At 51.7% G+C, this 115,966-nt stretch overlaps 6 protein-coding genes across 23 annotated transcripts; 4 read left to right on the forward strand and 2 right to left on the reverse strand.

Moving 5' to 3' along the window:
• The first annotated feature begins 5,065 nt into the window (after positions 1-5,065).
• GPBAR1 (G protein-coupled bile acid receptor 1) lies at positions 5,066-9,541 on the forward strand. Of its 2 annotated transcripts, XM_081096396.1 has the most exons (3): positions 6,610-6,794; positions 7,872-8,189; positions 8,372-9,541. In XM_081096396.1, exon 3 carries the CDS (start codon positions 8,417-8,419, stop codon positions 9,407-9,409), a length of 993 nt encoding a protein of 330 aa, XP_080952522.1. In that variant the 5' UTR covers positions 6,610-6,794; positions 7,872-8,189; positions 8,372-8,416; the 3' UTR covers positions 9,410-9,541. The 2 variants fall into 2 exon arrangements, with proteins under 2 accessions (XP_080952521.1, XP_080952522.1); XM_081096395.1 differs by lacking the exon at positions 7,872-8,189 and having other exon boundaries at positions 5,066-6,794.
• A 247-nt stretch (positions 9,542-9,788) lies between these two features.
• AAMP (angio associated migratory cell protein) lies at positions 9,789-15,947 on the reverse strand. Its single transcript, XM_081096391.1, has 12 exons — positions 15,441-15,947; positions 14,529-14,734; positions 13,946-14,101; positions 13,159-13,278; positions 12,527-12,666; positions 12,130-12,274; positions 11,766-11,849; positions 11,536-11,651; positions 11,280-11,383; positions 11,038-11,128; positions 10,724-10,878; positions 9,789-10,269 (listed from the first exon to the last, which is right to left on the reverse strand). The coding sequence occupies exons 2-12, from the start codon at positions 14,647-14,649 to the stop codon at positions 10,194-10,196; spliced, it is 1,308 nt and encodes a 435-aa protein (XP_080952517.1). The 5' UTR covers positions 14,650-14,734; positions 15,441-15,947; the 3' UTR covers positions 9,789-10,193.
• PNKD (PNKD metallo-beta-lactamase domain containing) lies at positions 15,063-83,720 on the forward strand. Of its 3 annotated transcripts, XM_081096392.1 has the most exons (10): positions 15,063-15,162; positions 15,925-16,093; positions 77,515-77,630; positions 77,756-77,868; positions 78,490-78,548; positions 79,176-79,268; positions 79,606-79,769; positions 80,424-80,510; positions 81,522-81,637; positions 81,812-83,720. In XM_081096392.1, the coding sequence occupies exons 1-10, from the start codon at positions 15,096-15,098 to the stop codon at positions 81,983-81,985; spliced, it is 1,158 nt and encodes a 385-aa protein (XP_080952518.1). In that variant the 5' UTR covers positions 15,063-15,095; the 3' UTR covers positions 81,986-83,720. The 3 variants fall into 3 exon arrangements, with proteins under 3 accessions (XP_080952518.1, XP_080952520.1, XP_080952519.1); XM_081096393.1 differs by lacking the exons at positions 15,063-15,162; positions 15,925-16,093 and adding an exon at positions 64,270-64,446; XM_081096394.1 differs by lacking the exons at positions 77,515-77,630; positions 77,756-77,868; positions 78,490-78,548; ... (3 more) ...; positions 81,522-81,637; positions 81,812-83,720 and adding an exon at positions 17,568-17,981.
• TMBIM1 (transmembrane BAX inhibitor motif containing 1) lies at positions 19,154-37,641 on the reverse strand. Of its 3 annotated transcripts, XR_013996259.1 has the most exons (13): positions 37,574-37,641; positions 26,939-27,174; positions 25,302-25,396; positions 24,507-24,571; positions 24,283-24,336; positions 23,778-23,828; positions 22,997-23,036; positions 22,759-22,796; positions 22,516-22,603; positions 21,902-21,997; positions 20,967-21,020; positions 20,067-20,578; positions 19,154-19,317 (listed from the first exon to the last, which is right to left on the reverse strand). XR_013996259.1 is itself a non-coding variant. In XM_081096397.1 (12 exons), the coding sequence occupies exons 2-12, from the start codon at positions 27,132-27,134 to the stop codon at positions 20,432-20,434; spliced, it is 924 nt and encodes a 307-aa protein (XP_080952523.1). In that variant the 5' UTR covers positions 27,135-27,174; positions 37,574-37,641; the 3' UTR covers positions 19,154-20,431. The 3 variants fall into 3 exon arrangements, 2 of the variants coding, with proteins under 2 accessions (XP_080952523.1, XP_080952524.1); XM_081096397.1 differs by having other exon boundaries at positions 19,154-20,578; XM_081096398.1 differs by lacking the exon at positions 37,574-37,641 and adding an exon at positions 37,112-37,542 and having other exon boundaries at positions 19,154-20,578.
• Positions 83,721-89,319: 5,599 nt separating the features above from the next.
• On the forward strand, positions 89,320-94,885 carry CATIP (ciliogenesis associated TTC17 interacting protein). Of its 11 annotated transcripts, none has more exons than XM_081096386.1 (10): positions 89,320-89,525; positions 89,680-89,772; positions 90,209-90,349; positions 90,643-90,698; positions 91,387-91,473; positions 91,650-91,817; positions 92,881-93,005; positions 93,832-93,908; positions 94,224-94,312; positions 94,535-94,881. In XM_081096386.1, exons 1-10 carry the CDS (start codon positions 89,450-89,452, stop codon positions 94,835-94,837), a joined length of 1,215 nt encoding a protein of 404 aa, XP_080952512.1. In that variant the 5' UTR covers positions 89,320-89,449; the 3' UTR covers positions 94,838-94,881. The 11 variants fall into 11 exon arrangements, with proteins under 11 accessions (XP_080952512.1, XP_080952511.1, XP_080952513.1 ...); XM_081096385.1 differs by having other exon boundaries at positions 90,149-90,349; positions 94,535-94,862; XM_081096387.1 differs by having other exon boundaries at positions 90,149-90,349; positions 91,710-91,817; positions 94,535-94,862.
• A 6,448-nt stretch (positions 94,886-101,333) lies between these two features.
• SLC11A1 (solute carrier family 11 member 1) lies at positions 101,334-113,538 on the forward strand. 3 transcript variants are annotated; one of them, XM_081095932.1, is made up of 15 exons: positions 101,471-101,571; positions 102,099-102,232; positions 103,084-103,206; positions 103,523-103,642; positions 104,354-104,460; positions 104,884-104,954; positions 105,283-105,350; positions 105,493-105,648; positions 106,183-106,341; positions 110,649-110,738; positions 110,847-110,966; positions 111,343-111,492; positions 111,921-111,994; positions 112,392-112,545; positions 112,745-113,538. In XM_081095932.1, the coding sequence occupies exons 1-15, from the start codon at positions 101,565-101,567 to the stop codon at positions 112,853-112,855; spliced, it is 1,644 nt and encodes a 547-aa protein (XP_080952058.1). In that variant the 5' UTR covers positions 101,471-101,564; the 3' UTR covers positions 112,856-113,538. The 3 variants fall into 3 exon arrangements, with proteins under 3 accessions (XP_080952059.1, XP_080952058.1, XP_080952060.1); XM_081095933.1 differs by lacking the exon at positions 111,343-111,492 and having other exon boundaries at positions 101,334-101,571; XM_081095934.1 differs by lacking the exons at positions 101,471-101,571; positions 102,099-102,232; positions 103,084-103,206; positions 103,523-103,642; positions 105,283-105,350 and having other exon boundaries at positions 103,975-104,954.
• The last annotated feature ends 2,428 nt before the right edge of the window (positions 113,539-115,966 follow it).

The raw sequence follows: 115,966 nt of genomic DNA on the forward strand, positions 1-115,966 counted from the left end.
ATTGGTGTAGAAAGACCCTCCCTTTGTGGACAAAGGCCCACTAACTTCAGCCAAGTTCCTGTGGACTGTGGGAGGAAGGAGGCCTCAAGATAATGAGGGTCAGCGTTTGAAGATAACTGGATATCACATAGGCAATTACAGTGCCTATAATTATCCTTGATAATGCCATCTAAGAAATCTTAAGTTCCATTCTTATACACTCAAGGGGATCAGAAGTGGCAGGACTGCTAAGGAAGCAAAGTCCAACATAAGCCAAGGTCCTTCCCAAGAGAGGTGGTATTTTTCTCTGCTTGGATGCAGTGGGAGATGAGGAGGGTGTTGGTGGGGCCCTCTGTGCCTGGGTAAAGTGGGACCTGTGTATGCTAAGAACTAGTGTGGCTCAGTGGTTGAGTGTTGACCTATATATAAATCAGGAGGTCACAGTTAGATTCCGGGTGAGGGCACATTCACAGATTGCGGGCTCAATCCCCAATATGGGGCGTGCAGGAGGCAGCTGATCAATGATTCTCATCACTGATGTTTCTATCTCTCCCTCATCCCCTCTGAAATCAATAAAAATATATTTAAGATCTAGGAGCTTGGCAGAAAAGGCAATAAGACTAATAGGAAGTGGAGGAGTGGGGATGAAAGGACAGGAAGTTGCAATCAGGAAAAGAAAGTGCTAGCTGCTACATCAGAGGTGGTACTTAGCAGTTGCCATTTCAGTCCCCTTTGGTGTCATTCAAAGTTGGAATGATAGGCACTCATCCCAAAAGCTCTGTAGAGGCCTAAGACCCAAGCCTGGGTCTACTGGAGGGAGTGGGTGCTATTTGAGTTCAAGCAATACTTCTCCCTTTGGAAATTGATAAAAGCAGTGCAATTTCCTTTGGCTCCTGGGGAGAGGTGGAGAATCTGGCTGTTTAACCTTAACAGGGCCAGGGGTTCTTCTGCCATATAGCTGACTTAGGGCTTCCTGAAGCCAGGATCCTGGCCATTTCAGTCACACGATTGTGCCCCGAACCTTTCAGAGACTCCCAAGAGCTAGTGAAGGGTTGAACAGCGGCTCAAGGAGGATCAGCAAAAATCATATATCCAAGAGAATGGAATGGGCAAAGGAGGCCCACAACGTTCCCTGCCAGAGTCTGGATTGGGCACCATGATGCAGACTTTACCTGAGGAAAGGAGAACTGGGTGGGGCTGGGTGGTAGAGCCTGCAGAGTCAGCTCAATGGAGCATTTGCAAGCTGCCTGTATTAGGACTCCTTTGGGTAAAGGAGAAATGGCAGATGAGTCAGTCGCAGGGATTGTGGGGGAGCAGAGAGGAACTAGATGATCCAGTAAGGAAGAAATGGCTGAGGGAGCAGGGGATAGAACCCAGGCTTCCCAATTCCCACCGCCTAAGCTGTTCCCCCTTCACACGTCATCCCACACACAGTGTTTAGACAGAGCAGTAAGAAGAAACACAGACATCCTGGATCCCTCAGGGAGGAGGCCAGAGCTGGGAACAGACGGAGGTCTGTTTATTCCTGGCAGTCCAATATCGGAGGGGCCCCACACCCACTTCTGTCCAGACTCCAGGATGAACTCTCCCAGAGCCTCTGACTTCTGTCCAGCAGATAGTGTGGGGCTGAGGACAATCTGTTGGAACCCAGTGTCCCTCGCCCACCGGCTTCCTTGAGGATGGGTTTGAGGCTAGATGCTTTCCTCTACCCACTTTGTCCCAACATAAGTCGGGCCTCTCTAGGACCCCTGACAGCTGTGCCTCCAGTCCTTCAACCCTGGTTTCCCCCAGAGAACTCCAAAGTCCCCTTGTCCATCCACCTGTGCTCTTGAGCGAGGAAGTGTTTCCTAATGTCTCACCTCCAGCTTTCTTGCTGCAGTTTTAGCCTGTTCCCTTCCATTTCAGGGCGTGTAACTGGCTTCTCTCCCTCACCCGAAAGCCACACTGGATATGATGTAGAAATGGGGGCACCTCTGGGCTTTCTAACCCTGAACTTGCCCTTCCTCTCACTATACAGTCATGCATTACTTAAAGACATTTGACCCTGGCTGGTGTGGCTGTTGGTTGAGTGTCATCCAATGCACCGCATGCACTGAAGGGTTGCTGGTGTTCAATCCCTAGTCAAGGTATCTCTCCCTCTCCCTCTCTCTCTGAAATCAGTAAAAACATACTTTTCTTAAAAAGACATGTTGGTCTTTAAAGGACTGCACATGGGACAGTGGTCCCATAAGATTATGCAGATGTAGCCTGACTGGCAGCTTCACTTGCCCAGGTTGCGGGCTCGATCCCCTGTGTGGGGCATGCAGGAGGCAGCCAATCAATGATTCTCTTTCATCATTGATGTTTCTTTTTCTTTTTTTTCTAAGGCTTCTGAAAGGTTTATTGGAATATCTTGGCCTAGACATTTACTCATCACTTTTTTCAATTACTTTTCAACATTCTAAAAACTTTCCGTTTAAAATACATTTAGCCCTAGCTGGTTTGACTCAATGGATAGAACGTCGGCCTGTGGACTGAGGGGTCCCGGGTTCGATTCCAGCCAAGGGCATATGCCTGGGTTGCGTGCTTGATCCCCAGTGGGAGGCATGCAGGAGGCAGCCAATCAATGATTCTCATCATTGATGTTTCTCTCTACCCCACTCCTTTCCTCTCTAAAAAATCAATAAAATATATTTTTTAAAAAATACATTTAACTTTGCCAATACTGGATTCTCCCCCAAAGGACTATCATAACTGTTTTCAAACAGGAAAAAAAATTAATACAATAGGATATAAAACTGAACTGTGTAACCTGTCACTGCATGTTCCAAATCCTTAAGTTAAATGTGGGATGAATTTGAAAAGGGCCAGGACCTGGGTCTGCTCTAAGCAGGTGGATGCAACATCTTACCTTCCCGAGTTTAATTATACCAACAGGAACAAAGTTATGAGAATGAAGAGCTCCAGAGAAGACAGAAAAGGTAGCTTTTATTTCTCCAGCAAAGCCCTCCAGAATGGCCTCTCCATCTTGTCAGGCCCACATTTTCTCCAAGGACAAACCCACAGCGGCTGGCATTGCCTAATTTACTTGACCAAGGAATTCAAACCATAAACCAAAGCTTTCTGCACAACCCCTCAGTACTGCCCCCCAAAACACACACACACAATTGGGGGCCAATGACAGGTAGAGGAGAAGACAGACACTCATCATTGATGTTTCTATCTCTCCCTTCCTCTCTGAAATCAATAAAAATATATATATTTTAAAATATTTTTAATTGATTTCAGAGAGGAAGGGAGAGATAGAAATATCAATGATGAGAGCAAATCACTGATCGGCTGCCTCCTGCACAACAGACCGAAAGGCATAGAATGCCAGAAAAAAAGGGACCCATGTAGAGCACTGCCATCTGGGACATATTTTGGGTGCATTTAGCTTAGTTTTGAAAAGCCTAATATAACATATAAACAAAACAGCACCAGTTTCCTTCATTGTGCACACATTTTTAGAATGCTTCTTAGGACTATGAGATTTGGGGAATGGCTCCTCATAGTCCCGGATTGCAATAAATGTGACTCTTTAATTCGAAGAAAAAAAAAGAATGCTTCTTAGATGCACAAGCCTGAAACTGAGGCGTGTGCCCTTGACTGGAATCGAACCAGGGGCCCTTTAGTCTACAGGCCAAGGCTCTATCCACTGAGCCAAACCGGCTAGGGCTAAAGAATATTTTTTTAAAAAGATTATGCAGCCTAGTTGGTTTGGCTCAGTGGATAGAGTGTCAGCCTGCGAACTAAAAGGTCCCAGGTTCGATTTCAGTAAAGGGCACATGCCCGGGTTGTGGGCTCAATCCCCAGTGGGGGACTTGCAGGAGGCAGCCGATCCATGATTCTCTCTCATCATGGATGTTTCTATCTCTCTCTCCCTCTTCCTTCCTCTCTGAAATCAATAAAAATACATTTTAAAAAAAGATTATGCAGTTGTAAAATTCCTATCATTTAGTGATGTAGCAAAATGCATTACACAAATACCATTATGTTACAAGTGCCTACAGTACCCAGAACAGTGACATGCTGTTCTGGTTTGTAGCCTGGGAGCTGTAAGGGAACAGAATTTGTCACCCGCAAATATGTCTCTTTAGCATAAGGATTATTTTAGGCTGGTTAATTTTAAGAAACCCTCTGACTTGGAAGAAGCTCTGAAAACCAAGTAGAAGTTACTCTTTGTAAAAGATATTTGTGCTTGTAGGGACCTCTCCATTTGTGTGTCTTCCTCAGTGTACCAGGAAGAAGGGGAAGGACCTTATCTCTAGAAAGTCTTATCAGTGTAGAAGACCTTGACTGAAATTTGCATAATAACCTTACCCCTTGTTTACGGCCCTTTCCCCCAGCCCCAACATCAGTGGTTCTCAACCTTGGCTGCACATTAGAATCACCTGGGAATCTTTTTAAAATCCTGATTTCTGGGCCTCATCCTCCGGAAATTGTTTCTTTGTTATGGGGTAGGGCCACAACATTAGTAACAAAGAAACAATTTCTGGAGGATGAGGCCCAGAAATCAGGATTTTTTTATTTATTTATTTTTTCCCCCCAGAAATCAGGATTTTAAAAAGATTCCCAGGGGATTCTAATGTGCAGCCAAGGTTGAGAACCACTCCCCAACATCCTTTGTCTTAAGCTAAAGATGGTATTTAAGGTGATGGTTTCAGGCATTCTGGTGAGTTACTCAGTTTCCCTGGGTAACTCCTAGCTCCCAAGTACGCATGTTATCAAATGTTTTCTCTTGTTAATGTGTCTCTTATTAAAGGAATGTCTCAGCCAAGAGTCCAGAGGGTAGAGGGAAAATTATTTTTCCTTCCCTACAGAGCTATAAGCTATACTAACCCTAGGTGAGTAGTAGGCTATACCATATAGGTTTGTGTAACTAAATTCTATGATATTTCCATAACGACGAGATCAGCTAACAACCCATTTTTCAGAATGTATCCCTGTTGTTAAGTGACACGTGATTGTACTTAGTTTCCCTGTGGAGCAAAAGCGTCACTGCCCTCTTGCTTTTCATAGGTAATCTGCTTTTCTCAGGGAAGTTCTTTCTTAGAGGGGAGGATTGGCTGGAGGGAAGGGACATGCAGAGAAGGGCAGAAATCCTAATAATGTTATTAACTGCTACCTTTCATTGAGTGCTTATGTGCCAAGCACTGATCTAAGTTTTTTTTGTTGTTGTTTTTTTTTAAATATATTTTATTGATTTTTTACAGAGAGGAAGGTAGAGGGATAGAGAGTTAGAAACATCGACCAGCTGCCTCCTGCACATCCCCCACCGGGGATGTGCCCACAACCCAGGTACATGCCCTTGACTGGAATCAAACCTAGGACCCTTCAGTCCGCAGGCCGACGCTCTATCCACTGAGCCAAACCAGTTAGGGCTGATCTAAGTTTTTATCACATATTTCATTTAGTCTCAATGGGTGAGTACAATGTGAGCCCCATTTTGCAGATGAGGAAACTAAGGCAAGAGAACTTTGTTAACTTGCCCAAATTTATACAGCTAAAAAAATAGGATCTCAGCCAGGATTCTGAGATCCAAAGCCAGGCTTTCTGATTCCAACACTGGCTTGTGCCTCTTATTCATCGAAGGAGGGGGAGCGTGAGAGGAAAACATTGATTTGTTGTTCCACTTATAAATATACTCATTGTACAGGCCCATAACATTTTCCACAACAACTCTGAGAATGGCTTCCCCCATTAAGTGTCAGGCACTGGGATCTAATTAGTTACATATGTTATCCCATAACATTTTCCATAACAACCCTAAGAGTAGCTTTCTTTCTTCCCCATTTTACAGGTGGGAAAATTGGAGCCCAGAGGTAGCTTGCCCAATATCACACCCCAGAGCTATTTGAGCTTGTAGCCCACAACTTGACTCACAAAGTAGCAGAGGAAAATGCGGAATGACTCCAGATTCTAGAAGGCAAGGCTGGCTTTATAATCTGAAAGGTCCACCAGGCAATAAGATGGGGGGCAGTGAAGATACTCAACCCCTATCCCCTACTGCCACCATTACACACACACTCCCCTTTGGCAGACAGGTAGGATTATGGAGCTCAATATGCTGTCAGCTGGCTGGCCACTCCAGTATAAAGCTCATAAAATGTAAATGTATTAGCTGGGGCAGAAAGTGGGGAGGGGTAGAAGGAAATCATTCACTAGGGAATGCATTTCTCAGATCAGCTAGGCCAGTGGTTCTCAACCTTCTGGCCCTTTACAGTTCCTCATGTTGTGACCCAACCATAAAATTATTTTCGTTGCTACTTCCTAACTGTAATGTTGCTACTGTTATGAATCGTAATGTATATACTGATATGCAGGATGGTCTTAGGTGATCCCTGTGAAAGGGTCATTCGACCGCCAAAGGGGTCGCAGCCCACAGGTTGAGAACCGCTGAGCTAGGCAGTATCAGGGGAGGGGTCTCCAAACTGAGTGACCTGAGAGAGGATCTGCCCCCTAAGTGAAGCTATGGCCAGTAGCTGGAAAGGGGAAGCTCGGGTCCAGCAGGAGAGGAGGAAGGCCTCCCATTTGCTAAAGCCGGGGTGTGCCAGGTCCCACCCTCAGAGGCGGGGCCAGGCTAAGCCCCGTGGCCACAGTTCCATCCTCCCAGAACCCAGGCAGGAGCAGAGCTGGGGCAGCTACGAGCCTGGGGCCCTGCTATCCCAGAGTGGAGGCACCATGCTCTCCGCGGCCGGGACATCAGACATCTCCAGAGGCCCTGCAAGGTCGGCTGCAGCAGTTCCCTGACACAGGCCAGGCCAGGCTGAGGAGCACCTGTCTCCAACTGCCATGTGAGTCGCTACGCCCCTCCCCACCCCAGACCTCAGCCCCAACCCTGAAGAAGCCATTGCCACCAGACCCAGCAGGGTCACACTACCCACACACCACTGGGAAGTCGCTCCTGGGGCTGGCCCTTCCCTTCTTGCCGCTCTGGTGGGGTAGGGGACTCACTCAGGAGGGCTGGAGCTCCAGCCCAGGATCCAGAGGTTGGGTTGGAAGTAAGGTACCCTGAGGTCTTGTGGGGTTTAATCAAGTTGACATGCAGGGACAAAGGGGAACAGAAACTGGAGGGCTGCTGAAAAGAAAAGATGTCCTGAGTTGGGGGCAAAGGGAAGATTGAGGAAGAGAAAACAGGGGGGGGGGGGGGGGGGGAAGGGTGCAGCAGCTTGGAGGCCCGGCGTGGGGGCCTCAGCTTCTCCTGAGTCAGGGTGGCTGTCGGGGAGGGGGGGGGGGGCAGTAGGAATCCTTTCCTTATTGACTTTAATCCTAGCAACAGCAGCTGCTCCCATGGACAGAAGCAGGCATTCCCACAGGATCCAGGACCCCTCCCTGTTTCCCGATGTAGCAGTGGGGCCGGGGTGCTGGCGGGCTGAAAACAAGGAGCCAAGTGAAGGAAAGGACAGGGACAGAGCAGAGCTGCAGAGAGGCCAGCCCTGTCCAGCAGCTCCTCTCCCCTTTCCTGGGGGTCAGCTTCAGCCTCAGGGTGTGGGAGGTGTCCTTGCTGCTGGCATCTCCACATTCACTGCCAATCCTCCTCCACCCTCCCCCCCCACCCCCCCACCCCCCCCCCACCCCCCACTCACTTCTACCCCCAGCAACTCCTCTCTCTCCTCCAATTCCCTGGAAGGGACCTGTTGCTAGTGGTGCAGATGAGTCAAGTTTATGGGCTGGAAGTCCTATCCAGAGGCTGCTCACTCATCTGTAACCAACTGGCCACCGGGCAGATGGGGATGGTGGTGCAAGGGACAGGGCATCCCACTTGCTGCCACCATTGCCCTGACCTCGCCACTAACTCTGATGCTTAGTGATCCCTCTCTCTGCCTCACTCCTGCCCCCACCCCAATCCTAATGCTCTGGTTTCCCACCAGGCTTCGAGCATCTGAAGACAGAGACCCCTCTCCTGCACCTGAGCACCCACTTCTAGCACCTGGCCCTAGCCCAGAGGAGGCTGTCAGCTTTGGCTGACCACTACACCAGCCACACCCCGTCTTCCCTTTTGGCTAGTTTAGAGGCCTTGCCAGTAGAGGCAGGGGCGGGCAAGATGCTTTGGGGCTGGATGGGTCATTCTTTCAGTTTAAACAGGCATAAGCACAGCTGCCCAAGGGGGCCAAGCGGATAACAGAAATGGGTGAAGTGGCCTGTGGGGAGGTCCCCACTCCAGCTGGTCACTACCATACAGGACATAGGTATTGCCACGACTGATTTCTTAAGAGAAGCCAGAAATTGAAATTTTAATTGGCCATTAATTGAAAAAAAATGTGTATACAGCTTCATCCATTTGGCTGCAACCTCTAGATTAATAAGTATTCCCAAGAGGACAGTGACCCACAGCCCCACCCTAACTCTGGCCACCCCATCTCCTGTCCAGGCATGTCGGCCGTTGCTCCAGATTTTCCCTGTCCCCAGACCCAAGATGACACCCAACAGCACCAGGGAGGTGCCCGGTGCTGTTCCCATGGGAGCCTTTGGGCTCTCCCTGGTCCTGGCAAGCCTCATCGTCGTGGCCAACCTGCTCCTGGCCGTGGGCATTGCCGGGGACCGCCGCCTGCGTAGCCTCCCTGCTGGCTGCTTCTTCCTGAGCCTGCTGCTCGCTGGGCTGCTCACGGGGCTGGCACTGCCCACACTGCCAGGCCTGTGGAGCCAGAGCCGCCGAGGCTACTGGTCCTGTCTCTTCCTCTACTTAGCTCCCAACTTCTCTTTCCTCTCCCTGCTCGCCAACCTGCTGCTGGTGCACGGGGAGCGCTACATGGCAGTGCTGCGGCCTCTCCGGGCCCCTGGGAGCACTCGCCTGGCCCTGCTCCTCACCTGGGCTGGCCCCCTGCTCTTCACCAGCCTGCCCGCGCTGGGGTGGAACCACTGGGCCCCTGGTGCCAACTGCAGCTCCCAGGCTGTCTTCCCAGCCCCCTACCTCTACCTCGAAGTCTATGGGCTGCTGCTGCCTGCCGTGGGTGCTGCGGCCCTTCTCTCTGCCCGTGTGTTGATCACTGCCCATCGCCAGCTACAGGACATCCGCCGGCAGGAACGGGCAGTGTGCCGCGGGGTGCCCTCGGCCCTGGCCCGGGCCCTTACCTGGAGGCAAGCAAGGGCACAGGCTGGAGCCACACTGCTCTTTGGGCTGTGCTGGGGACCCTACGTGGCCACCTTGCTCCTCTCAGTGCTGGCCTATGAGCAGCGCCCACCGCTGGGGCCTGGAACTCTGTTGTCCCTTGTTTCACTGGGCAGTGCCAGTGCAGCGGCCGTGCCTGTGGCCATGGGGCTGAGTGATCAGCGCTACACAGCTCCCTGGAGGGCAGCTGCCCGAAGATGGCGCCGGGTGCTGCGGGGAAGAGCCTCCCGGAGCAGTCCTGGCCCCGGCACTGCCTACTGCACCAGCAGCCAAAGCAGCATGGACCTGGACTTGAACTAGGGGAAGGGCCTCCGCTTACTCCTACTAGAAGCATCCATCCATCTCAGCCACGCCTGTCTCCACTTGTCCGCACACCCCAGGATCAGAGACCCTGCCCTTTTTTATTGGTGGAATAAAGCTCCTCCGGCCGAGTTTATTGGTATCTCATTCCATATCGCAGAAGGGGAGAGGCAGGTAGAACAGCTGTGGAAAGAACCTAAAATAAGGGAATCAAGGGAGATTCCAACTCTGGATAGAGCAGCAATTGTAGGTGAGGCTGCACCACCGGCAGGGAGGGCGGGCTGAGTGCTGGAAGTCCAGCACATGTGGGGGCCTCGCCCTGATATGCCCCTCACCAGTTCTTCCTCAGGTCCGGCCACCACAAAATCCACAGACATAGTCTCTGGGAAGTATATTTTATTTACATTTTTAAAATCTGTAACTAATCTCTCTCTTCCTCCTTTCCACCCCCAGAGACTTGGGAAGGGAAAGAACAGGCATCTCAAACACCTACTCCCCACATACAAATAGGCACCCCATAACTCACACCCACAAATGAAAGTGAAAGAGAAAGAGGTCTGAACCTCCCTCTGAGAGATCCCCCGGGTCTGGGGGAGGAGGAGGGGCCTGAGGGGTGAGGGGTGGGTCTCTTATGAGAAGAAAGGGACAGAGGGGCAAGTCAGTGTGAAGGGGCTGGAAAGTAGTCCGAGGCCCCTCCCATCCTCTTCCTTCATACCCTCCTGCCTCTGCTGGTGAGGGGTCTCCCTTCACCTCAACACCAGACCCAAAGCAGAGGCTGCAGCCACTAGCGGTCAGGTCTCTGGACACAAAATACTTTTGCTTTGTGGTCTCCTGATGTGGTCACCACCAGGGAGGCATCTCTGTGGACAGAAAGAATAGGCTCGAAGGGATGGGAGCCTTGGGGCTGGCCCAAGCCCATGACCCAGGGCCCCCCAACCCCCCACCCCCACCCCCAGTGGCCCTCTGGAGCACATCAATTCTATGCCCTAGGTGCCTAGCACCAGGCTGACACACCCATGTTGAATGAACACATGTGAAGCCAGCAGTCAGCAAGGGAATGAGAGGAACCACAATATGGGGGAAGCAGTCCCAGCCCCTCAGCCCCGGGACTGACATGAGACCTAGCAAGTCACTGTCAACCAGAAGGGCAACTCTCTCAGGCTTCCCAGCACTCCTGCATCCAAAGCCACAACCAGGCCTTGGGTCCCAGCTTCCCTCAGGAAGCCCCCCACACCCCCATTTCCGTGTGGCCCTCCACATGCTACCCCCCGCCTTCCAAATACAGAGACTCCAGCCCTTGCCCATTTCACTTACTTGCTGAGGGCAAAGTCCAGGATCTCAGCCGTGTGGCCCCGGTAGTCAGTCAGCAGGCGGCCAGTCCGAGCATCCCAGAGGCGCACGATGCCATCCAGGCTACAAGTATAAACCACGGCGGTGCCCGCCTCCCACAGCAGCTGCACGATGCCTGACTGCACGGGTACAAGAGGCAAGGTGGAGGTGAGAGGAGGAGAGCTAGGAGGCACCTCAGGGAGGGAGGGTGGGAACATGGACCATAGACAGGACCAAGCAGGAGCCAGGTCCGGGGTGGATCCTGACAGAGGCCTGGGCCTCCCCACGGGTGCCTGTACCTGGTGCTGACATTGGTGCCTGAGGGTCTGCGTAGACAGGTCATAGATGGCCAAGGTCCCATCCAGGTAGCCAACAGCTGCCAGAGGCATCCTGGGTAGAGGGGAGCACCACAAAGCTCACAGAGGGACCTGGGCCCACATGCCCTTCGTCCCTTCCTGGTCTCCCCGCCCAGGCCCCTCCCCAAGCGCAGTCCCTCTCATCTCCAGGCGGCCTCCAGGCCTAAGCCTTAGCTCACACTCACACACTGCAGAAGCCCAAGGATTCCACTGAGTTGGACTCGCTCTCCTCCCCTTCTCCCAGGTTGGGCTGGGAGGCCACAGACTCAGGCCTGAAAACACCCACCACCTATGAGCCAGAGGAAAGCATCAGAGAAGGTCCTAGAAACATGGTCCTCTAATAGAGAAGGAAGGTGGAGAGGCAGGGAGGTTGAGTGAAGGATAAGAAAGGGAGGGGAGAAGAGTGGAAGGCTCCACAGCAAGGCTTCAGGTCCCACTCACCTTGCCGGTGGTGGCACTGACCAACTTGGCCTGGCAATCCACAGAGCCAGTTAGGATCAGGCTGCCATCCTGGTTGGTGGCAACACAGGTCAGAGGGCCCTGGTGACCCTCAGTCCCTAGGATGGAGCAAAGGGATAAGTTAGACTTCACCCTGTCCCCTGAGTCCTGTCCCAGGTCTTAACCACCCGCCCCACAAAGGCCGAGGGTAACACTTCCCCCAATTCTGATACCTTTTAGTACATGGATAGGGTTTCCCTGCTTCAGGTCCCAAATCCTGATGGTGCCATCTTCATAGCCGACCACAGCTCTCTTCCCTAAAGGGCCAAAAGTACAGATGAAGACAGAAGGACAGACCACACACTCAGACATACCCAACAAGAGAATTGTGGGTATGGGTGGGAGCCAAGAGAGGGAGACAAGAAAGGGAGGGGACAAACACACCCAGGACCCAGCAGAGGAGACTCAGTTCAGGATGGAAAAGAGGGAGCTGACTGCTCTGGGGCCTATGAGGTCAGTGCTGCTGAGCCCGCACTCTGAGCCTTGCGCCCAACCTCTCTGCACTCAAGAAAGGACACTCAGGGGAGCTCATCTCACCATCAGGGAGGACTCGGCCACAGGTGGCTGGGCAGTTGGGACCCTGGAAGGTCTTGCAGTCACCACTGGGGACCTTCCACATCCAGGTGTTGCCATCAGCAGTGCCCGCCAGTAGGATAGGTGCCCGAGGGTGCCACTCCATCCACTGGACAGGGAGAAAGAGTCAGCAGGGAGGCCCATCACTCCATCCCACCTAGGAACGTGTCTTCTGAGCCCCACCAAGCTGCCCCTGCTTCTGAGTCAGGGGGGACAGTCTAGGTAACAGGCACAGATATTCTTGCTGTACCTTGAGAGTGCACTGGCTTAGAGATGGCTTGGTCTAGTAAAGGTGGAGGCGAAGCTCCAAGCTCTCACCCACTACCAACCAAGGCCCCTGAGTTGGATCCACCCTAATCACCTCCAGGTCTCCTGCTTCAAAGGACCAGACCTCCTCCTTGGTGTCCACCTGCCACACTTTCAAGAGGCCACTCATGTCCCCTGTGGCCACTAGGGTGGAGTCATGGCTGAAACCAGCACAAGTCACAGAGTCCTTATGGCCTTCAAGAAAGAAAAAAAAAGAAACAGAAAGAGAACATCAGGGCACCTAGTGCTGGGGGCACATGACCCAGGTATCTGGCCTCTGAAAGGACCAGCTGAGAGAAAACAAGAGTTGATCCCAGCTGAATAGGTGACCGAATTCATTGTAGTTGCAGGAATCAACACACCCAGGTCTCCGCACGGAAGACAATGCTGGCCCTCCACTCAACCACATGTAGCCTAGGCCTAGGTCGTACCCTTTTGTCCATTCTGCACCTCTGCCTAGAATACCCACATCCTTCCCTCTTCCCAAATACCCCTACGTCAGCCTGTGTCTCCTCCTCTCAAGCCTTTCCCAGACTCCCTTGCCCAATTAGTGCCTCCCTCCCCTATATCCACAGCAGACTATGCTATTCCTCTTCAGAGTCAATAAATGGCTGTGAGATGCACAACTTCTGCAGGCTAGTCCCGGAGGACTTCCAAAGGGACACGACCTCAGCGGGGCCCCCTCACCTGCACACTCAAAGAGCAGCTCCCCATCGCTGAGCCTCCACACGAAGGCTTTGTCATCTTCACCCCCCGTCACCGCCAATGCGTTGGTCTTGGGGTCCAGGCTCACACAAAACACAGATGCTGTCCCAAGAGATATTTCACAAGTAAGGGGAGGGGGCTCCCACCTAGGGTTCTGTCCTTCGGGACCGGCAGGAAGCCCACCCCCTCCCACCCAAAGAAGCACATCTTTCCTCCTGGAAAAGAAGGATGCATCCAAGTTCCTTCTAAGTTTCAAGCATCAGATGGTTGGAGAAACCTCTCCCCGAGCTCGCCACGCTCCAAATCCTTCTCCGGAGCAGATGCCCCCTTAGGATGCTGCACCCTTCACCACCCCACACGGATGCCATGGACAACAGGAAAGTGTACGTGCAGGGCTTACAGCTCTCCGCATGGGATGCCACCAGGCTGGGTACAAACAGAGGGAGGAGAACATCGTGCTACTGGCTCCTCATTAAGAGCTCACATTGGAGGGTTACATAAAATATGCTCAGTGTAACTGACACCAAAGTAACGTTTTAAAAGAAAACCAAGACCCAGGGAGCTTAATGCAGGTGGTAAACTGGTAAGGAGCCGAGGTAAGATTTGAACACAGGTTTCTCGGCTGACTCCAGGGCCCAGGCTCCCCGCCATGCCACCACACTGCCCCTGCCCGCGAGTTCCTCCAGACCGGGGCCAGCGGTTCCCTCAGGATGCGATGCCCAGATGCCCGCCCGGCCTGAGTGTAGGACGGATCTCCGCAGAGACCTACCTGAGTGCAGTGCAAAGGTGACCTCGCTGTCGTCTGGGCCCTCCATGCTGCCCACCACCCCTTCCTGGGGTTCCAGAACCCAGCCCTCCTCGTTGCCCTCTTCCTCTTCCTCCTCTTCCTCAAAGTCCACATCTTCCATCTCCTGGGCTAGATCATCTGCATTGGTCAGAGGGTCAAAAAATGGGGCTCAGCAGGCGGGAAGAGGGATGGTGACAAGTGTGGGGAGGGCTAGGGTGCATCATGTGGCAAGAGAGTGAGGGCAGACGAATGGGATGAAGCGAGGCCGAGAAGGTGTGTGGGACGAGGGCAGGAGCCGGCTGCGTACCTGGCGTTGGCCAGGGACCGGAGAGGAGGACCGAGGGGATGACGGGAAGGGGGTGTGCGAGGGGAAGGGCCGGAGGAGGCGTCAGGGGAACCCCGACCCGGCCAGGCCCGAGCACTAAGGGTGGGGGTGGGAGGAGGGGGAAGGGCGCAGAAAGTCGGTGGGAATGACCGGTAGGGTGTGGAGGGGAGGGGGGGAAGCTGGGGTCATAGGCCAGGGGTGAGCGCCTCCTGCCCCACGGCCGGGACCGGCCATTCTCACCCGGGTCCGGCGGACCGGGATCCAGTTCTACCACCTCGATAATCTCTTCATCACCATGGAAGCTTAGGGTCTCCAGTGGGGGGGTGTCAGCGGCAGCCCCGCTTTCCGATTCGGATTCCATGCGGCGAAAGCAGCCGATCCACTTCTCTGGGCCCAAACGCCTCCCAGAGTCAGCGCTGCGCGACGACGCGGAACTCGGGCCCCTCCTCCCCGGGAGGAAATAGGCGTAAGCAACTCTCCGGAAAGGGAGAGCGACAGCCGTTTGGCCAATCAGAAAAAGGGCTGATAGCCTAACCACCAATCATAGAGCAGGGTTGGGAAAGGGACGGGGCGTGGCAGAGGGAACCCAAACTCCGCCCGACCTGACTCCGCCCCTGGCAGAAGGGAAACAAGCGAGCGTGCGCGCCTCCGGGTCTCCTGGGAGGAGTAGTTCGGCCAGTCCGTTCCGAGGGCTTTGGGGAGATGTAGTTTCTGGTCTGTAGGCGGGACGGAAGGAGCGGGGGGAGGCCCCTTACGCAAACTACAATTCCCGGCGGGGACCGCGGTGTAGGGGGGTGGGATCTGAACATGGCGGCGGTGGTGGCTGCTACGGCGCTGAAGGGCCGGGGGGCGAGGAATGCCCGCGTCCTCCGGGGTAAGGAGAGGGACCCCGGGGAGGGCAGGGTTGCAGGGGATCCCCCTCCCTTTTTTTTCCTTTTACATCCAGCCCGGCTATAGCAGGAGGTCAGGGCTGTCGATTCCTGCTCGCACCCCTCTGCGGGGTGAAAGAGTTGAGGGGCTATAAGGTGGTCTCTCGAGGTCACCCAGTCCGCCCCTCTGCCGTCGGCTTACACACGCCCCCGTGTCCTCGCTGCGAGAGGGCGTCCCAAGGAAGCCTTCTAGGCTCCCGCGCTCCAGGTGTTGGACACTCACCGCAGTGCAGAGGCGAGTCCTGAGCTGCTGGAGGCTCGGGTTCTAGCCCCGGATAATTAGCCGTGTGACCTTGGGCGAAGTCGTCCGTCTCTCTCTGGGCTTCCGTTTCCTCTTCTATGAATCGGGGCGGGGGGGACGGAGTAGACCACCTCTAAGCTTCCTTTCCGTGCTACCGTTTCTGCGGTTTGAAAACATTCCCGCGGAGTTCCTCCCTACGTCTCCTGTGAGTCCCACTGCGGTCCTTCCCGCCCCGTCTCCCCAGGAGCGGAGCTCGCTCTCCCGGCACCAGGGCGAAGCGCCCACAGTGACGTGGAGGTGGCTTCCCAAAGGTGTCCCCTAAGTGGCGATGTTCCCACTTCCCGTCGGATTCTCTCTGGCACTTGTGACACCACACTGCAGTCACTTCTCTTCCTCGGATCGCAGCCTCTCCTTCCCAGGCGTCCACCTGCTCCTCCGCCTGACCTTCACATTCTCTGCCCAACAGGGATTCTCGCAGGAGCCGCCGCTAACAAAGCGGCCCAGAGCAGGACCCGGGCGCTGCAGAGCCACAGCTCCCCGGAGTGCAAGGAAGAGCCCGAGCCCCTCCCTCCCGAGCTGGAATACATTCCCAGAAAGAAGGCCAAGAACCCCATGAAAGCTGTGGGAGTAGCCTGGTGAGTTTTAACTAACCCTTTGCCCACCCATAGCGAGTGGCACCGGGGGAGGGCGGAACCCAGAAACTTGTCCACATTTCAGGTGGTAAGCTGAATCCGGGGCTGTGGGGACAGAATTGCTGGCTGCAAGGACTGGAATCTCAGAGGAATGGGGCAGGGGAGGGGGGGAAAGTACGTGAAATGGGAGAGAGAGTGGGTTTTCTGTGGAGAACGCTGAGCTAATCTGATATGAATTTAGTTCCCTGGCCTCATCTGTTTTGGGGAACTTGGGGTGAGACCTAGTTGGGGTTTTAGCTCGAAGGTGTTCAACACATCGTTATTCAGATTTGACTCTGACCTAAATACATCATAGATCAATATTAAAGGAAAAGGAGGAGTAAATTACCAATTTTTTCCAAGGGATCTGATCTTAGCAGAATTTTTTTAAAAAATTTAAGATTTTTTGAGCCCTAGCTGGTTTGGCTCCATGCATAGAGTATCGACCCCCGGACTGAAGGGTCCCTGGTTCAGTTCTGGTCAAGGGCACATACCTCGGTTGCAGACTCGATCCCCAGCACCCCAACCCCAGTATGGGAGGCAACCAATTGATACACCTCTCTCACATCGATGCTTCTGTCTGTCTCTCCCCCTCCCTTCCACTCTCCCTAAAATTCAATGGAAAAATATCCTTGGGTGAGGATTAACCAAAAAAATAAGTTAAAGTCAATAAATATAAGGCCCCCAAAAAGGATTGTTTTGAGGGAGAGAGAAATATCAATGTGTGGGGAATTGAACCAGCAACCTTTCGGTGCATGGGATGACACCCAACAAACTGAGCCACACCCATCAGGGTGGGAAATTACTTTTTTTTTTTTCCAGCGCCTTGGGTGTTCCAGGACTTTACAGTATAAGGTTTTAGTCTTTGATAAATATTACATCCCCATTTCACAGATGAGAGAACTGAGGCTCAGAGCTGAGATTCTTACCAGGTCTTTTGACTCCATGCCCTTTCTCCCCACACCAAGTAGCAGTTACTCAGATTAAGAAGGGTACTCTGGGAGAGGATGTTGGGCAGTTCAGGCAGAGAGAAACTTTGCCAAGAATTGAAAAGGGAAAGAGGATGGGCCATCTGGGGAATCATGCATAGACTGTATAGTAGGCTTGCAGGCTTGCAGGGCTCATGTTGAGAGGTGTCAGGCTACAGGAGAAAGGAATGTAGAAGTGGGCAGAGACCCACCTACACTGGGCCTTTTGTGCCATGCCTGGGTGTTTGGACTTGGCAGGGAAGTGATGGAGAGCTGTTACGAGATTTAAGCAGAGTAGCAGCAGGAGCTGATTTGTGTAGGGCCCTCCAGCAGCCAACGAGGAGGCTAAATAGATACAAGAGGTATTGCAGTGTTCATGAGATCAATGAAGCTGGAATGAGATTTCCCCCAGCCTCTCTAACTCAGGCGTGGCCCCTCCCCAAACCCCGTGCACATCTCCCCACCCCTAGGGCCATCGGCTTCCCCTGTGGTATCCTCCTCTTCATCCTCACCAAGCGGGAAGTGGACAAGAATCGTTTGAAGCAGATGAAGGCTCGGCAGAACATGCGGGCATCCAACACGGGCGAGTATGAGAGCCAGAGATTCAGGGCCTCCTCCCGACATGCCCAGTCTCCTGAAGCTGGGTCTGGGGTGCAGACCTGAGGAACACTGCAGCCCTCCCCCTAGACTGTATTGACTGGCCTCGAGACCACGAAATCCTTTGGGTTTGGCTGCAATTCTAGTCCTTGCCTCTAAGGTCCACCAGAGGGCGCATGAAGCCCAGGCTGCTGCCAGCCCTCATCTCCCCCCACCCCACCTCCCTCCTCCGCTCTCCCTCCCCTCCCTGAGAAACCAGCCAAAGGCAAATAAAGTTATTGAGTGTGTGAGTGGAAAGGAACCAGGACTGGATTTTTGAATCCCTTGGGATGGGAGGGGCAGAGGGCGGGACGGTTACTCATGTGAGCGGCCTCATTGAAGCATTCAGTGGTTGGGGAAATCACAGAGACTTAAGCAACAAGTCTAGATGCAGGCCCTGGAGACCAAGTCCTCAGAGCTGCTGGCCAGGAGGGTGGGGTCTTTCTCAGCTTTGAACAAATAAATAAACAATCAAAGAGGGCATTGAGGGTTGCTGGGGTCCAGCCCCAGCAGATCCAGGGGTTCCCAAAGGTGTGGACGGAGTTGGCATTCAGTTGATCAGCATAGTTGGGTTCTCTAGCCAGGATCTCCAGCCAAGTTCTGTTTGTTATTGTCTTATTACATCTGTATTTATACCTGTTGATTTTAATCCTATCAATTTCTATTCCAAAAGTTAGGGCGTTTCTTATCTCCATTCCAGGGAGTAAAGATTATGTAGCTTAAGCGTGATTGTTCGTAGTTAAAGTGATTAACTACCCGCCTGGCACTTTAACTTCAGGGAAAAATCCCTACCTGGGGAAACAATCTTTCTCGGAGAGGTGACCTTGGTTAAAACACATAGCGCCAAGAAAGGGAGCAAATATATTAAGAACAGTATGTCATATGTGCCAGGTCCCTTGAAACATATGCTGTGCAGATGTTTCTTCCCTGCAGCGACTGTGTCAAGCAGCAAGGATGGACCAGCTTCCGGCAGAGGGTGTGAAAGAAATAAAGCAGTACTCCTTGTGGCTGAGTCCAAATGACTCAACCTCCCTGAACCTGGGCTACTTTAAGAGGTTTTGAACTAGTGATTTCTAAGGCAGGGGTCCTAAACCTGAATCTGCAGTCCATCCCTGACCCCAACCCAACTGTGAAATTGTGTGTACACTTACAACTTTGTGGGGAGGAGAGTTCATAGCTCTCATGAGCTTTTGTAAAGGGTCCATGATGCAAGAAAGGTCATGTTCTCCGTGTGGTCCCTGCCAGACCCAGTAATGCAGGTCGAGCTTCCAGCAGCCTTTTGCATCCATTACCAGGAAGTGCTGGGCAAAGTGTATTTGGTTATCTTAGAAAAGGTGGAAGATAGCAAGCCGGAATGCAAAGGTTGGAAGTGGATGCTTTGGGCAGGGCCAGACCGAAAGTGAAGAAAACCAGAGCCAAATGGGGTTTTAACTTCTAAATGTAAGACTTTATTACATTTCTAGTTATGTCTTTTTATGTGATATACTTGGGACCAAGGACTTAGAGAAGTCCTACTTATACCCTTGAGCTGATTTGGTTTCCACCCCACCTGATAGAGTGACCTTAGAGTGACCCTTGTTCCCCCTCCCATTCCAGCTTGAGGCACTTGGTGTCACGAAGAAAGCAGGCGCTGGCTAGAGAGACGGGGTCTGAGTCTACAGTCCCTCAGTAGGAGTTAAGAACAGAGGGGAAGTCTCCTTCCTCTCAGGCCCTCCCCAGGTTAGCAGAAGGAAAGAACAATATCTGTCAGACTGGATGGGGTACTCCAAGGCATCCCAACCCAGTCTCTTCTTCCTGGTTACTTCCTGGCCACACACGATCCTACAAACCACCCCATCTCCTGACCATTGCCCCTCACTTTCTGCCTGAGCAGCCTGAGCATGGAAAGCCAGCGATCCCTCTGACAGAGCTCAGAAGCACCAGGGAGGCCCCCCAGGCAGCTTTGGAGAATGGGGACCCAGTGGCTGCAAACGGGCCTGCTCTCTGCCACCACCACAGCCACGAGGAAGCCCAGGGTAGACGCTGCTCTGTACTGGCCCCTGTGCTTGAGTTTGCTGCCGTCTCTCCCTCTCCCTCCCCACCCCCAGCCCAGATAAACAGTATGTACGTGCATCAAGAGAGGAGCTGAAGCAGGGGCACCCACGGCACAGATCGTTTCTACCTCGCTGAGCCAGGGAGCCACAGGGTTTGCCAAAGGAGTACAGGATAATGGCCTAAGAGTCCAGCAGGCTGGGGACACACCTCTTTGGCTCTGTTAGGGGTTGAGGGAGGAAACAGCTCCAGCTACCTAGCCCAGAAGCCTATGGCAAAGGTGGGAGGGGGAACCTCATCACCTTGAAGAGTTACGTCTACATCCATATTCCCTTTTAGTTTTAGAAGAGGCTCTTTCATCCCTCCCCACTCTGACCCCAGCAGTTTAGAAGAATTTGGTGCCACATAGTGGGTGGAGGGAAAAGGCACATCTTCAGCCTAGTTCCTGCCAAGTCCATCAAGGGCAAGAGTTAGTCCCCAGTTCCTCCGGCCCCACCAGGTGGTATCCACACATCCACAGCCACAGAGGCCACTCACCCAGGACAGAAAGGAAACTGGGCGTATTACTTTAGGGGAAGGAAAGGCGTCTGTGGCCCAGACCCTGGTCACAGGACCCAGCCCTCTAGAGTTGTGAGAGCCCAAAGTGGAGCGGAACTGGGGGTGCTCTTTAATCGCGACTCCCCACCAGCTGCAACACAAAGGTAAAGATGTAGATGATGTCGGTGTAGATCTGCAGGGCTCCAGTGATATAGTCCTCTGGGCTGATGGTGTGCTTCCGGTTCCCCAGGACCAACTGGGTGTCGTAAGCCAGGAACTGTAGGGACAAGCATGAGTGAGATCCCTGGGTACAATGCCAGAACTCGTTTCTGGTCAGCAGATCTGTCCCCGGAGCCTCTGCGCCATGCAGTGTGCTTAGGGGACACATTAATGAGTGGCACAACACATGGCCTCTACTCTGAAGCAGTTCCCAGTCTAGAAAAGGAGAGAGACACGGTCCGCCTGCTGAGTGTTCTGCAGGCAGTGTGGACACGAGAGGGCAGGGGTGCCCAGAAATCAGCGAACCTCTTAACGGGGGAGAGAGGGAAGGGTAGTTGTGGCCACATTCCCTGCCTCCCGAGTAGCCTAAATTCATGCTCCATCCACTCAGTTCCTCCCTCCCCTCCCCTCAGCTCCCCTTCCCAGAGGGGCAGGGCCTTACTCACCAAGGTAAAGCAAATGGCCCCCAGACCAGCATAGACCATATGGAGCCAGTAAATCTGGGGAGAGGGAACAGGGATGGTGTTAGAAATCTTAGCAAAGCACGACCAAGGTGAGCTCTCAGGACCAGCTTCCCTGGGATTCTGGCGTCCAAGCGGATAGATCCAGGAAGCTACCTACACAAAAGGACTACCTCTGCCTTCCAGATCCTGGGAGAAATTGAGAATGGTAACAGGTTTGGCAGAGAAAACAGCCATCCTCCAGTGGCCATATAAAAACCAATCTCCAAAGTAAGTAAGGTACAGAGGTGTCCATATATTTCTGGGAAAGAGAAGGTGGTTGAATTGCAGCTCTGGGAGGGGCGGGCTCAGGCAAGCACTGGTCAAAGAGCCCCACCATCTTTCCCCAGCCATAGTCCCCCTTCAGGGAATGCTTCTTGCAGCCAATCCTGGAAGGGACGGACTAAAGAAGAGGGTTGGGAGGGAAGCCCCAACCACTTCGATGAACATCAAAGTCAGAGTACCCCAGGCAGCCCTGCTCAGCAGCCTTCCAGGTGCCTGTCCACTGAAGGGCAAGCAGCCCTCCTGTTCACATGCTTCCCCTTCCAGCTCTGTGCTCCCCTCTCTGCCATGGGGCTCCTCTCCCACCGCCTCCTAGAACCTGGCCTCAACTGCCAGATCTCATCCACCACTTCCCATGGGAATTCCGTGATGCTGTCCAAGGCCTCAGGTGTGATGGGTCCCAGGACCGCCTGTTGCTGAAGAGGAATAACTATACCCTAACTCAAAGGATGGGCCTCAGCACTGGTGCCTCTGCTGGCCAGTCGAGGGTCCTGGGAGCCAACGCCTGCCCAGGGGCCTGTGGGCCTGCTTCGCTCGTTCTACAGAAAGTCTCCCCTGACCGCTGGGCTCGCTGACCCCAGCTCTCCTGAGACACTCACGTATTTGAAGGACAGCACGATAGCAGTGACAATCCCAGTCACCATCATCACAATTCCCAGGACACAGAAGAGGCCTGTGCACGAGGTGAAGTCCACCTGCCAGGAATGAAGTTTCTGTCAGATGAGTGTCACAACCAGCAGGCCAGCCAGACTGGCCCTGCCTCCCCCCACCTCCCAGGAGTCCCAGTGCTGCCTTTTGGGGGGCATGGGAGTGACAGTCTAAGGCAGGGGTGGGCAAACTTTTTGACTCGAGGGCCACAATGGGTTCTTAAACTGGACCAGAGGGCCGGAACAAAAGCATGGATGGAGTGTTTGTGTGAACTAATATAAATTCAAAGTAAACATCATTACATAAAAGGGTACGGTCTTTTTTTTTTTTAGTTTTACTCATTTCAAACGGGCCGTAGTTTGCCCACGGCTGGACTAAGGACTGACATAGGGAGCAGTTTTGAAGGTGTAGTAGCTCTGAAGGGAAGGGATTAGGGTCTCTAAGGGGATCCCCAGTCTAGGGGGTCTGGGCCCTCCCAGGCCTGCTCAAGCACCAAGCCTTAAGGGCCAGCTCTGTATAAGAAAGGGGGGTGGAGAGGCCAGGGAGGGACCCCCCAAACCCTCACCTTGGTCTGGAAGCAGAAGATGGTGACTGAAATAGTCACCACAGCAGTGATGATCATTGCGATGATGACAGCTTTGGTTTGATACATACTGAGGGGAAGGAGAGGGAGAGGCCAGAGGCATAAGCCATATGTGACTGACTTCAAAACCACCACTTCCCCCATGCACAGGATTGCCAGCCCAGAGATGCCCGCTCCCCCATAACACACACTTCCCAGAGCACGGTGGTTTGTCCCCGAATGTACCTGGAAATGGTGCCGGTCATGAAGCCCAGGGCAAGAGTCTGAGGGGAGGAGAGAGACAAGAATGAAACACTTATGAGAGGCATGGCCATGGCAGTGTCAGGGCTGAGAGTAAATGTGACTGAGGAGACAGGCCTAAGGATAAGGTGGCGGAGAGAACCAGACACCTTCCACAATGGCATCCCCATCCCTAACCCTCCCTCACACCATCTCCACCTCCCCTCCGCGCTTCTAGACTTACAAAGAGGGTCAGCAGGATGATGTTCCATGGGAAACGGCGTCTGAAGGGAAAGCAACCATAATTAAGTGACTCGGGGCCAACCAGTTATCAGAGTCCTTTAGCAGAAGGAAGGTCTTGGCCCAGGTGCCTGGAGAATTAGGCCCTGACTGGGGGGGGGGAGGCTGGCCAGCCTTTGGTACCTGCTCAGGTGTTCTGTGCAGGGACAACACAGGGCATAGGACAGCTGTGGACTGGGGGGTCACAGAGACCTGCATTCATTTGAGCTTTTACACTATCTGTGTGCCTGGGAAGCTTACTCAGCCTCTCTGAACCTTGGATTCTTCCTACTTGTTAAATGGTAAAATGTTACATATCTTGCAGGGCTGCTGAAAGAATAATGGCTACATAGCTAAACAGAGCCCACACAGGCAAGGTACTCTGGTGTTTTTTCAAACTGTAAGAGAAAGTTTATTTAGAAGGTTACAGAGGTAGTAGAAGTGAGCCAGCTGGGCTGCATAGGCTCAGGAAACTAGTTATAGATGCAAAAGGGCCCTTGGAGCTTAGGAGAGAAAGGCAAAGGTAATGTGCCTGGGGAGAGGGGAGGGGGGAGGGGGAGGGAGGAGGGAAAGGCTGGGGCACCAGGCAAGGTGCTGTACACACCTGCATGTAGCTGCTATCATCCTCATTACTGCTTGTAAGTCTTCATTCAGCTGCTATAAGGAGTCCCCTTTCTGCCCCAAATATTTGGCCCCACTCCTGCCCCCTGCCATCCCTTCTCTTTGTCTAAGTCTATGGGACTCACCTGGGTCCCTGGCAGCAGGCAAGGGTCAGGTAGGTGGCCAGGAAGACCGCACTGGGGAGAAAGAGACAGGAAGTAGTCCACAGGCCTGGTCAGCACTAGGTCCCTCTTGGCCCCACCTGACAGCACTCACCAGGCCAGCAGGTTGGAGGCCCACAGAGCTGTTTGGAAGTCTGGGGGAAGCTACCTAGTAGGACAAGATTACCCCAGCCAAGGGCACTGTTATGGGGGGTCTGGCCAGGAAGAGGGTGAAGGAGGTCAGAGTAGACAGGCTAACCGACTGTGAGGACCATTTTACTTTATATGTGTTGCCACCAGTTCCCCACCCCTGCTCGTAGGAGTCTGTGCTGCTGCTGCTCCTCACTGGGTGGCATGCACCCACACTTCCCAACAGAGGTGGCAACGTGAAGGGCCCCTCACAAACAGTATTTGGATCCCTGCTCTGAGAAATCCAGACAGTTGTCACCCCCTCTCCCCTTGTCCCGAGCAGAGAGGAACATAGACTCACTAGGATACGTAATAGACAGCCACATTTCTTCTCACAAACTCGCCAACTGGCTTCCTGTGGAGCAAGAGAAGACCCGAGTCACAGCTGTTTCCTCAAATTGCCCACATCCAGCCCTTCTTCCGTCCCTCTGAGTCAGGGGCCCCCCACCCCAGCTCCTGGCAGGTACCCAAGCAGGCCCAGGACCTCAGAGCTCCAAAGAGGGGCGGAGGGGCTTAGAGACTCACACAAAGGTGAAGATGGCGATGATGGCCACTGTGATGAGCAGCTGGACGGAGATGATGCTGTAAACCTGCAACACAGACATGTCAGCATCCCACACCCCTGGCCTCTCCCCAGGAAGCAGCCAGTCCCCAGACCAAGGAGCCCGAAGACTCTCCTCCTCCCCTGACTATGAACCGTGAGGAGGGCCTCCTTCTTCGTTTTGAAGGATCCACTCTTTGTTTCCACTCGAGAGCCTGCCCTAACTGCAGCCAGGTGGAGAGGCTGTCCCAGTATTATCCACATCTCAGAGCTGATCCTCACCTCCAGCTGCTACCTGACACCCCATCCCTGTCTGACATCCAGCCTCAGTTTACTGCTTACTTCCGCTGCCTCACTGCACAGCCAGTGTGGCCCTGCAGTTGCAGCCGTTCAGGCTGATACTGTCAGGTATCTGTCTACTCTGAGCAGGGTGCTATGCACACAGGAGATGGGGAAGGGAGGGTGAGCTACCATCATTTCTGGCTTCCAGTTGCTTACAGCCAAACAGGAGAAAGAAGTCTGGGGAGGACAGAACACTTTGCAGAGTCTGCTGAGATTTTCCCAGACTGAATCTGCCCCTGACCCCAAAACAAGGTCACGGAAAGAGGAGCGAAAGGTTAGGAACAGGGATGAGAAGAGTACAGGGCTAGAGAGAACCTGGAAGGCAGCAGCTATTTCCATGGGAATGAGTCCCCGGGCTAACAGTGCCTCCCTGCCAACCACCCCATTCCCACAGCCCAAGGGGCCCAGGTACACCTGCCTCCCAGCCCACATCTCACCTTTCGAATGAAGGTGTGTCGGACTTTCATGTCATCCCACTCTCCGGCCCCGAAGCTGTCACTCACTGCTCTCTCCTCGGCGTCATAGCCTGGGCCTGGGAACAGATCATATATGACCAACTAGGAACATGTGCTCTCAATCCCAAAGCCTCTGTGACATCATCTCAGAGTCTCGGATATCTCCAGTCAAAAACCAAGTGTTATAACAAACTCCTTGCCCGAGCCAGGTCCTCTAGATGCCCACAGAGTAACCCATCAGCATGCACTGAGGTCTCCCGGGCAAGGGTGCCCAGCCCACACCTGCGTGCTCTGGTGTATAAACACCTGTGGTTGCAGGCACGCGGACTAGAGTGTCAGCCAGAGGAGCTGTGAGGGTGGGGGCAGAGCAGGGGACTTGATAGAAGGAGGAAAAGGAAGGTAAAAACACTGCACAGCCCTAGCCCACTGGTTAGAATGTCAGCCCACGGACTGAAGGGTCTCAAGTCTGATTCCAGTCAAAGGCATGTACCTTGGTTGGGTTGCAGGCTTGATCCCTGCCACAGTCAGGGCGTGTGTGGGAGGTAACCAGTCGATGTGTCTCTCTCCTATCCATGTTTCTCTCTCTCTCTGTCTCTCCCCCTCCTCTCACTCCCTTTAAAAATCAATGGAAAAAAAAATATCCTCAGATAAGGATTAAAAACAACAGTAGAAAACACAGCACACGTGTGTACAGGGTGAAGAGTGTGTAGAGCAGTGATGGCGAACCTTTTGAGCTCGGCATGTCAGCATTTTGAAAAACCCTAACTTAACTCTGGTGCCGTGTCACATATAGAAATTTTTTGATATTTGCAACCATAGTAAAACAAAGATTTATATTTTTGATATTTATTTTATATATTTAAATGCCATTTAACAAAGAAAAATCAACCAAAAAAATGAGTTCGCGTGTGTCATAGGTTCACCATCACTGGTGTAGACCATGATCTACCTCGGGTCAACAAGTAGGACTCAGAGAAAACAGACATGTCAGGGATATATGTTCACAGGACAAGACAGGACTGGAAACGTGACTGACCACTGACATTTGCATGGAGCAGACGAGTGGCCAGATGAGCCTGGGCTGTGCTCCAGGCCACATGGCATTCCTGGAATGCCTGGGGGCTACTTTCAAAGTCCGCGTGTGGGCTGCTCAGGAAAGTCACTGCCTTTTCATCTTATCTCATCTCAAAGACCAAACAGCATTTACTTGCCAGGGTGATTACCAAACATCCAAATGACCTCTGGATGTTTGCAAAAATCATGTTACCTTAAAGGACAAGGATTTAAAAAAAAAAAAGTACCTCAGGTTCCAAAGGGAGAGAGGAACTGGGTGGGGTGGTGCCCCTAGTTAGGAACGGCCGCCTAGTAATTAATTACTTCACCCAGCCACTTTCTCTGTGGTGTGTAACTTCCGGTGTGTCTTATGGACTCAGACTCCCTGCTGAATAACGGGGCTAACAGGTGGTCCAGGGGAGCTAGGTACGAGTAGGGAGAAAACAAAGATGGGAAATGGAGAGATGAAAAACCCGGTTAACAGGAAGTTGAAAAGGAAGGAAATGAGGTGGCTCGGTGCTGCCAGTGCTCCTCCCACCCACCGCCAGTCCCCCTCAGGCACTCACCGTAGTGCATGGGCATCGGGTGCACGGGGGGCATAGGCTGTGGGTAGCCAGCAGGGTGACCATAGCCAGGCTGTGGGTAGGCAGGGTAGGCAGGGTACCCGCCGGGCAGGACAGAAGGCTGCCCATAGCCCCCCTGGGGTGGAGGGTACAGGGGGTTGCGGTCCTCATACGGAGGGGGTGCGCTGGGATTGGACATGGCCACTCAAGGGCTGAGGGGAGACCCCAGCGGCTGGGACCTGAAATGGAAGACAAGAAAAGCAGTCATGAGTGCCAGGGTCCAGCTCACCCCACCCTAGTCCAGGTGGTCTCTGTGGAAGGAGACTCTCATAGTTTCTCTCAATCATGGGGTGCCATCCTCTGCCCACAGGCCATCCTCCCCATCGCCATAGTGCCCTTGGCCCACCAGCTCAGCCCCTGCCCCTCACCTTCACACCAGCTTTCTGCCCACAGCCCTCCCTGTGCAGCATCCTGCCATGGGGGGTGGGGGGACAGGGGGGATGGGGAACAAGAGTCCAGAGGGATCACTGGGCATCAGTGGGGTAAGCGATGAGGAGCAGGGGCCTGGGAACTCCCCTGTGATCACTTAAGAATGCCTTCTAGCCCTGGACAGTGTGGCTCAGCTGGTTGGAGCACTGTCCTGTATACCAATACGTGTCAGGTTCGACTTCCAGTCCGAGCACATATCCAGGTTGCGGGTTTGATCCCCAGGCAGGGAGCATGTGGGAGACAACAGATAGATGTTTCTCAGATTCATGTTTCTCTCTTTCTCTTTCCCTTTCGTTTTCTCTCCCTCCACCACCGCCCCCCCCCCCCATTTCCTCTCTCTGGAATCAATTTAAAAAATAATAAAGAAAATAAAATTTTTTAAAAAGCTTTCTAGTGACTAGGGAAGAAGCCCGATGGCCCAGCAAAGCCTGGTGAATCACAGGGCCAGCTGGGACCCATTGAAGGGTCAACCCAGCCCCCAAGGCAGCTGGCAGAAGAGTCAGGCCTGAAAGGCAGAGCTGGGGAGGAGCCAAGGCCGATGGTGGGGGAGGAGGCGAGGACAACAAGCTAGGCCTGGTGCTGGAGCCACCAGCCCCAGCGTGGGAGGGCAGAGGGCTATGGACAGTGGCAGGCTGAGTCAGGGGACGCCAGAAGCCTGGGGGAATGGGTGCACAGGGCTGGCCACCAGAGCTGGGAGGCGGCGCAAAAGGGCAGGCCTGAGACAGAACTTTCTGGTTCTTCCAAATAACAGCCTAGGCGTGTCAGATGGGTGTGTAGCAGCCTATGGCTGCCACTGCTCTCTTCATGGCCTTGCCATGGTGCTTACAGGGCCTCAAAGCCCCTAGGCAGGGGGAGACACTTGTTTTGAACCCCAGGGTCTCTAGTGTCCCTGTGATTCTTGCCTGTCTCCCCCAGGGGCAGTGGCTAGCAGGGAAGAGGGAGCCCTAAGGATTCATGCCACAAGGTCCAATCACTACCTTCTGCAGGAGGAAGAACTCCACAGCCAGGGGAAAGCTGAGGACAAGGCCACAAATGCTCAGTTCAGATGAGGGAACCAAGGCTCAGAACAGTGAAGTGATTCCCCATGATCACAGAACTGGCAGGTTAATGGTGCCACCAGAATCTCCGAGGCCTTCAGGGTCCTAGGTTTTTGTCTTCTATATTATGCCTGTCTGTCTCTGTCTCTCTCTCTCTCTCCTTGGTTGATTCCTGCATGTGCCCTGACGGGGATCGACCCTGCAACCCTGCCATATGGGGATGATGCTCCAACCAACTGAGCTAGCTGGCCAGGGCATATGCTGTGTTCTTTATGCCTCTTACGCCAAGTAAATGTCCCCCAAGACTGGTATTCCCCTCTTAAGTGGCAGAGATTGGGGCTTGCGAAGAGCTAAGAAGGAGGTTCCTGAAAGACCTGGATTAGGAACAAGCCCTGATAGAGTCTGGGCCCCTTAATAGGGCCACCACCTCCCCCTAGCATCCTCCAAGGGGCAGACCTTTAGGATCCCACAGAGAGGAAGCGCCCCCAGATTCAGGTCAGCAGACAGCCTCAGAGCCTCTGCTGGAAGGAAGAGCCGGCTTTTTAGGGCACCTGCACAGTTCAGGGATCAGATAAAGGACTGTCTTATCTCTTCTCTCTTATGACAATTGGGATAATCCAGAGAGAAGAAGGTGGCAGGGAGGGTGGGGAGGCAGTATTGAATTACAGGCCAGGTCTCTAAATGGGTTATTTTGAGGAAAGCTGTTCTCCATCTTCCCAGAGTAAATGGACCAGCACAGCAAGAATGTGTCAGGTCAGAAATAAGAAAGATGTCCCGGACAGCAAGGGTGTGACACAGCAACCAGGGCATCAGAAGTGGGGTTGTGTACAGGTCCTGCACCTGAGCGTAGAGTGGCCTGAGGAGAGTGGAATGAAAGGAACAAGGGAGGACTAAAAACTGGGTGTGCTGAGTTTAAGAAACCGAGATAGTCACTGTTTTTTGACAATGTTTTGTTTAGCCCTAGCCAGTTTGGCTCCATGGATGGAGCGCCGGCCTACGGATTGAAGGTTCATGAGTTCTATTCCAGTCAAGGGCTTGTACCTCAGTTGCAGGCAACCAATAGATGTGTCTCTCTCACATCGATGTTTCTCTCTCTCTCTCTCTCTCTAAAAAAATCAATGGAAAAATTTCCTCGTGGAAGGATTAACAGCAACAATAACAAAAATGTTTTGTTTATGTAAGAGTGAGAAAATACTCTTAAGTTGTTATATGTGTCTCTTCTTAATAGACTTTTAAAAGAGGAAGAAAGAAAAACTGGGGTCCCCTTTTGTGAGACAAGAGGCTCCTTCACCCTATAACCCTCTATCCATCCCCTTCAAAAATCCCCTTTTAGCCCTAGCCGGTTTGGCTCAGTGGATAAAGTGCCGGCCTGTGGACTGAAGGGTCCCTGGTTCGATTCCGGTCAAGGGAACATGCCCGGGTTATGGGCTCGATCCCCAGTAGGGGGCATGCATGAGGCAGCTGATAAATGATTCTCTCTCATCACTGATGTTTCTATCTCTCCCTCTCCCTTCCTCTCTGAAGTCAATAAAATATTTTTTAATCTAATTAATTTATTTTATATATTTTTATTGGTTTCAGAGAGGAAGGTCGAGGGAGAGAGATAGAAACATCAGTGATGAGAGAGAATCATTTATCAGCTGCCTCATGCATGCCCCCTACTAGGGATCGAGCCCGCAATCTGGGCATGTGCCCTTGACCGGAATCAAACCTGGGACCTTTCAGTCCACAGGCCGATGCTCTATCCACTGAGCCAAACTGTCTAGGGCAAATATATATATATATATTTTAAATCCCCTTTTAACTACACCAAGAGAACAGTGGCCTGTTTGCAGGAAGAGGGATGGGCTTATCTGTCATTATTGCCTTCATCTCAGCACCCAGGACCATTTGATGTCCACCATCCAGATGGTGGCATATAAGTGAACAGGCTGAACACAGCAGGGGACACTGACAAGAAAGGCCCTGTGGTCAGAAGATCCAGTTCAGCCACCAGTGTCACCAGTACCCAGTTCTATAGCCTCCTCTGGGTGCTCCTCTGTGAAATGAGCTAAGTGGACCAGAAGGTCCCTGACTCATTTCCATCTCTAACAGACTGGAATCCTGAAATTCCCCTGAGAAGCCAGGCTATTCAGTGCCTGCCCTGTACGTGGCCAGCCAGCCACTCCTCCCTCCTTCTCCAAAGCTGAGCCGGACAAACAGGTCCCTCTCCAGAGTAAAGGGTGAACCAGGGAGAGCAAGGCCGGCCTTAGATGGGCCACGAGGATCCAGGGTTCCAGCCCAGTGCAGAGGGCTGCTGACTCATGAGGACTCCCTCCGCACTCCCGCCCTCCCTCTGACTCTTCTGGTTTCAGAGGAATTCACTAGTGGTTCTGCCTGCTGGGGACACAGGAGGTCACAGACCAATTCTCTGGGGCCTCGGCCACCAGCCATGCTCACCAGAGACTGGCACTGACCATTTCACCTCACCATGCCTCAGTTTCTCCAGCTGGAAAATGAGTTTAATATTATATTGACTTTAATATTAACCCTCCAGAGAGTTGTAAAAATCAAATGAGAAAATACACATAGAACACGTAGAACATTGCCTGACCTCTGATAAACAAGAAATGTTGATTATTTTTAGTTATTATTTCATTAAATCCTCTCAAGAGGCCAACAGGATAGATAATGTTATTTTCCCTATTTACAAATGAAGGAATAGAGGCTTAGAAGAATTAAGTCACTTGCCCAAGGTTACTTAGCTAGGGTATGAGGAAGTCAAGATTTGAGCTCCAAGACCAACTCCAGAGCCCATGCTTAGAGCCCCTGCTCAGAGCCCTCATTCAAATACCTTGTCTGTTCAAACTTCTCATCACTTCTCATAGCTTCCCATCCAAGACCCCCTAATGACAATGGAAGGCTTACAGAGAAAGTGGATTCCAGACCATTCAGCCCCTTCCATATCCCCCAGGACCCCAATCCTATGCAACCACCAGGAGGAAAAGAGGATAGTCAGGGACAGAGATTCTTACTTGTAAGAGCTGAAATGAAACTCACTCAGCTAGGGTAAGCCCACCCCTCACTTTGCCAACCAGACAGCCATAGTCAGGGAGGCAGAGTGACCTGCTCTTTGTCACTAAGCTGGAGATGGGGTCGGGTGTAGAGGCCTGGGGACAGGAGAGGGAAAGTGTCCAGGCCATCAGGGAGAGGCTGAACTCAGCCACACTCACCTCTGAGCAATGCCAGACTGCACAGCCTCGGCCCAGGGCTGCCAGCACCGGCAGTTCTGAGCCTGCTCCCTGGCTGCTGCCCCACTCTCATGACACCCTGGCCACCTCCTCATTGAGCTCAGCTGGGGATGAGGTTTGGGGCTGGCACTGGCCCAGGGAAAGGGGAAGTGGCCAGTGTTTACTTTCATAGCTATGACTACAGGTGGGAGCTGGAGAAGAATGTAGAGTTGAAAGGGAAGGAAGGGAGATATCTAGAGAGTGAGGATGATTCATACCCAAAGACTAGGAACCAGAAATCAGGTCATCTGGAGGGGCTCACAGTCTCCAGGGGCTAAAAAGGACTATTAAGGTTCCCCATTGGAAGCCAGAATTTTCCTAAAACACAGTGAGCATTCAACTCCTACTGGATACACTCCAGTGACAGGGAGCAAGACTGTTCTACTTGCAGGCAGCTTGAATCACTAGAACATTCTTCGTCACAATGCCTATTACCAAGACATTCAGACTCTGTCCTGTCCTTGCCATATTACAGATCTAAGTGTGCTCCCCTCTCTTATGACCCCGATCCCTCATCAGAAAGGAGCTGGCACCTCTCCTTTCTCCTGCAAGACCCCCAGACCCAGCCGGCACAACCGCAGAAGTGGGTGGGCTCAGATGCAGGACTTGCTGGCTGTCAAGGTTTTCAGGTGCAGCGTCAGGAAAGCATCTCCTTCCCCTGGAGTGTGGCCACCAGACTCCTAGCCAGTTGAGGCCTAGGCCCAGGCTCCCCTGGGGGCATCCGAAGGTTAAGGCTCTGGAATCTGCAGAGAGGCTGGTGCTACTGGGGTTACAGCAAGAGGGTGTGTGTGTGTTGGAAGGAGGGGTGGAAAGGAGCAGCTGACTGGCCCAGGCAGCGTGCCCTCCTCCCTGCCAGGAATGGATGCCCAGAGCCAGAGTGGAAAGAATAGCTCAGAGTGCACATCTCAGGAAACCCCGCCCAGCAGGCCTAGGAGGGCAGCCCCGGCCCACTGCAACCAGGACTCTTACTACAGTCTCTTTTCCTCCCTCTTCCTTTACCTAACCCAACTCCCCCACCCAAGAAAACACGTCCCCCTCCTACCCCAGCATATAGCCACCAGGGCAGAGGAGGAGTAAAAAGATACACCCAGGGGTGTCTGGGCATGTCACCAGGCCTGACGCACACAGACCAATGGGCCCAGCATCCACTTATCTTCTGTCTGCCTGGCCCCTGGGATTAATAGGATGACGCTGAGTGGATCTAAAAACTGAAACATCAGAACTGGGTTGGACTTTAGAAATCATCTGGTCATTTGACAGACTAGGAAATCCCAGAGCCAAGAAAGTTCCTGTCCCAGCCCACGACAAGCCCTCTGGGTCATGGGTTTGGAACGTCATTCTCAGCCCTGCCCACTGTCTGAGAACTCAGAGAAACAGAAGGCCGCACACACACCCTGAGGCAGAGCCAGAACAGTCCACTCATTTCCCCAGTTCTCTGTGCCTCCTGCTCAGAAATAGATAAGACTGTCAGCCCATGACTTCCTTCCCAGTCCAGGTCTAACCAGGGCACTCTCTCCAGTCAGAGAGTGAGAGGGGCAGCTCCAGTCTCCAAGCTGCCCTGGAGAGCAGGGAGGACACAGGCATCCACAGCCCCCCCATCACCCTTTGCTGAGGGCAGAATTGTGTCATCAGTGTGGTAATCTCAAAGATCCCAGGCAAGTCAGTGGTCAGAGTGGCCTGGGAGTGCAGTTTAGGGAATGAGGAGGCCATTAAACAGGCAGGGAAAGAAGAGAATCACTTACAGTAAGTAGTAAGTGCTGTGTACTTTCCACGCAACACCTGGGCACATGGGACACCCACAAGGCCCCTATGAGATGCATATTCTTTTTATATTGATTTCAGAGAGGGAGAGAGAGAGAGAGAGAGAGAGAGAAGCATCAATGATGAGAGAAAATCATTGTCGGCTGCCTCAGGCACACCCCCTATTGGGGCTCGAGCCAGCAACCCAGCCATGTGCCCTGTCTGGGAATTGAACCATGACCTCCTGGTTCATAGGTCTATGCACTGAGCCACACCAGCTGGGTGAGATGCATATTCTTATTCCCACTCTACAGATGACAAAACTGAAATTAAGAGAAAAACAGATCTAAGGTCCCATAGCAGGTGGACAGCAGAGATGAGTTTGAACCTAAATCTGATGTCTGATTTTACACCTGCCTAGAGCAGATGCCTCTGAGACACCCCACCAGTCACCTGTGTGATGAGGTCAGCACCCAAGGCCGGCTGAGGTAGAAAAGATCTTTGCTGTTGATACCAGTCCCCTCCCCCTTGTAGAAAGTCCATCCAGGCCAGGGCCCTGGGTTAGGAGGCAGGGAGCTGAGTTCTTGTCCTGGCCCAGGTCCTGACTCCACTGTGTGAGTCAGGGTAGGCCACTTCACATCCCTGGGCTCAGTTTTCTCATCAGTGAATGAGCACACTGAACCAAAAGACCGAAGTCCATGCCAAGTCTAACAGTCTCTGATTCTGAATGAACTGCCCGAGCAAACCAGAACAGGAGACTTCAGGGCAGATTGACCTACTTCCTGAAGAATCTAGGCTGAGGTCACTACTCATGTTAACTGTTCTGGATGACCATCTACCGAGGCAAAGGCATGTGGCATGTTCTGGGTATGAAGGTGGCCAAAACTTCTCCCCAAATGCCTCTGAACCCTACAGCCAGCATCTCCTAGGGCCTCACTCACCCCAGAACCTGAAGCGAAACAAGGTAGCACTAGAAAAGAAAGACTGAGGCAGAAAGGCAAGAAACCTGGGTTTAAGTTCTGACTATCACTAACTAGTTGTGGGAATCCAAGCAAATGACCTCCCCTACCCTCCTTTTCACCCAGATCAGCCCAGGTGGGGGAGAGGAGGAGGGACTTGTTATGGGGACCAGAGAGTGGAGAGCTAGAACCATCACCCAGGCCTTCCCTGGACTGCTCTAAAGAACACAGCCCAGGAGATGGGAATGGATGAGCTCTGAAAACAGATCAGTCTGAAAAGCAACCCATATCCCCTTTTGGAAATTCACAAGGCACAGTGGCATACTAGGCTGCTGAGAAGTCCTGCAGTGAGCAAACCTGTTCAACTTTTGTTTAACCCAGTGTTCCTTCAAACTTTCTCAAGCCCGAAACATTTTTATCAAAGCACACCTAATGAATAATATTCTATGCGTGCTGAGCAGGCCACCTTTGTTTTACAGATAGACCCAACCTTGAGAATGACTCATGTCCTAACTCCTCATATCTTTACTTTTTTCTTAATGTTTATTTATTGACTTTTTAAAAGTATTTTTTTATTGATTTCAGAGAGGAAGGGAGAGGGAGAAACATCAGTGATGAGAGAGAATCATTGATTGGCTGCCTCCTGCACAATCCCCCACCGGAGATGGAGCTCATACCCTGGGCATGTGCCCTGACCTGGAATTGAACTGTGACCTCCTGGTTCATAGGTTGACACTCAACCACTGAGTCACACTGGCTGGGCTATTTATTGATTTTTGAGAAAAGAAGGGAGATAGAAAGAGAGAAACATGGATTTGTTGTTCCACTTATTTATGAATTCAGGATCCCTGAATTGGGATCGAACCTGAAACCTTCTCATATCTTTTTTTTAAAATTGAAGTATAAATGACATATAACATTATATAAGTGTCAGGTATACAACATAATAATTCAATATTTATATATACTGCAAAATGGTCACAATAAGTCGTTATCATCCATCACCATACAAACTTACAAAATTTTATTTTTTGTGACAAGAACTTTTAAGATTTACTCAGCAACTTTCAAACATGCACCACAATATTACTGACTAACTCCTCATATCTTAAAACCTCCGCCCTTACATACAGCCTCTCTGAGCAGTCACATTAAGTACCAGGCATGCCCCCTCTCAGAGAGTCAGCTAGCTCAGTGCCAGGATGGGTCCTCTGTGGGGGTCCTTCCTCTCATCCCTCCCCCTCCCTCCAAGCTGCTATTATAATCTCCACAGCAGGATTTACTGCCAAGGCTGGGTGACATCTCCAACTAGCATAGAACCGGGAGGCTGGCATTCCTTGACATCACCTTAATGTAACAAGAAAAAATACAAATCATTTCACACAAGAAGGACTCATTCTTATCTTCCTCCCTGCCCACTGTATTGAGTACCCTCTAGGTACCCAGCACTGTGGCCTGTGGACTTCTGGATATCATTTCTACTTCAAAAAAACAAACAAACACACAAACACACACACACACACACAACCAGGGTTTAGCTTAGAATCCCCAAGTCCTAGGGTTGGAAGATTCTGTTAAGGCCATCCCCTCCCAGGCGTTTCCAACAGAATACTCCAGAAAGCCCACATCATTTTGCTAGCGGAGGCCTTCCCAGAGAGCTGTATGAGCTTGAGCTTTCACTCCCTGGCCCTCCCTCTGAGGACACACAAGTGTGTGTCCCTTCTCTGGGGCCTCTGCTCTTTCTAAGGGCCCAGGGTGAGAAGTTGGGGGGATGGAAGTGCTCTGAGGTGGACAGCTTGCAGCTAAGGCCCCCATTCCCATGGGAGGAGGCTAAGCTGAGGTGGCTATTACTCAGCCTGACATGAGGTTCTCCCCACACTTAAGGTGTAACCCATCATTACCTCTCTGAGGTGCCCATTTTTACAATGAGGCCCTGAGATCATGGCATAAGGAGACAGTATATCAGGGCCCTTGACACTGTGAGGTCCCACCACTTTCTTCTGAGTTACAAACTGGGTCTCTGGGTCCTCATGACTGGAGAGACAGGGAGCGGAGGCAGGTGAGAAGGAAGTATGGCTGCCTCTTAGTCCCAGACAAAGCGGCCCCAAGGAAGCACCTCGCTCCCCCTGCCACCACTGGCCAGGCCAAAGGCGCCAGCTTTGAAACCAAAGCTCACCAATGAGATGAATATTTCAGAGCCCCAGAGAACTGGACACCTGAGGGACCTTCCATGACACGTGTGTGGCTCTGACCCTGGTTCCCAGGCCTACCCCCACTTATCCCATGTCCAGGTCCCTCAGATAGAACCCCACAGCTAGAGGCCCCAGTGGGCTGAGAGGGGTAGAGACGCCCCAGGGACAAGAACTGATGCAGAAATCACAAGATCAGGGCCAAGCCTCCCAGCATTCTTCCTCTACTTGCCCTCCCACTGTCCCCTGGCTCCTTCCCCAATCTCACTTGTTTACCCCTTTTCCATTTTCCTGCTTGCTTTTCACTCTGACCCAAAGAGGACCGGAGAACAATACTGTCCCTGTAGCTTTCTGAACAGCCTGAGGAAGAGGCAGGAAGCAGGCAAGGTGAGACAGAGCCACGGTGACAGAGGTGCCCACTTCCCCACCCACGGACTGGGGCTGCTCGCTATTTCCACCCTGTTGCTTCCCCCACTCACTAGGACTCTTTTACCTGTCTACACCTGGGCTGGCGCAGGGGCAACCTGCGGCCGGGTGGGTCCCGCGCCATCTCGTGCTCCCACCAGCTGAGGGCCATCAGAGCCCTCACTCCGCGCACAGCTGGCCACTCTGGGGATGGCACTGTGGACACGCCCTGCGACAGACACGCGCCAGAAAGAGGGGCACATGACACCCTCAAACCCTGGCCCGCCCGCCGGTGCCCACAACCAGCCGCTCGGCTCCCAAAGATAAACGGGTGGCACCCGCCTGCCCCAGGCGCAAGGGGGAAAGCGAAACTCCAACAGAGAGAGCGACGGATCCGCGTTCTGGCACCGGCTGCCGGGGCGGGAGCGGCCCGGCCCGCCGCGCACTCCGAGAAAGTTTGGGGGCCCCGGCGCAGCACCGCCCCGGCCCTGAGTCAGTCCCCGCCGGCCCGCAGTCCCCAACTCCGGAGGGCCGCGGCCCCCTGACTTGCCTGGCAGATCCTGACGGTGCGTTCCCGGCCTCCAAGCGTCGCAAGTCTGGCACCACCCGCCCCGGCCTGGGCTGGGCTGGGCTCTGCGCCCCGCCCCGTCGCGTCGGCCCCTGGGGCGGGGTCTCTGGGCGCCGCCAGTGGGGCGCTGGGGTCCGCCCCGGTCCCGCCCACGCCCGGCCTGTGGCCGTGACGAATTCGCTAGTCCTGTATTTTCGAATTTAAAGGCAATACGTGATCACTGATAGAAACTTAAAAACACACAAATACAAGATGAAAGCACTTCATCCCACCCCCTTCCGACTCCCAGCGGGAAGTACTTGCTCTTGGTGCTTCTTTGCCTTTACGTATTTTACTTGTTTTTCTAGAGTGACGTCATATTGTATGATAAGTGTTGTTTATTGATTTTCTTTAATATTTTATCACAAGCATCTTCTTGTTACTAAATATTTTTCAAAAGCAACTTTTAACCCTGGCCGGTGTGGCTCAGTTGGTTCGACGGTGTCGCAGGCACCCAGAGGTCTCTGGTTCCATTCCCAGTCAGCGCACAAGCATGGGTTGCAGGGCTCCATCCCCAGTAGGGGGCGTGCAGGAGGCAGCCGATCAAGGTTTCTCTCTCATGGACGTTTCTTTCTCTCCCTTTCCTTTCCTCGCTCTTTAAAATCAATAAAAACAGATATATATATATTTTTTTAAGTACACTTTTAATGCTTCAAAGTATTCTATCACATAGCTATGCTGACTTATTCTACAATTAACTACTGAACAACATTCAAATTGTTGCCCATTTTTTCATTATTAGATAGAAGTTTGTGATCAATATCTTTGACAATTCTAAGCTTTTAAGCCAAATGCACTTTTTAGGTTTAAAACTTCAAACATTCAACTATAGAGGTGAAACTTAGAATCCATGGGGCCAAGACATTTCCTGCTTGAAGTTGATTCAACCAGGAAAGCAGCTGCTAAGAGTCAGAGCCCTGAATTGAGATGTAAATTACTACTGTCAGTGCACACCCTTGGGCTGAGGGATTTGCATCCCTCTCTCAACCCTCACAGCCACAAACGGAAGAGGCACTATCAGTTTGACCTTAGAGATGAGGAATGGGTTCTGGGAAGTTTAGAAACCCTGCCTGAGTTTACACAGTTCCCAAGTTCTGTTTTTTCCATTACACCAAGGCTGACGCTGCTCGTGGCTGCAGCTTTATTTAAGGTGCTTATCTCGTGTTAATAGCTACAGATCAACACGACCACAAAACGTCTTCGCGGGCTGCTGACCCTTTTCCTTTTGAATGCATGAGGGTTGACTTGACAAAACACATCTAGGGATGAATACAGCTAGACAGCCAAGACAACCTGAGCAATTCCTGCTTCCAGCCCCCTCACTAAGCACTTTTCCTGACATTATTATCCCCTGTGGCCAGTCCAGCTCCGTTAGAGACCAAGGCTTGGGAAGGAAGGGCCTGGGCTGGACTTACTGGAAGCTCATATGCATTCTCAGCATAAGTGAAAGCAACCTGTTTACTACTAAACATAGTAAGCAAAGTTGCCACTTAGATTGTATGTTTCAGGCTAATCAAAATAGAAAATGTTTCTTAAATTGCCTTCCCCCTCCACACACACGCTGTATGTTTATTTGTATAGGTAGATATACCTTAACTAGGAGTTACTTTAGGGGATTGACAGGTGGACATCATGGTAAGCAAACCCCCAACCACTCTAACCTGTTACCAAACAAGGAACCTGCCCCCGAGCAGGTTTGCTAGGGCCAGCCAGTCGTGTGTGAATTGACTTGGTGTAGAAAAAATTTCACAAGCCCAGGTGACTATGAGGGTATGTTAATTAAAGCTGGGGACAGACCTAGCTGGTTTGGCTCAGTGGATAGAGCATCGGCCTGTGGACTGAAAGGTCCCAGGTTCTATTCCGGCCAAGGGCATATGCCTGGCTTGTGGGCTCGACCCCCAGTAGGGGGCGTGCAGGAGGCAGTCGATCAATAGTTCTTTCTCATCATTGATGTTTCTATCTCTCTTTCCCTCTCCCTTCCTCTCTGAAATCAATAAAATATATTTTAAAAATATATAAAAAATAAAGCTGGGGACAGTAAAACAGGAAGGGCTTAGGTTAGGTTAGAAGAAGCAACAGGAGAGCCTAGGCTGGATTGCCTTAGCTCTCTGGGAGTCGGAGAAAAGAGGGCCTCGAAGACAGGTTCAGGGGATTAGCCTGGGATGAGCTGCCACTGCCATGCTCCCCTGGTTGCAAGGCTCTTGAGGTCCCTTAGAGTTTAGTAAATGGGTGCCTGTGCGGGAAGAAGAGGGGGAAGGTAATGACGTGGGTGTGCTCCCCAGAGCAAGAGCAAGCTGGGTTCTTTATCTTGAGGCTTTTATCTCTCTTGCAGGTGGGAGTGTTAGGGGAGGCCTCGGGGGAGGGTTTCAGCAGAATATTCATCAGTTTTCCAGGTGTGTTCTTCCAGGGTCATGGTCTCTACTGATTGGTCAGTACCAGGGCAGGGTCGTTAGTCGTTAGTCGCTGTTGCTGGTCCTGGCATTGCCCACCTGGTTTTTCTGCTTTTCTGAGCCTGGAGCTGAAATACAACTAAGGCCTAGATGGTATGTATCTGGCTGTAAATTGCTCAGCCAATTTTTTCAGCTCTTTGTCTGTTTCCCCATTCCATTTGTCCTGGCTTACTAGTCTGTCTCAAACTATTGTCAGTGGAAGTGGAGTTCTTGGGGTGCCATGAGGAAAATAATTTCCTGAGGCCCCCCACGGGATGATGGGGTTTCATGGAAAGCTTTATTAATGATGTAAAATTAAGGAGGTTCCCCTCCAAACTCCCATCTCTGTCCATCTTGCCATGGAGGAAGTCCAATCTTGTCTTCAGCAGGGCCAGAATTAAGGCCACTGCCCAGAATTTCTGTTCCATATTAAAGTCTAGTTCAGCATCTGACTAGCTTGTATTTCCAGCTGCAGTCCATTGCATGAGGGGTCCACATGGCCATGGACCATGCAGCTGCTTCAGGCCACATGGTTCTGGAGAGAGAACATTCAAATACATGGAACAACAGAGAAAAGGGGAGGGAACTCTTTGGGGATTTTTAATTTTCCAAGATTTTGTGTATTTCTGATGGGGTTCACCCTTTAGCCAATCCACTGTTTCCCAGGCCAAACTGTCAGGCAAGCACCTCCCCTTTGTCACTGACTTCACTGTGCATGTGCCCATCTCCCCCTTTGTTTGCTCCCCTCCCCCAGTGATCTGCAGGGAATGGACCGGTGGTTCCCTGGGGAGCATGAAGCTGTAGCTTCCTGGGGAAGCTGCCAGATGACCATGCTTACAGTGTCTGATTCTCTCTTTGCTCTCTTCCTATTATTAATATCAATAACTAGCTAATTATTCTGATAATAAAGCCCTTCAACCTAAGTTCAGTTCGTAGGGACAGAAGGCCTCATTTTAGGAAGTCTCCAGCAAGCATTCATGGAAGAAGCACAGTTCTGCTCAATGTCACCCTCCCCCTCGATCACAGTGTGGAGCCCTAGGTGAACTGCAAGGCCTTGTAGAATCTGGCCAGACCTCCGATATCCCTGCATGCTCTCTACACTTGGCACCCTTTCCAGAAAGCACCCTCCACTTTCTAGAACTTCCAAAGTAGAGACATCTCCAAGGACATTGTTTTCCAGGCAGCAATCACATCTGCCCCGTGGGAAAGTGGAATGTGGGGACTCAAACAGACAAACCACACAAGCCTTGCTGCGGGCTCTTTCTCCTGAACCCATTTTCTGATCATGGAGTCAAGATTATAATCCTAAAAGAGCATCTGAGGCATCAGGCCCAGAGTGAGGGTTTACAATAAGCATTCAATAAGTGATTTCCTTCTCCTGACCCCTTTTAGCTCCTGTGTCAAGATAAGAAGCATCCAAACCTGTAGATAATTTTTATGAGTTGATTTGAGACAAACTGACAATTGCTGGGAAGCAAAATCTCAAGGGATTGAGAAAATGCTCCAGAGAATGCAGTTTTGCAGCTTATTTTATACATTAGAATCAAAGGAGATGTAGAGAGGTTACGTGAAATCTGTTGATGGTACATTAAGGGGGCAGGAGAAAGCAAAGTGGGGAAAACTCTGGGACTGGATAAAAAGTGAAACAGAGACACATACTTCTTTTACAGTAGTGGGGATAGGATAGTTAACAATGCTCACCTACAGCACATAGAGATGGTATGCAGAGAACAAGATAACATGAGGGGTTCTGTGGTCTCATACTCTGCTGCGAGATTGTGCCCTGAGGGATCTGAAAAAGATTACTCTGACCATCCAAAGGTATGTTATCATAGATGCAAAAAGACAACAGTCAGCTCAGTTAAGGTAAATACTGAACTTTGGTCAAAGAAACTATAGACCCAGGACATGACAGTCCTCCATGACTCACTTTTTTCTGTTGTTGTGCATCCATTTATTCAACTAAACATTTGTTTACTTATCTCAGACCAATGACTCAGATTCAGAAGTTTCCTCAGAGCAAGGGCAGTGAGAGATCAGATTTGGGGGCTAAAGATCCCTCCATGATTCACTTTTATTTATTTATTTATTTTAAAAATATATTTTATTGATTTTTTACAGAGAGGAAGGGAGAGGGATAGAGAGTCAGAAACATCAAAGAGAAACATTGATCAGCTGCCTCCTGCACACCCCCCACTGGGGATGTGCCCAACCAAGGTACATGCCCTTGACTGGAATTGAACCCAGGACCCCCCAGTCCGCAGGCCGACGCTCTATCCACTAAGCCAAACCAGCGAGGGCTCACTTTTATTTTTTAAAAATATTTTTTTATTGATTTCAGAGAAGAAGGGAGAGAGAGAGATAGAAACATCAATGATGAGAATCATTGATCAGCCGCCTCCTGTACACCCCCTACTCTAAATCTAGACCACAACCCAGGCATATGCCTTGACCTCATGGTGATGCTTAACCACTGAGCCATGCTGGCAGGCCCTCCATGACTCACTTCCATTTAGGAACTATGGATGAAAGGGGCCACATGCTGACCTGACAAGCTCAAGGGAGGCCTGCATGGCGGTCTTGCAAACTCGGAGACCTAAAGTAACCACAAAGGATGGTCTGAAATTAAATTTTAACTATAAGCAGTTATGGTGGGCAGTTACGTCCTAGGCCAGTATCTTCACTGACAAGATCAACCTTTACCTTAACTGAGCCTATCTGTCTTTTTGCATCTATGATAACATACCCTTGAAATGTCTGGGTAACTTGTGACTTCCCTTTATCTGGAGCCCCTGGGGCACAACCAAATGTGCTGGGTCCCAGGACAGATACCACAAATCCCTTCATCATCATGTTAATTGTTCCTGCTCCCACCTAAGTATGTGTCCATCATTTTACTTTTTATCCAATCCCAGGGGTTTCCCTGCTTTGCTTAGGCCTCTCCTTAATCTATCACCAATGAATTTCATGTAACCCACCTATGTTCCTCCTTTGATTGCAATGTATAAATATGGATGTAACCCCGCCATTCTCTGGAGCATTATCTCAATCCGTTGAGGTTCTGCTTCCCGGCATATGTCTACAGTTTGGCTCAAATAAACTCACAAAAATTCTTTACAGGTTTCGATGGTTTTTTTACATTAACAGAACTTTTATGTTCAAACCAACCTCTGTGGTTACTTCCGGTCTCTGGAGTTTGTAGAGTCCTCCATGCAGGCGTCTTCTGAGTTTGTCAGGTTTAGTATGTGGCCCCTTTGTCATCCACAAGGGAACAGCACTTGAAGCGAAGGGCTTAGGTCCCATTGTCCCAGCAATCTAAGACTGGGCAGGTGGAGTGAGGTGGGAATGGTGAGAAACAGAACTAGGCAAGAGGCAGGGGGCCAGGAATTGAGATTTTTACCCAGAGAGCCATGGGGAGCCATGAAACTGGCAATAGCTATTTGGAGGGAAGTTGGAAGGGTAGGAGAGGCGCGGTAGTGCCCCTGGGGCATAGTCACCAACTTCTGAGAATAAGGACGAGGACAGGCATGTCGATGTAAGAAACAGCCAGCTCTATAGAGAATTTTCATAGGAGTTTATTTGAGCCAAACTGACTAATATGCCAGGAAACAAGGTCTCAGATGCTCCAGAGAGTAAGTTTGTAGCTTCTTTTATGCATTTGAGATTAAGGAAGGGAAGATTGGAGAAACCAAGGTAGGGACTGGGGATTGGATTGCAGGATTGTTAACGCAAGTATGTGTTCCCATTAATACACCCTTTGAGGAGTATTACTTTTGGTATTTCAAAGGTGTGTTAACCTTTGCACAAACCAATGGACAGGCTGGCTTAAAACTCTTCAAGAAGTTCTAGGTCTGTGTCATGACACCAACCATGACCTGCCCAGTTAGGAATTTAATTAGCTCACCCTGTGAGGTTACTTTCCATTTTCCTTTTTTTAAAAATCCACAAACAATTAAATTTGAACTCAAACAAATAATTTTTTGTATAAGTATTCTTCCATTGTCCCATACAGCATTGGGGAAGTATCCATTGCTTATCTGAAGTTTAGATTTAACTGGATATCTTGTATTTTTCTGGCAACCCTGCCCTAGGAGGAAAGTCAAGTCAGTGGCAGCAGAAAAGGGGCTGGAGAAATGAAAGGGATCAAGCTGATGTTTATTTTAGGGAAGGAGTAGCCAAAGTTTAGTGATTGATGAGAGGAAGGGTGGGCCCCTGGAGTGGTTCCCAAGAGCCCGGGCGGAACTCCAGGGAGTGGGTGAGAAACCCTAACTGGATTGGTGGATCCAAAGAACTTTCTCGGCAGCCAGGTCCCCTGCAGCCCAGCCTCCAGGCTCCACTAATCGGCCTACACACTCCTCCTGCAGGTGCCTGATACAAGAGCTTACGGTTACTCCACCCAGAGGTGGAGTTGCTTAGACAAATGCCCTAACTTCCTCAAAGAAGTTGCCTTTTCCAGAGCACTTTGTATTTACTGAATGAGGCATTTAACCCAGCCCGGGGTAAATATGGCTCTTTCTCCCACTGGAGGGCAAAGACAAAGTCTCATTCATCTCTAGGCCTCGGCACAGCCCTGCCCCATCATCTGTTGAATTGAGGGAACTCAAATACTCTAAATTAGGGTCAGCACAAGGCTCTCAGACAGAATGACAGATATATTAGGGGAGGAGGGGAGGACAGTTAGAGCTTTTCCCCCTAAAAATTAGCCTTACTATATGTAAACATTAGTTAGCACTTTCATAAACAAACTAGAGGCCCAGTGCACGAAATTTGTGCACAGGTAGGGTCCTTAGGCCTGGCTGGCGATCAGGGCCTTCTGGCTGCTGCCAGCTGGGGCCACCCTTCGTTCCGCACTGCCCCCTGGTGGTCAGTGCATGTCATAGCAAGCGATTGAACTCCCGGTGGAACTCCCAAGAGAACACTTTGCATATTAGGCTTTTATATATATAGACTAGAGGCCCGGTGCACAAAAATTTGTGCACTCGGGGGGGAGGGGGGGGCCCCTCAGCCTGGCCTGTGCCCTCTCGCAGTCTGGGACCCCTCGGGAGATAATGACCTGCTAGCTTAGGCCTGCTCCCGGGTGGCAGAGGGCAGGCCCAATCCCTAGGTGCAGCCCCTGGTTGGGCTCAGAGCAGGGCCGATTAGGGAGTTGGGGCACCGCCCCCTGTCATGCACAGAGCAGGGCAGATCGGGAGGTTGCGATGCCACCCTCAGTCACGCACAGAGCAGGGCCCATCAGGGGGGTTGGGGCTCCGTACCCTGTCACGCACAGAGCAGGGTCCATCAGGGGGTTGGGGCACCGCCACTGTCACACTCAGGGCAGGGCCAATGGGTAGGTTATGGCTCTACCCCATCACACACAGAGCAGGGCCTGGGGGGTGGGGGCTGGGGGTGGGGGCGCCGCCCTCTATCACCCACAGAGCAGGGCTGATCAGGGGGTTGGGGCACTGCCCCCTGTCACACACAGAGCTGCAGGGCAATCAGGGGATTGGGGAGCTCCCCTATCAGGCACAGAGCAGGGCTGATCAGGGGGTTGGGGCGCCTTCCCCTGTAACGAACAGAGCAGGGCAGATAGGGAGGTTGTGGCCCCGCCCCCTGTCACACACAGAGCCACAGGGCAATCAGGGGGTTTGGGCGCTGCCCCCTGTCACGCTGATCCCGGTGCCAGGAGGCCTCTCGGCTCCGCTGATCCCGGTGCTAGGAGGCATATTACCCTTTTACTATATAGGATAGAGGCCTGGTGCACAGGTGGGGCCGGCTGGTTTGCCCTGAAGGGTGTCCTGGATCAGGGTGGGGGTCCCCACTGGGGTGCCTGGCCAGTCTGGGTGAGGGGATGATGGCTGTTTGCAGCTGGTCACACACCCTTCAGGGTAGGGGTCCCCACTGGGGTGCCTGGGCAGTCTGGGTGAGGGGCTGAGGGCTGTTTTCAGGCTGGCGGGTGACTGAAGCTCCCAACCACTCCTTTTTTTCTTTTTCTTTTTTATTCTGGGCCAGCTTTAGCTTTGAGGCTTGGCTCCAGCTCTTAGGCCTCCGCTGCTGAAAGCAGGTTTCTGGCCTTTGTTTACCTTCTATATTTGAAACAATGTTGCGATCCTGCTGGCTGAAGCCTGGCGGACTAAAGCAGGTTTCTGGGGTTTTGTTTAGCTTCTATATTTGTAACATAGTTGCTTAGAGTTGCAGGTCAGAGGCTGGCAGGCAGCGGCAGGCGGGGAATGTTGGAGTCCTCCGTCACTGAAGCAAGCAAGCCTCATGTTCGCTTTAAGCTGCCTGGCTGCCGGCCGCCATCTTGGCTGGCAGTTAATTTGCATATTGCCCTGATTAGCCAATGGGAAGGGTAGCAGTCGTATGCTAATTACCATGTTTCTCTTTTATTAGATAGGATAGATAGAGAGTGGAAAGAATGGTGGGTTTGGATGTCCCAGGCAGGAGGCTTTGTCACTGAATAACCATGAGGTCCATCTCTTTATCTGTATAGTCAGTGCTTCATAATGATGTTTCGGTCAAGGACAGACCATATATGCAGTGGTCCCATACGATTATAATGAGGCTGAAAATTTCCTATTGCCTAATGATAGCGTAGCTTTCTAACATTGCAGCGCAATGCATTACTCATGTGTTTGTGGTGGTGCTGGCGTAAACAAATGTATTATGCTGCCAATTGTATAAACATGTAGCACATACACTTCTGTACAGTACCTAATACTCGATAGTGATGATAAATGCCTATACTATACTTTTTATCATTATTTGAGAGTGTTCTGTAAAACAGTATGTGGTTGTACACTGGCAGCAGCTTCCTGCATTACTTGCTTACCAAGTATCTTGATTGCCTCATTTTCTCTTGTACTTGATTTAATCTCCTGTTGTTTTGTACAATAACGTGTCATACAGGTTTGTAGCCCAGGAGCAATGGACTATACCATATAGGCTAGGTGTGTAGCCGGCCATACCATCTATACTTGTGTACGTGCACTCTGTGACATTCTCACAATGACAAAATCACCCAACACATTTCTCAAAGCGTATCCCTGGCGTTAATCAGCAATTGACTATATATGTGTCTAAGCATACTGCTCTTTCTTACCTTCTACGACTTTTGAAACCTCAGATGAAATCATCTATATGAAAGCCTTGAAAAATGAAGGGACATTAGTGACTCTACCCAATAGACAGAACTACAAGTGGGTTGGGCAAGAGCTCCTCCTACCCGAGAGAGAAAGTGCTGCTGCCATTTGCGGAAAGCTGGGCCAGGAACCAGCCTGAGGGCCACAGAGCTGCAAGCAGGACTCAGGGTGATGCTTTCCAATCTTCCCTGACCATCAGAACACCCAGAGGGCTTTTGAAAGTATTTGCTAAGGGATTCTTTTTTTAGATCTATGTATTAGAATCTTCCCGGAAGGCTGAAACAAATTCTCCCGGGTGAATCTGATTATCAGCCAATTTTGGTGCTCTAGAGACCTGGGCTCTGTTGAAATTGCTTTAGTGTCTGTGTGCCATTTGGGATTATTACTACCTTCTCTGAGCCCTGGTAGCCTTATCTGCCAAAGGGAACAATATAGGGTGGTAAGGATTAAAAACAATAGTTTTCAAGAGCTTGGGACATAGCAAACACTGTTAATTATTATTATTGTTGGTGAGATAGAGGCCTAGTGATTCAGTGTTTAACACAACCTGAGTTTGGCCAGTGGTGTGATTGCGTTTGGAAGACTAAACAGGGCCTGGATGATGAATTTGCTATAGCTCAGGAGGCCCAGGTTCCAGCTGTGTGCCCTCACACCCTGCCTACTGCACCATGGTCCTTGGCCTCCTAGGTCATCCTGACCTGCTGGGGATTCCCAGCATTTGCAGCCCCCTCCTGGACAAGAAGCTCTTCATCATATTTCACTTGCATTTGTCTAAGCAACTCCACTCTCCAAAAAACCAGCAGCCATTTTATTTCCTTTTATTTTATTCTCAGCCCAAGATAGTAGCTACCCTAGAACCTTTCCTTACCACCAACTGCACCCCCTCCATAATCTCAATTTCAAGCACCCTTCACTCTGACCACCATCTCCCTCTCCAGCACTGACCCTGATTCCAACAACTGCACGTTGATCCACATGAAGATTGACAATCTAGCTTGGTCCACATGGCTCAGTGGTTGAGCATCAACCAATGAACCAGGAGGTCAAGGTCGATTCTCAGTCAGGGCACAAGCCGCGGTTGCAGGCTCGCTGTAGTACTTTCAACAATAAAGATAAATTTTTTTTAAAAAAAAGATTGACAATCTATGCATCTTATCTGCTGTTCCTTGTCCCTTCCAGCTTCACATCCCTTCTTAACCAGCTTAGATCCATTATTGCAATCACTCCTCACTCCTTTGCCTCTCTCTGCCTGTGGTACTCAGCAGGCAAAACCCCAGTTCTGCACCAACACAGCTGAAAGGGAGGAGAAAAACATGCAGGTGCTGACTGATCTCACCTCCAGCTCACGAAGACTTAGGTTTTTCTGGTTCATTCACATTAACATTCCCATCCTAGGTAATTACTCTGCCCTTTGTCCAATCTCTTCAAAACTCCAACACCTTCTTGGCAGTCTCACTCTCAACCTTGACCTTGCTTTCCTACGTCACTGAGCAAAGAAAAGCAATCAGAGAACTGCCACCTGTATCTCCATTTGGTTATCAAATAGGTGACTGTTTCTCAATCTGTAATGTGCAAACAAACCACATGGCGATCTTGTTAAAGGCAGATTCTGCTTTCGTAGGGTGGGGTGGAGCTCAGAGTCTGCGTTGCTTAGGAGCTCCAGGTAATGCTGCTACTGCTGCTGTGTGTACCATACTCTGAGTGGTAAGGTCAAGGCATCTCACCACTTCTAATCCACCTCACTATCCCCACCCTCGTCTGAATGAGGATTCCAGCAGCTTCCTCCATCTCCCTCGGAGAGCCCTCCTGTGCAGGTTCAGAAGGATCTCCAGTCTGTGAATGCTGTTGTTGAGACAGGTTAGTAAGCCAGGACAAACAAGAATAGGGAAACTGAGACAGATAGTTAAACAGCCAAGCAGTTTACAGCCATCTAGTAAATTGCAAAATCCTCATCTTCTGTAATCAAGGATACGTAAGAGTACATTTACACTTCTCCCCAACCAGAGCGTATATAGCTTAAATCCCCCTACTCAGGAAGACAGATAACAGAAATCCAATTAGTGCCATTTGCCAACCATACCCAAGCACAGGTGAAGTAAGGGAATAGGCCTCATGAATATTCTATGGATCCTCCCCTAAGGCCTCCCCTAAAACTCCCAGCCTTTAAAACTCCTCACACCCCACGCCCCACAAGGCCCCCGCATGTGTTCTTCCGATGGAGCGTGCTGGCCTCTCTCCCTCCCTCCTCTTCTTCCCCCGCAGGCATGCGTACTCTAAACTCGAAGGGAGCCCACAAGGCTGGCAACCAGGGAGCAATGGGCAGCGGCAGTTCATCCTGGGCTAACCCCGACACTATCCCCAAAGCCCCCTTTTCTCTGACTTCTTAGCCGAAGCAGCCCAGCCTCGGCTCATTTCTCTACCCAGTCCCTCTCCTGTTGACTCTTCTATCCTAGGCTCTTCCTGTCCCTGCCCCCCACCCCCTGCCCTTTTTTTTTTTTTTTTTTTTTTATAATTCTCACCCGAGGATATTTTTTTCCATTGATTTTTAGAGAGAGTGGAAGGGAGAGACAGAGAAAGGGAGGAAGAGAGAGAAAGACATGGATGTGAGAGACACAACAATTGGTTGCCTGCCCCGGACCTGAGCCGGGGATCAAACCTGCAAGTCAGGTAACTGCCCCTTGACTAGGAATTGAACCCTTGATCCTTCAGTGTGCAGGGCAACACTCTAACACTGAGAAACACTGGCCAGGGCTCACTGTCCCCTTTAATAAATGTCCTCCTGGATTCATGCTGTAAAATCTTTCCTGCACAAAGTCAAGAACCCACACACTACTGGCTGGCCCTAGGCAGGCCTGCTCAGGACCAGGTCTCCTTTCTGGTAACAATGTGACACATTTTCCACCCCCCTCTTTTTCTCTAATTAGAAATTCAAAAGAGGGGTGAGAGTGGAATGGAGGGGGTCAATGGGGGAAAAAGGAGACATATGTAATACTTTCAACAATAAAGAATTATAAAAAAAAAAGAAAAATATTTTTAAAAATACAAGGAAGAAAACCCCCAAAAGATTCATCATACATGATAAAGTTGTCAAGAAATTCTGTTAGCCACATAATTTCAATTTTCCAGTAGCCACATTTAAAAAGTAAAAAGAAGCAGGTAAAAATAATTTTAATATATTTATTTAATCCAACAAGATATTATTTCAACATTTTAATCAGTATAAAATTATTACTGGGATTTTTTTTCATGCGAGGTCTTTATTTTATTTTTTATAATCTTTTTTAAAAATATATTTTTATTGATTTCAGAGAAGGGAGAGGAAGAGAGAGATAGAAACATCAATGATGAGAGAGAATCATGGATCGGCTACCTCCTGCATGCCCCACACAGGGGACCGAGCCCGCATCCTGGGCATGTGCCCTTGACCAGAACTGAACCCAGGACCCATCAGTCTGCAGGCTGACACTCTATCCACTGAGCCAAACCAGCTAGGGCAGGAGGTCTTTATTTTATTTTATTTTTTTTTTAAATATATTTTATTGATTTCTTACAGAGAGGAAGGGAGAGGGATAGAGAGCCAGAAACATCCATGAGAGAGAAACATGGATCAGCTGCCTCCTGCACGGCCCCCCACTGGGGATGTGCCCGCAACCAAGGCACATGCCCTTGACCGGAATCGAACCGGGGACCCTTGAGTCCGCAGGCCGAAGCTTTATCCACTGAGCTAAACCGGTACTGGCCTTTATTTTATTTTTAATATTGTTTATTGATTTTGTGTGTGTGTGTGAGAGAGAGAGGTATTATTTGCTGCTCCACTTATTTATGCATTCACTGGTTGATTCTTGCATGTGCCCTGACTGGAGATTGAACCTGCAACTTTCAGGTATCAGGACAATACTCTGACCAAATGAGGTACTCCACCAAGGCCTCTTTAAAATGTGGTATGTAGTTTACGTTTACAGCACATCTCGATTTGGATGTTGGGTTTTCATCAGAAATATTGAATGTTTATTTAGATATTATAAAATGCACAGTTGAAAAAGTAGATTCACATACCCAGGTTCTTTATGTGAATTAAAAACATATTTGAGGTCGCGGCCGTGACGCAAGGGCCGGTCCTGGCCTGGCCCCGGGATGGCGATGTTCCGAAGCCTGGTGGCCTCAGCTCAGCAGCGACAGCCCCCCCGGGCGGGGGGGGGTCCCGCACTTAAAAAAAACACAAAAAAACAAACATATTTGAGTGTTTTCCAGTAACTGAAACAATTTTCCATTTTTATATTTAAATATAAATGAATTAAAATTAAATAATTTAAAATTCAATTTCTCAGATGTACTGTACTAGCTATATTTCAAGCCTATTCAATAGCCACATATGGCTACTGACTACCATATTGGACAGTACAGACCCATTGCAGTTATCATTCGGGGAAGACTATAGCAGTGAGAGCTTATGTCATAATTTACCTCAGATCCACCCCCCAGATGCCTGCCCTGGGGCCTGCACTCAGTACTTTTTTTTTTTGTTTTTTAATATATTTTATTGATTTTTTTTTACAGAGAGGAAGGGGGAGAGATAGAGAGTTAGAAACATCGATGAGAGAGAAACATCGATCAGCTGCCTCCTGCACATCTCCCACTGGGGATGTGCCTGCAACCCAGGTACATGCCCCTGACTGGTATCGAACCTGGGACCCTTCAGTCTGCAGGCCGACGCTCTATCCACTGAGCCAAACAGGTTTTGGCCACTCAGTACTTTTTACTGAAATGAATTTATTTTCAAGTTAAAAATTGTTTCTATGAAGACAATCAGTTCCCAAACATGACCACTAGGGAGCAGGATCCGGCTAGCTAGCATCACTTGACAAGAAAAAGGGGAACCCTAACAGTTTTCTAGATAGCTGGAGGATCCTTCAGTGCCATGTTTTTTATACTGCTGGTCATGACCATTCCTAAAATCAACTAATTGGTTTGTAAGAACTGTTACAAAAATGACTAGAAAAATACAAGCACTTACAGTCAACCCCAGCCCCCACCCCATCCTCAGTTTCTGCATCTCTAATTCAACCAACTGCTGATCAAAAATATTCAATGGGGAAAAATGTGAATGTTGTTGCTGATGTGTACTGTCATTAGTCTCTAAACGATACAGTATAATAGCTATTTACATAGCATTTATATTGTATTAGGTTTCAAGTAAACTAGAGGTGATTAAAGTGTATGGGAGGATTGTGTAAGTTATATGCAAACACCATGCCATTTTATTTATTTATTTATTTATTTATTTATTTACTTACTTACTTACTTACTTATTTATTTGTGTGTGTGTGTGTGTGTGTGGTGTGTGGGTGGGTGTGCATGTGTGTACACGGTGGGTAAAAGTTCGTTTTAGTTGTCTATATGGAAAATGATACAATAATAAATAATAATAATACAAGAATAAACTCTGCATTCCATGTACGCAACAACTGTAAGCCCACCCTGTGTATGGTGTGTGTGTGTGTCTCTGTGTGCGTAGTGGCAGGCATGCTGTGACTATTTCCCGGAAGGTGAAAGAGCTTGGGGTGTTCTGGAAACTTCCAGTGTGGCTGGAGACTGGTGAGCACTGGGGTGTGGCCTAAGAGGAGACTGGGGAGGTGGGTGGAGGCCAGATCTGTAGGACTTTAGGGATCGTAAGGATTTTGGATTTTATCCTATAGGGAATTCATTGAATGGGCTTGAGCAGGGGAAGGACATGATTTGGGTCATGTTTTAAGAAAATCCCCCAGCTCTGGCTGGCGGATGGGTTGGGGAGTAGAGCATGAGAGCAGGGAGGTCATCTCAGAGCTGCCCCAGTTATCAGGTGAAAGGTGATGGCCGAAGAGTCAGTACACCCCTGCCCACTGCCATCCCAAACCCACACGTCGTCTTTAGCCTCGCCTGGCGGGCTCTCTTCCATTTGGCCCCCATGTCCATCTTCACCCTTCACTGTGCGTGGAGCTGGCCAGTGCGGACACATCAGTGGGCTGGCTCTTCGTCGGTGGAGAGCCTCACAGAAGAAGGAAGGAGGCAAGGAGTCCCTGAGGTCAGGTTATTTGGTCTTCTTCTCTGAAGGGTCACCAAGGCCTGGCTCATCCCTCAACCAAAGGGGACAGCTCTAGTCAGATGGCCCTGCCCATACAGCTCTGTCCCTCAGGTTCCATACCTGCTCCTCCCTTCACCTGTCACGCCTGGAGGTGGAGACAGAGCCCCGCTGTCAGCCCTGGGAACTGCACTGCCATAGCCTTGGGGAGTAGTCCTTTCATAAAGCTGTCTTCCAGTTACCAGTTTGAGGGTGTTATCTGTTTCCTGGCAGGCTCGCTACCCTGGTTGGCAACACAGTATCAGCAGAAAGAGCCTGTACTGTGGGGTCAGATAAGACCAGGACTGAATTCTGGCTCTGTCCCTCATTAGCCCTGTGATGAGGCATGTCATTCAGCCTCCTTGAGCTCCAATTGTTCATCTCTAACATGAGGACACTATTACCTTCCTTATAGGGTCGTTAGGATGATGAAATACTACTTGTAAGGGCTTGGTGCAGGCTCAGGGCACAGTAAACCTTCATACATGTTTGTTCCGTTGTTTTTCCTTCCCTGCAACGGGCAAACACTTATTACCCTGCATGGCTCAAACAGAGTGCTAGGCACTGGGGTAGGGAGACCCAGAAGCACAGGGCCCTGTTTCTGCCTACAGGAAAGACACAGTCCTGCAAAGGAGATACAACCCCCCACCCCCACCTCTAGGATTCCCCCATCATTCAAAGTGGAAAGGAGTGAGGGCTACTTTTCAAGCCACTTATTTCTTTTTGACTACTATGTGGTAGGCATTTTTCCAGGGTCTGGAGATGGAGTAGTGACCAAAATTGCAAAGAGTTGTGGTAATCAGAAAGGGGTTGAGCCCTGGCCAGGTAGCTCAGTGGTTTAGAGTGTCGTCCCAATATGCCAAGGTTGGGGGTTTGATTCCTGGTCAGGGCACATACAATAATCAACCAATGACTGCATAAATAAGTGGAACAACAGATCAATGTTTCTCTCTCTCTCTCTCTCCCTTCCTCATTCTCTAAGAACAATAAAGCTTTTTAAACGTAAAAAAAGGAAAAGGGTTGTTAAGGAGCTGTACCAAAGGTCGGGCATATCAGTCTTCCTGGGGACTGAACTCCCTGCCCTTTCCTCCCCTGGAAGAGCCTGCAGAACTCCCCAGACTGAGAGTCTTAATGAGTTACAGTTACTCCTGGGAGTGATTTAGAGCGCCTCAGGTGTGCTGGGGCCGAAGGTACCTTGAGAAGTGTGCCTTAAGGACTCCCCAAGGCGTGGTGGGGCAGGTGTAGGGGGGGCAAAAAACCCCAGGACTCTGACTAGTGCAGGTTGACTGAAGGGGGTGGGGCACGTGATGGCAGTGGGAGCATAAAACACTAGAAAACTGGGCTGAGATCCTATTAAAAGTCAAGCAATGTGAATTTAATTGTGTAGACACTGGCTTTGAGCAAGGGGAAGACTTGATTCAATCCTGGGCTTCCAGAGGCTTTGACAATTATGTAATAAGGTGGATGGGAGCTGGAGGTGCCTGCAATGAACCAATAAGGGTGATGCCATTAGGAGGGGAAGGATCACACCCTTGGCATGCACTCATGATATATCTATCAGAGTACCCACAAGGCCAGAAAAATGATACAAAATGCAATAACATCAGTGAACATTTAATAAGTAACTGTGATGATTTGGGCACAGCATCCTTTACTTGAGTAACCATAGTTAATCGTCAAAATAGCTTCCTGCAGATTACCAGTCCCTTTACAGAGAGACCGAGGCTCTCCTACCTGCCCCACCACGGAGACAACCGGGAAGAAGATGGGCATTTAGATTTGGAACTCAAGAGGGAAGTTAGGCCCAGCCAGTGTGGCTCAGTGATTGAGCTTTGACCCATGAACCAGGAGTTGATGGTTTGATTCCTGGTTTTGGGCTCGATCCCCAGTAGGGAGCATAAAGGAGGCAGCCTATCTAAATTTTATGATTCTCTCTCATCACTGATGTTTCTATCTCTCTCTCGTCCTCTTTCTATAAAATCAATAAAAACATATTTTTTTAAAAAGGGAAGTTGGGATGGACATTTCTCCCTGGGAGTAATGAGTTGTATTTCAAGTGATAGCTGAAGTCAGGAGAAGCAGTGAATGAAACTGAGAAGAAGAGGCCAAGTACTGACCTCTGGGGAAACCAGACACATGAGTGACAGCATCAGCCGGGAAGCTTGTCAGGGACGTGAGAGGAGAACCAGAAGAGACTGTGACAGGAAGGCGAAGAGAGAAGAAGGCTCTGCCCAAAGGTTAAGTGACAGAAACTGAACAGTGACGAACAGGTTTGAAGTTCAAGGGGTCAGAGCCAAATTAGGATGGAATGGTGGGGCAGAAGCTCAGTTGAGTGGCCTGAGCTAGATGGGAAGTTTTGTTGTTTTAATAAAATGATAGTTTTTATTAATATAGTAATATACCTTTATTATCAAAGGTCAGAAAATATTTTTAAAGTGTAAAAAAAGAAAACAAATGCCCTAGCTGGTTTGGCTTAGTGGATAGAGCGTCAGCTCACAGAATGAATGGTCCCAGGTTTGATTCTAGCCAAGGACACATACATTGGTTGCAGGACCAATCCTCAGCCCTGGTCCGGGTATGTGCGGGAGGCAACCAATGGATGTGTCTCTCTCACATCGATGTTTTTCTCTCTCTCTGTCTCTCCCCCTCTCTTCTACTCTCTAACAATCAATGGAAAAATATCCTCAGGAGAGGATTAACAAAAAAAGAAAAAAAGAAAGTGCCCTAGCTGGTTTGGCTCAGTGGATAGAGAGCATCAGCCTTTGGACTGAAGGGTCCCAGGTTCAATTCAGGTCAAGAGCACATGCCTGGGTTGCTGGCTTGATCCCCAGTAGGCGGCATGCAGGAGGCAGTTCATCAATGATTCTCTCTCATCATTGATGTTTCTATCTCTCTCTCTTCCCTTTCTCTCTGAAATTAATAAAAATATATTAAAAAGAAAAGAAGGAAGGAAGGAAGGAAGGGAGGAAGGAAGAAAGAAAGAAAGAAAGAAAGAAAGAAAGAAAGAAAGAAAGAAAGAAGTGATACTGAATGAGACCTTCAATAAAACATTGTCACTGGTAGCATTTTAGATTTTTTTTATGCATCCTTATTTTTAGCAATATTATCAATTATACAAAATTTATAGTTTTGAGTCGAACCCACTGACCTTCACTTTGTAGGCGAACACTCTAACCACTTGACCACACCGCCCAGGGCCATAATGTGTGGGGTTTTTTAAAATAAACAACTTTATGAACATATGAACACAATTCTATTTGTGTGTGTTTTTTAAATAGGAGATATTCTTTTGAAAAAAAATTTTTTTTTATTGATTTCAGGGAAGAAGGGGGGAGAGAGAGATTGAAACATCAATGATGAGAGAGAATCATTGATTGGCTGCCTCCTCCACACCCCACACTGGGGTTCGAGCCCAAAACCCGGGCATGTGCCCTGACTGAGAATCAAACTGGTGACTTCTTGGTTCCAAGGTTGACATCAACCACTGACCCACATTGGCCAAGCTGTGCGTATTTTAGCTTTTTAAAAACTTTTTATGTTAAAGCTATTTCAGAATTACAAAATATTTGCTTCTAATAAAAGTGCAAGGAGGTTCCATACACCTGTCACTTAGCTTCCCCAAGTTCACATTTTGCTTATCTGTAGTATCAGCATCAAAACCAGGAAGTTAACATGCATTCAATTCTTAGACCCTACCCTCTCTACAGTCTTTATTCAGATCTTGGCAGTTGCCCCCCTAGTGTCCATGTTCTGTTCCCAGATCACACATGTCATTGGGTTCTAATTATAAATACTATGTAAAAGCTGCACAGAGGTTCATGGTACCTAACTCTTCCCTTCCAGACCTAAGGGCTGTTTACAGTCTCACTATTGTGTACATTTCAAATGGTATATTTTAGGACAGGTCCTTTGGGGAAACCTCTAAAACAGAATTACTGAGTCAAAGGATAGGAACATTTTTAAAGCCTTGATACATATTGAGAATTGCATCAAGAAAATTGTACCAATGACACCACCACAATGTATAAACACCCATCTTTCCATATACTTAAAAATTTTCAGGATTTTATTAGGTTTTTCTTTTTTTAATTGATTTTTAGATTGCACGCATGAGAGAGAGAGAAACATTGATTTGTTATTTCACTTATTTATGCTTTTATTGGTTGATTCTTGTATTTACCCTGACCTAGGATGGAACCCAAAATCTTGGCATATTGTGATGATGCTCTAACCAACTGAACTACCCGGCCAGGACAGTTTTTAATCTTTGCTATTTTGATAGATAGAAATCATATCTCATTGTTTAGCTTGCATTATCTTGATTATAAGTTATAACATTTTTCATATATATGCCATTTATTTATCCCTTTATTAATTGGGGTCTTTGTGTTTTCTCATTTATTTAAGGTCTTTATATATTAAGTAGAATAACTCTTTTGCAAATTTTTTTTTTTAAATGTATTTTATTGATTTTTTACAGAGAGGAAGAGAGAGAGATAGAGAGTTAGAAACATCGATGAGAGAGAAACATCGATCAGCTGCCTCCTGCACATCTCCTACTGGGGAAGTGCCCACAACCCAGGTACATGCCCTTGACCGGAATCGAACCCGGGACCTTTCAGTCCGCAGGCCGACGCTCTATCCACTGAGCCAAACCGGTTTCGGCTCTTTTGCAAATTTGAGGCAAATATTTTCCACTTTTTTTTTTGCTTTCTCTTTTGCAAATTTGAGGCAAATATTTTCCACTTTTTTTTTTTTTGCCTTTTCTTTTGTTTGTGTTATTTTTAAAAAACCTATAGAAGGTTTAATTTTTTTAAGTAGCCAAGAGAGCAATTCTTTCCCTTGTTAGGTCTGTTTCCCTTTGTCTGAGTTTAAAAGTAATATATGCCTATTAAAGAAAATTAGAAAAACTCTTTTATTGCTTTTAGCCTGAGAAAGTCTTCCACTATCAGAGATCAGAAATATATTTAATTTCCTTCTAACAATATAAGGTTTACTTTTATCTTCTTAAACTTTAATTCACCTGGAATTTATTTTGATGTACTCTGGGAGGCACTGGTCTAGATTGCTCTTTTCCAAATAGCTAGTCAGTTATCCAAGCACCATGCCTTTCCAACACCATTAATAACTAACCTCTTTGTTCCCACTGTCTTCGTTAGCTACGGTTGCAATAATGCTGTGTAACAAGCAAATCCAGAACTGAGATGCATACAGCAATAGCATGTGTTTTTTCTCTCGTGCATCTGTGGGCAGGCTGGGTTTCAGCTGATCTAGGCTGGGCTCTGTTGGGTTGCACTGGCTTCCAAGCCATGAGTGGGGCCAAGTCAACTCCATGTACCTTACATCCTTCTTAGGCCAGCAACTTCCTGAGGGATGTTCTCAAGGTGAAAGGAAAGGCACAGGAACAGAGGCCAAGTTAACCACAATAGTACATTTAAGACTTCTCTATGTATCATGTCTGTTAAGATTTCATTGGCCAAAGCAAGTTACAAAACCAAGCCAAACCTCAGTGGTGTGGGGAAATATATTTCACCTCCATGGAAATGATGCACGGACACATGGTAATGGGTGTATTTACAGGGAGAGACTAAGAATTGGGAACTGAAATGTAATCTACCACACCTAGGGAGGCAGACTTTCAGGAACCTAGGTTATCTATCTATATATATAAAAGCCTAAGCAACCGTTACGACCAGTCGACCAAATGACCAGTTGACCGGTCGCTATGACACGCACTGACCACCAGAGGGTAGATGCTCAATGCAAGAGCTGCCCCCTGGTGGTCAGTGTGCTCCCACAGCCAACCTCCCATGGCCGACCAACCTCCCACGGTCCCTCCCCCCGGTCAGCCGGCCCCAATCAGCCCCAATCGCTGGCCAGGCCGAGGGACCCCACCCGTTCATGAATTTGTGCACCAGGCCTCTAGTGTATATATATATAGGCCTAAGTGACCAGTTGACCAGTTGACTAGTCGCTATGATGTGCACTGACCATCAGGGGGCAGACACTCAATGCAGGTGCTGCCCCTGGTGGTCAGTGCACTCCCACAGTGGGAGCACCGCTCACCTGACCAATGGGTGCCAGACGCAGGGCTCATGGCTGGTGAGCACCACTGTGGAGGCTTGAGCCTCTCCCAATCGATTGGACTGACTGGACACAGCGGGACCAGGATGAATGAGAGAGGCAGGCAGGAGCGGCAGGCGGCATTGGGCTGCTGGTTTCGGCCTGATCCCTGCAGGCCATGCCACCCCACTGGTGCATGAATCCATGCACTGGGCCTCTAGTGTTGCAATAAAGGCAGAACAGAATCTATAAAATGACCCAAGGTTAAGGAAAGCTTTTAAGGCAGGGAGATAATCCCTGTTTGCGCATATGGTAAGGAAAAATGGTGGCCAGGAGAAACACTGCTTAAAGATATGAGCAAGAGGGGCTAATAGTACTTCCTCTAAAAATTTTAAATGTAAGTAACAAAATTTGTAGAGGGATGGGCAAGTCTCTAAGAAGGCTATTAGCTGAAAGCAAAAGATTGGAGGGCCTGAGGATAATGAGAGGCAACCTCAGCCATGTAAAAGCACTGCCAAGCGTTGGTGTAATGTCCCAGGAAGGCCGATATGTGGAGGCCCTGATTCACATGGGACAGTCGTTTTCTCCTGTCCACGAGGTTGGAGCAGAAAAAGTGGATTGTCAGGTTGGTACAGGCAGGTCTGGAAGTTGGTAGACTGAGGTTGGAGGGACAGGGTATGAGGAAGCTGACAGCTGGTGAGTGGTTTAAGAGATGACCCTAAGTTCTCAGTGAGAGGGAAGCCATGTAGGCTGGAGGGCTGAAGGGCTAGAAGAAAAATGTTTTGAGGGGCTAGAGATGGAAGGGTGCATGTTGTGGGAGTGAGATAGTCAGGCAGAAGGACACTGGAGTGTAGGCTCTCAGACGTAGAAAGTTTCAGGGAAATCCAGGGTGTGACCATGTGAGTAGGCTGTGGAATTGCATTTGAAAGCCTTGGAATTGAGGTCAGGAACTGAGGCCAAGGCAGAGTTCAGAATCACTGAGGCAAGATTCCTGGGCCCAGCCAGACCTACTGAGTCTGAATCTCTTGGAGAGGGGCCAAGGATTCTGTATTTTAACAAGCTGTGTGGTTCCTAGATTCCCTAAAGTTGAGCTAAAATGTTGAAGGAGCCATACTTGTTGGAATTACCTGGTGGCAGGCATCAGGCAGGAAGTCTAAAAACAGTGTCGAACTCCTCAGAGTCTGGACTTGGTCTGTGGCTGGACTGATGAGGAGGGTGGAGAGTTTTTAAATGAGGCAGGAGGAGCAGTGATGTTGACCTGGAAAGGCATGTGACAGAGGTAGGAGGCAGAGGATGTCAGGGGGATTTATTTCTAAGCAAACCAGGGTTCTGGGGTGTACAGCACAACAGCTCGGAGGGAAGCTCACAGTGGGATGGTGAGCTTGGGGTGGGGGCATGAACCAATGCTGCATGTGATTGGGGCTGGGCTGAGTGGAGCCAGATTATCCTAGTCACCACTTCTGCACTGGCTAACTTTTCTAAACTGAACTTCTTCACCCTGGTCCAACATGATGTCTCTTGTCTCTAACATCCAAACAGCTCCAATCATCTCAGCTTCATGATTGTGTCATCGTGGTCATCATTGTCGTCGTCGTCGTCATCATCATCATCATCATCATCATCATCGGTTTCCTGAATGCCAGCCAAACACCAGGCATCAAGCTTGAGCTAGGATGCAAAGATGAAGGCAGGCTTTCAATCCTAAGGGGAGCTAACAGGCCAGTTGGGAAGGCAGGATTCAGACACCAGAGATAGACAGACTAAGATGGCAAATGGATAAGGAGATGACTTAAGAACCCCACCCCCACCCCAGGAACCTGGAAGGAGGCTTGCTCTTTGTGAGTTAAACTCTAAGACCACCACATCACAGGCCAGACCTGCATGACTGCCAGTCACCTGACCCAGGTTACCAATGGGTCTCTCCTTAGGAGAGTCAGAGGCAAACCTTAGCGTTGGCAGTATCTCCCAAGCTACTCAGGGGAAGAGGTCATGGGCAAAGACCTAGATTGTAAGGGTCCCCAGACTTGGCTTTCCTGCAGCCTTCCCTAATGTTATGAAATATGCAGCCATCAGGCTTGTTCTGGCTCATGCTTCACAAGCCACCCAACTGAGTCAAAGAGCTGGAGGGAAAGTTTCAAGTGGAGTGAGCATGAGTAAAGGCCTGAGATGGGAATGAGCTTGGCACATTTGAGAAATAGTGTGGCTGGTTTTTGGTGAAAAGAGGAAGAATGGCATCTGATGACGGGGAAGATATGGGCTTGGCCCCATCAAGCAGAGGCCTTGGAGTCGACATTTCAAAGATTACTTGTGATGGGTGGTGGGCACACAGTGCAATATACAGATCTTGTAACATAGAAACCCACACCTGAAACCTATATGTTCATGTTGACCAATGTCACCCAATAAATAAATAAATAATAAAAAAACAAAAGAACACTTGTGAGTATTTAGTATATGTCTGGCACTGGAGATTCAAAGATGAAAAAAAAGTGAAATCATAGTCCCTACTCTTAAGAAATATAATAAAGCCTTCAAGGCTCTAGACTCTGAAATAAACATGTAAACAAAATATATGGCATAGGAGTATTGCATTGAATGATGCTATACTGTATGTACGAGACCTAGAATTAGCACAAGGGTGGGAGGCATGTTTAAGCCCATGCTGGGGTGGGAATTCTGGAGAAAAGCTTTCCTGAAGAGAGCACACCTGATCTGAATCTTTGGGGAACAAAGAATGAATGGCACTCCAGGCAGAGGGCACAGTCTGTGCAAAGTCATGAGGGTATGAAGCAATATGATGGGCTCAGGCGAAATATAAGCTGTTAGGTATTAACACAGTGCAAGAGGGGGCGAATAATGAAGCATCGGCCTGGCAGGCACAGAAGATTCTCACGGAGCAGAGGTGAAACAAAAGCAGATTTGGAGCAGAGGTTGGAAGTCTCCCAGAACAGTCCAGGGGAGGGGAAGGTTGGCTTCCTGAGTCTGCATGTGTCCCTAAAACACCCACCCTCACTCCTTATCCCCAGCCCTGTCCTAGCTCCAAATATTTCATAAAATGCAGCTTAGATTATTATCCTTAATCTTGTTAATGTGTGTGTGGCTTGAGATTAGAATTTGGTCATCTCTGTATTCTCTGCTGGTTTATGTCTGAGCCTGCATTTCCTGTTTCAGATGACATGGACTGTGTGTTAATTTCTCAATATAATGCCTGGCACAGCCTTATCTGCAGAAAGGTGTGTTCATAATGCCTTTTGATGAGGCTTCATAATTCTTTACTTTGCATGTATAGACACAAACTCCCTTGGAAGAACTTTCTGCAAATTAGCTTGTCAGTCTTCCCCCTTTGCCTCCTCTGTAGCACACAGGAAGCTAAGGGCAGGGGCTTACTTCAATTCTATCTTGTTTATTAAGAGCCCTTTATGTGTCAGGCAGTGAGAAGGAGCTGAATTGTAGGCAAGGAGACAGGGAGGGAGCAGGCTATAGGCTCTTGCTCTCAAGATGTATCCACATAAGAGAAACTTTATGTCTGGTGTTTCTGAATGAAATCCAGGACCAGGTGTTGGGATTACAATTCAGTTTGGGGATCATTTAGCCCATCTGTTGGGTTTTAGGGATGGGGTGGGGAATGAGAGCTCCAGTTCATTGTGCATGAAGATCCTATACTTCCATACTCTCCATGCAGGGTAGGTGGTGGGTGGGTGGGGGGAGGGGTGGTGGTGAAGCTCAGCCTTTAGATCCAACTACCTAATCAGAGTACAGAAGAGGGAGAGAGAAAAATGTGTGATTTGGGGGTCATCTAGCACCATCTCACCTGCTTCCCTCCAACCACCTCCCAGTGGGTGAGAGAGCTAGCTTGACTGTTTGCAGCATTTCCTTCCCTTCCTGTGCTGGGTCAGGGCAAGACTGGAGCCAGGAGTCCAGCCATAGCTCTGGTTTGCCCAAATTTGTAGATGTTACCACGCCTGCCCTTACATCTACTTCCATCCCAGGGACCATAACAGTGGGGGTTGGGTGGTGGGTAGAGATGTGGAATTCCCTCAGGGCTTGGGAGTCGGAATATTTTGGCCCTGGTCCTGTCTCTGCCACCCATTGCTACATAACCTTGGTCCAGTCACTACCTCTGAGCTTCTGTGGCCTCTTATCCTTCAGGGTATGGCTTACATGTCATCTGCTCAGGGGGCCCTTCGCCATTTAAACTGGTCTTCTGTCCTCCATATCACTGGCCCCCAATCACACACATGTATGTATGTATAGATAGCATATACATATATGTACATGTATAAGTATAAATACATATACACACAATTATGTTTGTCTGCTTATTTGGTTTGTTTCTCTACTAGATTCAAGATTGTAGGCTTCAGGAATGCAGAGACTGGGTGTCTTTGATCCTTGTATCTTCAGAGCCTAGCACAGTGCCTGGCAGACAGGAGGGATAGAAAAGTAACTAAGTGAATGAATAAAGGAACGAATGGCCGCTGACCCACATGATCTCTCAAGTTCCTTCCAGCTGAAAATTTTCATGAGCCTAAGTTTTCCCGCTAAGAGGAGCATTCCAGGACCCTTCCCAGAGTTCCTCTACAGGGGGGAAGGTGAGAGTTGCGTGGAGGGTGGGCTGCAAGCCTAGGTCCCTTCGAAGGATTCAGGCGAATGTGCACAGGAATCCGTGCAGGACCGAGGGTGCTCGAGTCCCGCCCCCAGGCTGGCCAGCGGGGGCGGGGCCGGGCCGCCTTTGCCCGGGTGGCATTCGAGGGGTTCGCCAGACCGCGGGTGGCGAGAGGCGGGTTAAAATGCTAGTCAATGGCCAGTGGGGCCAGAACGCCCCCATCGCCGCCCCGCCCCCCCAGCCTGCTGGCGCAGGGGGCGGGGCCTGGGCCCTGTGGTTGCCTAGCAACGTCCCGCCCCGCCCCCGCCCCCCTCCCCGCGGCGGCGGGCGCCTCCCCCCAGCATGGCCTGGCTGGGCTGGCCGGCGCCGTGCCTGTGGGTCGCCAGCTGCGGGCTGCTGCTTGTCCTCGTCCTGCTCCTGAGCTCCCGCAGCCGCCGAGCGCGGCGGCCCCTCCGCGGCCTGTTCATGGCGCGCAGCAAGCAGCTGCTCTTCCGAATTGGGTTAGTGCGGGGCGCCCGGGATGCGGCGCTCGGGAAGGCGGGCTGGGGGGACTGACCGGCGGCGGCCGCGGGAGGCTGGGGGGTCAGTGCGGGTGAGGGCTGGGGGGTCCGGGTCCAGAGAAGAGCGGTGGGAGAGGCGGGCTGGAGAAACCACTGATCTGGAGGAAGAGAAGTCGGTGGGTTGGACATTGGTATTGGCTGGTAACGGAGGGTTGGAGGGGCAGGCCAGGGTGGCCAGACATGAGGCGTGAGGGGACATCTGGAGAAAAGAGAAGGTGAGGGCGGAGACAGGGAGCTGGAAAAGGAGGGTAGGTGCAGTATCCCGGGCCCAGAGGCCCGGTGGACAGGTGCAGGGTAGATGGGATGCCACCTACCACCTAAGTGACATTTGAATATGCCAACTCTTTCCACGCGTCCCTGCCCCTCTCCCCATCACCCAGCTCCCCACCACACATCAGCTCTCCTGTCCCAAGCGAGTGTCCCACCCCTGTAGGTCAGTCTGTCCCCTTCCCCCTATCCTGGCCTGTGTGGGAAGCCCCAGGCTGTGAAATCCCACCCTCCTTAACACACTTGACTTAAGGTTCACTGACCTCCAATGACTTTTTACTGTCTAACCCCCTCCATATCCTGTCCTCACTCCCTACCCTGTGCTCACTTGTCCATTCCCCCTACTTCTGCCCCTTCCTAGGCAGGCAAGAGTGACTAACCAGCTCTGTTCTGCCCTGAGACACTGAGAGAAAGGGAAGGAGCCCGAAGAAAAAGATTTCCTAGGGTCCCTACCCGCTTCCCACCACTAGCAGGGCCAGAGGGCAGGACCTCAAGTCCCAGTTTAAGGACAGTGATGTTGGGGATGGAAAATGTGGGAGCCCTTGCCACAGGCCAGTTTCAGGCAAGGACCTAAACTTGGGAATTTCCTGAGCTTAGAGAAGACATTGTACAGTTCACTTCTCCTCCTTAGACCACCACAGATATCTCAGGTGCTTCAGCCCTAGGATTCTCCTCCTATTCAGTCTAAGAAATAGAGATGTAAGGGCCTAGTAGTGGGAGAAAACTGGAAAATATGGCGGGGGTGGGGGGATTCTTATGTGTGGGCCTTTTGGGGCACTCACATTTCTAATAGCCTAAATATTGGTCACGTTCTCGATAATGCACCCACCAAGTCACCATTGCTCTGTTAATTCTTATGGATTAACATAATGAGATAAATATTTAGATATTTTCATATTTGGGATTTAAAAAATTGTCTCCCCACAAAAATTTTGGAAATTTTACAATTATATTTGGGGAGGGATTTTTAAATCTACTTCTGATTTTCAAAATGGGTAATGTTGAAGTCATCATACAAACCTTGAGGAAGTAGAAAATAGAAGTTTCCACAAGGAACTGGAATTAGAAATCCTGAGATTAAAATTCCCAAACTGGCCTTCTCAGAATCCTGACAGTTCGAGTAGTCCTAGAATTTTGGATCTGGGAGTTACCCAGTTGCCAAACTTGGAATTCTCAGAGAGTTTATTTAGAATTCAGTATTCCTAAGGGTTTCCTGTATCTGCATTTCAAGGTTGCCTTGGAATCCACTCCCCAAATTTGCAGAGCAGAAGGGCGTGCCTGGAGTCAGAGTTCCAGGTCCTGCCCCTCCACGGTCTGGGAAACAATTGGTCCAGTCCCTGGAGGGAGAGGCTGCTGGCTGCTGGGAGGGGCAGCGGGTGTTAGCAGGAAACAGGCTGGGGAAATAGGCAGGTGTTGATGCTGTGGGGGTGCCTCCAGGAAGGATGGAGAGGGAGGGGTGGATGGAACAGGACATGATGGGGAGGGGCGGACGGAGAGGACCACAAATAGAGGCTGGAAGGCAGCAGTGGAAATACTAAGTAATGCCTGGGAGAAGAGAGATGGTTCATGTTATCATTAGTAACAATCATCACTGGTGTTTGACAATTTTATAAAGGGCTTTCCTCAAACACAACCACAGTTGTCTTGGAATGGGATAACTGGGCACAGTAGAGGGTAGATTTGGGCAAACCTGAGGTAGACGTGCGCATTTGGGATTCTGCAGGGTCTGGGGAACAGTGAGCATAGTAGTTAAGCACATAGCATGTGGGGTCAGGCAAATCTGCTTTTGAATCCTAGTCTTGTTGCTTAGTAACCATGTGACCTTGAACAAATAACTTAGCCTCTATGTGCCTCACTGGTTTGCATCTGTAAAATGGGCATAGTGATAGCGTTTACCTTCTGGGGCTTCTGTGAGGATCAAATGAAATTGTGCATATATGTGCACAGGGCCTGGCTCATCGTAAGCGCTCAGGAAATGTTAGCAATTGCTCATTCTGTAGCATGGGGAATAGGTGGAAGGTACATGGTGCTAGGTAAGCTCCTTCTGGAACTTTTTACATGCTTCTACTCCAGGCTTCCAAGCCTGTTCTGCCAAGCCACCCATCAGGCAATTCTATGGCCCCTCATACAGTGAACCCCTCGCTGCCTGGGTCAGGATTGTGGGATCACAATGTGAGCACAATCTAGTGGCTGTTCTCAAGAAGCAGGGGCAAGAGCATGTGAACAGGAACCCAAACCGTGGCAGGAATCAGGGCATGACAAGTTCCCCAGGAGTGAGTGACAGGATGTGCATGAGGAGGCTGGGATCAAGAGTGTGGGCTCTCCCAGCTGTGTCCCCTGCTTCATGTCTCAGTTTCCCTTTTGCCCCTTTGCCTTCTCAGTGTTGTTGGGTAGGGAGGGCGGGCTGCGGAACCTGGCCCAGAGCAGAAACTCTGTCTGCAGAGTGGGGTTGAATGGGGAACAAGGCTGGGCCCGTGCAGGCCTGGGAATGTCTGCAGAGCTAAGTGGATGGCAGCCAGCCTTTGGGGCTGCACAGTCCATGCTCCCTCCCTGACCAAACCACCCTCTCCATTTCTAGGCACAGAGGATCTTTCTTTTAAAAAATGTTTTTATTGATTTTAGAGAGAGAAGCAGGGAAAGAGAGAGAAAGAGAAACATTGATGTGAGAGAGAAACATCGATCAGCTGCAGCCTTAGCATCCACAGCAGCCCCTCTGCTCTCCCCCTGTCCAGCTTCCCCTCTGCTGACGGGTTAGTCTTCAAACCCTGGCTCTGAGCGGATGGCCCCTTCCCCAAGCCACACTGTCTACAAAATGGAGTTCACACCTTCACCCAGGCCTTTGGGGCCCTCCGACACCCCCTCCAAATCTGCCCAATTCCATCATCTCTAGGCCATGAGCTTTCCCATACTTCTGTTTGAGAACCTGTCAGATCTTCCTTCCTCTCTACATTTCTACTGTTGCAACCTCAAAGCTCACCTTCAAAATATGTCCAAAATCTGAACACTTATCCCCACCTCCACTGCTCCCACCATGGGCCAACCCACGGTCAGCCCTCACCTGGCCTCACTCCTTCAGCCTTTGTACCTCTAACCAGAATGAAACCGCTAGATTTAATTTAGGCCCTGACATTGTTAAATGTCTTTTAATGAATGAATAAGTGAACAGCTTGGCCCAGGTGCCATCTCCTCTGCTCAGCCTCCCCAGTCCAAGTTCATCTCTGCCTCCGAGGAACCCCTCTTTGTCTTCCCTCTTAGGGTTTTCATCGCATGTTCTTGCTTTTCTTGCATTAGGTGTTCAGAGGTCTGATACCCCCCTGGACTCCCACAGGCCTGGCCCAAGGGCAGGACTGGATCAAGAGGGCCTGAGATTGGCGGGGGATAGAGCCAAAACAGACAGACCAAAATCAAACCAAACAAAACCCCAGGGCCTAGGCTGGGCAGTTGGCCTGGGGTGGTGGGCAAGGAGACAGAACTAGTTCAGGCCTCTCTGCCAGGACTGAGAAACCACAGAGAGGGCCCAGCAAAGCCTGTGCCTCTGGTCCCCCTGAGAGTCCTCAGGAGCAGCTCCTCCTCCATCTGGGAAAGATGGGCGCCGTCTGGAAAGGGCCTTGAAGTCCTCAGAAGACCATTCCCGGGATGGGCATGGAGACGGTAGACACAGGCCCCATGAACTACGGGGCAGGCCTATGTTTGGACCACATGCAGGCACTGCCCTTCTCCTGGGCATGGGGAAGTACCCTCTGCCTGCCAGGCTTGCTGGAGCTTCAGGAAATTCACCCTGTAGGGCCTAGTTAGCTGTCTCTTTCGCTTCTTCAGTTTCCTCAGCTTTGACAACTCACAGAACATGGAGCTGCTCTCTTTGTCCCTCAGGAGCCTGGGAGCAGGCCCTGGCTGCCGTAGAACTCTATGTCCTGGTGTCCGTGCAAGTGCCTCAGCCCTCAGCCATTCCTGGGTCGGCTTTCACAAAGAATGAAAGCCGACTGTGGCTAATCAGACACAAAGCCTTCACCACATGTCCTTGCTTATTCCTGTATTAGCTTTTCAAAGGTCTGGTTCCCCTCCCTGGACTCCCACAGACCTGGCCCAGGGAGCAGGACTGGGATTAGAATGAGGGAGAGCAGGGAAAAGCTAGAAGAAACAGACCAAAACCAAAACCAAACCCAACCCAGGGCCTGGGGCCTGGGGGGCATGAGAGGAGAATTCCCAAATCCTCCCTGACCAGAGGCCTCACCAACTTAGCTTGCCTGTTGGGTCCTGGTGGAATCTGGGGGCCCACCAGGATTGGGGGTCATTTAGAGAGTGCCGGAGGGAGGGGTCAAAATAGATGACCCTCAATAGGGGCTTTCCAGGTCATTCTGTTGAATGCAGAGCGCCCCTCCCACCCCCCACCCCCCACCCCCATGCCATCTTGAGGCTGAGCCCAGGGCCTGGCTGGGACAGACACTTGAAAAGCCCTCAGGCCTGTCCAGCAAAGGAGACTGCCCTTGGGGAGGAGGGGAAGAAGAAGAACTTCTTTGTGTGCTCTCCACTGTGTGCAGAGGGCGGAGGTTAGGGGGCGGGCTGTCTCACTGTCTCCAGCTGTCCCACCAGCCTCCCATGGGGGCTGGAGGTTCAGACTCAGATATCAGAGAAGCCACGCTCTGGTTCAGTGCGCCCGTGACCCCTCACTGGGGCAGCTGGTGCTGTGTCCGCAGCCCTAACCCCAGGGGAGGGCCCCTTGGGACAGCTGCAGGGCTCACCCCAGCCGGGGGGCCCCCACCCCCAGCCTTGCTCTTGCGGAGTGGTTTCTCTGTCTCTCCCACTGGGTCCCAGAGGACCAATTAGAAAATATTCTTTCCGTTTTGGTGAGTGACTGTGGGTAGTTCCGGGCCCCAGAAATGTTAAGTGAGAATTTAAGCAGGGGGCCAAAGGAGGAAAAGACCAGAATCTTCGTTGTTAGCCGGCGCCCTGGGTCATTCTAGAGCCCAGCTTTCTGCCCATGCCTGGGGCCCATGGCAGAGCCTGATCCCACATCTGGCCCTGGGGTGTCAGGTCATCTTGTCGGTCACAGTGAGCTTGCTGGGCTCTGCTTCTTGCCTCGGCAGCAGAAGAAAGGAAGTGGTAGGGCCCACTCCATGGGGCAGTGACGTCCCAGTCACTTCCCAGTGGGGCCTTCATCTTTCACATTTTCCCATCTAGGGTCTTGTTCTTTTTTCCTAAATTGTCTTCTGCATCTGACTCACGACACTCCCCCGAGAACCATCAACCCCGTCCTAAGTCCAGGACTGAGAAGCACAGGGCCGATTGGAAAGGGATTCTCCGCTTCCGGGCGTCTTACCCTGAGGCCCACGGGCTCTGGCCCTCTGTCCTTGTGGCAAAATGCTGCCTGTGTAATGAGTTGGTCCTGGGAGATGATTCACAGTGTCCTGGGGTCTGTATCTCAAAGGGCCCAACCTAGTGTCCCAGGAGTCCCAGGGGCCAGATCCTGGGCTGCGTGTCTGGTCAGGGTGATAGGTCATTTTCCTCAGCAAAGGCCCTCCAAGGAGCTGGGTCTGCCCCCAAATAGCTCCGCCCACGCATCTCATCCGAGCCCCTTACTTGGGTTGGGGAGGATTTTAGCAGTTAAGAATGCAGACTCCAGGGTCAGGCTGTGGAGTGATTCTCTGCCCCACCACCCACTGCTCTGCGGTCCCAAGCAAATCCCTCTTACCTCTCTGGGCTTCACTGTCCCCATCTGTGAAGTGGAGGAAAAGTAGTACCTGCCTCGGGGTTAGTTGGAGGATGATAGCAGATCATTGATAGGGCTGCTCACAAGGAAAGCTGTGGAAAAGGTCACTGTTATTAAAGATGAGCCAGTGAGCTCCAGACAGGCAGCCTAACCTGGTGGGCAGAGCCAGGGCTGTGGACTCAGAGCCAGGACTGTCTAGTACTCCTAGCTCCTCCACTTCAGAGACCCTGGGTCCAGACCCCAGGGCTGGGGAAGTTGGGATTCTGTGCCCCAATGACACAGTCCCATCATGCTCTTGGGTCTAGGTGACCTGCTTAGCAGAACAGCCTGTTTGGCCAGTTGTGTGGGTGCCGGAGGGGGAGGGGAGGGACTTGGAAGCAGGTGGGTAAGAAGGGGAGGGGAGAGCAGGGGCAGAGGTGGCTGTAGCTTAGGCCCCAGATACCCCCACTGGGCTTCGCAGGGTCCACAACCTGGCATGAGGCTAGCTGCACGGGGTGCCAAGTGGACAGTCCATTTCAAGTGCCTGGTCGCTTTAATACCTGCTTGCCCAGCCCTCCCCACCTTCCTGGTCACTAACCATTCTGAGTACCAGCTCTGTGCTGTGCTGGGGCTGGGGCTGCAGGGGGTGCAGAGGAGCCAGGAGGAGCAGGCTGGGTCTCCAGCTGAGTCCACCTGCCCTCCTCATGGTCCTTACCAGGTGGTAAGGCCCTGCCTCTGAGGGGCTCCCTCCCCGTGGAGGGGCAAGGCCGAGTGCTCCAGATGGAGGCGAGGAAGGAGGCTTTTTACTGGGGCAATCAGGAGCTGCAGGGTTTGAGCTGGTCCCTGAAGGAAGCTTAGGATTCCAGCAAGTAGAGAAAGGCATGGGGGGTATTCCAGGCCAGAGACCTGCAGGAGGATGGTAGTTTTGAAATTTTAATGAGTTATTTCAGGTATTCAAAAAAATAGATAACAGTCTCTCCACTACCCAGCTCAAGAGATATTGCAGACCCTGTGAAGGCCTCTGCCCACCTCCTGCTGCCTCCAAGGGAGCCTGCATGCTGCTCTTCCCCTTAGCTGCTGTGATTCTTTACTGTGTACGTCTACATCCCAACCAGTACAGGCGATGGTTGTGCACACTTTGGCATTGTTTTTGTTTTAATCCTCACCCAAGGATATTTTTTCCATTGATTTTTAGAGAGAGTAAAAGAGAGTTGGGGGAGGAGAGAGAGAGAGAGAGAGAGAGAGAGAGAGAGAGAGAGAGAGAAACATCCATGTGAGAGAGACACTTGACTGGTTGCTTCCCGAATGCATCCCAACCGGGGCCCAAGGATCAAACCTGCAACCAAGACACATGCCCTTGACTGGGAATCAAACCCACAACCCTTTGGTCTGTAGGCCAATGCTCTAACCACTGGGCACGTGGGCCAAGGCTACATCCTTTGTTTTCCTGGCTGTGCGGTTCTCCATGGTCTGATTATGTCACCACTCATTTATCCCTTGCGCAGCTGGTGGACATTTGGGGCTTTTTGCTTGTTTACTCTTGGGAGCACAGGGTCTTCCCTGGGCCACAGAGGGGAGGAGGCAAAGACTTGTTCCCATCCCAGTTCAGGCCTGACTGGGCGTCGGACACTCGCCTGTCAGCAGTGGGGAGCCACTGAAGCCACCGTCAGCAACGGTGCTTCTTTTGCCAGTGGTTTGCAGTTTGGATTGAAGGTAGAGAGCTGTGTAAAGGAGGCTTGCACAAGGGCCCGCTCCTGGGTGAGCCCATGGGTGAGGGGTAGACGGTAAACTTTTTCTTTTTAATTCTTTGTTGTTGAAAGTATCACATATTTCTCCTTTCCCCTCATTGACCCCTCCCAGCCTGCTCCCGCCTCCCAGCACAGGCCCTCACCCCCCTTGGTTATGTTGATGTGCATGCACACAAGTCTTTTGGTTGATCTCTTACCCCCTCCTTCCACCCTCCCCTGCCTTCCCTCTGAGGTTTGACGGTTTGTTCGATGCTTCTGTGTCGCTGGATCTATTTTTGCTCATCAGTTTATGTTGCTCATTATATTCCACAAATGAGTGAGATCGTGTGATACTTATCTTTCTCTGACTGGCTTATTTCGCTTAGCATAATGCTCTCCAGGTCCAAGTTTACCTTTTAGAAGGTAAACTTGAGGGAAAGTCTGTTTTAGTCGCATGTGTCAGGGGAGGGTTAAATCAGGGCTCACACTGTGAAACTGGGCAGATGACAGGGCCTTTCCCAGAAGGAGAGGCAGCAGGAGGAAGAGCTGACAAGCATGGTTTTGGACGCTGGTGATTGTGACACAGCCATTATATAGAGATGGAAGAGGAGCCAGACCTCAGAGACTGGAGAGGCACGTGGAAGTCACTGTCAGGGGAGGACTGGGCTGGGAGCTTGGGGCAAGTGTCCCACGTGTTACTAGGTCCTCAGGCCCCCCATTCCCCTGCTTTGCACTGTGATCCAGACTTCAGGGCCACCCTGTCCCTCCCCCCCGCCTCCCTCCCCTACGGCCAGCGGGTCCGGCACCCATCTCCAGCTTTCTCGTCTCCAACACCCCCTCCAGTCCACTCAGCGACTCCATTTCCCCTGCCACCTTCCACTGCACCCCTACACAGCAGCCACATGAATCCTTAAAAAGGGAAGTCAGAGCACATGCTTCCCCACTTTGAAAGCCACCAGCAATTTTCCACCCCTTCTCTTGGGCCTGGCCCCTGCACACCTCTGCTCTGAGTCTCTGCCCCGCTGGCCCTGCCTCAGCCTGCTGGAAACTCCGAGGACACACCCCACTCCTCCCTGCCCAGGACCTTGGGCTGCACCACCCAGGCTGTCGGCACTGCTGGCTCCCTCTCATCTGTCCATTCCCAGCTCAAAGATTGCCCTTGGAGAAGAGGCCTTCCCTGACCACCCTGTCCACAGTAAGACAGACCTCTTCCCTTCCATCACCAGCTATAGTTAACTGCTTGTTTGTTGGTTGGTTTTCCGGTTTGGTCTGTTGGCCGTTCCACTCACTATTCTGGCAGCAACCCAGCTGCCTGGTTCTCTGCTGCCTGTACCCTGTCTGGCATGTGCCATGAATATTTGCTGAAAAAGCAAATGAAAGAGAGGGGCCTCGTTAACTGCAGCTTCTTAATGCACAGCCCCTGTCCTCATGGATCTTGACCTTCGTTGGGGGACAAAGCACATATGAGCATCCAGAAAGGGAAAGCAGGGGGCAATGAGCAGCCCCTCCCAGCTGTGGACGCCTTCTGCTAGCAGATGTGAGGGGCGCCTAGCTGAATGTGGGTAGGAAACAACAGTTGCGCAACACTTTCCACTGCCGGGCCCTGACGATTGCCACTTGTTACCTTGTTTTATGTCACTTAATCCTCACACAGCACTGCAGGGTAAGTCCTGGTAGCATGCTAAGGATGAGGAGCCTGACCTGTGGGCAATGACTTGCCCAAGCTCTCAGGAGCAGGACTCCAAGCACGATGTGAGGTGGTGTCAGGGCCCAGAGGAAAGGGTGATTTTAAAAAATTATTTATTTTCTAGAGGCTCGGTGCACAAAATTCGTGCACTTGGGGGAAGGAGGGTCCTTCAGCCCGGATTGCAAGAGGGCGCAGGCCAGGCTGAGGGACCCCACCAGTGCATGATCAGGGCTGGGGTGGGATGCGAGAGGTTGGCCAGCTGGGGAGGGACCACAGGAGGGCTCCAGGGCATATCTGGCCCATCTTACTCAGTCCCGATCGACTGGACCACAGCAGCAAGCTCACCTACCAGTTGGAGTGTCTGCCCCCTGGTGGTCAGTGCACATCATAGCGACTGGTTGACCGGTGGACTGTCTGCCCCCTGCTGGTCAGTGCATGTCATAGTGAGCAGTTGAGTGGCCTTAGCATTCATTAGTATATTACATTTTGATTGGTTGAATGGACCACAGGATGACCAGACACTTAGCATATTAGGCTTTTATTATATAGGATGATTAATTTTTAACTTTTCATTTTGAAATTATTTCATACTTGCAAAAATAGTACACAGTATCCCCACATGCCCCTCACCCACCTCCCTTGAATGTTAACTTCTTTCATAACCACAATACTGTTATCAAAAACTAAGAAATTAACATCAATATAAATTATGAACTACTCTCCAGACCTTATTGAAATGTCACCTATTGTCCCACTAATGTTCCTTTTCTGGTCTAGAATCCCATCCAGGATAATTAGGTTGTTCCACAAATCACCTCAGGTTGGGCATCTCCCGTGCCAGCTCTTTGTCATCACTGATACACCCACCAGAATCCGCAGCTCCCACAGCTCGCTCCCTCCCTCCCTCCCTCCCTCCCTCCTCGGGGCTTCTGCACTTCCTTCTGTCCGGTTCTTGGGGAGCTTTCCCCAGATTCTCACTCGACCTGCTCCCTTCTTCTTGGAAAGTCAGCTCCAGAGAGGCCTTTCTTGACTCTGGTATCTAAAATAGCTCCTCCTCTGTCCTTGACACTATGTTTGTTGTCCTGTCTGTCCCACTAGAATATAAGCTGCAAGAGGACGCTGACTGCCTACTCACTGTGTGCCAGAGCAGGCTAATCACAAGGCCTCACTAAATATTGGTGACTGAGTGAGAAAGTACGAAGTGGCTGAAACTGATTAAAAAACAACAACAACAACAGTCCTGACCAATATGGCTCTGTTGGTTGAGTGTCATCCAGTGCACCTAAAGGTCACCGGTTCAATTCCCGGGCAGGGCACATGCCCAGGGTGTAGGCTCAATCCCTGGTTGGGGGGGTGCATGCGGGAGACAGCTCATAGATGTTTCTCTCTCATGTTGATGTTTCTCTCTCTCCCTCTCCCTTCCTCTTTCTCTAAAAAAATCAATGAAAACATATTTTATTTTATTTTTTTAATATATTTTATTGATTTTTTACAGAGAGGAAGGGAGAGAGATAGAGAGTTAGAAACATCGATGAGAGAGAAACATCGATTAGCTGCCTCCCGCACATCTCCCACTGGGGACATGCCCACAACCCAGGTACATGCCCTTGTCCGGAATCGAACCCGGGACCCTTCAGTCCGCAGGCCGATGCTCTATCCACTGTGCCAAACCGGTTTCGGCAATGAAAACATATTTTATAAAAAGAAGAACAGACTGGCAGTTACAAAATAGTCACAGGGATGTAAAGTGCAGCATAGGGAATATAGTCAGTGATATTGTGCTAACTATGTGTGGTGTCAGGTGCGACACTTAGTACATATTTGTCTAACCATATGCGGTTCACCCGAAACTAATACAAAATAATATTGAATGTAAACTGTACAACTGAAAAAAAAACAATTCAAAAATAAAAATAAAAGAGAAAGAGGGCCCATGAAAAATGGACATAAAGTCACAAAGGATGACAAAACCCCTCCATCGTGTGTCGAAATTCCCAATCAATACCAGTGCATGAGCACACAGCCAGGGGCTGCAGTGATTCACTTTAGCTAAGTCACATCGGCCAGATTGTCACAGGAACCTGCCTGGTTTTGAACAAATTGCTTGCAGACAAATCAGCTAGCTCTTTACAAAGGGCCTGGAGAGTGGTCATGCCTCCACCTCAACCCCCTCCCCACACCCTCACAATCAGACTAGCACGAATTTTTCCATTAATTTTTATATGGGACAGCACCAGTTTTAAATGCATATGTGAGGACATGTAACTCCCATGTGGAATCACTGGAACTACATAATTCACATTTCTCAGTTTGTGTAGGGATATGTATTTCGTTGTGACCAGACCACTGGAACGCTGCACAAAACAAACTCAACTCTTTTTATTTCTCCTCTTGACACACCACATCCTACCCTCACACTCTACCTTCAGCTCATGGATGAGCGAGGAAGGACCGATGAGAAGAAGAGGACAGATCGGTGACCCCCTTTCCCTTTCCTTTCCTTCTGTAGCATCATTTGCAGCTTAGTTGGTTGAATCATACAGAACGTAACTTGCGTAAGGAAGGATGTGATAGGGTTCCTTGGTCATTTTTGTTTCTTAGAGCTCCACTGCTTTCTTTATACCTTTGAAGCAGATTCTGGTCTGAACTGAAGGTGTGGCCTCTCAGGTCAGTCAGTGCCCCCCTCACTCAATTGTAGGTGGAAACTCACCTTGTATCACTTTGAGTCTGGTTGCATTCCCACACATAGTAGGTCTGCCAGAATTCTGTGCTCATGGGGCATTGCAAATACGGTATGTGTATGGGGCAGCAAGGAACAGAGCATACATGTGTTGTGTGTATCACCTATGCTCGTGTGCATGTTCTGTTGTCCCATCAGACTTCACACGAGGTCCAAGGTAAAATCATTATGGATTTCAGGATGGGAACAGCAGAGCATCAAACCCAGCAGGGGCCACACACCTGTGAGGCTGGCCCTGCGTGCTGCCTTCGGTGTTTGTAGGGCTCTGTCACTTACAAGTCCCGCGTCCTTTTCGCAGCCTTTTCACCGTGTTGCCTGGGATGGCCTGGCAGGTGGCCAGAAGAGGGAGGAAGTGTGGTCAGCCCATCCAACCTCACCTCTCGCTGCTTCCTCCACCGAACAGCCAAACAGAACTTTCTAGTTTCCCTCAACAAGCCCTGCTGTCTGCTAGTATAGTTTCCTCTACCCCAGTGGTTCTCCAAGTTGTGGTCCCTGGGCCAGCAGCGTTCCCATCACCTGAGGTTGTTGGAGAAATGCCAATTCCCAGGCTCCTTTTCAGGTGGTTCAGCATTCCCTGGCACCATTGTGATGCATCCTGCTCTTCCTGAAATATATTTCTCACCTATTTCAGCTTCCTAACTCCTCCACCCCTTTCACTGAAAAAACTCACACTCCAGGAGTCTGTCTGGGTTTTTCACCTCCCCCTGATGGGCTGCAAGCAGAGTGTGTCTGTCTTGCTCTCCATCTTGTCCTGAGTACTGAGCAGGGTAAACAGTAGGCACACAATAAGTGATGGTGGCGTTGCATTGACTCAAGGGTGGCCAGCGGAGGGGAGACATGGGGCCCGGGCCTCACGGAAGGTCGGGGGTGCGGGGCTGAGCACAGACATCCCGCCCTGCAGGTACAGCCTGTACACCCGCACCTGGCTTGGGTACCTCTTCTACCGACAGCAGCTGCGCAGGGCTCGGAATCGCTACCCCAAAGGCCACTCCAGAACCCAGCCCCGCCTCTTCAACGGTGAGCTCTGGTGGCCCCGGGCTAGTGTCCTCCCAGCTATGCCCACTACCCTCCCTGCCTACTCCCTGTCACATACCCTGGGCTCCCTGCTTGTCACCTCACCCACAACCCACTTCTGTCCCCAGGAGTGAAGGTGCTTCCCATCCCCGTCCTCTCGGACAATTACAGCTACCTCATCATCGACACCCAGGCCCGGCTGGCTGTGGCTGTGGACCCTTCAGACCCTCAGGCCGTGCAGGTGAGGGGCAGGGGTCCCTGGGGTCACCTTGGGGACTAGCAGCTACCCTTTACTAGAGAAGGGCTGGTCCTGGTCCCTCTGCCAATGGGATGTGCCCCCTCCACATGCGCTCACACACAGAAACCCCCACAGTCACAGCCTGGGGCAGGGTGGGTGGGTGTCCAGGGCTTAACTGGAGGAAGGGGGGAGGGCAGCAACGAGGGAACCAGACCCCAAGAGAGTGATGCTGACGCAGGACTGTGGGTCCCTCATTCTCTGTGGCTCTTTCTGGCCCTCTTCTCTCCTCACCTCTGTCTGTCAGTATCCAGGACTCTCCATCTTTCCCTCCTGTTTCTTACTCCTGTGTGTGCTTATGGCTCTCCTCCCCTCCCCTCTCCTTCCTCACCTCTCCTGTGTGCCCATGCTGGGTCTCAGCTGCCACCTTCTCTGCTCCAGCCCTTTCCTCCCACCCCCTTCTCTTTCTGTAGCTCTACCCTCTCTCTCACCCCTCCCTCTCTCTCACCCCCCCCCCCCCCGTCTCTTTTCCTCTCCTTTCCACCCAGCACCCAGGCCCCTATCTCTCTCTGCCTGGAGCCTCCCTCTGTGCCCTGTTCCTCAGTCTCAGTAACCTCTCTCCTCCAGGCTTCCATTGAAAAGGAAGGTGTGACCTTGGTTGCCATTCTCTGCACCCACAAACACTGGTAAGGAGCTGGGTGGGGGTCCAGCTACACTTGCTCTTCCCTAGCTGACTCTTACCCAACTCATCTTGCTAGGTCTGAGCTCCATAAGGTCAGGCTGGGCTGGGGGTCAGAGGTCAGGATGGGGGACACCACACCTCATGAAGTACCGGGGCCCTAGCAGAGAGGAAGGGCAGTAGGCCTCCCACTGCTCCACTTATCAGGCTCCGGAAGCCCCAGAGGAGGGCAGGGCAGACACTTATCTCTCATTCCGTGTTCCATGGGCACTTCTTACATGCCTGCTGTGCCCTGAGCATGGACAGACCTTGTGATCTCTTAAGAAAATTATGTACAAGGTGGGGCATAATCAGATCCACTTGGAAGAATTAGAAGCTGGTGACCCAGGAGCTGAGAGAGTCCAGAAAGATCAGTTGACATTGGCCGGTGATGGGGGCTGGCAGGGTGTGTGTGGGGTGACATTCTGGGGAGGGAAACAGCTTAAACAAAGGCCCGGAGGTATGGACAGCTCGGCTCAGTCCAGCAGCCGGGGACATCAAGGGCTCACAGGCCCGGAGATGCCACGGGAAGAGGAGGCGAGGAGGCCTGGTGCAGTTGTCCCTCAAAGCCCTCCCTGTCCCTGCTGTCCTACAGGGACCACAGTGGAGGGAACCGTGACCTCAGCCGGCGGCACCAGGACTGTCGCGTGTACGGGAGCCCTCAGGACGGCATCCCCTACCTCACCCAGTAAGTCCCTGACCCAGGGGTGGGATGGCACTTCCATGGGCCCATCTCCCAACTTTCAGTCAAGTATTTTGCTGATGCCTTTCCTGGCCTTTAGAGAGCAAATCACAGCCCATTTGAAGACTGGCACTGCCCACCCCCCAACTGATCCAGCCATGATCCCCAAAGCAGGAAGCGGGGAGGGTTTGGATCTGAAGTTCTAGGCACTGGGGGTGCCTTCTCTTTCTGGCGTGGAAGCCCCGGCTCCTGCAAATCACCTGGCCCCTTGAGCCTCGGTTAGGGCAGGACCAGGTTGGCATAAGCTCTAGTACCTTCTCTCCCCTGTTGCCTTGCTCCTCAGTCCCCTGTGTCATCAAGATGTGGTGAGCGTGGGACGGCTTCAGATCCGGGCCCTAGCCACTCCTGGCCACACACAAGGACATCTGGTTTATCTGCTGGATGGGGAGCCCTACAAGGGCCCTTCCTGCCTCTTTTCAGGGGACCTGCTTTTCCTCTCTGGCTGTGGTGAGTTCCCCCAAAGGGAAGAGGGAGGGAAGAGGCCAGGGCAGGGGCCCAAGGACCGCCTCAATGCCATGCAATGCAGTCAAGCACTGTCTTTGCACAGATGTTGCCTTGGCAGTTAACTCTGATTTGGGGAAACCGATACCTGTGTTACCTGAATTTCTTTTATATTCTCATGACTTCCCACAGGGACTGGATAGAATGAGACAATGTCTGTAACTGAGTACAGGGCATTTGTTTCCACTGGGTGGAGCCTGGTTCTCTGATACAGTGACTCGGGGACTAAGTTACAAAAACTTGAGAACCCCTGAGCAAGAGGACGATGGGGATCACAAGGCCCAGGCTGTACAGAGTCCCTAAAGGCAGCACTAGCAAAGAAGGAAGTGCTCCGTGGAAAGGAGCAACCTGACAGGGCCATGCTGGGGGTTGTTAGGACCCAGCCTGAAGCCTGGCACCCCCTCTCCACCTGCATGTCAGTATGTACAATGGAGGCCTTCAGGAGGGCTTGGCTGGGGGTGAATAGATGGGCCCAACTCCCTGGTGCGTGGTTGAGGGCTGATGGCTCGAGGTGCACAAGCTGGTCCCTGCCCCACTTCACATTCCTTATATCATACTGTGTTATCCTTGTGTTTTATAACACACCCCCGACCCCACCAGGACGGACCTTTGAGGGCACTGCCGAGACCATGCTGAGCTCGCTGGACACTGTGCTGGGGCTGGAAGACGACACTCTGCTGTGGCCTGGTGAGGTGCCCCCTTCCCCAGCCCCTCCTCCTAGAGTCCCCCAGACCCAGTGCCTGTCCCAGAGCGGACACAGCTCCACCTCTGGTGGCTCTGGGAGTCCACTGTAGCCGGGGCCACAGCTCCCCTCTTATTGGAGCACTGGCTCTGTAACGCCTCTGCTTAGCCAGAGCCGAGGATGAAAAGTCACCGCCGCTCATCAGGGAGGAGTCAGTAAATCCAGTCTGCGTGTATCCATTGTCTGCATCATATCCACACATTGTATGTCCAGCCATCTGTGTATATGCATGTACATTGCATGTCTATACAGACATATGTGTGTACAGTTTCTTTCTTTTTTTAAAAATATATTTTGATTGATTTCGCCAGAGGTGAGCAGACACGGAAGGGAGAGGGAGAGATAGAAACATCAATGCTGAGAGAGAATCATCCATCAGCTACTTCCCCCATGCCCCCACCAGGGACTGAGCCCGAAATCCGGGCATGTGCCCTGACCGGGAATCAAACCATGACCTCCTAGTTCATGGGTCAAAGCTCAAACACTGGGCCACACTTGCCTGCGCAAGTCTACACTTTCTAAAACACATTAACCAATATCTCAGTTAATCCTCAGAATATCTCATTTCATCCATTCACTCATACTTTCTTGAGCACCTAGCATGTGCCAGGCTCTGTTCTAGGCACTGAAGACACACCCTTTTCTAGTGGCATTATTTTCTACACCTGCCAAAGAAAGCTGTGGCCCAGAGAGGTGCCATGACTTGACTGAGGTTGCAAAGGTGGGCAGGGGCAGAGGCAGACTCGCGCTAGAACACGCTCTCCTGGCTGCAGATCTGGTGGATTCCCCTGAATTGCTTCTGCCACTTTACACGTGCTCACTTGTGCCTACCTTTCCTGGGCAGTGCTGCCCCTCTTCCTGGGTGTCAGTACCATAGACCTGGGGGCAGGGAGGACTTTTCCTGATCACACACCAATCTCTCTCTACCCTGCCTCTGGCCCCATGGGGATCCCTAGGTCATGAGTACGCGGAGGAGAACCTGGGCTTTGCTGGTGTGGTGGAGCCTGAGAACCTGGCCCGGGAGAGGAAGATGCAGTGGGTGCAGAGGCAGCGGATGGAGCGCAAGAGCACGGTGAGGGGCTGTGAGGGCACCCCCGGAGGGAACCCTTCCTGCTGAGCCCGTTTGCTTCCGGGGCCTTCCAGTGAGAACTCCTGGACCCAGGACGGGGCAGGGGGCGGGAGGCTTCCCTTGTTGGGTACAGTGTCCAGATTCTCCCCACCAAAGCCAGCTGCTCTGGTCCCACAGTGCCCGTCCACCCTGGGAGAAGAGCGCTCCTACAACCCGTTCCTGAGGACCCACTGCCTGGTGCTGCAGGAGACTGTGGGGCCAGGGCCGGGCCCCGCTGAGGACGATGGCTGCTCCCGGGCCCAGCTCCTGGAGAAGCTCCGCCGGCTGAAGGACCTGCACAAGAGCAAGTGATGTCCCCCAGCCCCCCCAGCCCACCTGCATGGTGGGGAGGCCGCCCATCGCCCACACAAACCACCCTCATTGCTACCAACACCACCTCCATCAGTGCCACGGTGGCATCATTCCCCGACACTGGTCATGGAGAGAGGAGGGACAAGGCGGGGAGACCTTGAGGCCCAGGAAAGGGACTGCTCCAAGGCTTGGAGACTCCATGGGGTGAGGCTGGGCTGACAAGCCTAACAGGAAAGGAGGGGCCCTGGGGCATCTCCAGACCTAACTGTAAGGGTTCCTGCGCTGGCAGTGAGCACCTGGAGGCTGCGATGAGCCCCTCCCTCAGGAGGCAGCACTCTCGCTGCAGCCACTAAGCCCAGGCCACAGGAGCCGTGAACAGGTTGAGTGCGTTGTCCCCCTTCCCCCATTCAGGGTTGGGAAACTCAGTCTCCCCAAGCGGGCTCTGGTTTACTGAGACACCGCCCCTCCTCCCCAGCCTCCCCACCCTGCCCCATCCCATCCTGACCCCACAAAGGCATTTTTCAACTGAGCCATTTCTGAGAAAGATGAGAGGGCTGGAAGTCTGGCTGTCTGTCCCATCTCAGCCTCAGTGGCTTCCCTGGAAGAGGGAGGATCCTGGTTGCCAAGGAAACCTTGACTTCAGGCTCAGGAGACACCTGAGGGTGCTGGATTGCAGCCCAACAATCTTGTAGGTCACACGGGCTCCCTGCACAGCTGGCCTGGTCCTGCCCGCTGGCCTCTGCCCCTGCCCTGGGCCAACAGGCCCCTCCCTTCCAGGGGAGAGAGAGCCATCGTCCGCCATGGCCACTGCAGTTTTCTCATTATGGCTTTTATTCTTAGGAACTTCTGCCTCCTCTAACTTCTGCTTTATCCTCAGCCCCTTTCCTCTTTTCGTTATTAACGACATTCATCTGGCCCCTTGCAGTTTGCCAAGAACATCCTGTGACATTGCTCATTTGGTCCTTGGCCCCATCCTGGCTGGGGAGGGGTCAGTGAGGCAGAGTCCAGAAATGGAAACCTGGGAGCAGAGGCCTCTCAAGGGAGCGCAGCTTCCAGGACCCCAGGCCTGGGCCCTGCCCTCTGCTCAGCCCTCCCTCAGCTCAGCGTCTCCTTTGGTCTTGGGTCCAGGTCCCTTTGGGGCCGCGTGAGGAACCCTGTGGTCCTCAAGCAGGCGTACCTGGGTCAGCCAGGGCCTTGTCTTCCCTCCTCAGGCTCTGCCCACCTCTGGCGAGCCTCCAGGATGCCCCCGCCCTCAGTTTCTCCTCCTCATCCGGCCTCTGCCTCCCTCTCTAGCCACAGCCTCTAGTACCAACTCTAGCAATACTATCAGAATAGAGTTCCCCGCACCCCAAGATATGCAGTTTCCTGCCTCTGTGCCTTCGCTCATGCTGTTTCTTCAGACTGGAATGCCTTTCCCTGCTCCTCCTGCCTTGTCTGCCTGGCAAACACCTGTTCATCCTCACAATCTCCCTCAATGGCCCCCTCCTCCAGGAAGACAACCCCATGTCCCCCACCCCCCACCCCCAGGCTACCTCTGCTCTTTGTAAATGCTTCTCTGTGGCACTTATCACTCTGTATTACTTGTTTACACGTTTGTCTCCCCTTCCAGACTGTGAACCCTTCAGGGCATGGACTGTATCTTATGCATCTCTGTATTCTGCGCCTAGCACGGTGCCTGGCACACAGTAGGCGCCCAATAAATGTTAAATGAATGAATGATTTAAGAGACGCTTGATCACTCAGTGGGCTTGTCTTTATTGCTGGTTTTGTTCTGTCTGGGTTACAGGTCCGCCAGCTTGGAGTGACTGTACTTCCAGAGCTCTGGCCAGAAACAATGCCATGAATATACCTTCCTATGGCTCGTGTGCATCTGTTCAGGGCTTACAACTCATTTACCTCTGTGTTTTCTGAAGCTTGAGATGCACAGGTGTGCCTGGCCACAGGGAGATGGTTTTACCTGGTCACAGCACAGCAGTGGGAAACACTTCAAGGGCAAGGCCTTGGCCTCTCTCTAATGCCTCTCTAACTAAGGGCCAGATGCCACTATCTGGAGATAAATTATAACAACAGCGTTTTGTTTTCATTGTATTTACCTTTGGGGTTAATATTTTTGACAAGTGACACCACTTTTCAATTCAGGACAGTAATTAAAGATATTTATTGAAATAGGAAAATAAGAAGCAAAGGTGACACTTGGCTATGGCAGAATTCTTTTTTTAAATATATTTTTATTGATTTCAGAGAGGAAGGGAGAAGGAGAGAAATAGAAACATCAATGATGAGAGAGAATCATTGATTGGCTGCCTCCTGCACACCCCCTACTGGGGATTGAGCCCACAACCCGGGCATGTGCCCTTGACCAGAATTGAACCCAGGACCCTTCAGTCCTCAGGCTAACGCTCTATCCACTGAGACAAACGAGCTAGGGCTATGGTAAAATTCTCGAAGGTGGTGCTGGCACTGGCCTAGCTCCACATTTCCCTGGGGCCAGCTCAAGGCATAGTTTTCCCACCCCTGGCCATACCTCTGCCTTCTCTCTGAGGTGCTCCTCTTCACCCCAAGTTGGGGAGCGTGGCACTGGCTTAGGATGTCCTGGATCAGGGCTGCACCTGGGGTGGGGGTGGGGAAAGGGACCTGGTCCTCACCTTCCTGAAGAAAGGCAGTTGTCTGTGTCTCTGTGTCACTGCTGTCTTGAATGGGCCAGCCCCCAGGGCCAGGTCACTCTGGGTACCCAGCTTCAAGGGGCCCTTGGTGATGGTTCTCTAACGCTGGTGACACATCTTCCCTGGGCCTTGGGTCATCCTCCCACAAATGCATCTGTCCTGAATGATGACACATGCTTCTCCCAGAGCTGGAACTGACTGGTAGCAACCAGGCCACTTGTTCCTTGCTTGTAGGAAGCAGGTGTCACTGGGCTTTGAGACCTGAGTTCTAAGCCCAGCTCTGTCACTCAACATCCAAGTGGCCTTGGATAAGTCACTTCCCTGACCTCAGTTTCCAATGGAGATGACAAGCATGAGTGAGTCAGAACCTTTTCAAGGACAAGTGACAAATACTTAACAGAAAGGAGCTTAGACCAAAAAGGAAATTTATCAGCTCATGAAATGGAGAAGAATAGGATTATGTCATGGTAAGTTCAGGCATAAATATGAACAGTATCATCACCATTCAGATCTGCTTTCTTCTGTATTGGTATGGTTCTCTGTCAGGCTTTCTCCCTGCAGCAGCAAGATGTCTCTAGAAGTTCCAGGCTACTAGTTCATACCATTTAGCAGAACCTCCCATAGTCCCAGGGATCAAGTTTCATACGCCCAGTTGGGGTCATGTGACCAACCCTGAACCAACCATAGGGATAAGGTATCTGGACCTCTCTGACTGGCCAAATAGGTCACATGACTATACCTGGAAGAGCAGTGTCATACCCAACTGAAACACTGTGCATTGAGAGTAGGGAAAGAGTCCCCCAAAGGACCAGGAGGTCTGATATCAGAAATGATGCAAAGCAGCAAAATCATACCCCTTCACTAACAATGCCATTTACTATTAGGAGAGTCTGATGAGAAAAGGCATATGAAGTCACCTTGGGAAATTCTATATCAGATTTTTGATGCTGTAATCCTATCTAATAAAGAGGGAATATGCTAATTGACTGCCCCACCCTTAAAGATGGTAATGCCCACAGCCACAAGATGGTGGTGCTCAGCCCCACCAGGGCAGCAGTCATGCTCTGCATGCCTGCCTCCGGAGTCCCCCAGTTCCCTCAGCCCCCGAGCCACCCAGGGCCGCCCGAGGCTCAAGTAACCAGGGCCAGCCAAGGCTTGTGCTGCTGGCAGTGGCAGCAGCAGAGGTGTGATGGGAGCATCGCCTTCCCCTGATCACTGGTTGCCTCCCACCCCTGAGGGCTCCCGGACTGTGAGAGGGAGCAGGCAGGGCTGAGGGTCCCCCTCTCCAGTGCATGAATTTTCATGCACCAGGCAGGCCTCTAGTTAATTATAAAGAAGAAAAGGAGGTAGACATATGGCCTCCAAGGTGTTTGAAAAAATATATAGGAAAAAAAAACTTTAGTGATTTACATATGAAACCAATAGGGTTTACTTTTTTTTTAGATTTTATTTAAATCCTCTATTATTTTTGTTAACAACTTTGAGATATAATTTACATAACACAAAATTCACCCTTTTAAAAAGTGCACGATTCAGTAGTTTTTCGTACAGGCACGGTTTTCTGGCCATGGCCGCCATCTAATTTTAGAACATTTTCATGCTCTCAGATAGAAACCCTGTGCCCATTTAATGTCACTCCCTGCCTCCATGCCTCCATTTCACCCCAACTAGGCAACCACTGATCTACTTTCTGTCTCTAGATTTGTCTATTCTGGACACGCCATATAAATAGAATCATAAATATGTGGTCTTTTGTGGCTGGTTTCTTTTACTCAAGATGATTTCAAGGTTCATCCATTTAGCATATATCAGCACTTTATTCCTTCATGGCTAAGTAATATCCCATTGCATTTATTTACCACATTTTGCTTATCCATTCATCAGCTGATGGACAGTTGGGTTGCTTTTGCTTTTTGACTATTATGAATAATGGTGCTATGAACATCTGTGTACAAGTTTTTGCATAGACATGTTTTCAATGCTCTTGGGTATATACCTAGGAGTGGACTTGCTAAGTCATGCAGTAACTCCATGTTTAACTTTTTGAGGAACTAATAAACTGCTCTCCAAAGCAACTGTGAGTTTTCCTACTGCCACTGATGGCTCACGTGCAGAGAGAGGCTTATTCATAAATCACTTTGGCTTTTAAAAATTAATGCTCACTTTCTTAAAATGCATATTTTAAAACATAAGCATTTCAAAAATTCTTAAGTTTAATTACCAGTCATATCATTCTAATCACATATCTAATGACTATTAATAACCTCTAAGGGGGCTTTGATTACTAAATGGTCTTCTTTTTAAAATTAAAATGGCTTTAGGCAGTTTATATTACACTTATTTATCCTATATATAAGTAGATTACCATATTTTCTTTTTAAAAAATATTTTAAAATTTATTTTAGAGAGAGAGAGACATCAATGTGAAAGAGAAACACCCACAGCTGCCTCCTACAGGCCTCCTACTGGGGATTGGGCCCGCCAGGTGCCCTGACTAGCGCAACCAACCGAGCCACACTGGCCATATTTTCTTTTTTAAAGTAATTGCTGTATAATGATTACATCTCAATAAAGCTGGAAAAAAATAAAGTAAAATGAAAAGAACTCAGTTCTCTTAAAAAAGTTTTAAATAAAGCCCTAACCGGTTTGGCTCAGTGGATAGAGCATCAGCCTGCAGACTCAGGGGTCCCAGGTTCGATTCTGGTCAGGGGCATGTGCCTTGGTTGCGGGCACATACCCAGTGGGGAGTGTGCAGGAGGCAGCTGATGGATGTTTCTCTCTCATAGATGTTTCTGGCTCTCTGTCCCTCTCCCTTCCTCTCTATAAAAAAAAAAAAAAATCAATAAAATATATTTTTTAAAAAAATTTTTTTTAAATAAAGCAATTGATTGACAAACTAACCTCCCAAGTACTTTTATTGCATTCTAATAAGTAAACATTTAAATACAGTGAATTTGAAGATTGTTTTTGTTTTAATGTTTTTACAATCCCAATAAGAATTTAACTTCGAAGGGGGATGGGAGCATGAGTTTGTGTGTGGGGGGGGGGAGGTTGGGGGGGGGAATGAGGACACATTTGTAATACCTTAACTAATAATTAAAAAAAAAAAAAGAATTTAACTTTGAAGAACAGTCTAAATAAATGATTCCACTGTCTGATTTAAATTAGAATCTCCAGGCTCATCTTTTAAGCACCCCACTATGCCAGATTATTTTAAACATTTCAAGTACTTAAAATACCAAATATGCACAATGCAACACACACACACACACAAACCCACACATTAACACTGTTAGTCTGAGTCTCCTAAACAGTTCCACACATAATTCTAAATTTTCCTAAAGTTGATAGATAATTACCCAGTAAGGAACTATCTGAAGTTTACCTTCCTGAGTGATATGGTGTGGGGGAGGGGATGGGGAGTGAGGAGCACACCTCCTTAGCTGACTAAGATTTTATGTCAAGATTTTTCTCTTATTTATTTATTTTAAAATTATAGTCAACATACAATATTATATTAGTTTCATGTGTACAACATAGTGATTAGGTATTTATATACCTTACAAAGTTATCACCTCAATACATCTAGTACCCATCTGTTACTGTACATAATAATTACAATATTATGGACTCTATTCCCTATGCTGCACATTGCATCCCCGCGGCTTATTTTATAACTGACAGTTTGTACTTCTTAACACTTTCTTTTACCTTTTCCACCCATCTCCGCACCTCCTCCCAAGGTTTTTCTTCTGTGTGACCCTATCAGGTTGAGCCCCTTTTTATAGCCACTCACCCAGACCAACACTTACAAGTGGGGATCAGATGGCCCAGAGCCTGGGGTTTGAATACATCATAACTCAATTTTCAAGCCTTTGTCTTTAATTACTACCCATGTTATGGCACCATTTGTTTAGGTTCAATGTATTTACCTCTTCATTTCTCTGAATTCTGACTCTGGAGCCAGACTGACGTGGGTTGAGTCCTGGCTCTGCCTGTTACTAGCTGTGTGACTGGGAAGACATTTAATCTCTTGGTGCCTCCATTTCCTCAGCCATCAAATGGAGGGGGGAAGTGCCTGCTCACAAGATTATCCTGCAGCTTGAGATCATGTACGTGAGGCCCCATGGACAGTGCCTGGCCTAGAGTCAGCATGGCTTATGAGTTTGCTGCACTGTCACTGTACAACCATCTCTGTTACGTGTTAGGACCACAACCCGCAGCGCTATTCACAGGCCATCGAATTGGGCTCTGAATTGGGTTCTGTGTGTGAGGGCAGTCTGACTCAGGGCCACCACATCTAAGGTCATTCTAATCATCCATGGCATCGTCCTGCCTCTTAAGAATGTCACATGCTCCCTCTGCTGGACAGTACCTCAGGCTTGTGCTGAGTCCCGGAACCCACATGCAAGTCCAACCAGTTCCATTCTCAACCTGTGGGTCGCGACCCCTTTGGGGGTCGAACGACCCTTTCACAGGGGTCGCCTAAGACCATCGGAAAACACATATATAATTACATATTGTTTTTGTGATTAATCACTATGCTTTAATTATGTTCAACTTGTAACAATGAAAATACATCCTGCATATCAGATATTTACATTACGGTTCATAACAGTAGCAAAATTACAGTTATGAAGTAGCAACGAAAATAATTTTATGGTTGGGGGTCACCACAGCATGAGGAACTGTATTAAAGGGTCGAGGCATTAGGAAGGTTGAGAACCACTGCTCTAAGATCTGGGTGTTTGGTGAAGTGGGAAATGGCCCTTTAAGAGGCAGTAGCTAGCTCCTAGTTGCCATGGAGACAGCTGGAAACAGACCGGGAGGCAGGCAGCAGGCAGCAGGCAGCATGTCCTCTAAAGTTCAGTCCAAAGGTGGGAACAGGGCTGCTGGGGCTGGAGAGGGGAGGGCAACCTTCTCCCTCACAACCTGCCCGGAGGGAGCCTCGAGGAGTCTGCTCTTGGGGCCATTGCCCACCCCTGTCCTTCTCTCTGGGGTCGGCCATCCCAGCTTCTTTTCCTTCCATAGGCCTCAAGGCCAAGGACCAGCCGGCCCCAGCCCCAGAGAGTCCGCCACCCCCAGAGGCCAATGCTGAAGCCATTCACTTCCTCAACTCCCTCAGTGAGCCTGGGCCGTGTGTGTGAGTGTGTGTGTGTGTGTGTGTGTGTGTGTGTGTGTGTGTGTGTGGCAGGGGTCGGGGGTACAAGCGTGGAGAGGAGGGGAGAGAGAAGGAAGGCCCAGGCCTGGCCTGGTCTCTCTCAGCTTTGATTCTCCTGGGACTCGGAAAGGGTTGATATTTGTTGATATTTTTCCAGGGAAGACCAGGGACATGGGGGTCGCTGGGGGTGCCTTCACCTGCTGGCTGCTGTAGGGGCTGCCTGGGAGGCGGGGATGAGGAGGGAGTGGGTAGGGACTGTGGGATCCTAGTGGCCGGGGAATCAGAGATTGAGGCTTGGCGCTGGGGCTTTAACTGTCCCCACGGAACCCCCTCCCCCAGGCCAGGAGGAGCTGCAGATGCTGTTCTTCTCTGAGACTCTGGCCATGGTCTCGAAAACAGGGGAGCCTCAGGGAGAGCTGACCATTGAGGTGCAGAGTGGGAAACACGAAGACAACACGGGCACCATGTTGCCATGCGCCCTTGTGCACGCCTTTAGCCGTGGCTTCGTGGACAAAATGCTCTGCGGAAACTCTCTCCTGGGTAGAGTCCCTGCTGCAGAACACCCTCCCTCCCCCCACCCAGCACCCCCTCCTCCCCTTCTCCATCCCCAGGACTTTGCTTAGTACCAACCCTTGGACTTCACCGTGGGGCCAGAATGAGGCACAGAGAGTGTGAGTGAGGTGGGGGAGGCTCAGGACAAGAGCATCGATTTTGTCTAGTTTTTTGCTGTGGCCACACTATACCTGGGCCTTCCAACCTGGACCATCACCCTCCCCTCCTGCAGTCTCCAACGCTGTCTCCCTCAATGGCACTGTCCCCTCCTTCCACCCCAGGCTATCTCACGTGGAACCTGGAGACCATGGAACAACATAGTCAGGAGTTCGTCAAGGTAACTTCTGGAGCCCCGAACCTTGGCCCCAATCCAGGGTGAGAGAACAGAGACCCTGGGAGACAGAGCAGAGGAAAGAAAGAGTTTCAATAGAACCTCTAACGTCACCCTAACTCTCGCCTCAGTCACCCTGTAATCCCTACAAAAGCCTGGGACACGACCCATCCAGGGAACAGCAGGCCAGCAGCAGGTTGCTTCTGAGGACCTTCTGATACACAAACGCGGGGTCCAGCCCAGCTGGGCCCCTCCAGCCTGAGAGCCGGGCATCTCCTAGGGCCACGCTGGCTGACCTTTCCCAGAACCTGACCTTTCCTAAGGGCCTGCCACCACCTGCCTCCAAATCCTCCTGCGCTGTGCCCCTCACAACCGCCCCAGCCCCTTCCTTCACTTCTGGAACGGGGCCTGCTTACACCGTGGAAGCCCCTTTTGCCGAAGAACCTTCCCACACAAACCATTCCCATCTTTGAAAGCGTGTATTTGAAGTGTATTTGCTTTTTAACTTTATTCTGCACCATCACATGACTTCTATTCTTGGGCTTTCCTGCACATGGAAGGTTTTCTATCCGAATCTCCCTTGGTTTTCTCACTTATAAAGGAGAATGGATAAGGTGACCTTTGGTGGGGGAGGGGGGCATTCGTATACAATCCTGGGAGTCCCTGATTCTCCTCTCCATGCTCTGGCCCTCAGTTCCACATCCTCCCCATGGAGCAGAAGACGAGTTTGCTGAGGCAGGGGGACCAGCTGGCCATGACCAGAAGTATCAGGGAGGGCGAGGTGAGGGTGGGAGCCAGGTGGGGACCGTCCTCCATATCCTCTGGACACCAGGAGGCCAAACTGCATCAGAACCTGGGGTGGGGGCTCAGGGAGGACTGTATGCCCAGCACCTGGCTTGCCCGCCCGCCCTGTCCCTTTCTGGCTCTATGTTCCTAACACATGTTTGTCCTGAACAGGAAGTGAGGAACGAAGTGACATTCTTCCCCTGGCACTCAACTGCAGGCTTCATCTCCCAGGCTGCCAACCTGCTGCTGCTGAGGGTGATGGCCTGGAGGCAGATGGTGCCCAGTAATGCCCGCTTCCTGGCCTTGGACATGGAGGGAAAATTCTGCTATTCCACCTACGTGAGGGATCTCCGGCAGGGCGGGGTGGGGGTGGGGGGGCGTGGACTTGGCCTGGGGAAAACGAGAAGGGGCGGGAGAATGCTCAAGTAGCGGAAGAGAAAACTACAGAGTGGAAGGGGTGGAATGTGGATGAAACCAGGGCAAGGGACAGGGGCTTCCACAGGCAGGCGAGGGTCAGGCTCATTTGTCAGCGAGAAGATCAAGCGGGGCAGGTGGAGTGAGGAGAGGGACTAAAAGGTGAGCAGTTGAGGGAAACAACACTCAGCCCAGGAAAAAGAAACGTATTTTTTAACATCAGGAAATGCAGTATCTCCACGTACACTTAAATATTCTCTATTGTCTTAACCCTGAAGGGTCTTCCTTTTTTTTTTTTCCCTTTCTTTTGTTTTGGCTAAAATTTCATAATCAACATACCTAGGACTCCCTGCAATACGTGATTTTAAAGCCGTGCCTCTGGACACACACTTAGGGGCTGATTTGACCAGCTTTGTGAATGACATTCTAGCCTTTTCTATCACGTATTGCAGGGAGCCCTAGCAATGTGTTGGACACAAGCAGGCACGTGCCATTTACCCCCGTTTTCTCGGAAACACGTGTTTTGCGTTAGCACTTTTCTCCCCATGGCTGCAGCCCTACCAGGGGTTTATGTTTTAGTTCCAGCAGGGCATCCTGCCTGCAGCAGGAGGGGCCACAAGTCCTAGCTGAGTCCCACCCCCTCAGAGCTCCACTGCCCCCCACCCCAACACACACACACACACACACACACACACACCCTCACACCTAATTGGTTGATCCTCATCCTTGTAACAGAATCTGCCAACTAGAAGCACGTGGTCATGGGGAGGGATTGGGGCAGGAACAGGCTGGTGCTGGCTATGAGGGGATCCCCAACTTAACTTTGGGGGCACAACTCAAATCTTGTGGTGCCTGGACAGCCAATTGTTGCTCATCACTGATGAACAAGGAATGAAGCTGTGAGAGGGAGAAAAGGGCCAGGGAAAGACTGTCAGAGAGACCCTAGTGGGCATCAACCTCCCCTCCTCTCCTTTTTGGCTGCTGCCAGAAAGCCCTGGGCTCCCAGACCATCCAGGTGGACCGTCAGCAGGCGGACGCATTCATCGTGGAGCAGACCGTGCACTCGGTGGAGGGCATCCCCTTCTCCTGCCAGTTCTACCTGCTGTCTGACGGGTGAGCTACTGGGGCAGGCCCAGGGGGCAGTGTGAGCACAGCCTGGGCACTCAGCCTCGGAGGCTGATGGGAGAAGGAAGACCACTGTTTCTGGGGACACCACTAGGAAGAGATGCTGTTGAGATCTGAGTGCCCCTGCTTTATCCACACCTTTCACCCTTTTTTCACTTACTCACTTACTCTCCTGGTCCTCATGATGCCTCCCAGACCTCACCACAGAGCCCTAAATGGCAGAGGACGCTCACACCAATTCCCCAGGACCTAAGGCATAGTTAATGCAGCTGTCACAGGTGCCGGGTTTCACACTGATAAACACCGAGGTTTGAACAACTCAACACGCAGTAAGATGCCGGGAGAAGCATTCTGGCACACGACTAAGCTGTCCGCAGCAACATGCAGGCGACCACACCGTGAGGAAATGTGGGAGGGGGGGAAGAATTTGTTTCTTGACATTTCTGAAGAGGTATTGACATACTCACTACACTAAACAGGGTAATCAGAGCATTCTTGGACTTCCTTAGTTCATCACTTAGCCTGTGGTTGCTGTTTTGCACATCACGTATCAGAGGCTCATGATTTTTTTTAGTGATTACGACTCTAAAGGTTTTGGTCCAGTCCTGGCACACCAGCATGTATCTTCAGGGGTAGGAACAGTGCCCAGTTTGAAAAGCAAGGGCCATTACTGGGGGAATTGGAAATGAACTTAACCTGGGAACTCAAAGATAAGTGGGAGGACAGCAGTAAAGGGAAGCCCCCAGGACGGCTGCCTTTCAAGGGAGTGGGCTGGTCTAGGAAAATGCACACCTTCTCCTGTGTGGCACTCCAGGCACCTGGCCAAGCGAGTCCAGGTGGGCTCCCCCGGCTGCTGCATCATCACCAAGATGCCCGTCTTGAGGGAGGAGGGTGAGTGAAGCCTCTAGTTGGTGGGAGAGTGGGAACACCCAGCCTTCCCCCCCCTCCCCACCTTGCAGGGGCTGGATTGAAGGTGCTATGGGTGCCATCAGAGCCGGAGATCCGATAAAGAAGCTTTACCCTCCAGCCCTTGACCCCAAGGCCATTAGGGAGGGTCATTTTGCAGGGACCCACTGCCAGCAACTATGCCCATGTGGGCGGGTCCCTGGGTTTCACCTGCCTGCAATCTGGGTGCTCTTGGGCGCCCCTGTGTATCCGAGGGAGGTTCTGGGGGTGGATACACAGCCTTCCTCCCTTGGCTCCCAGATGAGATTGAGCCTCGCCCAGTGTTTGAGAAGAAGCCCCTGGAGTGGGAGGAGGACATAGAGCTGCACTCGAGGTTCCTGGAACGGAAGGTGAGGAGGGGCTGCCCCCAGCCTGGGGTGCCCATACCCCCTCCCCCAGCGCTCCCCTTCCCCCGCATAAATCCCAACGTTAAAGATCTCTCTTCCTGCCGGGTTGCAATGCGCACCCCGAGGGACTGGGAGGCCCCAGCGCCCCTAAGTGCCCTAGCGAAGTGGGGGGCGGGGCCTCCCGGGGGGCGGGGGTCCGGTCGGGCTCAGCCTGGTCCCCGCCAGGAGGAGCTGCGCCTCAGCCACACCAGGTACCTGCAGCAGCACCCCGACGGCGAGGCGATCGTCTCCGACTTCCTGCTCTTCCTGCTGCTGCGCCAGCCGGAGGACGTGGTCACCTTCGCCGCCGAGTTCTTCGGGCCCTTCTCCCTGCGCCGCCCGCCCACGCCCTCCCTGCGCTCCTCCGCCCCGCGGAGCCCCTTCCGCTCGCTGGACCCCCGGACTAAGCGGGAAACGCACCAGGCCCGCGCCCTGAGGCTGGGGCCCGGCAGAGACCCGGAGGCCTTGCTTTCCCTGCTGCGGTTTTGATGGAATAAACCGAGCTGGAACCTTCCCTGGCCAGCCTGTGTCTTAACTAAGAATAGGATCCCTTGACATCGTTTATCGAGAGAATCTCAGCCTGTCTTCCTAAAGGCTCTTTCCGTCATTATCCCCATTTTGCAGATAAAAAGCTAGAGGCACAGAAAGGTTAAATAGCTCTTAGAGTGAGCACATGGGGAGCTGGATTCACATCCGGAGGTTACATTCCAAAACCCACGCTCTTAGTCACTCGGTTAGCGGGGGTGGGGCTTCTTGTCACTCGGGATCACTCTGGGTACCACGTAACGTAACTGCCCGCTCCCCCATCCCAAGAAAAAGAGCAGGTGACGTCGGGGGAGAGATGGGGAAGGGACCCTGACCACCACTGGTCTCGCTCATCTCCTCCGAAGCCTCCTGGCACCCGCTGCCCTCCCCATTTCTCACTGACCTTCGGATCCCCACAAACTGCGTGTGATGGTCCCCATTTCTCGGCTCCTGGAGGAAAAAGATGGACAGGTGATCACTTCCTCCGTTAGGGTCCTTGCTATCCAGGAGCTTGTTTCTGCCCAGTGCTAGCTGCTGCTCAGTAACAAATGTTAGGCGAGCGCCCAGAAGGCAGCTGGCAATGGGGGTGCCTTCGGTCAATTCATTCATCCAACTTCCTGCTGCGAGAGGAGGGACTCGGAGAAGTTCTGTATTCCGGTGAGCAATACCAGCCAATATCTCCAAGGCTGGGAGTAGGGGCTAGTTCATGGCCCAGGAATCAGGGAAGGAAGGCTTCATGGAGAACTGTCACTTGAGTCTGAAAGAATTTTTAAAAATATTTTTTTTATTGATTTCAGAGAGGAAAAAAAGAGAGAAACATCAATGATGAGAGAGAATCGTTGATCAGCTGCCTCCTGCAAGTCCCCCACTGGGGATTGAGCCTGCAGCCTGGGCATGTGCTGACTGGGAATTGAACACTCACCTCCTGGTTCATAGGTTAACCTCAACACTGAGCCATCCTGACTGGGCAACTTAAAGAATTTTTTTAAAAATATATTTTATTGATTTTTTTTTGCAGAGAGGAAAGGGGAGGGATAGAAAGTCAGAAACATCAATCAGGTGCCTCCTGCACACCCCCTACTGGGGATTTGCCCGCAACCAAGGTACATGCCATTGACCGGATTCGAACCTGGGACCCTTCAGTCCGCAGGCCGATGCTCTATCCACCGAGCCAAACCAGTCAGGGCAAGAATTTTTAATAACATATTTTATTGTCCCCTTCCCCTATGTTCATTAGAAAAACCTTAGAAAAAGGTCATAAACCAAGAGAAGAAGTGAATTCACTTCAATTCTTCTACCTAGAAGCAGCCACTCTTTAGGTTTGGGCAAATATTCTCTCTACTCTTTTTTTCTAGCAAAACGTGGTGTTTGTTCAGCAATTACTCTGTCAAACACTTTTACATAGAATGTTTGATCTGGTCTTCGCAGTTCTAAGGGACTTCATTTAACAAAAAGAGAAATCATACAGTAATTGATTCTCAGTAACTGGTAATTGCATACCTAATTGTATTCTTGGAAAGTTTCATACGGATAAAGTTGGAATCTCCCTAGATTCCCACCCCAATCTTCATGTGTTTTAATGGGTTCTTTCATTTAGCAATATATTTTGAAAATATTTCCCTGTCACTACAGTCTTCTACAGGGTATCCCCACAAATGTATACACACTTTAACAGCTGATAGCTCAATTGATGTTTCTTTCTTTGCAGACTTAACCCATTGGAATTAATAATTATTCAAAGTGTGCATACATTTTTTGATGATTCTACCATAAGGTAACCAATCTCTCCCCTCCCCTGCCTTTTTATTTTTTACTATCATAAACCCTGCTGCACTGAATATCCTTGTAGCTAAATCTTTGCATATATCAACAATTATTTTCTTAAGGATACATTCTGAGGAGTGTAATTGTTGCATTGATATTAAGGCTTTTGTTTGTTTGCTTTAACAAGTTGCCAAATTCTACACGTGTAGCATTTTTATTAAAGGTCCAATAAAGCATTCCAGGCAGAGAAAATGACATAAGCAGAAGTAAGAAAGTGCAATGTATGTGCATGGTCTAGAGCAGGACATCCAACAACGCTTTCTGCAATGATAGGAGTGCTCTGTACCTGCAGCGTCCAGTGTGGTAGCCACTAATCACATGTGGCCACTGACAACTAGAAACGTGGTAAACATGACTAGGAACTGGGGTTTTACTTTAATTTAAATTCATTTCAATTTAAATAGCCACACGTGGCTAGTGGCTGCCATATTAGATAGTAGAGAGTAAGCTCCTTTCATTCAGTCAGGCAAGTAGTTGAACAACTATTGGACCCCTTCCAAGTGCCAGGATTATTTGTGGCGCTGGGAGATCAGCAGTGACGAGACAAAGTCTCTGTCCCCAGGCAACATGGAGAGATGGACAATAAACACAAACGTTCATTTCATCAATTTCAGACATTGATGAAAACAGATAAAACCAAGTTGTGAGTACAGTGACTCAGGGTTGCAGAGGTGAGGGTGGACTTCATGGGCTTCTGGGGTCTCAGTTGAGCTGGGACCTAAATGACAAGAAGTCAGACCTGCGGGAAAAGCGGGAAAAGCATTCTAGGTAGAGGGAACAGCAAGTGCAAAGGGTTTGAGCCTGGCATGTTGGGAACAGAAGGCTGAGCCCAACAGGGTGGGAGGGGCTGGGGATGAGTCACCCTGAGGAAGGCAGGGCCCTGGCCAGTTCTCTATGGAGAACTGAAACTGAGGCTCTGACTCAGTCTAGTGCACCCAGAATATTTCTGCAGAGATACAATAACCCCCTTGAACCCCAATAATCTGCAACCGTGGGGAAGAGGTTGGGCAGGAACATCCGACCCACAGAGAGCCTTGCTGTCATGTGTCAGATGACTTGGGAAGGAGTCCAGCCACCTTTCTGCCTGGTCTGTGACATCCATTTCAAAACTGGGTTGTTTTTAGATGGTATCACTTGTTCCTGGAACTTCTATGACCCCTCTCTTCTTGCTCCATAACACTAAGAAACATGCTTCTCTGAGCAAAGGGAAAACAAATCTTGAGTGCCAGGAATGCTTTCGGCATTCCCACCCATATCTTATGAGTGGTCTGGTTTCTCCACACCATTGCCAACGTTTGGTGCTATGACTGTTTTTTATTTTAGCCATCCTGATAGGGGTGTAGTGATATCTCATTATGGTTCTCTTTGCACCTCCTTAATGGCTAGGGATGCTAAACATCTTTTCAGGGGTTCCTTGCCATCTGCACATTCTGTTTGGTAAAATGCCTGTTCATGATTTTTGCCATTTATAATTGATCTAGAGGCCCAGTGCATGAAATTCGTGCGGGGGGGAGGGGGTGTCCCTCAGCCCAGCCTGCACACTCTCCAATCTAGGACCCCCCACTGGGATCGGGCCTAAACGGGCAGTAGGACATCCCTTTCACAATCCAGGACTGCTGGCTCCCAACCACACACCTGCCTGCCTGCCTGATCACCCCTAACTGCTCCCCTGCTGGCCTGATTAATGCCTAACTGCTCCCTGCTGGCCTGGTCACCCCTAAATTCCCTCCCTTGTCAGCCTGGTCACCCCTAGCTGCTCTCCCCTGCTGGCCCAATTGCCCCTAACTGCCCTCCCCTGCTGGCCTGGTCCCCCCCAACTGCCCACCCCTGTAGGCCTGGTAGCCGCCAACTTCCCTCCCCTGCATGTCTGGTCCCCCCCAACTGCCGTCCCCTGCTGGCCATCTTGTGTCCACATAGGGGTGTCCATCTTGTGTGTTGGAGTGATGGTCAATTTGCATATCACTCTTTATTATATAGGATTGTCTGATTTTTTTACTGTTGAGTTTTAAGAGAATTTTCTATCTCTAGATAGAGAGAAATCTGGTCCTTTGTCAGATATGTGGTTTGCAAATATTTTCTCTGAGTCTTTAGCTTGTCTTTTTATCTTTTTACAGGGTCCTTCACAGAAAAAAAGTTTTTAAGTTTTATGAGATCCAATTGATCAGTTTCTCCCTTTTATGGATCATGCTTTTTGGTGTCAAGTCTAACAAGTCTTTGTTTAGTCTTGGATTCTAAAGATTTTCTCCTACTTATTTTTTCTAAAAGTTTTATATTTACATTTTGGTTTGTGCTTCACTTTGAGTGAATTGGGTTTCATGAAATTTCACTGCACTCATGCAGGGTTCAATATCCAGCAACAGCTCCAGGTGCAAGGGGACTGATATGCAGGTTTCTAATCCTCTAGCTCACATAGCTCCTGCTCTCTGCTACTCTGTCAGAACCTCTGCTCTTAACCATTACACTATAATGGTTAAGTTAAAGGTTGTATGGAGTATTGATCAGTTGTTAATCAATTATACTTATTGAGTCCCTAACTATAAGAAAGGCCCCACAAAAGATACAAAGAAGACATCTGTCTTAATCATGGTTCTTCAGAGAAACAGAACCAATAGACAGAGAGATAGAAATGATAGATAGATAAATAGATAGATTGATAGATAGATAATAGATCAGGGGTGCTCAAACTTTTTAAACAGGGGGCCAGTTCACTGTCCCTCAGACCGTTGGAGGGCCGGACGATAGTTTAAAAAAAAACTATGAACAAATTCTTATGCATACTGCACATATCTTATTTTGAAGTAAAAAAACAAAATGGGAACAAATACAATATTTGTATTTGCATGTGGCCCGCGGGCCGTAGTTTGAGGACCCCTGTAATAGACAGATAGACTAGTATACATAGGGAATTGGCTCACATGAGTATGGAGGTTGAGAAGCCCACTGATCTGTGCAAGTTAGAGACCCAGGAGAGCCAATGGCATACATAATTCCAGTCTGAAGGCCTGAGAAGTAGGAAGGGTAAGTTCCACGGTGTAAGTTCCAGTCGAATCTAAGTCTGAAGGCAGGAAAAAAACAATCCTAGTTCACAGGCAGTCAGGCAGAGAGAGAGAGTTCTCCCTTACTCAGCCTTTTGTTCTATTTAGGGCTTCAGTTGTCCGGATGAGGCCCATCCACAACAGCAATGGAAATCTACTTCACTCAGTCTACCAGTTCAAAGTTGATCACCTCCAAAAACACCCTCATCAGCACACCCACATATCCAGTCACATCCTGGTCCAATCAAGTTGGCACATAAAATTAACCCTCACGACATACTACACCAGCCATGCCCATATGAGCCCAAGGCAGTGATTGGGAAATGTGCACAAACTTAGTGGTCAGGGCGGTGATGGGAGCTTGAGCAATAGGGTTGTACAAATCATGATGCTGCTCTCTCCTGTCTGACTCATCATTCACCCCACTCCCCCACTTTCCAGTCCCTCCAGCCTCCTCCATCAACTAGGAGTCAGGGTATTGACTGCCTCCCCTGACCCTGGGTTTCCGAGCTTTGGTAAAGTTTTTGATTCAACATCGGCATCCATCACGTCCCAGATCGGGTCTGGCCCTGAGAACCTGCCTGGGTTCTCTGTGGGTCTTGAGATCTCAGACTTTGGAGCTGGACACTCCATAACAATTCCAGTTTTGAATCTTCTTGACAGAAAAAGAAGGCCACAAGTAGAAGGCATGAGGGGTATGGGAGGGAGAAGAACTTGAGGAAGGGAAGTGGGGAGCACAGAAGCTGCCAAAGGGAAGAGCCTGGGAGCTGGAGGAGTCTTGCCCACCGTTTATCCAGAGGTTACAGGATAATACCTCTCAAGTAGAACCCAGCCTGTAGGGATGTTTTGTTTAGATTATACAATATTTTCAATGTTTTGGGGTCTAGTATTCAAAAAGCCTATTTTGCATAAAATTCCTAGCATCCTTGACAAATCAGAAGGCACTGTGACAATCGGCCCACATGGCAATTGGCTGGAACTCCACAGACACTGCCCTCCTCAGACAGAATACCTGACCTCTGTTTGGCTACAGTCACCACTGTTCCCTACTGTCTCCTCACACAGAGGCTCAGCATCATATGTCTTTTAACACTGAGCTAGTGCTGTTTTTCTTACTCCCAACCTGTCTTATAGTTCATCTTACCAGCCTGGCCTCCATGGGCATCTAAATTTTAACCTCTTAGGTAGTTTGAATCCTTTATTTAATTGAAGAAACAAGCTCAGAGAGAAGACATGCTCTGGTGACAATCTCAAGTGAACTAGTGGCAGAGCCAGGACCAGGACCCAGTGCCCCTGTCTTACAAGGATCTCCTTGGCCAGAGTACTGAATTCATGTCCCTGAGGCACTGTCTGGAAAGTGTTTTCCTCTGAGGCACTCAATGGGAGCCATCAGGACTCCCTCCCTCCCATTAGCCCAACCAGTGGTCAAGGGACTCCAGGATTAGAGCTGGACTGCTTATGTAGGAGGTGGGGGGGTGGGGGGAAGTCAAGTGATATGGATGTGAATGCCCAAGTGGTAGAAACTATCTGGAAATCAGAGCTAACTTGGGTGATGCAGAACATGGGGTGCCTGGAAGGGAGCCACAGATATTGTGGGGCTCAGGCCAGAAGGGGAACAGAAGTCCAAGCAGACCTTTCCGCCAAAGCTGGCCACTTCTGCCTTGGAAAGTGTTTCACAACGCCCCATGTGTGTGAGGACAGCCGGGCTCACGAAGGATGGGCAAGAGGGTGTGGGCTCACACACTGACACGTACTGGCGCCCAGAGAGCCCGCGGCTGAGGAGCCGGCCAGCACGCCACTCACACGCAGAGAGTGCCTGACCTGTCGTCCTCATGGCAAGTGAGTATCCCCCTCCAGGGATGGGGTGGGGAGAGTCGGGGGGGCAAAGGAACCCCTGGTCCCATGGGAGTCCTGGTCTGGGCCATAATTCCGGACACGAGCCTGGGGTTGGGTTCTTTGCATCCCCTTTGTCTGGTCTCTGTGTCCTTGGAGCCCCTGGAACTTCTCCGGCTGCTGGAGGAGGCAGGGGTGAGGCCAAGGGGCACACGTGCCAGTGTTAGTGTCAGTCAGCCCTCCTCAGAGTCCCGCGTCCCTCTCCACATCCTCTGTGGCAAGAGAGATCTGGATGTGGGGATCTTTGCACTCACATGGAAGGCGAGTAATGCCGAAGGCTCCGCTTCTGACATTGTATGGAACATTTGGCAAGGGGTGAAGGCCATGGAGCCTACATGGATGTCAAGGACCCCTATTCAGCTGGGCTTTGATTCTGCACTTTGCCAGGAGGAGGCAGGGGAGGACACATGGCTTTAGCCCTGGGCCACCAAAAGCAGCAGGTCACTCATCGTGCCCCATGGGGCCCTTTGCAGGTGACAGGGTTCCCCGAAGGCTAAGCAGTCCCAGCTATGGCTCCATCTCCAGCCCACCCAGCGCAGGGCCACAGCAAGCACCTCCCGGAGAGACCTACCTGAGTGAGAAGATCTCCATCCCGGACACGAAACCGGTGGGAATACTGGAAACTTCCTGGACTCTTTCAGGACTGACAGGACAATATGGGGGTGGGGGTGTCTCACGGGCTGGGTGAGGGAGTCCCCTGAAGACCATGGCAAGTCCCTTCCAGCTCTGAGCCGCGGTGATAGACAGTGTAACTGCCCCCTTCCTGCTTCTGTCTCCATCACTTAGCTTCCATTTATCTAAAAATCATCAATGGCTTTCTGGATGAATCCCAGCTTTCCTATGAAGGCAGAGGGACTTGGGGTGAATTCAGGTTGGAGCCTCGAGGATTGGTTGCTAAAGGAAGGGACCTAGACAAGGGCATCGGGAGGAGCAAAGGAGGTTGTGGGCTGGCTTCTAGATGCTGTCACCTGCATTTCCAGAATCTTTAGCAGAGCCCAGGCTGCCAGACCAAGCCCTGGAATGGGGTGGGGGGCCCTTGGCTTGGGGTGAGGGGGCCCTTGGCTCAGTGGACTCTAGAGAGGAAGACCTATGGTCTGACAAGGGGCTGGGGAAGGAGGAACTGGACCAGGGAGGCCTGACCCCAGGAAAATCCCCTATTGGGGCTCTAGGATCTGCAGAGTCAGGGTCTGCAGGAGGTAAGCTGGTCAGGTGCAGGCAGGCTGCTGAATGTGCTGGATCCATAGCAGCCGATGGGCTGTTACTTAGCAAATCTTGCTGCTTCCTCCCACCCCATGTCCTCCACTAACCCCTGGGGGATGCGGCTCCAGGAATGGGGAATAGAGGGCCGGGCTGGCCAGGCTGGGCTGATGAGCCCCTTGGAATTCAGCTGGTGGTGGGCCAAGGCCAGTTATTGCAGCCCCTAGACCCAGGACATCCTGACCCCATTTCCACCCACAGGGCACGTTCAGCCTGAGGAAGCTGTGGGCTTTCACGGGGCCTGGCTTCCTCATGAGCATCGCTTTCCTGGACCCAGGAAACATCGAGTCGGACCTGCAGGCTGGTGCTGTGGCTGGATTCAAAGTGATGGAGTTGGAGCACTAAAGGGGGGGGGGGGTGACCCAGTTAAGAAAGTGGAGACCCCAGCTTGCCCCTTTTCCCCAGAGTGGCTTGCATGGCTGCTGTTCATGGGAGATGCTAGGTCCTAATGGGCCGGAAAAGGTCCCCAGGGCATCCCTTTCAGAATGTGGGATGTATGGGGGAGCGGGGGGAGGTTGGTCTTCTTTCTCTATCTCCCCTACTCTGTCCCCAAGGAGTGTCCTTGGTTAGAGGGTGCCACCAATTCTGGGGTTAGCCCATTCGCCCCTCTGGCTGAAGGCCTCTCCCTGCCCTCTTGCAGCTGCTGTGGGTGCTGCTGTGGGCCACGGTGTTGGGCTTGCTCTGCCAGCGACTTGCTGCCCGGCTGGGCGTGGTAACAGGCAAGGACTTGGGTGAGATCTGCCATCTCTACTACCCTAAGGTGAGCTTGGTGGGCCCGGACAGGAAACACCCACAGGTCCCAAGCCCGAAACAGCCACTTACAGGTTCCATAATCGAATAAATACATACTCTCAAGTGGGGTGTTACAAGTCCACCTGATAGAACAGAGGCTCACACTAACAGCACACAGACTGAAAGGGACTTGGATATACCCTGTCCATTTCATAGAAGGAGAAATGGAAACCTCGAGAAGTGACTGGCTTAAGGCAAAAAAATAGGGAGGCATCAGCTTGGTCGTTGGCTGAGATGGACACTGGGGGCTTGGCTGTTGTCAGTGTCCAGACAGGAAAAAAAAATTTCAACATTACACATCGCAAAGGTATTTAATGCAGGGATGTCACCACAGAGGTGTTGGAAGAGCTGGGACAAGCAGGGGAAGGAGGGTGTCACCCAGAGGTCAGAGAGCTGCTGGGCAGGAGCCCAAGAGCCATCATTTGCTGCCGAGCGCCCGGGAGCATTGCCACTTCTGCCGGGGAACGGTCATCAGAAGCAGGGAAACCATCTCTCCCTGCCTTTTCATCTCCCATCAGTGTTTCCTGCCAAACCCAACTGGAAGCCGGCTGACAAGGCCGTCTTGCAAATGCAGTTGGTAGGCTTCTAGCCCAGCAGGGCAGTGCTGAGTATTGAAAGGTGCACGTAGGACTGAGACAAACAACCGTCCAGCCTTAAGGAAGGTTACCTTCTCCCCTAGGTGCCCCGCACCCTCCTCTGGCTGACCATCGAGCTAGCCATCGTGGGCTCGGACATGCAAGAGGTCATCGGCACAGCTATTGCATTCAGTCTGCTCTCGGCGGGACGGTACTGCCCCACGGGCTCCGGCTCTTCAGTCCAGAGCTGGGATCAGCTGCTACTTCTTCCTCAGGCCTTTTACTTCCCTGTATCCATTTCCTCTTGCAGTCCCCTTTGACCCAGAGTTGTTGCCCAATTGGACAAGTGGGGAAACAGAGACCCAGAAATGCAAAGTGATTGTATCTAGTCACACAATGTCAGTGACCTTGCAGGCTTCCGGGCTGCCTGCCATACTGGAGCCCACCCATTTGGCCCTTCCTCTCCGTCCTGTGCCATTTGCCATCTCCAGCACACTCCCACTCCCCTCTCCTGCAGGTGTCTGGGGCCACTTGGGTCCCTGCTCCCAGAATCAGACTTCAGTCTCCAGCCCTGAGAGTGGGAGTTTGGAACCCTGGGACCAGGCTGGGCTGACCCAGGCCACTCTGGTTTCAGAATCCCTCTCTGGGGTGGCGTCCTCATCACCATCGTGGACACTTTCTTCTTTCTCTTCCTGGATAACTACGGTGGGTGTGCCCTTCCTCTGAGGGGGCTGTGGGCTGGGGCGTGTGAATGCAAGGCCAGCAGATGCTCTGCGGTTCTGGGGGAGGGCTCAGCTTCTCGCTGGGCGTGGCCTTGAGCAAGTTACCCACACTTCTGTTTCTTCGTCTGGAACATGGGGAAAGTAACAGCACAGACGTCACAGGGCTGTGGTGAGGATTCACGGAGGCAACATATGTTAAGCACTTGGCACAGTGCCTGGAACAAAGTGCTCAAGATCTCACCATTAATAAGCACTTATGTTATGGTTTTTTGTTTTGTTTTGAATGTTCTGCCCCTTTGCTCTCTCCCTAGGGTTGCGGAAGCTGGAAGCCTTTTTTGGATTCCTTATTACCATCATGGCCTTGACCTTTGGCTATGAGGTGGGAAGCCAGAGCTGCTACCCTCCCAGGAAGGCCACCCCTCTCTCTGCCCCCTGCGGAGCCTGAGGGGCCAGGGTCAGGGTGGAGGGTGCGAATGGCTTTGCAGGGGCAAGGTTTGTCCTGACCAGGCTCCTCCCCACAGTACGTGGTGGCACGTCCTGCTCAGGGACCGCTTCTCCGAGGCCTGCTCCTGCCCTCGTGCCCCGGATGCGGCCAGCCAGAGCTGCTGCAGGCTGTGGGCATCGTTGGCGCCATCATCATGCCCCACAACATCTACCTGCACTCAGCCCTGGTCAAGGTGAGCACAGGGGCAGGGAGGGAGGTGCCTGGTCCCTTGGCGTCACACTGGCCCATTCTCCAAGCCTGGAGCCCCTCCCCTTTGGCTCCTGAGGTCGATGGCAAGGTAGACAAGAGGGAAAGACAGACCATGAGCAAGTAAACAAATGTCAGAGAGAATTCTAGATTGTGCAAGGTGCCCTAAAGGAAACGAAACAGAGAAGTGTGACAGAGAACGACTGAGACAGGGGCTACTTTAGGAAAGGTGGCCGGGAAAGGCTTTTGTAAGGAGTGGCCTTTGAGACATGAAGGATGGGAAGGAAGATCAGGGGAGAAGATATTCTAAGCAGAGGGAATGAATGGGGAGGGCAAAGGCCGCAGGAGAAATAAACCGGGCGTGCAGGAAGGGGGTCGCTGACCAGGGCCTGTCCCAGACTTCCATGTGGGGGGCTTTAGAGAGAACTGGGGTTTGGGGAGACCACAGAGGTGTGCGAGTGGAAGGTGTTGGGGTGGCCCTGAGAGACTTGGGCTATTCCCTCCCCTTTGACCTTTATAGTCTCGAGAGATAGACCGGACCCGACGGGCTGACATCCGAGAAGCCAACATGTACTTCCTGATTGAGGCCACCATCGCCCTGTCTGTCTCATTCTTCATCAACCTCTTCGTTGTGGCCGTCTTTGGGCAGGCCTTCTACCAGCAGACCAACCAGGACGCGGTGAGCTGCACCACACCTCCCATCCATCACACCACCCATCCACCACACCTCCCATCCACCACACCTCCCATCCACCACACCTCCCCACCCACCACACCTCCCATCCATCACACCACCCATCCACCACACCTCCCCACCCACCACACCTCCCATCCACCACACCTCCCATCCACCACACCTCCCATCCACCACAGCTCCCATCCACCACACCTCCCCACCCACCACACCTCCCCACCCACCACACCTCCCATCCACCACACCTCCCATCCACCACACCTCCCCACCCACCACACCTCCCATCCACACCTCCCCACCCACCACACCTCCCATCCACCACACCTCCCATCCACCACACCTCCCATCCACCACACCTCCCATCCACCACAGCTCCCATCCACCACACCTCCCATCCACCACACCTCCCCACCCACCACACCTCCCATCCACACCTCCCCACCCACCACACCTCCCATCCACCACACCTCCCATCCACCACACCTCCCATCCACCACACCTCCCATCCACCCCATCCACCACACCTCCCATCCACCACACCTCCCATCCACCACACCTCCCATCCACCACACCTCCCATCCACCACACCTCCCCACCCACCACACCTCCCCACCCACCACACCTCCCATCCACCACACCTCCCATCCACCACACCTCCCATCCACCACACCTCCCATCCACCCCATCCACCACACCTCCCATCCACCACACCTCCCATCCACCACACCTCCCCATCCACCACACCTCCCCACCCACCACACCTCCCCACCCACCACACCTCCCATCCACCACACCTCCCATCCACCACACCTCCCATCCACCACACCTCCCATCCACCACACCTCCCATCCACCACACCTCCCATCCACCACAGCTCCCCAACCAGCACACCTCCCATCCACCACACCTCCCATCCACCACACCTCCCATCCACCACACCTCCCATCCACCACACCTCCCATCCACCACACCTCCCATCCACCACACCTCCCATCCACCACAGCTCCCCAACCAGCACACCTCCCATCCACCACACCTCCCATCCACCACACCTCCCATCCACCACACCTCCCATCCACCACACCTCCCATCCACCACACCTCCCATCCAGCACAGCTCCCATCCACCACAGCTCCCCAACCAGCACACCTCCCATCCACCACAGCTCCCCATCCACCACACCTCCCATCCACCACACCACCCATCCACCACACCACCCATCCACCACACCACCCATCCACCACACCACCCATCCACCACACCACCCATCCACCACACCACCCATCCACCACACCACCCATCCACCACACCTCCCATCCACCACACCTCCCATCCACCACAACTCCCATCCACCACACCTCCCATCCACCACACCTCCCATCCACCACACCTCCCATCCACCACACCTCCCATCCAGCACAGCTCCCCACCCACCACACCTCCCATCCACCACACCTCCCATCCACCACACCTCCCATCCACCACACCTCCCATCCACCACACCTCCCATCCAGCACAGCTCCCCACCCACCACACCTCCCATCCACCACACCTCCCATCCAGCACACCTCCCATCCACCACACCTCCCATCCACCACACCTCCCATCCACCACACCTCCCATCCAGCACAGCTCCCCACCCACCACACCTCCCATCCACCACACCTCCCATCCACCACACCTCCCATCCACCACACCTCCCACCCACCACACCTCCCATCCAGCACAGCTCCCCACCCACCACACCTCCCATCCAGCACAGCTCCCATCCACCACAGCTCCCCAACCAGCACACCACCCATCCACCACACCTCCCATCCACCACACCTCCCATCCACCACACCTCCCATCCACCATAGCTCCCCAACCAGCACACCTCCCATCCACCACAGCTCCCCATCCACCACACCTCCCATCCACCACACCTCCCATCCACCACACCTCCCCATCCACCACACCTCCCATCCACCACACCTCCCCATCCACCATAGCTCCCCATCCTCAGCATTGCTGGGGGCCCCAGGCCATGAGCTAAGCTCTTTGAATCTCTGCTCTAGACTCCAGGCATTGGTAGCAAGAGGGAATCTGTGATCCTGGCCTCTGGCTGGGACCCCTATCCTCAACCCACTGGGGAGACACAGCCCCCAACAAGCAGACTTTTTTTTTTTTTAACCCTCACCTAGGATATTTTTCCATTGATCCTTAGAGAGAGTGGAAGAAAGAGGGAAAGACAGAGAGAAATATGGATGTGAGAGACACACATTGATAGGTTGCCTCCACATGCGCCGGGAGGAGCCTGCAACTGAGGTACATGATTTGTTTCCTGCCTGCTCACTCTCCACCCCGCAAATCAAACCCGGTACCCTTCGGTCAGTAGGCCAACGCTCTATCCACTGAGCCAAACCAGCTAGGGCCAGACTTTCTTTCTCTCTCTCTCTCTCTCTCTCTCTCTCTCTCTCTCTCTCTCTCTCTCTCTCATATATTTTTACTGAATTCAGAGAGGAAGGGAGAGGGAGAAAGAGATAGAAACACCAATGATGAGAGAGAATCATTGATCGGCTGCCTTCTGCATACCCCAAACTGGAGATTGAGCTTACAGCCTGGGCACGTGCCCTGACCAGGAATTGAACCGTGATCTGCAGGTTCATAGGTTGATGCTCAACACTGAGCCATGGCAGCCGGGACAGGCAGACTCTTGAGGGTCAGAGCCACACAAAGAGGCTGCAAGGCACAGACATCCAAGGGAAGGGCCTGGGAGGGAGGAGCTAAGTCTTGGGAGACCCAGCATTCCAGCTGCACCTGGAAAGCTGGGCGGGAATTGCCCAACAAACTGCAGGGAGGGGGGTCTGGGAGGAGAGGATGTCAGAGCATGAGTGTGGAACGGGAATGCACAGCACTCATGTTCTCCTCCGAGTCCTCTCTGCTCGTAATCTTCGTTAGCAGATACACGGTCATCCGTTCAGCAAATATTTACCAAGCAGTTGTGATGTGTCAGGCAGTGCCCTGGGTCCTGGGGATACGGGAGTCAATGATATGAAGACCCTGCCCTCGTGCAGCTTAGATTTGGGGGGTGGAGAGTGAGCAGGCAGGAAACAAATCATCAAATCAATACAGAAGGGAAGAGCATGGACAACTTGTGAAGGAAGTAAAGGAAGCAGCCGAAACCGGTTTGGCTCAGTGGATAGAGCGTCGGCCTGCGGACTGAAAGGTCCCAGGTTCGATTCCGGTCAAGGGCATGTACCTGGGTTGCGGGCACATCCCCGGTAGGAGATGTGCAGGAGGCAGCTGATCTATGTTCCTCTCTCGTCGATGTTTCTAACTCTCTATCTCTCTCCCTTCCTCTCTGTAAAAAATCAATAAAATATATTTTTAAAAAAAATAAAGGAAGCAATGGAACATCACTGGGGATGTGGTGGAGGGAGGGCCACGCCAGCCCCGGGGGTCAGGAGAGGACTCGGAGGAGGTGACATTTGGCCGACTCTCTTGGATTTGTGACCTCCTGGGTTTGTGACCTGTGCCTGTCTCCCTTTCCGAGTGGGTCTGTGACGAGGCCCTAAATGACAGCTGGTCAGTGTGGGGTGCTTACCGAATGCTGACCACGTGGTCACTGCCACTGCCTGGCTCCGGGACCTCCCGCAGTCACACCCCTCCCTGGCCTCATGCTGCTCCTCCACACAAGGAGAGAGGTTTAAACAGGGACGGCAAACCCTTGCCTTCCAGACCTGGCCAGTCACAGAGCTGGGGAGGAGGGCTCAGTGTGAGGAAGAGAGGCCTGGGGGGCAGCTGAGGCACTGCCAGCCCATTGCCTCTGTGGTGATGCCAGCTCCTACAGGCCCAACAGACCCCTGGGAACCCGGTTCTCCTGTGAGTTCTCACTTTTAAAAAAATATATATTTTATTGATTTTCTACAGAGAGGAAGGGAGAGGGATAGAGAGCTAGAAACATCGATGAGAGAGAAACATCGATCAGCTACCTCCAGCACACCCCCCCACTGGGGATGGGCCCGCTACCAAGGCACATGACCTTGACCGGAATCAAACCTGGGGCCCTTGAGTCTGCAGGCCGACGCTCTAGCCACTGAGCCAAACCGGTTAGGGCGAGTTCTCACTTTTAAATGCTGGCAGTAAATTCACATGAAAGAAAAAACAACTTGTTACCCAAACAAAACATGTCTGGCCAGACTCAGCCCGCGGGCCACCAGTTCTCGGCCCCTGGTCGAGGCCTGGGGGTCTGAGCTTCGGAGACTGAGTGTGCACTTCCCGTCTCCCCCCTCCTGCCCCGGCGCCCGCAGTTCAGCGTCTGTGCCAACAGCAGCCTCCGCGACTACGCCAAGATCTTCCCCAGGAACAACCGCACGGTGGACGTGGACATCTACCAGGGAGTGAGTGCGCGGAGGGCCCGAGCCGCTCGGGCGACGGCCACGCCCACCGAGGGGAGGGGCCTCGCGAGAAGGGCGGGGCCACGCGTCTGACCACACCCCTCTCCCCAGGGCGTGATCTTGGGCTGCCTGTTCGGCCCCGCCGCCCTCTACATCTGGGCGGTGGGTCTCCTGGCGGCCGGGCAGAGCTCCACCATGACTGGCACCTACGCGGGACAGTTTGTGATGGAGGTGGGGCCTGGGGCCTGGGGGCAGGGGTGCGCGGTCAATTGACACATTACGGGGACACGGGCTTCGTTGATCCTTAAAGCAGCCTTTATAAGCCCCACTTTGCAGACTAGAGATTCAGAGAGGTGAGCGACTGGCTCAAGGCTGCAGACCCAGGACTGATAGGAGGCTTTTACCTAAAACTCTTCGGTCTGCCGCCATCAGCTGTGGGAACTCCCCCAGTTTCTTCCTACCCATTGCCAACTAGGGACAGCACTGCCCCCCATTTCAGAAATGCAAAAACAGAGGGTTCCCCCAGCATGAGATGGGGTGAGGGGAGACAGAGGTCCTTCATCTGGAATCTCCAGCCATCAAGGTGCCCCCCCACCCCCCACGCCAGGGCTTCCTGAAGCTGCGGTGGTCGCGCTTTGCCCGGGTGGTCCTCACTCGCTCCTGCGCCATCCTGCCCACCGTGCTCGTGGCCGTCTTCAGGGACCTGAGAGACCTTTCAGGCCTCAACGACCTGCTCAACGTGCTGCAGAGCCTGCTGGTGAGGGCAGCCCTACCACCCTGACCCCTTGCGGAGCAAAACAGGAACCACAACAGTTCCCTATATTGAGTTCACCCTCCTCACACACCTTGCCAACAAGCCTCACATAATCCCACAGCCAGCCCAGGGGTAGGAACCACCATTGTCCCCATTTTGCAGCTTGGAAAACTGTTGCACGCAGTTCAGTGGCCAATGGCAGAGCTGGGGTTCAAACTCAGGCAGCCTGGGACCACAGCCCCCAAACACTCTCTCCTGCTCAGGAGCCCCACAAACTTGGAAGGCACAGAGGTGGAGACACAGAGTGGTTACAACACTTGCCCAAGGGCACACAGCCAGGCAGAGGGTGAAAGGCACTCCGATCCACCCTCTCCTCCTGGTTGAATTCCGAGGGCAGGGTTCCTCAGCCCCATCCTCCCCGTTCTCCCCAGCTTCCCTTCGCGGTGCTGCCCATCCTCACATTCACCAGCATGCCCACCCTCATGCAGGAGTTTGCCAATGGCTGGTGAGTATTCCCCATCCCAGGCACTGGACTTGCATTACCGGATTTGATCCTCACAAGCACCCTGAGGTAGGAATTACCATGATCATCCCCCTTCTCCAGAGGAGCTCAGAGAGGTTAAGGAAGTTTCCCAGCAAATGGGGGAGCCAGGACTGAAACCTGGGGGCGAGGGCTGTTTCTAGAACCTGAGCTCTTCACCTTCACCTCAGACTCTGCTCTTGCAAAATCCCACCAGGGTGGAGCCTGCGGGGCCCAAGAGGCAGAAGTGGAGGGGGTCTGCTCCAGATCCACAGCCCAGAGAAGCTGGCTTTGCCATCCCCCCCCTCCCCCCCAGACTGGCCGTGGGCACTGGAGAGGAGGAGGAGGTGCAGCAATCCTGAGTCTCCCTCCTGTCCTCCAGGCTAAGCAAGGCCATCACCTCCTCAATCATGACACTGATCTGTGCCATCAACCTCTACTTCGTGGTCAGCTACCTGCCCGGCCTCCCCCACCCCGCCTACTTCGGCCTGGTAGCCCTGCTGGGCGCAGCCTACCTGGGCCTCACCGCCTACCTGGTACTGTAGGGCCAGCAGGTGCCTTGGGGATCGGGAGGGCAAGGAGAGGAGGCAACAGATGGAGGGAAGGAGGAAAGGAGGGAGGGAGGGAGGGAGGGAGGGAGGAAGGGAGGGAGGGAGGGAGGGAGGGAGGGAGGGAGGGAGGGGATGGACTGAGGCTTCCCCAGAGGTCTGGTTCTCATAATCACCCCTTCCCCAGGTCTGGACCTGTTTCATTGCCCACGGAGCCACCCGGCTGGCTCACAGCTCCCACCAACACTTCTTGTATGGGCTTCCTGAAGAGGAGCAGACTGGGGAGCCCTCTGGATGAACTCCCCCGGGACCTGCTTGAAGGGAGGCAATAAATGGGGCAGACTGGCCTGTTGGACAGGGGAGTGGGGGAAGTGGAGGCAGAAGATGGAGTGGGAGTTTTGGGGGGCAGGCCAACCTGGGTTCCATAGGGACCTGCTGTCTCCCAGCTTGGACAAGGGACTAACCTGCAGGTCTTAGGGTCCTCATCTGCAAAGCGGGACATCAACCTTGCAATGGGTGTAAAGCACCTGAACACAGTGCTTGGCAACGGGACTTAAAAAAATCCTAAAGTATTTCCTGAGCACTTACAGGAGCGACCTGACAGACAGTCCCCAGTGGGGCAGGCTCCGAACTGGCACTTAAAACACGGTCCGGTGGATGCGAACTCAACGCCAGTTCTATTCTCGTTCAAGCGGGGAACGGAAACCAAGGAAGCACAAAATCCTATCAAGAAGAGCCACCTGTCCTGGCCGGTTTGGCTCAGTGGGTAGAGCGTCGGCCTGCGGACTGAAGGGTCCCAGGTTCGATTCCGGCCAAGGGCACATGCCCGGGTTGCGGGCTCGGTCCCCAGTGGGGGGGGGGGGGCGTGCAGGAGGCAGCCGATCAATGTTCTCTCTCATCATTGATGTTTCTATCTCTCCCTTCCTCGCTGAAATCAATAAAAATATTAAAAAAAAAAAAAAAAGAAGAGCCACCTACTCCAATGCCTCCTCCTCTCGCAGTCTAGTTCCTCTCGCTGGAGTGGCCTCCGCCTTTCTGATCCACCAGCAATCCCATTTTCCGGGCAGTAAAACCGAGGCGCGGTTCTCGCCCCTCCAGGCGCCGGGTCATAGGAACCCGAGTCTCTGCCTCCGAGGCCCGATTCATCGGCCGCCTCCCCAGGAAACCGGCGGCGCGACTCCCACGCCGGCCCTCACACTCCCAGGGCGCGGACTCCCAGCTCCCCCTGGGGGCAGGGACGGTCCCGCGCGCCCGCACGCCCAGCCGCAGCCTCGCCCTTCCCGGCTGCGGAAGAAAAGGCGGGCACTTGGGCCTCCCGCCCTGAGGCCTCGGAATCCGCCCAGACAGGAGGGGGTCACGGGGAGCTGTGTGGGCGGGGAAGCCCCGCCGCCGCTGGGAGCCGCCCGGCACGCCTTCGCCCCTGGCCGGGACGGCACTTTACAGACGCTCCCTGGGCGGTTTCTAGGCTCCCCCAAGCCCCTCCTCCGGCCTCTTCCTGTTCCTCGGACCCTGGCTCCGAGCGGAGGCGGCAGCGCGGAGAAGGGGTCGCCAGGCTTCCCCGGGTGTTGAACTTGAAGCGGGCGCTGTGCCCCTAGTTTCCCGGGGATTCGGCGGGGCCAGCTCTGCGCTCAGGATAGGGCGCTTGTTGATGAGAATTTCCTCTTTCTTAAAAGGGCAACGATGCCAGTGGGGCCCTCCAGGAGGCACGGAATGGGACGGGTCGGGCTCTGCCAGAGCGACCGTGGAAGAGGTGACCTGAGCGAGAAAGCCGCCAAGTCCCTTCCCGGGCCTGGCCCTGGAGAACCGGGGGCCGCGCGAGCTAGAGGGGGGGGGGGGCGGCGGAGAAAGGCCTCTCCCAGCCCTTCCCCAGCTCCCCGGGGCGCCGCCGTCCGTGCCCCCGCAGACGCCCCGGTCAGTTCCCTGAGCGTCAGAGGGGCTCTGGCCCCGCGCCGGGCGCGGAGGGAGGCGGGTTCGAATGACCGGGGATCCCGCCAGGAGCGCCCGCGGGTGGAGGCGGCCGAGTTAGTAACAAATCGCTACTCAGTGGGTGGGAACGATCCACGTGCGAGCGGAGCTGGAAAGAGCGGGGTCAGGACCCGAGAAGGCCTTGGACAGACTCGGAAGCTGAATCACCACGGGCGCCGGGCATGGGGGCGAAAGCGCGGACAAGCGGAGGGCTCTCCGCTCCCGGGGCGCAGGGAGGGGCCGCAGCGGCTGGGCAGTGAGGCCGGGACTAGGGACCCGGGGGCGAGGAATGCGGGGGGGAGGGGACCAAAGGCCAGCGAGGGGTCACCGCGGGCGAGAGGTGAGCGATGAGAGGGCGTCCTCCCAGCTCCGGGGCTAAACTGGACTTTCCCCGGAGCTGCCTGGAACCCGCCTTTCCTGCACGGCCCCCCGTTTGGAGATGGGGTTCCTGCGTGCTGGATGGAGAAGTCACAGCCCCCAGGACTTGGTTCCTCCTGGTTTGAAAAATAAACTGCTAAGGCGACCCCGCGCTGGGGTAGAGAGAGACACTGGGTGTGCCCCCCGCACAGTGAACAAACTCCAAGACACCCCCCCAGACCACCCCCCACCCTACAGACCGCCCCCCCCCCCAGCTCCTCGGCGCCCACAGCTGCCCAGACCCTTCGCGGCAGCCCTCGTGCTGGGAGCAGGGCAGGTCCCCAGGGGCAGAGGCCGCCCGACGGAGGCTCAGCGGGGGCACTGGGGAGGGGGGTCGGGGAGGCGGGCGCACCGCGGACCTGCCAGGGCACCAGCCCTGCGTCAGCTCCTCTGGCCTCCGGGGACCGCAGGCCGGTCCGTCCTCCCGGGGCAGGAGGAAGGGGAAGAGGAAGGAGAGCCGCCTGCCCAGGTCAGGGCGCAGCCACGGCCGCACATTTCGCGTCGGGTCGGCGGCCGGGCCTCCGGGTGAAGCGGAGGCCTTGGCCCGGCGGCCGGATCCGCCTCTGCCCGCAGCGGAGCTGGGCCCGGCGCCTCGTGCTCAGAGCCCAGGGACCTCGTGTGCAAACGGGGTGGGGGGACCCGCAGGAACGCGCAGGCCGGTCGTCCAGGGCAGAGGAGGGGGCGCAGCCAGACCAGCGCTCGCTGCCCGACGGCGGGGGGCGCTCAACGCCACGAGGGCGGCGGGGGGCGGCGGGGCCGGAGGGTGGGTCCGGCTTCGCGTCTTCAGCGGGGCCCGCCCTCCGCAGGCTCCGCTCCGTGGGGCCGGGGGACCGGGGCCGCCCTCGCACCGGCGGTTGGACGGGACCGGACGTGCTCGCCCCGCCCCGCCGCCGAGGCCTATTTGTCCAGGCTTGGCGTTATTATTTTTTAAATGACGAACACATAATAACGACGAAAGGAGAGAATAATAAACAGGAAACAGAAACCCACACTCAGGGCCAGTAACACGGGAGTTTGCTTCGTGAAG

The sequence above is a fragment of the Myotis nattereri genome, assembly GCF_964212035.1.
Source record: "Myotis nattereri genome assembly, chromosome: 7".
Taxonomy (NCBI): Eukaryota; Metazoa; Chordata; class Mammalia; order Chiroptera; family Vespertilionidae; genus Myotis; species Myotis nattereri.

Bases quoted from the DNA above. Each gene is read 5' to 3' on its own strand.
- GPBAR1 (XM_081096395.1), top strand. From the start codon at position 8,417: ATGACACCCAACAGCACCAGGGAGGTGCCCGGTGCTGTTCCCATGGGA.
- AAMP (XM_081096391.1), bottom strand. From the start codon at position 14,649: ATGGAATCCGAATCGGAAAGCGGGGCTGCCGCTGACACCCCCCCACTG. The intron at 11,384-11,535 runs GTGAGTGGGACC...TCTGGCTCATAG, and splicing joins TCAGTGCCACCACCGGCAAG to GTGGTGGGTGTTTTCAGGCC. The intron at 10,879-11,037 runs GTACAGGCACCC...GTACCCGTGCAG, and splicing joins GGCACCAATGTCAGCACCAG to TCAGGCATCGTGCAGCTGCT.
- PNKD (XM_081096392.1), top strand. From the start codon at position 15,096: ATGGCGGCGGTGGTGGCTGCTACGGCGCTGAAGGGCCGGGGGGCGAGG. The intron at 15,163-15,924 runs GTAAGGAGAGGG...TCTGCCCAACAG, and splicing joins GAATGCCCGCGTCCTCCGGG to GGATTCTCGCAGGAGCCGCC. The intron at 81,638-81,811 runs GTGAGGGGCTGT...CTGGTCCCACAG, and splicing joins GGATGGAGCGCAAGAGCACG to TGCCCGTCCACCCTGGGAGA.
- TMBIM1 (XM_081096397.1), bottom strand. From the start codon at position 27,134: ATGTCCAATCCCAGCGCACCCCCTCCGTATGAGGACCGCAACCCCCTG. The intron at 25,397-26,938 runs GTGAGTGCCTGA...ATCTGTTCCCAG, and splicing joins CCCGATGCCCATGCACTACG to GCCCAGGCTATGACGCCGAG. The intron at 24,337-24,506 runs GTGAGTCTCTAA...CTTGCTCCACAG, and splicing joins ATCGCCATCTTCACCTTTGT to GAAGCCAGTTGGCGAGTTTG.
- CATIP (XM_081096380.1), top strand. From the start codon at position 89,450: ATGGAGACAGCTGGAAACAGACCGGGAGGCAGGCAGCAGGCAGCAGGC. The intron at 90,350-90,642 runs GTAGAGTCCCTG...CTTCCACCCCAG, and splicing joins CTGCGGAAACTCTCTCCTGG to GCTATCTCACGTGGAACCTG. The intron at 91,818-92,880 runs GTGAGGGATCTC...GGCTGCTGCCAG, and splicing joins AATTCTGCTATTCCACCTAC to AAAGCCCTGGGCTCCCAGAC.
- SLC11A1 (XM_081095932.1), top strand. The intron at 102,233-103,083 runs GTGGGAATACTG...TTCCACCCACAG, and splicing joins CCATCCCGGACACGAAACCG to GGCACGTTCAGCCTGAGGAA. The intron at 110,967-111,342 runs GTGGGGCCTGGG...CCCCCACGCCAG, and splicing joins CGGGACAGTTTGTGATGGAG to GGCTTCCTGAAGCTGCGGTG.